The sequence below is a fragment of the Perca flavescens genome, chromosome 2 (genome assembly GCF_004354835.1).
Source record: "Perca flavescens isolate YP-PL-M2 chromosome 2, PFLA_1.0, whole genome shotgun sequence".
In the NCBI taxonomy this organism is placed as follows: Eukaryota; Metazoa; Chordata; class Actinopteri; order Perciformes; family Percidae; genus Perca; species Perca flavescens.
This window is the reverse complement of record NC_041332.1, coordinates 22,207,229-22,331,976: the sequence shown is the minus strand read 5'-3', so window position 1 is coordinate 22,331,976 and position 124,748 is coordinate 22,207,229. Positions and strand designations below refer to the sequence as shown.

Here is a 124,748-nt window from a genome sequence, read left to right as displayed (position 1 = left end):
CGCTCAACCCTCTTCGGTTTGTTAAAAGATGCAGGGGCTGCACACAGGCCGTGTGTGTGTTGCTCTGTGTGGCACTTTTCCTTTTCTGAGGCTGGCTGGAGTTTTGTGTTGAGTTTGTGTGTGACTCATTTTGATAGCAAGCCACTGCAAACTTCAAAAAACAAAAATAGATTTCATCAAACTCTTTGAAAGTTCCGTCAGATGATGCAGAGAGTATACTGAGGCGAGCGGAGTGCTTCACTGGGAGTTGCATGTACTGTACACCGAAGGAAGTAAGATGTTATCGAGGGGATTGATTTTGAATCAGACAGCATGTGGAACACTGCATGTCTACGACTATCTAGTGCAGCGATAGCTTAGTTTGCACACCTCAACTACAACCCTTTTCCTAGGTCCCATTTTCCCACTTAAAAAAGTTGGATTTGGATGGATGTTCTCAGGTCACTGTCCTGAGACTTTGTGTAGGTGGAGTACAAGTTCTAGTCTACAGGTGGCAGCAGAGCAACATACCCAGCAGGCATGTTTCTATAGCAGACTTGATCGTCCCATTTTACCATCAAATCCCAGTCTAGGCCACCCTTCATTTATCTTTCTGTCTTATCCAAGACAGGTTGTCAAGCAAATGATTCTTCCTGGCCAAGAAAAACAGTGGCAAACAATCAATATGGTATATTTTTGTTGACAGATTAAACTCTCATGAAGAATCTTGTCTTGTCCTATTTCAGCTCCCATTTTTACTTAACTTAAGATGAACCATGAGCAAAGGTAAGAAACTTGTCTTTAACTTGACCTAATTTTAGCATGTGTACATTTGTGTGTGTGTGTGTGTGTGTGTGTGTGTGTGTGTGTGTGTGTGTGTGTGTGTGTGTGTGTGTGTGTGTGTGTGTATGTTAGTGAAAACTATGCCTGTGAGCGTGTGTAAAGATGCATGCCTTGTTGTCTGTTTGCAAGGATGCATGGACATCTGCTGGACAAGTGCTGCTGGGGGTATATAAGCAGTTGTATCAATGTTTGAGGGTGTGTGTCTCTGTTTTCTGACAGATGTTGTAATGACATGATTGGCCCTCTTGCTGTCAGTAGCAGTAGTAGGTTGCTATAGTGACTGTGGGTTGAGTATTGGGGAGGCCAGAGTGGAATATGAGGGTGCCAAAGAGGAGAAGGGGTGGAATAGGAAATGAAGTGCCTTGTGCCTCCAGCGTGTGTGTGCGTGCGTGTGCGTGTGCGTGTGCGTGTGCGTGTGCGTGTGCGTGTGTGTGTGTGTGTGTGTGTGTGTGTGTGTGTGTGTGTGTGTTTTTTCTGTTTTCGTGTGCATGAGTGAGTGCGTTTGTCTGATGGTTAATGTCTGTTTGTGTATTTTTGCAAAGAGAACAGCATTGAAGAGACACTCTTCTGTGTAATTGGGATTTTGGTCAGTCACAGTCAATCATGTATACACACACACACACACACACAGACAGCCAGACAGACAGACAGACAGACATTCAGTCCACCAGGAGCAGGAGCCACAGCGATGGGGATCCTGTGATGGCTGGAGCGTGGGCTGAGTGTAACCTGCTCTGCCTCACAGACCAACACCACGAGTTGAGCATTTCATTACACTTGTCACTTAAATTTCTGCATCAATGGCGCTGTTGTACAAACTGGTACAAGCAATAGAAATGCCCTATGCCTTTGTGAGCACAGTGACTGTAAAACAAGGTGGTTTGAAACACCATGCAGTTTCAAGAACAAGGATTAACTTCACTTTCCTTATGTTCTAAGGAAGTTGGTATTGGTAAACACTGTGTGTGTGTGTGTGTGTGTGTGTGTGTGTGTGTGTGTGTGTGTGTGTGTGTGTGTGTGTGTGTGTGTGTGTGTGTGTGTGTGTGTGTGTGCGTGCGTGTGTGTGTGCGTGCGTTGCTTGGGTAGAAGCATCGGTTCAACAGATGAAAAGAATGAAATAGAAAATGCAAATGTGTCCGGGTTTGTTCAGTGGGTTGAGCGGGCGCACATATACTGAGAGGCTTATGCCTCGACGCAGAGGTCCAGGGTTTGAGTCCGAACTGTGACAATTAAGACATACTAGGAGACAGGATTATTAAAGAAATATGTGACACAGTGTATTAACATTTCAACATTTTAATCACTAAGGTGAAAAACATCCCGTCAGAACCCTGAATTAGTTGATGTGTTCCTGGGGGGGGTCCACCTTCTGTGAACCCATCTCATTTTACATAACAATTTAAAGTAACCCTGAGGCTCTGCTGCCAGTACACAGCAAACCATCCTCATGCCTGTCTCCTGTATCTCCTGAGTTTGCAGCCTGCTGTGTATAATAGGCATGGTGTTAGATATATGCGCTGTACCGTACAGGGCTGGCTTCACACAGGGATTACACCTAGATGATTCTTCAATAGAGAGTTTAGTCTCGGGTAGCCAAGCCTTAATCTGCTCCTGTGGAAGCGGACACCAGTGCTGTGCAGCCGTGGCCAGATATGACAGAGAACAGAGAGCAGCCAGATTAGTTAATACTAGGGAGAGGGCTGAGCTTGAAGCTGCCTGACAGAGCGTCTCTTGACAGCTCCTCCCAAATCTCTCTACTCTCTCTAATGCAGTCTGAGGGAAACATTGTTCCCCTTTCTGTCTTTTTTTGCTGTCTCTTTCCTTCTCCCGCTCTGTTCCTGTCTCTCTGAGGTGAGAGCGAGTCATAGAGACAAAGAGAGAGAGAGAGTGTGTGTGTGTGTGTGTGTGTGTGTGTGTGTGTGTGTGTGTGTGTGTGTGTGTGTGTGTGTGTGTGTGTGTGTGTGAGAGAGTGTCTTATCGCTTCATTAGTCTGTGGACTTCTGGGTCATTCATAGCCTTGTTCCTACTGTCTCAGATACTGTAATTACCCTCACGTGAGTCACGTCTGATAATTAGTATGGTCCGAGCAGGACTCAGCCACACACACACACACACACACGGACCGCTTACACTGTGACACTCATGCACACATACACACACATCAGTCATTAGTAGAGAGCTTAACATGCAGTACAGTGCTAATGGGATTATCATTGCTGAGGGTCCTACTCATCAACCTCTTACTCCTCTCTCTATTCATCATCAAGCACCATTCTTAAACACTGTAAGAGAATCTATAATTTCTACATGATCTCTTTCTTTCATCAAATACCTTTCTAGGTGTCTCTAGACACTGCAAGGTTACAGTGAATCTACTCTATTGGTATAACCACATCGTTGTTAAAACAGACTCATTGGGTCACTCAGTGGTGACCTAGGCAGGGTTTCCCGCAGAAAATTTGTTAGTTAAGGTGGTAAGGTGGGGGTCAGACTGGGTAGTGCCCTTTTATGTAGAGAGTGTGGCCAACTCAAATCATGGGCGCCATATTGGATACCAACGTCAGATGACTCTACAGTGTAACCCTATGGGGTGGATATGCTATCTTGAAATAAATCGCTTATTTTCACCTTAAACAAGCATATACATGTTATTATCAACGTTTGTCAATGTGTAAAAGGCTACATTTAACAATTATTTATTAAACACTAAATATTGAATTTAAATATTAATATATAATTACTAAATTATATCTATGTGGCTATCTGTCACATGGCGAGTAAATGTTTGTACCAAAATAGTTCTGTTTTTCAGTCTTCATTTTGGTGAAGGTGCAGCTACTTTCTTCTGATCCTCTGCTGTCTGCAGGTCAGACCTTCGCGAAGGCGGGCCGACACACGCACACACACACACACAAACACTGGCACACACACCAGACTCCAGCCACCACATCACTTCTGTTTATTGATAGCTATCGTTTACCTCAGGCTAATTAATTAGCTAGTAAGCTAGTAAGTAAGTGGTGATATTTGGCAGCCAGCCTTCCAAAAGAAAGCACAATGAAATTAAATAACCGATCATTAACTGTTGACCGACAAGCAGGAAACGGAGTCTCAGTTCACCGTCCGGGAGGCTCTAACACACTTTCCGCACTCTATGTCCACCGACAGCTGTAGGCTTGTACCAGTTAATGTTCTGTGCATTTTCGGACACATGCAGCCACTTTCCTGAAACCGCTTGCGAGACAAGTTCACAGCGGCGTGTATGTCCGAGCCCGTCTCCACCGCCTCCACCTGCAGGTGTGGTTTGGAATGAAAGGGAGAAAACAGGACGCAGAGTAATGGTGCGTTCTTTTTGTCCACCGAAGTCGATTTACGAGTTGTTTTTCGGAGTTACGAACCGGAAGTTAGAAAAAAGAACGCCACCGAGGTCGTATATACGACTCGTCAAGTCGTCTGAACTCAGAGGTCCCCGAGTTCACTTTCAAAGATGGCTACGTCGTACATCACACGTAGTAAACATTGTGGTTTTCTACAATTTTAAGCACTTTTGTCTTTGTTGTAACCAAATGAAGAAGTCGTACATATAGCACTGTATACTGATACCTATAGGCATGTCGCTACAGTCTTATTATGAGTTAAATACGCCTAATTAGTTATTTTGTAGCTTGTGCAGCTGAAATTGGCTAGAGACGCTCGGTTGCTATATGACAACAACGGCTTTAAGCCGAGTCTTGAGCAGAAAGCAGAGCAGTAGCCTAACGTTAACGTTAATCAAAACGTAATTTTCATGTATCAAACTGTGAAATATATTTGTGTAATATGTCAATGTGATTAGAATCCTAAATGTTACTAAAAATGTTACAAAAATCCATCTTTTCTCCGACTCGTAGTATTGTGTGACAAAAAGAACGCAACAACCCACGGTTATTCGTTTTCCAACATGGATGTGACGTCACACTCGAGCTACTAGTCGCGATTACAAGATCGCACTATAAACACTCAAATTAATTATTTTTTTTGACGACGACGTAGTTAAGGCGGCAGGCGTGTCTTGCTAAGGCGGGTGCAAAGTAGGAAAACCTGCTAGGGGTTTAAGCCACTGACCATGTCCAGCTGGGCACCTCTGTTACATGTCTCTTTCCCATCTCTACTGTCTAGTTTCAAGTAAAGGCATAAAAATTTCCAAAAAATATACTTACTAAAGCATACTCTATAATATTGGTTCCCAACCTTCGTAGCTGAATGAAGGAATGTTTTAATGCGACCCTTTGTCCTGAATTGCATATGTCTTCCAGTTTACCAATGTTTTTTTTTTTTTTGTTTTTTTATTTCAATATTCATATTAAAAAGGAAAAGTCTGAAAAATGAGCATTTATTTTGTATAGCAGAAATACTTTTTTTCTGCTTTTGTATACTTCCTTTTAATAATCTCATGAGCCCTCGTGTCTATCTAGTGACCTCTTCTAGGGTCCAGACCCCCAGGTTGGGAACCACAGCTCTATGTACAAAAAACCAGTGAAATTTAAAACTAATTACAAGATTATCCTCCTGCTTTAGAAATAGTGTGTTGTAAGAGGAAAATATATACAACTGAGGTAAAATGTGTTTAGTTAATAGGAGATATACGCATGCATGTGTGTCATATAATGGCCATGTTAGCTGTTAATCCTAGACTTAAAGCTAAAAAGCACCCCCACATTAAAATAAGGATATGACAAAGAAAAACGAAAGGAAGATTGTGAGGAAAGTAACTTAGATTTGCTGTTCTACTTTGTTATCCTTCAGTTGTACTGAGATAATAACCTATTTCCATCTCAACCACTCTGCCCTCTCTCCTGTCATCGCTGCACCCATTTCATCAGCTCATTTAAAAGTAATATTACCCATAACCATTCAATTTTCACTGTGCTTATTCTGTTGACTGAAGTGGTAATGGAGATATTGACAGCCGAGTGCAGAGTGATTCTGTCCAGGCCATTGAGTTGAGTGGTTTGATGGAGAAAAGTGGATGACTGGAGGGCTATCTATGGTATTACATATAGTGTGGAAGGCGTGGGAAAAGGAGGCCCTCTGAAAGCCAAAAGCCTAAATACCATGTCTCACATACACAGACATAAAGACAACTCACACACACGCACACATGCATGCAAAGCACACACACAGAGATACACATACAGGCAGTGGATTAGGATGGGGATTATGGAAGCATAGCTGTAAAACAGGCAGAGAGATCAGTGTTATACTTCATAAACACATGCTGGATGTGTACAGTAGGTGCACAGTAATGTGCATGGTATGATGACTTAGGTTCATGCGTCATAATTGAGCACTATTCAAGCTTACATAGGAAGACAGCTCAATAGGGCAGCAAAGAAGCTTTAGCAATCAATTATTGAACTGGAATGGCGGGAACTCAAAACTACTGAGATTAATGTCTGGATCATAAAGTATTTTAAATGTTCATAAACTTCAATTACCTAAAAGAGCTTGATTTTTTTTGTCTTCTGTCCAGAATCTTATCTACCATAACCAACACATCCTCATACCTATACCTTGTCACATCACATACCACATTACCAAAGTGGTTAGAATTCATCATGAGAGGGACATGAATCTGTGTATAAAGTCTCATGGCAATCTATCCAATAGTTGTTGAAAGAGTTCACTCAAAACAATAGATAGCGCTACGTAAACACATGGTGGGACTAGAGGAAAAGTGAAAGGATCACCAAAGTCAGTAGGATACAGCCACTGGGGACCATGCATGTCTGTGCAAAATGTTATGTCAATCCATCAAATAGTTGTCGACTTTGCTCCAAACTGAAACATCTCAACAGCAATTTCAGTGGTGGGTCAACAGACTGACGATGCGTGATCCATAGAGCCATGCAGCTATCATGGCCTAAAACAAAGGTCTAACATCTTCACTAAAATACAGCAGAGGTTAGTGTACTGCTGGGCCTTATCCCAAAGGCTTGCTGTGATAGACTCTACTTAAAAAAAAAAAAACAAGGAAGACCAAAATTACTTTTTACTTTGGCAGACAAGCTAATTAAGATAAACTCTATTTGGTCAATGTTGTCAAGGGGGAACAATGGAGGCCGATCATTGTTGTCCTTATGTCCTGCACGAGACGAAGAGAATGAAGTAGTAATTAAGTAGTAATTAAGTATATCTATAATCTAGATGGGGCAATGTTATCTACATGGTGGCCTCTTTTCTGTAGTAAAGGTACACCTGACTACACCTGATAATTTTCAATATTTACCACTGGTCGTATCTCTGCATACGTGCTATGAATTTGAGCTATCTGAAAAATCTCCCTTTAAATATTCATCAGCAAATTGTCATTCTTGTGGCACGCTTACTTACTTAGCATTGAAACTATTTCTTTGGTAGAATGGTGTTTAAATGAAACCTATTCACAGGAAGTTCTGTGAGTTATCCTCAGTTGCCGGAACTTGTTTCTACAATAATTCATTGCTGTTTTTCAAATCAAATTTTCTAATGCTTTAAGCATCACGTACAAAATCCCATTCATCTACATTGTATCACGGTGGCTACAGAAACCTCAGAGATAGATCATTCAAACCTGGACAAATGATTAGTGTGAAGTGATCCTTTTTATACCAAAACATGATTTTTCTAAATTACAGTGCACAAAAAAAATGGCATTGATTGGATTGACTTGGTAATGCCAAGTTGATAAAATGTGTCTGAGTTTGCAGGGATTGTGATCGAGGTAAAAGTGTAAACTGTAGTTAAATCAAGGCCTTCTTGTTTGATGTCAGTTTGAAAAAGCAGCTAGTAAGAAAACAATTGTAGAATATAAGCAATAAAGGAAGTTAAGGATTGAAAATTGAATTGACGTTCACCTTCTTCATTATTCACTTTTCAAACTGCTTGGAAAAAACAAATAAAATATATAGATTTGACTGAAATATCTACCCCTAATTGTCATAGGAGCTTTCTGCCTTCACTCTGGTCAGATTTGCATCCATGATGGCTAGAGGACTTTCTAACTAACCGTAACCCCTATCGTAAAAGCCGGATGCGGTGTAAACACACATTATGAGAAAATGAGACAGTTCACCTCCCAGGCACCCGCCTTGTTAATTTGAACAAATGGCCCAGTTGTTAAAAGCAACGCACCACTGTGAGTCGAAGCGGATATACTGTATTGCACTATATGGACCCTACTGTGTGTTCTTGGAGATAAAATGCTAACTGATACTCTCATGCCAGACGTTGTGATATCATGTTTTAAAATCTGGCCACGGCTCAGTTACACACTGCTCATACATGACGGAACGCTAGTCACACGCTGACTGAGCACCTTAATCAGTGGCCGTCTACTCTTCGGCCCTGCTGCATCAGGCGTGTCTTGGTCACCAGACATCTGTCATCAGCACGTAGCTCACTGGAGGTCTGTGGCTCCCCGTGATCCAATCTTCTCTACAGCTGTCAAATATAATCAGCAATCTCTCTTTTCCTTCCTTTATATTCACTCTGCATATTTCTGCCCAGCCTCCACAAACTCTCCCGTCACCCTCCTCTCCCTCTTCCTCCAACATTTCTCCTCTTCTCTTTCAGTTTGCTGAAATATATAACCAGCAATTTGCCAATGTCTCCCACTATGACACACACATACACACACACACATGCACACATACAGACACATGCAAAGGCATCCAGACCGCAAGAGCTGCTGTGGTGTATAATGACAGATAATTGGCTATTGTGGGTTTGCCCTCGGCAGCAGGAACCAATCACAGTGACAGTCACTTCTCTATTACCCATGTGTGTGTGTGTGTGTGTGTGTGTGTGTGTGTGTGTGTGTGTGTGTGTGTGTGTGTGTGTGTGTGTGTGTGTGTGTGTGTGTGTGTGTGTGTGTGTGTGTGCGCGTATGTGTCAGTGTGCGAGCATGAGTATCTGACTGTGCATGACACACTGATTGTGTTTTATTTTTGCTTTCTGCCTTCTACCATTCTTGCTCGGTTTGTAGAAGTAATTGCTAGTCAATCGCGTAAATGACAGCTCTCTTTGTAGTTTAGAATCCGTGTCACTGTTGCATAGTTGTAAACATAAGCTATTCAACTAATGTGTTTGTGTGTGTGTGTGTGGGGGGGTATATATACATATATATGTGTACATAAAAAAAAATCTATGCAATCTCTGCACAGATGCACTGACATATTAGGCTTGCACACAAGCATGATAACCTTGATAAAATGTCTTTGTTTTGAACAGATTACCACACATGCTTCTCATTTTCATCTCAGAGTTTATGCATCCGCCTCGAGGATCTACCGCCCCACACAACACAGTCTTGCTGTTCTCCACTAATGTGATAGCTGCTTAGCTTAACATTCGTCACTCATTTTGATGGAGTCAGCAGCCATGGTTAATGGTCTGTCTGCTCGCCATTTGTATCTGTTGACTCCCAGCTGCTCCAAACTGATCATTTCTTTTCTTTGTTCTGGAAAATATATCCTGATGTGTTCTTTCACGGTGAGATGAATTGTAGCATCAGCAACAGCCTTTAAAATAACGGTTCAAGTGTATGATGTTTCTCTCTCTCTCTCTCTCTCTCTCTCTCTCTCTCTCTCTCTCTCTCTCTCTCTCTCTCTCTCTCTCTCTCTCTCTCTCTCTCTCTCATTAACAAACTCTCTCTCTTTGCTTTTTCATTATTGCCCTTTGTCTTTCCCTCATTTATTCCTCGCTCATGTATTCTGTCTTTTTTATGCCACTTCCTCTTCTCTTGCGTTTTTTTTTCTCTTTCTTTTCTCTCTCTCACTGTTTGCACCGATTCTCATTTCCGCTCTTTCAATAGTAGGGAGTGCTCATCCAACCCATGCACACAGACTAAATCAGATCCTGTGTGCGAGTGTGTGTGTGTTTGTGTACGTGCAGCTTTGACTCTGTAAATATAATTTTTTTCTGTCTTGGTAATACACGCTATCATAAAAACGTGCATGTTTGCGGGTGTGTACGAGGAGGAGTTATGTACTTCATCATACCAGCCAGCTCAATATTCCCAAATGCAATTTCCTCAATGTGAAAAGAGCAGGCTGGATGTTCACCATATGTTCCCTTCTTAGTGTTAATAAAAGCTTCTTTAGGACTGCTAGGCTGCTCATGCTCATTTTTTTTCCTGTCACTCACTCATTTTCACCCTTTCTGACTGCACATACACACAGGCATGCACACACACCCCTGCCTTTTTGTGGAACACAGCGGAGCTGTCTCCTGTGCATGATTAAAGTGCATATCACAGCATGTTCCCTGAGTGTTTCTTTGTAATACTGCTTAACATTCTGAGCCTATAATAATATATCAGCCCAGCTGAACTCATCTGTATTGTGTTTGTGAACATACATTTTAGCAATGGAGATTTCTTTTTTTACAGTAATATGTAGATATTCTGTACAAATTGATCAATTCACTGTTACAAAAGCTCAGAATTAGAATTAGTTCTTTTACCACATCTAAGGCACAGGAGGATTGCTATTGCCAGGGCCAAATCAACATATTTACAACAGAAATATATATATAATTTCTTTTTTTTTGGTGTAATCCAGATATTTTACCATGGATAAGAATATAGCTTTCTTATAAATATAATAAACCAACCAACCAGCAACCTTTTACCTCTTTGACATCCCTCCAAATGCTTGTGCTCTTCTTATTGGCTGCATTAGCGTCTCCCGCTATGAAATTAAGGTCGTAATTGTCCAGGTGCAGGTGCCATCTCTAATACCAATCAAGCCTCTTTATGGTTAGCAGCCCATTGCAGCACTCACATGTCTGGGTAGAAAACAAATGACTGGAGAACTGGCAAAAGCCAAGTCAGTGCCTAAGGAAGGTGGGGATAATGATGTTGTTGCTGATGGCTGTGTGTGTGTGTGTGTGTGTGTGTGTGTGTGTGTGTGTGTGTGTGTGTGTGTGTGTGTGTGTGTGTGTGTGTGTGTGTGTGTGTGTGTGTGTGTGTGTGTGTGTGTGTGTTTGTGTGTTTTACGTCTGCAGTATGTGTAATACATCTATGTGTGTGCAGCCAAAGACATTTACACAGCACTATTTCCATATATATTAAAATAAAGGGTGTGTGTCTGTCATACAGTCATCAGTCTCTGAAGCTGGAAGAATGTTTTTTTGTGTACATTATATGTGTGTATGGGGGTGGGGTTAAGCGTAGGTGTGTGTGTGTGTGGGGGGGGGGGGGGTCAAGTGTAGGCGCAGGGCATTATTCATTAAGCATCAATGACTAAGGCGTGTGTGTCTGTGCAAGTGGGAGGCACTGTGGCTCTCTATGGTGCTGAGATTAGAGGCAATTATTGAAATGTCATGGCTTTAATGGGCCGCCGACGCTCTGCACCCCTCTCATAAGTCATGAGTTGAACTTTCAAGGTGATGATACAAGGAGCCATGTGCTGAGTCTTTCTGTGTTTTTATACATTTGTTTGCATATCAGATTTGAATTCTCTACTTGTTAGCCCTCTTCACTTTTCACACAGTAGAATAACCTGATATTCCATATATCATGTATATGGAATATGGATGTCATGTAACGGTGTGTCAACACCATAATGCTCTTTGGGGCTGCAAATAAAGATTATTTTCATTATTAGTAAGTCTGTTAATTATTTTCTTGATTAATCAACTAATTATTTGGTCTATAAAAGGTCACAACAGTGAAAAATCGTTCCTGACCAATATTCTGTTTAAAGTGTAATTGATTAATCAACTAATTGTATTTAAAGTGTTCTTGTAGACTAGACTACAAAGAAAAACGTACATACATTATACTAGATACTCTTTGGAGAGAACATTTGAAGGTTTAACCTGAAGTTTGTTGTATAAGCCATGTTGGATACACATTTATCCAGTGTACTGTAATGAAATGTAAATATATTTTTTTTTATTCAAAACTCTTTCTTTCTTGATAGTCAATGGCAGCCCATTGGCCAGTTTGTAAAGAAATACACCTAACTCATGGCAAACATCATTGACTTGTCAAACACAGGTGTAATGAAATTAATGATGGTTGTGTTCCATTTACAGTAGCCTACTGTAGGGGTTCCACTTTCAGGGCTCTATAGCAAAGGTTTTTGTGTGTGTGGACCACTATTTGTAATCAATCATAATACATATTCTTAATTTTTATCGGAATTTCCTGGTAAAATGAAGGTTAAAAAACTATTATTTTATATTTTATTTTGCTTTTCCACGGACCACCTGCAGTACCCTCATGGACCTCTAGTGGTCCACGAACCACAGTTTGGGAATGACTGCTCTATATCATCAGTGAAATGAGCAACTGGCACACCTACAGTAAATGGAATGGATGAATCATTAATGTTATTGGATGTGTGTTTTTCCTGTAATGATGAGTCAAAATACTGCTGTAGTTGAGGCCCCCTGTCATTTTGACAGTGGTCAGTCCAAAGTAAATGCAGTGCCCCATCAGTCCAATGTTCCAAGTTTTGGTATGGTCGGCAGATACACAAACAATTATGGTTAACTGGGAAATGTCCACAAGAAACCCTCTGGAGTCTGTTTAAAATGAGAAAACTGACTAAAGTTTCACTTTCAATCTTTACTGTATTGTTTGTCTAAAGGCCCAGACACACCGACCAGACGGCCGACCCTCGGCAGAAAAGGCAGTTGGACTGATCAGTCTCCCCGAGTTGGTCAAAAAAGTGCCTCGGAACACACCAAAGCGACGAGACGTAATACATCTCCATAACAGCAGGTGGCGCTAATTTGTAATGTTGCCCAACAATGAAAACTGGCAGCTGATTGGACGAATGCATCACGTTGGTCTGGTTTCTCAGGAAATTCAAAGACACACTGTCATCTCATATTGTACTAAAATAGTTCACCAAAACATGTTTCTGAAAACATTTTAGGAAGAAATAGGCCATGCAGTTGCTGAATCTGTCTTCATTTCAGATAGACAAAGGTCAGTTTAAAAGATTTTCATCAGATTTTGAGAGACTCTAGCCCCTTGACGCCTGAATTTATTTACAATTATATAAAAATGATGTGTGTTTCTGGCTCCAAGCTGATGCTAAATTAAGTTGAGATTGTTAATTTGTCTATAGCATATAGAATAGATATAAATTTAGGTATGATGCAAATTAGTGACAACAGGCATTTTAGTCTAGATGGAAACAGGGGTCAACGCGCACCCCCCGGCTTTTTTTATGCCACCTGATTTTTTAAAATCCTTAATGTGTCTATTTTCAGAATCTGCCAGGTACCAAGCTGAAATAATGTCCCAAAGGCTTCATTTTTAACCCTTTGCTGCACCCGACCGGAACCCGAAAAATCAAAAAATTATATAGAAAGTGGCATAACATTTGAAGTAAACAACATACAGAGACAAATGAACACATTTTCCCATACAATTCTGACCCCAGGAATTTAATGGAATGGTTATTTTTAACATTTGACAACATATTGACCCTATTTCTGGACAAAAATAGCAAAAAATTGTCAAACGTGTAGAGGATCAACTATTTTTTCGTTTTCTCAAGTGCAGAGGGTGATATATTTTCACACCCTGTTATTTCTTTATCATTCAAGTGTCTATTTTAAGATTAAATTGGGTACCAAGCTGAAATAATGTCCAAAATGCTTTATTTTTAACCCTTTGCACCAAACCCGAAAAATCTAAATATGATATAAAGTGGCATAACTTTTGATGTAAACAGCTTACAGAGACAAATAGACACATTTTTCTATACAATTCTGTCCCAGGGAAATTGTTATTTAACCAACATTCATGGCTAAAATGTTGTAAACAACACCGGGGGAATCGTGATTCAAGAGGTGAAGGAGAGCCACGTGAGCACCAAGAAGAGGACCCTTCCTCTCTGACAGGTCATCCAAGATGAGAAGCCTTTAGATCACGCCTCCCAAAACGCTCCCACAGCTGGCATTCTAAAGACCTGGCTGCAAATTCCCCAACAGTGCCAACTTTACCCATCCTGCTGAGAACCAAGAGTCATATGATGCCTCAATGTTGCAGTACATGCATACAAATGTGTTGATAGTATGAGTACTGCATTGTCTGTAATGGGCTGGTTGATGGGGGTGTAAAAGTCAATTGTAGATTTCCTAGAAGGCAATTTCCCTGTGCTTGAAATAAAACCACCAAATCCAGGCACCTGCTGCTTGCCCTGGCTGCTTAACCATCTGCAGAGGAGATGTGTGTTGTACTGCAACATTGAGGCATCATATGACTCTTGGTTCTCAGCAGGATGGGTAAAGTTGGCACTGTTGGGGAATTTGCGGCCAGCTCTTTTGAATGCCAGCTGTGGGAGCGTTTTGGAAGGTGTGATCTGAAGGCTTCTCATTTTGGATGACCTGTCAGAGAGGAAGGGTCCTCTTCTTGGTGCTCACATGGCTCTCCTTCACCTCTTGAATTATGATTCCCCCGGTGTTGTTTACAACATTTTAGCCATGAATGTTGGTTGTGATTCTGTTCAGGTTGTCCCACTCACTGTGAAAAACATTGTTTCCCTCGCCGGTGATGATTTGAGGGGTCAGGTGGGTGGAAATGTCATCTGAAGCCTTGGCCATTGCTGTCGCAAGTTCCAAACTGAAGTCATATGTTTCTGAGTGTCTCAGTCATGAAAGGATGGTTGTGAGTTACAATTTTAAAAAATCAGGTGGCATAAAAAAAGCCGGGGGGTGCGCGTTGACCCCTGTTTCCATCTAGACTATTTATGGTAAAATTCTTTACAAAATGGTAAAATTAATAAAACACATTTTCCCATCTCAGATTAGTAGATTGTATTCATGTCACAAAGTTGTTAGAACTTCTAAACTTTAATTGAAAAATAAATGAATCTTGACAACAGCAAGAAAGACTGGGTCCTACGAGAAACCAGTGTGTGCAAAAGGTTCCTAGGTATGTATCGAATGTAAACAAACCAGCATTCTCGCCTGCAGTCGGAATGGAAGGGGTTTGATGCAAATTAGCGACAGTCGGCATTAAGGGGCTAGTCACGCTCATTCCGCTCCTTGTTTCCGGGTTAACACTCCACCAATCAGATGGGTCATTTGAGTCAGACTGCCGGCAGTGCCCGCCCCACCGATTATACATGTCAAATCGGCCAGAATGAAGGCCGACAGATGACGGCACGGAACACACCGAACAGACTCGAGTCACTGACCTCGCCAGACTGTCCAACGGCCGATTAATCAGCTTGGTGTGTCTCGGGTTTAAGGGGGCATCTTTGAGATTATTTCATTGTGACAACTGAGGCAGGATTTTCTATAGGCCTACTACAAATCACTGATTATGACTTGATAATGTTGACCTTTTAAATATTGGTTCAGCCACACTTCAGCAGTTTAAAGATGCTAAATAAATTCCAGTTCCCACCATTATCCTTTGTAAAATTGCATTCCAATAGGTTAAATAACAAAGGAATGGTGGACATTTTTTATATTTCTTATCAGTCCCACTTATCCTCTATTTAGAACATCATATAAGCATTCAAAGCCCACATATTGCAGGCGGTGTGATATGTAAAGCATAGGACTTACTATCTCCTGATCACAGGATTAAATCCATAACTGAGCAGGAGATTTCTATGAAATCATGTACTCTAAATGTATAAAAACAATTCCACATGCTACAGCACAGCCTGGAGTATTATTAAGCCTACTTGCTAACCCTCTCCAATAAAGTGGAGACACAGATTAAACGTGTCACTTGTGTCTTGATGCAGGCTTAACACTGATGTGTTGAGCTGGGATAGTGACTGTAAATAAAGTGTGCTGAGGAAAGGCAGAGTTCATGCATGACTTAAAAAACATTGAAAACTGATAAATTAGTAGGTTGACAGCACAGCACAGTATGCCTTCAGGGAGTGTGTGAACCAGAGTGAACATGTGTGTGGGAAGTTGTGTGTCTTCACAAACGGAAAGCATTCATGCATGCTCATACATTGAATATTGAACCCATATATATATATATATATATATACCCATACATATTTATCAGTGGATCACTTGAATATTTAATCGAGAGCTGCTAGTGTAGATGTGTGTCGACCGTGAGGGAGTGCTGGGGTGTGAAGCTGCAAAATAAAAACAGCAACATCATATTTGTGCAAGTATTTGTATAATGTTGCAACATAGAGTGTGTTTATTGGAGGTATGCAGCCTCTACATTGTTGACCACAACAGTGCTTTTCAGCTCTGTGTGTGTGTGTGTGTGTGTGTGTGTGTGTGTGTGTGTGTGTGTGCATGTGTGCGTGTGTGCGTGTGTGCGTGTGTGCGTGTGTGCGCATGTGTGTGTGCGGAGGGTGATGCTATGTCATAAGGCTCATCAAATACAGCCCTAGATTCTATTTTAGCCAGTAAAGTTATCTTGATAGCAAACCCCTTATCTCTTATGTGCTGAGTTATTATCTTGTGTGTGTGTGTGTGTCCAGCCTGAGGTTGTGTTTTTTTGTACCCACTGAGCTGAGAAGTTTCTGCAACAAAAGCACGTTTACGCTCCTTCATCTCATTTACATTGCACTGAGGGGAATCTGCTGCACCACTGATTGTGTTGGTGTTCTTGGTCAGCACACCTAGTGTGTGTGTGTGTGTGTGTGTGTGTGTGTGTGTGTGTGTGTGTGTGTGTGTGTGTGTGTGTGTGTGTGTGTGTGTGGTGCAAGCATGTGCTCAAAGCACAAGCATGTGTCGTCTCCCCTTTTCTCCCTCCTTTGCTGGCTTCCTGTCTCTTTGTCAGCACACACAGACAGTCCTGACACTCTTAAAAGTCTTTTCACACACCATACATACAATTTACTCAAAACACACACCCTATATAATATAATAATATATTCCTTGAGCACTGAAACATGCTGTGAAGACACCAAGCACACTGGCTTCCCATTTAGACTACATCTGTGAAGAAATAGGAACTGATCAATTTTTTTTTGGAAAACCCCACAAGTTGTGTCCATTTTTCTCCTTTTTGACATAGAGATTTTCCTGATCCTGCGTGAACAATGGCCTTCTTGACAGTGTGTAGGCTGTATATAAGTATTTGGGATCTATAATAGCATATCCAGCACAGGGCCTGATACTCTTAGGACAGCGCAAGCCCCAGTGGACAAATGTTCGCAAATTCCACACTTTGCAAGTGCACGGGCTGGTTTGGAACCTTTGGCGGTCTGTTTCCAGTATGTTTGAGTTTGACAACCCTGCTTTTAAAATAACCCCATGGATTACTTTTTGTTGCCACTAAGCACGATTTTGAAACTGTTGAAACGTAAATAAGATCAACTGTCCAGGCAATTATCAAAGAGCTGCTCCTCACTGGAGATAAGATCGACTTCACTTTTCTCCACCGATAAATTGTGCCTGCTGTGATTGCCCCTTTCACCCAATATTACTCCAAAGAGCCCTTAGTCTGTTGAAAAAAATCAACAGATATCATCTAGAATTGAGTTTCAAGTTTAACAAAATGATGGAGATAAAATATTGACATAAACTGGAGTGGCTTGCCTTATTTATAGAATAGTATTTAAACAGGTGCACCTGCGTTTTATTTTTCATAAAATATAAAAAATCTAAATATCAAGTGAGCAAATTACATTATAAGATTGACATTATATTCCTCATTGATCCATCCATCTCGTCTCCACTCGTCTACGGGGACGATTTCAGGTTTTACCGGGCGAGGGAGTGATTCCAAAGAAAACCGGAGGCTTTTGGCGACTCCAGATCGCTCCACACTACGTTATGGACTCTCCAAAATAACGTCGCAGGAATTACGCGCGGCGTCTGCAGCTTTAAATCTGCCCCAACTTCACTCCAGCCACCATACCGGGGGATTTAGCAGCTACCTTACCGAGTCGTCTACTCACCGGGTAGGAAATTATTGGAGCGAGAGAGAAACAGAGAGAGAGAGAGAGAGAGAGAGAGAGAGAGAGAGAGAGAGGAAACAGACGCTGCCGGATTATTTGGGCAGAGCGGCTGCAGCCACGGTGGATGTTACACAGGCAGACGACGAACTGAGAGCTTGAATCTATTCAGACTGCGAGTTTTTCCAGCGACGGCGCCGGGCAGGATGCTGATATGGTGAGCGCGTCTCTCGTCATTTTCTGTCTATTTTTTGTTTTTTTGTTGACATGCTCGACAGAGCGATAACTTCTATGATAATGTATTCCCGTCATTCAGTGCAAAACGCGATACGCGTCTGCCCTTATCCGATCAGATGTGTGTGTGTGTGTGTGTGTGTGTGTGTGTGTACACATGACTGACACCTAATATCTGCCTCATCTTTCCTCCCCAGCATGAGTTGTTTTATTGGTGTTTCAGGTGGTCGCCTTGCCTTTGAATTCGCACTCGTGGAAAATCACTGTGATATTTCTATAATATTTAGGACTTGGAGCGTGTCCTTGGCAGTCAATAGTGAGTTGATATTGATCTTAATTTAGCCTAATCAATGTTGTTTATTAGTATCTGCCATGCCGTCATGATGTTATTTGTATTGTCACACAACACTGATCTTCGTCTTTATTTCCCCTGGTGTAATGGCAATATCAATATACAGTAAATACAGCTTTTTTCTTGTATTGCATCCTTGTCAAATTGACTGTGAGGTTATTACAGTTCTCGCTACAGGGCGGCTCTTGAAATGATGTTTTTTTTTATGCTGATGAGAGATTAAGGAGGCTGTAAACCGATTGGTTTTCACTGGGTTTGGTGCTCCCCCCTCAAAACATGCTCAGAGGTGTATTTTCTCACGACTAAACAGATGCCATTGGCACAGAGCAGACTGTGAATGGACATTTAAAGGTGTATGCAGACACAATGCAATATGATTTGTCAATGGCTGTCAGTCAGTTCAAGCTGTTTTGAGTGGGCTGTCTGTGAATTCATGCAAATCTGCATGAATACTTTAGACTCCAATGGGCCACAGTGGATTATATGGGTGGATTTCTGTCTGTGGGTTTCACTCTGTATCCAATCCATGTGGACACATTTGAGAGATGTTATTGGAAACATTTTTGATTGATGTCATGTCCAATTTATCAGTCTATATGATCTCCTTTCACCTGTGAGATGTAATGACTGAATACAGGTCATAACATTTATATTTCTCTTCATGTCATTGCATAACTTAATGACTGTAATGTGCTGTAATTTAATGAGTGAGTGCTGTGTGTGTGTGTGTGTGTGTGTGTGTGTGTGTGTGTGTGTGTGTGTGTGTGTGTGTGTTTTGGCAGTAGTCAGCAGTCTTGCTGAAGCACTGTCTATAGCAGCATTACAGACCTCACTAGCTTACAAATCAATCATGCATGTACTTTGACAGCAATTAGGTTTGAGTATGTGAGAGAGAGGCATATATAGAGGAAGGGAGTCAGAGGTACCTTCTAGTGTTCGCCTGATCTTCCATAACAGTTTATGCATACAGTTTCTCCGCTAAGTGCCTTTATCCATATGAAGTGTCAGCTATGCAAAGCCTGCACAATGGGAGCCATATACTGTATGTCATGTTTTGTCTCCAGAATCGAACATCTACACGATAGTAACGTAAATGACCAAATGATTGATCCATTGACATAATATTTAAATGTTATGGTGCTTTTTATTAATGTGTACATTTCAGAGATGCTGATGGTGAATTGTTTGTCTTCTAAAATACCAATGCATGATGTTTAGGAAATAAGTATTTAATATAAGTTTTTTTTATCACGAGAGCTTCTTCTGCTGCACTCTGTAGATGTGTTTGGGCACATCATGCAAGTGGACTACAACCTGTTTTACGACCATAGCCTGCTGCTCTCAGGTCAGAGGTGCCTTGTCACATGCCAGTCTGTGGATGAAAAAGTGCTTTTCCCCAACTGATGTGTGTGTGTGTGTGTGTGTGTGTGTGTGTGTGTGTGTGTGTGTGTGTGCATGCCACTGCAGCTGTTCATCCTCTCAGAAAGATTAAGTTTCACAAGATGTGATGGATGCCAGTGTCTGCAAAGCCAGCTGTGTGTGAGTGTGTGTGTTTCTTGACTACGTGTTTGTCAGCGCATTTCTGCATGTCTGTGTGCACAAATGCATAGCACTTTGCCTGCGCATGTACGCATATACGTCAGAAAATGTCCATGCCATTGCCCTGAAGGTTGGGTTAAGTTAGGAGAGGTGATGTTAAGGTCAGGGATGTTATGAGTTGGGTTGGTAATTATAGTGACTGCGCCTTTGGTTCCCACAGACCAGGCCAACGCAGTCTAAACCAGGAAGACATGAGCAGCACAACAGAGCCTGGGTCAACTATTCCCACCGCAAACAAAGAAGAAAACATTCTCTTGCTGTTTAAAAAGCCCTTTTTTTATTCTCATTGTCATACATTTGGCGTATTTCTTGTCATTCAAAGGAGTAAGAAACTAAGCATACATACATGTGTTTATCCACTGCAACAATTGCAATTTAAGGGCTACTTCTCAAGAATCAAACTGTATATGTAAAGGTTTTCAAAGAGTCTATTTTAAGACAGCCTTGTGGTGAAAACAGGCTGTAACAGTCAGTGGGCAGGCAGGAGGCTCCTGCTTCAGCTACAGTTAGCCAGCATCCAGCTGTGTTGCTGCTTGCAAAAGTGATAGGATGTGTAGCTAAGAGGAGTGGAGGAGGCACAGCGATGCTATTGATTTACCTAGCAGTCGGAGGGGACAGCTTCCAATCTATCTCGCCCCGTCCCTATCATCTGTTTGTCAGTTCACCCGTGCCTCAGCCTTCCTGTCTTTTTCTCTGTCTGACTTCTAGATTGCTCCCTGCTCTCACTTTCCCCATACCTCAACACCATCTGGGGTCGAATCAATTGTATGTATTTCTGTTTGATTTGTTTTTTCATGTTATATGCCTTATTATCACTTTTGTCTTTCTGTTGCGGCCTTTTTCTCATTTATCACTTACCTGTCTCTTGCTTTCTCTTTGTTTTCATTCATCCATCACACAAACACACCCACATACTGGCTGTGAATTGGTAATTAATAGCAAAATATGTCTTCACCTGTGGAGAGGAGCATATGGTAAGATATTAAAAATTTAACTTAAGACTTCCCTCACTTCATCTGTTCTCCACTCCGGCGGGTTGGTTCTCTCTGTTTGTCTCTTCTCCTGTAGCTCTCTTTCTCTCCGTCTTCCTCTCGCGCTGCCTCTCTATTTCTCACTACAAAACCGCTTCGTTGTTTCCTTTCTTTTTCTTTTCTTTTTTTATCAAAGTGTGTGTGTGTTTATCAATTGTAGTGGCTGTACATAGCAAGCAAACAATCTTTGTTCACAGGCATTTTTAGCTTACTATTCCATAACAGAGACATGACATCAGATTTTCATATTTATTACATGTGCTGTGTGTGTGTGTTTGTGTGTGTGTGTGTGTGTGTGTTGAGTTCTTCAGAGAAGAGGCATAAGATACTGTATGTGTAATGAGGAACAGACAAAAATAGAAGAGATTTAGAAAGTGAGAGATAAATAGAAAGAAAGAGAGACAATGAAAGAGACAGAGTTTGTGGTTTGGGCGATCCATTCACAACCCCCCTTATGTTCCAATCAGAGGGAGACACTTTGAAGGAGCCAGGCACAACCACAACAATTTCATTTTCCAACCCCACTTACACAAACTCTCACACACAGACAGACACATTTTGAGCCAAACGTGTTCAGCCTTCCACGGTCAAAGCTGAAGTGTTTCCCTCCTCTTCCCACTCACAGTCTATCTCACACTTAATGTCTTTTTTCCTCCTCTCCCTGTCCTCCTACTTCAATTAACGTCTTCTCCCTGTCTCTTTTCCTCGTCCTTCTCCCCTGTCTTCTATCCAAATGGCACGCATGATGGTTCAACATAGCAAAACTGGTGCCAGACCACAAAGCCTTATTTCCCCTCTGCAGTTCTTTCTCCTGCTCTTTCTCTCCTTCTATCTGTCCCTCCCCTCCTCGCCTCCTCACCCCTCCTTACTATACAGTTTAATCTGCAGCGGGGGCTTAGTGGCACGGCTGCAGGACTTCCACATCACTTCTTTCTCTCTGCCAGAGGATTTGCTGCTGTTTACAGCTGTTCTCTTATGGCCCTCTCTGTCCTAGGTCCTCTGGCCTCTCCATTCTCTAAAACTTTTTATTTGTTTGATAATTTATTCATTTGAATTTTTTTTTAGTTTTGGCTTTGCCCTCTCCTCACATATCATTTCTTATCTCCTCCTTTTCTCTATACAGTGGCGCCTGTGTGACATGTGTTTGCATTACATCTTATTATTCACTCCTTTAATCACTGTCCCATCGACACAGCCGCAAAACTCAGTGGACGTCTGTGAAATCGCTGTCATGGGTTGCTTTTTCCTACAGCAGGCAGATCCAAGGATAGGGCTCTTAGACTGTGTTTGCTCCAATTTTTTGAAGTGACATAATATTTTCTTTTTCATTTCAATCCATTCATCCAAATATTTGTTTTTGTTGTTCTTCTTTTTTGCTTTTATCAACATCTTTGGCGATAAGCGGTCACTGCTGTGGTATTTTCCCAGAGATTGCATGGGAGTCAAACATTATGGGCAGCTCTTTTTTTCTTAAAGAACTCTCTGTAGGTGGCACTCATCTTCTTCATTCAACTGTGGTAGCTATCACTGCTCATGCTAACTCTTCTAACTACTTTTGCTGCTCCAGGAATTTTTTTTCTTTTCTTGAAAAGCCACCCACCTCCAAGTGTTAAGAGCAATACATACAACAGCCTTTCAAGTGAACCCAGAGTCACTATTGTTTTATATCAATCAGCGATGGAGTAGTAAAACAGACATTTATATGAACATTTCACGGATTAATACATGAGGCTAAAGTGAGGAATTTTCCAGTCTAATCTATGAGTGGAGAATGTTTGCTCTGTATCCTCTGTGGGAGTCTTTACATCTGCTGTCCCTGCCATGGCAGAGCTTCAGTACTTGGCCAATGTCTCACAACCTCTTTATATCCAATGACATGGCCAAGCAGGAGCTGGGCCCTTCAAAATGGCTCCCACCACACATTAATTCTATTAGTCTCTCTTAGATCCTATTTTTTTTCCTGCCTTTCCAGGATTAGCCCTCACCACTGTTTGTCTGTAGATCTGTAATTAATGACTTTGATTGTCTTGTTTTGTTTGTTTTTTGCCAATTGAATCAGGATAAAACTGTTGAGCTTTCTCTTTCTCTTTTGTCCTTTCGTTCATCCTTCATCCTGTTGTTATTCGTTTTCCCTGTCCTTCTCTCTGGGGGGCTGAGAGTCCAACACAAGTCTCATTTCCTGTTGTTCGTGTTAAAGAATTATGTTTTTCCCAAAGGCACCTGGGATAAATGATGTGTGTGTGTGTGTGTGTGTGTGTGTGTGTGTGTGTGTGTGTGTGTGTGTGTGTGTGTGTGTGTGTGTGTGTGTGTGCGTCTGTGTGTGTGTGTGTGTGTGCGTGCGTGTGCGCGTGCGTGAGTGCGTGCGTGCGTGCGTGCGTGCGGTTTTTCACAGTCTTTACTGTAAGTCTTGATTGTTTGTGGACTTTCTGTGTGTTAACGATTACAATGAAGACTGACCTCCGATGAGGTTTAAAGGGTTTGCATGGATGTGAGTATCAGTGTGCCGTGTCGGCATGTGTGATCGCGTGTGCGTCTGTGTGTGACCATCCCTATTCGTGTACGTGTGCATTAGGATAGATAATCTCTTTACAAGCACCTAACATTTGAAATTACTAGACATGCTCTGTCCTCAGAAGACAGGATGCTACGGGCTTGAATGCAAATTTACAAACCTGACCTGAAATGTCCTGCTGTATCCGGTGGATTAAGTGTGTATGTTTTTCATTTATTTGACGATATATGAGAGTGCACACGTGTCAGCGTGTGTATGTGAAGAGCATATACAGTACTGTATATGTATGGATGTTCAGCATAGAGCAGGTCTCCACATGTTTATGTCTCTTGGAACATGTGTAGTCGTAAACCTTGTTCATCCATCCCTGTGGGGAAACTTGGTCGTAAATGTGATACTGTATGGTGTCACAGTTAGCGAATACAATAACAGGAACACTAATATCATAAGCCATGGCAGTGCATTACATACAAACATACCAACAGACAGTCTTTGCACAATTATACTGCACCCAGCCTTCACCCTGTAAACATGCACTATGAAATAATTTCCTTTCCTCTCTAATGTATCCCAAACCCCTTACTCTGCATTTCCCCAACTACTCCATTCCTGGACGGCCTTTAGACACAGGAAGTGCCTTAGCAGTTTTCTCAAAATTGCAATATTAAATTAGACCTGTCATTTAATACATTTAATACATCCCCTGGTGTAGAGATTGGCATCATTTTCCCTGTGCATCCTCTGTATCTCCCGGCCAAAGCAAAGAGACACCTAACCAACTGCCGGCCTCCCCCGTGCCTTTCATAAAAAGCTCCTGTAATAGGTTGATTGGCAATAACAAGGTTGTCTTCTAGAGTTACAGATGGGGCTCTGCTCCTGTCTCGGCTTGAACATCAATAAACTGTGGAGTATTTTTTAATAGAACCGCTTTTGTTTTTTACTTACCAATGTATGCAGCCTACAGCTTAACGCTGATGATTGGCTTTTCTGTGTCTGGAATTCATTAATGCAACATGAACAGATTCTATCTAGTAAGAGAAAAAAGAAAGTAAGAGAATAGCAAACAAAAACAATACATAAAGAAAGAAGAAAGAAGGAATTGTGCATGCCGAGATAAAAAAAAATTAATTTGGTTTTATGAAGACACAAAACAAATTCCTCTACATCAGCTCCAACTGTTTGTGTTGCTGTTCAAACCCCAAAACACAACGTTTAATTATTTTTTTATAACAGTCTTGCTTTTATGTGAGACATTTTAGGAGACACAGAGAGAGCTTATTGCTATATTATACATGTAAGCAGCTTCTGGTCATCAAAAATATTAATTATATAAATGTAATTGGCCCTCAGTTCTTCTAGCAGTGTGTGTGTTTTTTATGGTGTTTTTTATGAGCCACACAGTGATACATGAGTCAGGTTCAGAATTCAGTCACAGCACAGATTGATCCCCTTAATTCTGCACAGCTCCGTCACCTCTTGACCTGAAAACTGTCTGTGCTCCCCAGTGACGTGTGCATGTGCGTGAGGGTGGTTTTGTGTGTGTGCGTGTGTGTGTGTGTGTGTGAGAGAGTGTTTGTGTGTGTGAGAGCATGCATCGGTGTTGTCTCCCTTTTTTTTACAGAAAGACAAACATAATAGGCCATAACACATATATGTGTACAGAGTTAAAGGCACTAAAACACAGGATTATAACGTAATCTGACATTTCTTGGCTGATATGCTGATTCACCGATTAGAAACCAGTCTGTCATGCCAGCAGCTTGTGTGTGTGAGAAAGAGAGACATAATGACAGACAAAGTGTTTTGTGTGTGTGTGCAGGCAAGCTTACGTATGCCGCCTGCTAGACCACATGAAAGAGAACAATCATCCGAATGAGAATTGCAAAGCTATATCTTTTTGATTGGAATTCAACAAACCTCTGTATTGGCATTAACTCACACAGGCAACACACACACTCTATCACTCTCAGACACACACACACACACACACACACACACACACACACACACACACACACACAAAGTGAGGCAGTTTATGATGAAGCTTGCTTACCTTAAATGGAATGCCTAACTCATGCATGCAATCAACCACACAAGCAGCATACATTAAGCTTGCTCAACAGCACACGTACGTACGCACGCACACACGCACACACGCACACACACACACACACACACACACACACACACACACACACACACTGCAACACAGTAAATATTTTTCCTGTTGTGGCGTGTGTAAGCAGCCTAGCCGTGCCGCTCTCCTTGCAGACTATTTAGCTGCTTCTCTGCTGCGCTGGGTGGCAGCCAGTAAAATGGTGGCGCTTATTGTGGAAGGCTGCAGGCTGCCATTGATTTGGCCCAGCAGGTCTCTGAGGATACACACTGTTGCCCTGCAAGCTAGGCCTGGGGAAGGGGACTGTGTGTGTGTGTGTGTGTGTGTGTGTGTGTGTGCGCGCACACGCGTGCATGCATGCGTGTGCATGTGTGCGTGTTGTGCGTGTGTGTGTTTTCCAGATATAAAAAGAGAAGAGACTGTGAAGTGCATTTCCTGGTAAGTACAGTGGTGCAGTGTGTGAGAACAGCGTTCTCAGTGAAATGTTCGTCTATATATTCCAAACCGTTTAAACCCCTTTGGGAAAACTATAGGAAGGTCCACAGCAATCAATTAGCCGTAATGCTTTTGATGTGATTTGTTGTGTTTACCCAGAGAGAGAGCGAGAGAGAGAGAGAGGGTGCTCTTTTCTTGAATACTTCTCCATATTGCGCTGTCATCTCTCATCCTTTTTCCTCTTACTTTTTTCCCACACTTCGATTCCTCAGACAAGCTTTGAAAAATAAACAAAGGGAAGCTGGTTGGACTATAAATAATGCAGAGACACAGATTGGGGTCAAATGCTTTGGATTCCACAACACAACCTACTGAATGGGAGCTGAAGCACATACACATTCACTTTATACATTGTGTTCTTTTTTTCCCCCTATAAGCAATAATTATTTCCTAGTGAGCAGTCAGTGCGATAATTAACACTCATTACACACTGTCACTTATACAGCCAAGCATACACTGACTATCACACGTGCGCATTTTCTACTGTATATACATACTCAGGCTGTTTACTGACTTGATGTCACTCGATGACAAAGCGTGACAAACGATTCTGTTCAGAACACATTTTGGTCTCGTTGCGCCCCCCCCCTCCTCCACTCGTCCCTCTCCTTTCCACTCTCCTTTTCATAACTCCGACAAGGGCAACTCAGTCATCATCTCTATCCACAGCTCCTATCCATCAGCACACTGCCATAACCTGCCGCTGGTCTATGATAGATTACTTTTCATGTGCTGATGTATTGGCCTATCAGACTTTGAGGAAGTGACAGATTAGATCATTATGTCCTTTTATGATTATGACTCTTGTTTATATATATATATATATATATATATATATATATATATATATATATATATATTAGTATTATATATATATATATTAGTATTTATCCGAGGCAAATTTGTGTTGTGTTATATAAGAGGCATTTTTCATTGTTGTGTACTTCCAAGGAGGACGAAATGAAGGAAAGGAGATAAGTTTGGTCTTTATGAAGAGGGACTATGGAGAGAAGTGCACTGCACATAAAACCAAATTTCACTTAGAGAAAAGTCTTTGAAGTAGATATCTTTGTATGCTCTTACAATGTATGCTCTTTTTATGTCCAACTACTATCAGTAGATAAATTGGTATGTGTGGCTATTAAAAAGTGGATTTTCTTCACGTGCGCGAGTCAAACATTGGTGCAAAATGGTGAGTGAAGAGGGAAGCTCCGTCTCTTAGATTCGTAAGGACTGACACTGAAATCTGATATTAATCATTGATTTTATAAAGGGATACAAAAAAGTCTTTGATGAAAGTCCAGTACACAGTTACATCTACAGACAGCTGTGCCAATGTAATGCCACATCATCTACATTCGGCAAATTTCAGTGTCCACAGGAAAGATGAAAAAATACTCCAGACAACAAATTTGTCCCCAAAAATGAAAGCTACAATGTCATTGACTGTTCATTGGCTTAATAAAAAAAAATGTTTTTGTCATTTTGATTGATTGAACTCATTTGCTCATTTGGTGGGCATAGTTTATAACTATATTTGAGTATGAAAACATATTGATTCATAAAACCAAAATCAAAAGACTGCTTCAGAGTTGTAAGTGTGTGACCTCCTTCGCTCATTAGAATATGTGTGTGTTTTCCTTCAGTCCTTCATGGTTTGAGTGAACATCTTTTTTCGGTTGCCCATGACACACTACATTATATTTACCAACTTGAACAGAGCAATATTATTTAATGAACCTGTGGTTAAGCATAGTCACATGCGTTGTGACTGCATCCTGTGGAGATAATCTGATGTAATGGATGCAATAGACTTGCACTTAAGCTGAAATGCTGAATCATTCATTTATGCCATAAAGTCTATTAATCTCGTGCATGTAATAGATTACAGTGATATGATGGTCAGGCTTGTAAAAGGCTTCAAATTGTTTACATTGAAGTATATTTCAGTCAGCATTTTTTGTTGCTTTAGAAACAGTTCTGCAGAAATTTATATGTTGAGCCTATACAGTATGACCATAAGCTGCACATCAAACAGCTGACTCCCTGCCTTGAGGTACAGCATTCTAAAATATCTGGATACAGCTGCTGCATGTTATAAAGTGTTCTCCTCATCTCTAACCATGAAAAAAACAAGCACTGGCACTGAAATAGCGCCCAATTTCAGAGTATCATAGTATATCGTCAGATTCGGCACATTATTGGAGGCAACTTCAATACAGCCCATTATTCTTAAGCGAACCCTGAAATCAATTCCACAAGTGATGCACAGCTCAAGCAGTCAAAGCAATAAAGCTGTTGGCCTTCTGTGGTAATCGTTTATAATGTAGAGTATTTACAGTACACGTGCAGTGTTTTAGTGCTGGTCTCATTCAGCCTATAGGCTTTCTCCCTGACCCCTGACTCCTAAATCCCCTCCAATGGCACAGTGTCATGATCGATGACGTCATTAGGAGCCTCAGTGACATAAAAACGAGGACACGCAATGATAGACAGCGGCCTCTCCACATTCATCTTTCGTTCAGTCTGCCTTGTTCGTGTGTGTTTGTGAGTGTGTGTGTGTGTGTGTGTGTCTGTGTGTGTGTTTTGTCCATTTTTCAAACATGAAGCTGCCAAGGTACCATGCAACATTTATGTCAGTCTTCATCATCCTAGAAGTAGTGTTTCCTCTTAGGGCCAACTAAGAACATCGGTCTGCATCTTGGTGTGCACTGCATGTCACATATCAGAGTCTGTGTGTGTGTGTGTGTGTGTGTGTGTGTGTGTGTGTTTTTTGTGTGTGTGTGTGTGTGTGTGTGAGAGAGAGAGAGAGAAAGCTCCCCATGGCCACGGTACCCCCTCTCCTCCTCCTCCTCCTCCTCCTCCTCCTCCTCAGTATTCTCTCCATGGCCACGTCCCTTCTACTGTAAGACAAGCTCTGCATTGCTGTCGCTAGCTATTATAACGTATACAGCACCATACAGGGCTTCTCTCCTCTGAGGCCTACAGATCAAACACACAGAGGAAAACACATGCACATATGGTGCATACTGTATGCATGCACGGCATCACACATTATACACTGTTCTGCATCTCTGGTTCTTGCAAGTTCTCTTCGCCTCATCTTGCAATTATCTCATCAAGCACATTTACTCAAGTACTGTACTTAAGTACAATTTTAAGGTTCTTGTACTTGAGTACTGTATTTCTAGTTTATGTTACTTTATACTTCACTACATTCCAGAGGGAAAGGCGGTAAGTTGTACTCATTATTTGAAAGTTGTAGTTACTTTACATTACTACAGACTACAAAGCTGCATCCCAACTAGCTGCAAGTCCAACTAAAATTACATCTATTAAGCCAAAAAATTCAAATATAAAAAAAACACAGGACATATCATGGCAGATGACAAAAAGTGCAATTACATTTTTAATTGGATGCTGCTTACATCAGTAATAATAAAACAATGTCATTTAAAAGAGAATACATCAGTATAAACTAGTCTATTCCACAGACTTTTGATACTTTAAGTACATTTGATGATAAAAGAGCTAAAAACATTTTCAATGCAGGGATTTTACATGTAATGGAATAACTAATGTGGTATTTATTTTTGGGGGGATTTTCCACCTTTAATGGACAGAACAGCTAGGTGAGAAAGGGGAGAGAGAGAGGGGAAGACACGCAGGAAATCATCACAGGTCGGACTCGAACCCTGGACCCCTGCGTCGAGGCATAAACCTCTGTATATGTGTGCCTGCTCTACCAACTGAGCCAACCCGGTCACACTTTCTTCTTTTACTTAAAGGAGTAGTTTAATATTTTATTTCTGGCAGAGAGTTAGATGGGAAGACCATTAACAATCCCCTATCTGTCCATTCAATTTAAGGCTACAGCCAGCAGGTGATTAGCTTAGCTTAGCACAAAAACTAGAAACACAGAGAGACAGCTAGCCTGGCTCCGTCCACATGTAACAAAATCAGCCAAACAGCTCAAAAGCTCATTAATTCATAAATTGTGTTTCATTTGTTTAATCCGTACAAAAACTAAAGTGTTACAGGGTGTTAACAACTATTTCATGACTGAGAGCAGTTGCCAGGCAATCAGCGGAAACTGCTATCACTGCGCTTTTACACAGTTTTTTATAGGGATTAAACAAACAAGATATAATGTCTTAATTGGTGAGCTTTAGAAGTAGGTAGGCAGCTTTTGTTACTTGTGTATGGAGCGAGGCTAGCTGTATGTCCCAGTTTCCAGTCTTATTGCTAAGTTAAGACAACCGGCTGCTGCTGGCTGTGGCCTTATATTGAATGTGAGTGGTATCAATCTTTTCATCTACCTCTCCAACCAGAAAACAAATAAGAAAATGTCCTATTGCTTTATGTAAAGGCCACATGTACTTATTTTACCACTGCTCTCTCTCTCTCTCTAAGAAATATCCTTCTTTTCTATTTCACTTTCTCTGAATAGTCTCACAGCAAATTTGCAGTAACATACTACATCACTGATAGATCAACGCAGGACTCAAGTCATGTTTTTGAAGTCAATAAGCAATGAGATTCAAATCTGTTTAACGCTACAGTAGTCACTCATGGATTTCAAAATTAGCAACTCTGCTTTTATATAACTTGCTGAATCCAGATGCAGCTCTGATAGTGGCTACCAGAACCTTTTTAGTGGGCTGTTTGGGAAATCATGTCTGTCTCCATCTCTTACAACCCCCCCCCCCACACACACACACACACACACACACACACACACCCACACACTCACTGCAGGTCCAAACTTCCTTCCTCAATGACATCATCAGTTGGGTGGCCCAGCAAGCCTAGGAAGGGTGGAGGCACTGGCTCTGGTGCTCGAATGTCTGATTTGATTCACCCTGACAACCAAGGACCATTTGGTATACCTGTAACCACGGCAACTCCCATCACAACATTCAGGGTGGTTTGTCGATGGGGCCAGTCACGGCCGCTGTTCGTTGCATCCATTTTTAATGGCCAGTGTACTTAGTCGTTCTTCCTGGGCCTGTTTCCCTGCGGTCCCATCTCCAAGAAGGAGAGGCAGCCGCACTTGGTGAAAAGCCCCCATTACATATTTATTGTCCCCAGTCTTAATTACTCAGCAAGACGTGGATGTGGTTTTTGCGCTCTCTCTCTCTCTCTCTCTCTCTCTCTCTCTCTCTCTCTCTCCTGTCTCACTTTTTAACTTGGAGGGATGAGAACTCCTCTTTCTTTCTGTCTCTTTTATCTCCGTCTTCTCTCCAGTTGTCAGACCAGGGTGCGATTTGCCGGGGGGATCTGTGAGATTTCCCCCTTTCTGGTCTATATCCCTAGCCTGGGAAAACCCTGACGAATTTCTGGCAAATTTATCCCCGGTGGAGATAAAAAAGTTATCAATGCTACTTCACCAATAGACCATATTATCAGTAGAAGTATTTTAAACTAAGTAAAGCACCGTAAAGCGAACAGTTGTGCGATAGAACGATAAAATCCGAGCAGCAGTTGCTAGATGTGTTCAGTCGCAGAGCAGAGCTCCGTGACACTGGCTACAGCGGTCCGTCGTATCAGCGGCAGTTGCTAGATGTGTTTAGCCGCCAATAGATAACTGTGAGCCGGCTACAGGCACCGCCAGATGGCGGTCCTTTCAGGGGCCATGGTAGTTGAATTTTGCAGAGAAAAAGTGATCGTCATGCGGAGGCGACGACAGTTAAGTTTTGGCACCAAAACGACTAGTTAAGTTTAGGAAAAGGATCGTGGTTTGGATTAAAACACTCCCGAGGAACAAACACGTGTTTCCTGGGTTAAAGGTCTGGTTTTCATTTTGAAATTTCCATTGAATATTGAAGTTCATAAATACGTGTTTTGGCATGTCTGGCTGAGTGGCACTATCCATGGTATTGGAAGGGGGATATAATTCTTGCATGTTGTTTTGTTGTGCATGATCAAAATACATCCCCTCAATTTTTCACAAATCGCACCCTGTGTCAGACCTCTGTCCTTGTAAGCTATGCAACTTAATAATTAATGTAAAGTAACCACCAATGGAAAATATGAGTGTTTGGAAACACTGTAGCCTACTCTCAGCAGCATGTGGATATATGTGAACATTGCACAGTAAAAGTCAGAGAAATTTGTGACATCTCTGTGACTGTATGTGACAAAGTGTGTATCACAGCTCAAGGCTAATCATTTTGTGATCCTGGCATGTATACTTTTAGCATATCTTTGTATGCTGTAGACATCTAGTTAAGGAGAAACAAGCATTTAGCTGTACTTCTGAGCAGACTTCTTCCCTGCCTTAAATTGGCAGTAACATTCTATTTCAGGCACATGTTGTCTTTCTAATTATAATAGTTATGGTTGATTATAGAGTTGGCAAGGATTCTGCAGTGTGTTGCCATGCACTGCAAGAAACATCACAGTCATTCAAAAATCCATGTACAGCGTTCCTTGTCTTTGCATTTCCCTGCATTTTATTTTGAGTCATTCTCATGTACTCCCACTCCTCTGCTGGACAAAATCAATTTGAGGAAAAGGGTTGTGTAATCCCATCCTTTTCTCTCAGCCGTTGTGAACATGACATTGGAGAACATTGATCATGAAATTTATTTTTGGACTCAATTGTCCACTGCCTCCCCTTTGACCTTCAAGGTGGTGTTATTGTTATTCTTTATGGTTTAGTTGACTTGTCAAAGTCATTCTTTCTTTTGCAGATATCAATAGGTTTAAGTCTTACTTAAGGTTTTCTTTCCCTCAGCTTGAATCTGAGAAAGATGAAAAGGAGAGATGTGGGTGTCTTTAATTGTGTGGCATCTTATACAGTACATTCACACAGAGCTCTTCTTTATCTGGCATAAGTCAGCGGTCACTTTAGTGCTCATTGGAGAGGAACGTGTTTTTCTTTCACAATAGGAAGGCGATTTCTTGACTTGTGGTGCACCGTGGAATTCAATGAATGCATGAAGCAGGGTTCATGAACTGCTGCGTGGTTCCTACCCATTCTCCTCCTCCTCTGACAACAAAAAAAGGAGGTGCACTCAGTCATTGTGGGGCATTGAATGTGTGTTTGGCTGTTTATGTGAATGGGTGCATGCTTGCTTCTTGCTGAAGAGCTCAAGTAAATGCACTCTTAGCAGGGCCACAAGTGGAAGGTATAGAGGCTGCACTGCATATTCCACCCCGAAGAACCATCACCTATTTAACTCTCAGTCTATATGGTATAGTAATAGAAGAGGAAGTGGGAGATGGGTTATAACCGGAGCACTGTGTGGATAAAAGGTCCAGTAACTTATTGAAGTTGAGCCCGCTCCTGGTCTAGAGGAAATCCATATTTTATTTGACGTGAGAACTGCTCAAGGCCTGTAAATTATTACTGCTCTATTCCACCTGCTTGTGGAGGTCACCCAGCCTGTGTGTGTGTGTTTGTGTGTGTGTGTGTGTGTGTGTGTTTGTGTGTGTGTGTGTGTGTGTGTGTGTGTGTGTGTGTGTGTGTGTGTGTGTGTGTGCGCCTGACGTTTGTTTTCCAGCCTTGGTAGCCTACAGTAGTATGTGTAGCATGTTACGGGGCCACATCCATAGATCTATCCTTCTCTTCATCCATCCGTGTTCTAAAACACATTACAGAGATGACTGCCTCCAATGTGTCACTTTCCCCCCAGCACTAAAGGCTCTCTACTGTATGCCACTGGCAGCGTGTATCATGGCCACAATGAGAAATAAAAATACACACGCAAGCGTACGTGGACGACAATATCAGTCTAGTATGGAATAAGTATTTACAGTAGGTACAGTACATACGTGCACTTTTTTATGTACTGGTATTTTTAATTCAAATATTTCCATTTTATGAATTAGTAATTTACAGTCAGACTTGACATGCAAAGCATTAAATAAGCTCATAAATATGATGAATTTATACAGTAAGTTGCTGTTGATGCGCTTTTCAGTAAAACTTGACGTGAATTGTGTTTGAGCATTTTTTATTGTATTATTGCTACTTTGCTACTTAAAATAGATAACACTAGAGCTCAAGTTACAGTGACAGACAAAGAATCACTACACATTTCACCACATTACTTTACTTTCTCCTTCCTCTCTCACCCCCACTTTCTCACTGTACAATTCAGCTTCCACCTCCCTCTCTTAACCTTGCCCCTCAGCTGGTGCTCATATCTCATCTTCCTCTCACATCCTCCCTCCGTCCCTTCCTCTGCAGTCCTGCTGCTATCTTTACGATATCTCACTAATGCACCGCTCAATTAGCCTTCGATGAGGTTTTCCACTAAAGGCTGGGTAAATAGGTAATTACATGTTGTCATCCCCCCACCTCTTGCTAATCCACTCAACTTCACTCCGCTCCTCTCCGTCTACCTCTCTCTCTCCCACTATCTCTTGTTCTCTCAATATGGATGGCTGCCAGAGATGGTTCAATAGAGCCCCAGCGTGGGCCTGTTAGTCACAGCTGGCTTAACCCTTCGATTGGCCACATTCAGCACTTTGCTTAGTGCATAGTTTTCACTTTTCTTCAGGCATCACTTCAGCTCTGTTTTCTGGGACACTTTATCATCAGAATGGGAAAACTGGAACCACCCACTGGCTAAATGCTGATGAAATCCTGCTTGTTAATAGAGACAATAAACAGGTCCAGGTGTTTTTGAACACTTCAGCTGCTCTGTCAGAGAACATCAGACAGAGAGGTGAAAAGAATGGTGACCGGTGGAAAGTAGTAGTGGGAGGGATTTGTACTTATTGTGTAACTGATAATCAGAGAGCATAGACACCGCGGCTCTCTGCTCTGACGGCTATTGATGCGATCAAATTGCCTGCCTCAAGGCAACAGTCCATAAGCAGTCAGTGGAGCTGGCGGGATGGTGTTATGGTGCTTGTGTCTGCTGAGGCCAAGACAATGAACAGAGTATTTATCAGCTTTACAGCTGCTGAAATAAATTGATGCAAACGTGTTGTCTTTGGGTTGTCTGCTTCAACAATAACAATGTTTACTGTGATATATAAATGTCTATTGAACATCATTCATTGAGGCAGGCTCACAAATTCTTCCATTGTCAAGGTCTGGCCATTATTCAACAATGTCTTAACAATGTGGATTTTGATCATTCATGTGTTGGGACCAGGCCGCTTTAATGCGACTAGCTGCTGAAAAGGACATGGCTTCTTTTTGGGAGGACCAACTGAAAAGGTTTTATTCAAACATCAAGGAAATACAATCAAGAAAAAGAGAGTAATGTCTGCAAAGTGAACATTGAAATCAAAATGAATAATGGATTCTGGATGGAAATGGAGGCTGGACTCACAATCTAAAATGACTTGACCTTGGCTATGGTATACAGAATTTGTGGAATTTTGGATACAAGGGAATGTAATAACTCCCCAAAATAGGGTATTTTATTGACATTCCAGTTCCTTTTATATAAGAGAGTAACAGGATATAGGTGAGACCACAAGTACAAAAGAGAAATATGAGTTTGTTTGGGCCTTGGATGATAGGAAGAAAGTCAGTGAAATAGAAAGTGAGAGGAATTGGTTGGTGAAAAGAAAAAGAAGAAAATGAGGTCAGGCTGAAGGAAGGAATAAATGAAGGTGTAAGGGAGGGAGGAAGGACAGAGTGTTTTAGATACTAGAGGAAGTGATAAGTTGAATACAGACAGACAGCCTGAATCCTCATCTCAATCAATCACATTTTCCCTTCCTCTCGTCTCCATTTGTCTTATTGATTTCTTGTTTCTGCCAGTGTCCTGAAAGCCCGACTCAAATGACTACTCAGAGTTTTTGGGACTCCATCTCCCAGTGAAATCTACTCTTTGGTCATTTGTTTTCACAGCTATATAAGTGAAGTTAAGGGATCACTCTTATCCAACAAATGATGTATTAACCCCTACCCCTACGATGTCCTTTCATATAAACTCCATCTTTGCATGTATCCGTTTTTTTTCAGGGAAAGTAATGCTGTCCAAACTACAGGACATAGTGTGGCATTGATCTGAGTTATTTTAAGTATTTTAGGGCAAGTCATAAGTCCTTAGTTCAGCTTGAGTCAAAGTGTCTACAGCTAAAGTCTGCAGCTCTGATGAAGAGATACTGTATTGATCTGTTGATAATGTATATGATATTACATGTTTACACTCTGTTGATATATTACACACAGGCCTGAAATACACACACAAACATACATACATCAATGGAGAGATGTCAGAGTGAGGGGTCGGCCCATTAAGGGCACCCCGAGCAGTTGCCCAGGAGGTGAACTGGCATCTCTCCAGCTACCAGTCCACAGTCTTGAACTGGCGACCCTCCAGTTTCCAATCCAAGTCCCTACGGACTGAGCTACCGCTGGATACAATTAAAAGTAAGATTGAACAGACTGAACAGACAGGTTCACATGAACCGATATTCATATGAATCTGTAGAAAATACAGCTGATGTATGTGCCTCTCTACCCACACAATGCCAGCATCTGACTCACTTTAGTGAATATTAAAGAGATGGTTTGCTGGAGCTTTCTTTCTGTGCACAAACATACACACACACACACACACACACACACACTTAGAGTACAGTACCTACATACACTGGTTGCTCTTGGGTGCTAAAAGTAGGTGAGTCAACCTATACAGGCGCAATTAAAATCTCTGTCACAGCATGATGTCATCAGCAGCCATCCCTACAGACACTGACACTGAGTTGTGTGCCTTTAAAGATAAAGTTTCTCTTGAAAACATGCTGTGTGTGTATGTGTGTGTGTGTGTGTGTTTGTGTGTGTGTGTGTGTGTGTGTGTGTGTAAACATACAAACACTCTTTTTGTTTGTTGTGCTATGAGAGAGGCTGTTTTATTTTTCTGGCATTTTTCAAATCTTATGTCCATACTGCTTAGTACAGTATATATCTGCTGTGAGTGAGTGCAGATTATTCTGTGAGTAACACGGGGCATCTTCAACTTCTTTGGTTGCTCAAATAATCAAAGTTTTAGTCAAAACTGTCTAAATTGAGACAGAGAAAAGGCTGACATTAGAAGAATTTAAGAAACAAGTTGTTCATTTTTGTAAAACATTTTCAGGACTGTCTTATAAGACAGTTAGACAGCACTCCTGAAAATGGGACATGGTGGCTGGGGCAACTTCCAGCTCACATGGTAGAGTTTGGCCCCACGTAGGCTGAGTCCTTTGCAGCAGCCGGGGTTTTAATCTGACCTGCAGCCCTTTTCTACACGTCATCCCTCTCTCTCTCCCCCCCCCTTTCCTGTTTATCTATTGCTATCTAATACAGTTTTGAAAAAGCCCAAAAAAATAATCTTTAAAAATCCAAAACGAAAATGGGACATGGCAATACAGTTGTGGACCCAAGGGGTCTAAAATAAACAGGTCAGAGTCCAGATTGAGTGCTGTCAGTTAGATTGACAGCCACCACACCAGCTCAAACATTTTAAAATTTTTCTTATGGCATGAGCTTACCACAATCCTTAATGGTAAAGGAGGGGGACTCGACTTTGCTTTTTCCCCTCAGCTTATCTTGTTTGCCATGCAGCGCTATGATGCAACAAATACAAATTGTTTCTCCATTGACATTTATGTCAGTCTGCCACTGTTTCAACAGGGCAAATAGAATAAGTTAATTAGCATGTCTAATTGCATTTGGTGGCTCAGCTTTGGGAATATCAAATCAAATTAGGATACTCAGTGTTCTTGTTCCATGGCACAGTTTGCCTTAAGCTATGCTTTTTAGGATCTGTCTTTTGTCTTTGTCTCTATCTTTCTCAACGTCCCTTCCAGCTTTACTACGCCTTCACTTTGTAGTATACCCTACGCTTTCTCTCTCTCATCGTCCACCCACACTTTCTTTCTCTTTTCATTTCATTTTTGGATCGTATTCTCTCTTTTACTGCTGTTTCCCCATCTCACAACTTTTCAGCTCCATCTCGCAATAATTTTGTCTCTTAAGCTCTGTAGCAACTGATAATGTAATAACTTAATAAAAATTACCCTCTAAATGGACAAAAATAAATAAAAGCTGTTAATCCAATAAACAGCCAGTTAATGCAATAACAACTTTTGATTAATATTGCTTTTTTGTTATCTGTTAATGATGTAACCGGTGGTTTTAAGTATTATGGCTATATTTAAACCCATTTTGATTAAAGAATGCGTGTTATTACACTGTCTCAAACCAAAAAGCCAAATATTTGGGTAACCATTACATTGTCCGTTACAAAAATGTCTTTAAATCTTACATTCCAACTTTCCTGTCTCTCTAAAGTCCTCCTCTCTCTCTGTTCTCTCCTCCCTTTCCTCATGTTCTTCCCCCTCCTCATGCGTCCTACTGTCTGTCCTGTGAAAAAACATAAGCCGGTCTGTCACTCTTTGAGTCAGTCTTTGTTCTGTCAGAAGCTATCCCAGAGATAAGTGTGACTGATCACCGCAGGCCCTGCCAGACAGACGGTGTATTATTGAGTGATAGGGACTAATGTAAGTGAATGGCTTATAGCGGACTGTGATCCACAGCAGCAGCAGAGGCTCAAGCACCAAGGGAGGCTTCCCGTTAGGCCCTCGGTAATACTAGCAACAACAGCCACCCAAATTACAATCTGGTACCTGGCCGTGTGTGTGTGTGTGTGTGTGTGTGTGTGTGTGTGTGTGTGTGTGTGTCTTCAGATTATTTCCTTTTTGTCTTCTTTCCATCCCGCGTCTCTTTTCTTCTCTGTTTCGTAGCTCTGTTTACCACTCTACTTCATTCTCCCCCCTCCACACAACTTTTTCTCATCTCTCTCTCTTTTCATCTGCCTCTCGCTCCCCGTTATCTTAGCTCTTTAATTAACGTGACATGCTGTGAAGCGAGATACTAAATAATGCAGGCTTTTCCAGTGACATTGAATCAGCCAAAGTGATTAGTGGCTACACACACAGACACACACCCAAGACACATTCCCTTTTGTAACAGTGATCAGCGTCTTAATAAAAAAAAGCAAAAATGTGTGTGGCTTAAATAGACAAATATGCACATGACTGCTCTGTTGAGAACAGAGTCAATTGCCAATATGCTGATTACAGTAAAATATACAGTACAGTATTTAGAAGCTGTGGTAGTTGTAGATATTGTTTTCTAAAATGGAAATACATTGGTTAAAACACCAGTTAACAAAGAATAACTTGTGAAATGCCACTAAAGTAAGAGTAATACTCTCTGAACGTTAAATTAAAATTAATATATTAATAAAATATAAAATTGTAATTTCCCTGGGTTGTGAGTACAAGCACAAGGTACTTGAATAATATGCCTTTTCATATGGTATAGAGTTCCCATATCTACTGTAATATTGTACATTGTGATTTAGTGCAGAGGACTTCATTTGTGCAGTGAGAGATCTAGGTTATCTCAAAGCAATTGTTTCAGACCAAACCAAGTGGAAAATCCAGTGTGTGTTTAGTTATTTGCTGCTTTAGCTGCAAGGATGCCAAGAGCTCTGGGTTCCGCCATTCTTCTACCCCTGCCCCCGTTGTCTTTTTTTTAATCAGATGGCTTGTTCAGAAGTGAAGGGGATTAAGACTGCTGCTACTGCTGCTGATGACTCTGTCCAGTTTTGGAAATCCCACAAACACATGCACCAACAGGAACACACAGCTGCAAGCATGCACATACACACACAGACACACACTTATACTGTAAAAGCAATTCAGCACCGATGCATGCAATAAGCGGTAGTATACACATACATGCACATACAGAGGTATCAACATACAGTATCCTTGAGCTAGTCCTTAAGCACCTACAGTGCAAGCCCGCACATTCATTAATGCAAAAATGCATGCTATACAAAGGCATCGTCTGTCTCTGTTTTTAGCTGTTTTTATATTCTCTTTAACATACTGTATGTTTTGGTTTTTAATTGCCCTTTAATGTTTTATGTAAAGCACTTTGAATTGCCTTGTTGCTGAAATGTGCTATGCAAGTAAAGCTGCCTTGCCTATTTTGCTTCTGCTCACTTTCAGCGTCTCTTACTTAACACTGTCTGTTTCTGGATAGCAGCAGTGGTCTGCCGTGTCTTATTGTGCCATGTGATTTGAGTTGGGAAATTTCTTCTAATGCTAGACTCTCACACCAGGCGCTGCAGATGGCAGAGAGACAGACAGAGAGACAGACAGAGGGACAGACAGAGGGACAGAGAGGGAGTAAACATCTGATTGATGGGAAGGAGAAGGAAAAATGCTTGGGGGACAGTAATAGTAAATAGTAAAAGACAATATGAATAAGAAGGAAGGGACAGGGGAGTCAAGAAAGGACACTGCAAAACAGTGAAAGAAACCAGTGTGTGAAAGATGCTCGATGGTGTTTTAAGCCTCCAACGTCGCCTTCCAGGCAGTTAACCCTAACCTTAACCCTAAACGTAACCATTGCGGCGCTGCCTGGAAGGCGACGTTGGGGGCTTAAAACACCAAACACCGTGAAAGATAGAAAAAAGGAGACAGAGGGAGTCTAAGGAAAGGAGTGATGTAAGGATGAAAGGATAGAGACACTGAGCTGTACGTTGACCCAACACTGTGCAACGTAGCCAGTAGATCAGTCTCCTCCCACTTTAATCTCCCCATCAATCCCTCGCTCCATCTTTCCACCCCTTCATGTTAAAGCCATTCATTCATTTTCATCAATATGAAATCATGCAGATTTGACTTACATTGGAAGAAATCCGGTATTGAAGTCTGCTTTGTTATGCAATGGGTAAAAACCAGAGCAGAAAAAATGTGCTTACTTGGGAGATTTAAAAACAAAAAGAACTTTAGAAGCTGACTGATGTTTTAATGCTAAATGTTTGCTGTAAGTTGAAATTCATCAGCTACTTTGTGAACTCTCTCACATGCACACAAGCGCACACACACACACACCAACCAAAACACACCTCCGGCAATGAGTGGATGGTCCTAATGAAGCAAGAAGAGTAGAGGCAGCTGCATAACTGGAGCGTAAGGCCTAGAGCCAACTTACACACTTCAAGTCTGTGTGTGTGTGTGTGTGTGTGTGTGTGTGTGTGTGTGTGTGTGTGTGTGTGTGTGTGTGTGTGTGTGTGTGTGTGTGTGTGCGCAGACTATGTAATATCTGAAACTCTCTGAAAGTCGAATGCATTTCTTTTTACATCCATTCTTTCTCTCTCCAGGTTGTGAGGGCCTGTTTCTATCGTCCTGTCATACAGTGAGGCAGTGAGCTCACGGTGGATACAGCATGCATGTGTCGACATATCCCATGATGCACTCTGCCAGTCCAGGCCTGCTCCTCCTCAGCTTCCTTTTCCTCGCTGATGCCGACTGTGAGTCCTTTCACACTCAGACCCATATACTCTTATTCTTACACACACTTACTCACAGATATAGAGAGAAACAGTTAAAATTATATATGCACACCATATCTTTTGAATGCACGTACATGTACACAAACACATGCAGGGTTGGAATGGCCTTGATTTTCTCTTACAAACCACTGTATATATGTGTGTCTGTGTCTGTGTGTGTGTGTGTGTGTGTGTGTGTGTGTGTGTGTGTGTGTGTGTGTGTGTGTGTGTGTGTGTGTGTGTGTGTGTGTGTGTGAGTGTATGAATGTGTGCTGGGTAGGTTTGATATGAGGCCAGCTGTTTTCGTCCATCCCAGTATTACTTGGCATGGATAGTCAGACCACATATGGCAAATCAGATAATTTTTTCCACTGCTTGTGCAATTGTGTTCATACACTGTGTGTGTTTGTGTGTGTGTGTGTGTGTGTGTGTGTGCGCGTTTGTGTGTGCATGTGTGCGCGTGTGCTTGATTGTGGCTAGTCCAATGTATTTCTCAGGGACATGAACGTTAATATTCTTGTCATGAGTTGTATGCTGGTTTTAATTAAGGCCACAATTGATTATTTTTATTATTGATTAATCTGTCGATTATTTTCTCTATTATTTGTTGGGTCTATAAACTATCAGAAAAACATGAAACATGTCCATCACCATTTCCCAGAGTCTTTAAAAATATTAATAAATAACAAATCATTAATAGATTATCAAAATAGTTACATTATCTTTCAATTGATTAATCGATTAATTGTCTAAACCCCAGTTTTAATCATATTTGGAATATTACATGGAACTTATAAAGTCACCTGGTAATTCATCTCTCTGGGTATGAATTGAATTTAAAAATTACTTTATTACAGTACAGAAAAAATAAATAAATAAAATGTCTTTCCATTAAGCCAAAACCATTTAAAGCATGCAAATAATCACACATTCCATTTACCCTGGTAGAACCACCTCCTTTATATTTGACCGATATTCGGCCCAATATGTGATTCCAATATTATCACGTTTTCTGATCATCTGTGACTTCTTTCACTTCTTTCACGTCTTTGGCTTTTTCGAAACATCTTCTAGTGTACTTACTAGTGTGCATGTTAACATACTTAGTATGGGTTTCTAACTGTGTAAGAGAAAGTCTTGGCCAGGCATGACTTCTCTGCCAATTTGTCAGGTTTGCTAACCAGATAAAACATGCAGCAAACAGTCTTTTTTTTTGGAAAAAAACGCAGCGTAGCTCCAAGCTTGTGGTTGTACGATGCTGAACATATATCATCGCCACCAACACACAAGTAAAGGCTTGAGTCAGCCATCCCAGTCCTGCAATGTTTTGAAAGAACACGGTCACACAGAGCTCAGTAAAGCACACACATCCACAAACCACTCTTGTTTTCCTTTCAGCCTCCTGCCCTCTTGTCCCCTGTGTAAGTTCCAGGGTCGGCCAGTAAAGGCCCAGTCATCCATCAAAACGATGATGCTCCCAGACTTCCACTGTGGCAGTTAGGGGAGCAGCACAGACACACAGAGGGTGGAAAGGATACATTCTTTGTCTCCTCTGTCTATATTTTTCTTTTTCCTGTGCCCTCGTCTCATTCGCTGTGACTTTCTCTTATTGCTCTTATCCTGCTCGCTCCTTGCCTCTTCTCTTCACATCCATATAATCTGGGGAGAAAGGAGGGACAGAAAGCTTGAGGGGAGGGGAAGGGGGTGGGGGTTGAGGAAAGATTGTTCTTTTCTCTTTTTATCTCATTGTATATAACGTACAATGCCTCTTTTAATATCAACAGTGGGGACTCAGAGATTTGAATGTTGAAATGTTGACACAGTCATTTTTGTTGCTTGTTGCGTGTCTACACGTAAATTTTTTCAAATGTTAAATGCACTCTGAAAAATTGCTTTCAGTGGTTCTTACCTTCACTCAAACTTAGTGCCAAATGAATTGGGTTTTACAAAATAGAGGCAACATTTTAGTTTGCTTCTCTATGTCTGGACAGAGGCATCGTTTTGTATTAAACTTTTGACACCATCAACACACATGTTTGCTACACAAGTTACACCCAAATCCAGTACACACTAATGGACTGAGGGTATTAAGATGCAATCAGATGGAACAATATCCCATGTGCATAGTTGGAAACCTTGCATGACACTGCACCATATGTGCATTCTGCACACAAGCGCTGGTGTAACGATACACGCAGTGCACTGAGCTTTGCTTGTGAAAGCTTGTCTTTTTAAAATTCCTCTTTTACTCTCTCTTTCTCTCCGCCTCTCTCTCGCCCCCATTTTTGTTTTTCATTGTGTATTTGTGTACGCGTGCATGCATATAACATCTATCTGGTGGATTAAGAGTAATGCCCTGATCCCGTCGCAAACTGGGCCACTGCTGCACTGCTCCATGTACGCAGGGAGATGCCCTGTGTGAGAAACTACATATATTCACGTGTCATTCAGGTTGACGGGAAACAACAGGGTTATTTCTGCTGACCCTCGCTCCCCCAAAACCAACAAGCTGTCGTTCTTCCACTAGCGTGTGTGTGTGTGTGTGTGTGTGTGTGTGTGTGTGTGTGTGTGTGTGTGTGTGTGCGTGCGTGTGTGTGCGCTCAACAGAACACAAGGAAACAGCTCCTTTTTCAGAGGCTACAGTAAGGAGACAATGCTGAGTGGCAACCCAGTGCTTTAGTAAGCAGTCTGTACATTTTGAATCCGAGCAGTGGTTTAGGATTCTGCCCAGGGAGGCTCTTGGTAATGTGAAACTCTTTAGCCTCAGTTTGCATTACATCATTTATGTGTTATAAAAGCTGTGCATTTTTCCACAAAGCTTGAAAAACCACATAATTAAAAGAACAGTTTTTCTCAGCTACTGAAAATATGACATTTTCACACATGACATATTAGGCCTGAGTATAATATTGGAAAGAGAACTTGCTCATGTGGTGACTGATTGAACTGTCAACCTTCAACCATATTGCCAGCACTCCCATGGTCTTGAGGTTGACTGGAATCTAAAAGGTGGTTGGGTCAATCTCCCACAGTGACAGCACCGCTACTTTTACTTACTTTGGGAGCCCTTGAGCGAGGCACTGAACACCAAATGCTTAGACAGGAGCCTTTTTTGGTTACCTGCAAATATTTCATTTAGCTTTCACTCAGGTTCTAAGTTCAAAGGTATAGGTTTCTATAAAAAGTAACATGTTCTACCACAACATGGCAGGCTTGTTTTTTGTAAATTTAATGAGCGTAGTTTTTAATTTGGTTTTCAGTTTGGGCTTGACTTTTCACATTATCAGCTGATTTATAATTTTAAAAACAAAACCCCAAACCTTTGCGTTAATTAGTTTATTTATAAATAAGTTTTATTTAGGGCCAGTTGAAATGTGCAAGGTACCCTGTAATAAGCCTTGCACCTGCACACAAAGCTATACACATGTTTTTTTTCTTCATATTTGATGCATGTGATACATTTGAAAATATACCATATTTGCTAAAGATACATTACATGGTGTGGTATGTTGTACAGATTATAATGCACTTTGAGGCAAATTTGTGATGAGGGATTTTGGGCCGTGTAAATAAATCTGCTCAAGACTTGACTTTGGCAGCAACATAAGAAGGCTGAGGAGCTGTTATACATGTGTGTTAACGATTTGTGAGTTCAGGCATACTGTATCCGTAAGGCTTTATGTTTTGTGCCACATGCATGTGTGTGTCCCTGTAAGTATGTAGTTTGTAGTTGTCTGTTTTATATGTTTATGTATGTAAGCACGTGTAGTGCTTAGAGTAGACAAGAGATTAGATTGCGATAAGTATCTAGTTTCGTGCAAGCTTCATGGCTCCTTGTTGCTGATGGATGAGGCACCATTAGGATTTACTGGCATGAGATGAAGAGGCAGGGTCCCAGAGGTTAAAGGTTTCTGCCCTGGGGGATTAGTTAAGGGTGTGAAACAGAATCAAGCATTCTTTTCTTAGATGGATTGTGTTTCTTTTCTGTGATTGATTGGCATTGCCTGACTCACTGAAATTAGGGCTGGGTACCGAACATCAATACTTTTATGGCACCAAAAAAATCCAATCCTATGAGTATCGAAAAATTATTTATCTTTTGGTGCCAAATTTCGGTTCCAAAAGTGTCTGAGCGCGTAAGTGCAAGCTTATCTGTCTTCTCTGCATATTGACAAAGAGCGGAGCTCCGACCGACACACACACACACACACGGAGTGGTGCGGACCAAGTAAACTGTCTACAGTTTTGTTGAAGTCACAGTGAGTCACGGCGATGCCGATAAAGTGGTTCAAGTGTGGTTACAGTTTTTCAAAACTTCATGCAGACAGCTATATGATATTAGGCTCGTTCGAGATGAGCCAGATCTGCGCAGAATCGATCACCGGAGATTGCCGCCCAATGCATGCCGGTTAGATTTGTGTCCACACGTGGGCAACGATAATCTCGGGAGATCAAGGAGGCCGCAGTTTTTAGAGCCAGGCTGTCAGTACCCGATCCGTTCCACCTGCACAATCTGTTCTGCACACGCAAGATTTTCACGCATGCGCAGATGATAATACCGTTTTACGACCTGCCCGATCTGTTCCATGCTAGCCTCCACCCAAGCTAACGTTAGTTTAGCTAACAGCTAATTCGGCTAACCGCTAGCCGACAAATAACGCATGCGCAGAACAGATCGTGCAGGCAGAACGGACAGCTAGATTCAGTCTAAAATAACGTTAAGTCAGACATAATGGGAAAAGCAGGCTACAGCAAAATTAAGACTTTACAGTAACAATAAAGACAAGTATTGAGTGATTGTATTTTAAATGAGCACAAGTAAAGTAGAACTGACGTAACAGCTGTTATTTATGTTAACGTTTGTTTTGAAGTTTTATTTTGAGGGTCTTTTAAAAGTTTGCATGCTGTCTCAGCTAGCAGTTAGCCGAATTAGCTGTTAGCTAAACTAACGTTAGCTTAACTGTGGAGGCTGACGGACGGCAGACCGCTACAATCAGCTAGCGGTTAGCCAAATGAACTGTTAGCTAAAGTAACGTTAGCTTCCCAGTGGAGGCTCGGCAGACCGCTATAATCACCTAGCGGTCCGCCCGAATTAGCTATTAGCTAAACTAACGTGAATTAGCTATTAGCTAAACTAACGTTAGCTTCCCGGTGGAGGCTAGTGTGGGAACAGATCGGGTGGTGTCGTAAATCATCGTACCACAGCGCATGCGCAAACATCTTGCGCATGCGCAGAACGGATTGTGCAGTTGGAACAGATCGGGTACTGACACAGGCGCTGCAGTTGCTCTCCACCGACTGCAAGACGCAGGCCAACCCAGGGCATGCTGGGAAACGCCAGCCTCTCAGCTGATCTAACAGCTGATTGGTTCAGAATCGACTCAACATGATGACGTTCTACATAAACTTTTTATTGATTTTGAATTGGAGGGGTTTTAACTGTGATTTGTCTGATTTAAAGCTTATTCTGTACAGAACACATGTTGTGTGGCTGATAGTTATGTTTAGAAGTCAGAGAGACTAAATCCGTTCAGATTACGGATCATCTACAGTGTGTTGTTAATTAAAATCAGCAACAGATCGCATGTAGAGCATTTTGACAGCTACTCTGTCATAATAAAAACAACTGGAGACTGTGTACAAGCTGATATATGGGTCTGATAACATTTTATTAAATCGGAATTGGACCACAGTGTTTCTGTCGCTTCCTGTTCAGCCTGAAGGCCGCTGGAAACGGCTGGAAAACTGTCCGACTTGAGAGCGGATTTTTGTCACCGTCCCCCAGCTGCTGCCACCTGCTCTCGTCCACTTTACAGGCGAGGCGCAGTTCATCTCAAACTCGCCTAACAATGGCAAGCCGAAAGCGGTCGCGGTGCTGTTGACGTTACACTTCCTCTTAGACAAGCAGGCACAACAGTGGTTTCTCTGCCCTGATGACTGACTGACAGGCTGAGCTTGCAAGGCAAGGCACTTGTAATGATGTTATTCTGAGTGAGCAGTTTTACCAGATTTTTTTAATTTTGATAACTGTTTTGATTCACAATTAAAGTGGAAAATAAAAGCTTTGTGTTTAATGTATTTTTGTTGATGTTGAAATGGATTTTAAAACATATGGTATCGAAAAAAGTATTGTTAGGAACCGGCATCAAAACTGAGGTATCGAAATTGGCACCGGATCGAAAGATTTTGAACGATGCCCAGCCCTAACTGAAATTGCAAAGAAAAGGTAAGATCCTGGTTGACATTATTGCCCGTAGCCACAGTATAAAATGTCAACATCCGCTATCGGCTTTTCTCCTGTGGACTGAGAAGTGATGAACAAATGACCAAAAGGCCTTCAGTGTTACACTGGTAAACCTACTTGTCAAGTCTTAAGAGATCATTTCTGCATTTATTTTCTACCATTTAATTGTGTATCATGGCAGTTTTTACATGCATGGACCACAATTACAGATACTTTGTGTTGCCTTGCATATAACAACATAAGAAGCTCACTTAGAGATTTTGGGACATATGCTAATACTCTTTAATGCAGAGAATTTATTTAGATGAGCAGATTGATAACATTCTCCTATCGGCCCATTCAATGTGAAGCTGGAGCCAGCAGCAAGTTAGCTTAGCTTAGCATAAATCCTGGAAACAAATGAGATATTGGCTAACGTCTGAGCTCTAGAGATGCAGGAGAAGACACAAAGACAAGATTTATTATTATAATCATAATGATTATATTTATAGAGCATTTTTCAAAATCCACTTTACAAAGTGCTTCACAAAGGCAGCAAAAAAAGTCATTAAATCATCAGCTTTTAAAAGAAAACAGATGAAAATTTGGGGTCTAAAAATCAATACAGTGTAGGGAAAAACATGTTTTAAAGAAAATTAAAATTCAAGTCAAATCAGGAAAGGCTCCCAGATAAAAGTATGTTTTAAGAAGGGACTTAAAGGAGATCTCTGACTCAGCCGTGCTGTGTTTCAGAACCTTGGGGCCCTGACTGCTAATGCTCTGTCCCCTTTAGTTTTTACTGTATTTTTAAGACCTCTGCTTGAGGATCTCAAAGTATATATCGGCGCATACGGTACTAAGAGGTCAGAGGTATAGCAGGGAGAGATGCCACGAAGAGCATTTAAAGTAATAAATAAAAAGTAAAAAGCCAGTGTAAAGAGGCTAAAACAGGAGTAATGTGATCACGTCTCTTGGTTCTGGTTAAAAGCCTGGTTCGGTGCAGTCTGGAGTCGATCAATAGATTTTTCTTTTAGGCAAGTAAAGAGGCTGTTGCAGTAATCCAGGCATGATGAGAGGAAGACGTGTAAAATGGTCTCTGTTTCTTTAAAAATTAAGATAGATCGTATTATTTGTACCATGATGATATACAGCTTTCATATGAAAAAGGATGCAGAGGATTTACTTTTCATAATGCTCTGGTCAGGCCAGGAAATGTCATAAAATTTCATACCGAATAAAAGAATTAAAATATGGGAGGTTTTCTGTGCTGTTAAACTAATAAACTGGTCATTTTTTACCTTCAAGGCATTGGGAGGGTTAACATGGTTAGACAGTTTTTTTTATTAAAAACATAGCAGAAAAGTCTACAGTGATGTTGAGTAAGGAATACAAGAAATGAGCATAACTCTAATCACGCTGAAATTGTCTTTTAATTTTCTTATTTTTAATTAACATGCCACTTATCAACAAAACTAATTTCAGTCATTAGCTAAATAATTTATGGTTTATTTTCTGGAATCATTTATTGCATTGAAATTCGGCTCTCGTGTTGATGTATCATCTCATGCTCATCCGAAATATGACATTAAACCTTAAAAATAAAAAGGCTTATTTAAATGATTGACGACCTTTTTCCATCAACTCCAGTGCAAATATCTCTCCATAGAAGGTGACAGAAATGGGTCACATCACAAACATTTTCAGAAGTCATATACACAAAATGAAAATGCCAATAACAGCTATGTTATTATTTTAACTGTTAACCCGCTTTAGGAGTAGCCTACTGTTAATTGCCTACTGTTACTGTTAAGTCTGGGAAGAGGGCACAGAATATACTGTACTTTCAAATCAATAATCTCATACTCAGTTTTAGCACAGTGACCCTTTGGACTCCCTCAATAAGTTCTCCTTTGTTATCTATAAATGTCAATCCATGGATAAGGCTGAGAGAAGGAAAGTCCATGTTGATGAGAAAGAGAATGAAGCAGTTCTGCTGCCGAAGCTTCTTAGTATGCTGTGTCGCTGGCCTGCAGCAGTGAGGCTAGTAGCTGCTAGCATAGCTGTGCGCCCATCCGTGAGTAACAGGATCTGACCAGCGTTAGCTTAGCATTAGCTTAGCAGGTGCACCCGTCTGTGAAGAGGCCTGGAAAGCATCAGCTTAGCTCTAACTTAGCAGAGCAGTGGTCTGTGACTAATAGACTGTGACCAGCACTGAGAAAACCCTCTGTTCATCTTCATGGGAAGCCAGCCCTGACCCAGTAAAGTTGTGTACCCAGTGGGTAGCCCATGTGTTTCTAATGATCTGTGTATAAAAGAAGACCCCATTTGATTAATTCATCCCCTTGTGTTTCTAACAAATTAACCCTGATTAACTCGGCACTAGCCAGACCCTGGGGCAGCTATGGTGGGCTAAGTGGCACGCTAATTGGACATGCATTACTATCGGCAGTAAAAGTGCATTTTATTCTTTTGCTGTTGCATCATTGTAAAAGTGATGTTGTAAAAGTGATGTGTGGTGACGTCAGCTGAAAATTGTCCGAACAACTGCAGATCTGTTATCCATACAGAGAAGTGACAAGTCATAAGCAACATTTTATATGAGAATATTATATGTTTAAAAGAAATACAAATACAATACTCCAGATTTGGTTTTATCATTTTATTTATATTTTTAAGTGTGAAATGGTATCAAAAGTTAACAGCACTTAATTGTGTATACTGTAATTTAATTTTCTATGTTGAAATGGCCCATTATACCAAATGTTTTCCAATTAACACTTATGTGCTGCAGAAGGATGATAGCTGTCTCTCTGTGTTTATTGGCCCCAGCAATCCAATTTCATTCCAGGGCGAAAGCGAGCAGCTGATAATTTGCTCTTAATGTGTCGGTTTGATGTTAATGTGTTTTAAGTTATGGTTCTGGCCAGCTGCCCACCCACTCTCGAGGCTTACTATCATGGCCCTGGCTCAGGCCCTGATATTGGCCTCGTTCCTCAACTTGTCTGACAAGCCTGACTCAGTTCTCATTTGGAGTCATCAGCTTACCACCCACCACCACATACAACATTGTGCAGCTGGATCTTTCCCTGGCAAGGGCTGTAAATTACTCATTACATGCCTAACTATCAACATGAGCACACATATACACACACACACACGCGCACACACACACACACACACACACACACACACAGGAAAATGTGAGGCGCAGGCACAGATACTTGGCAAGTTGTACCAACATCCAAAGCAGCCTTTTCAGATGTGATCAAAACTTCCAACACGCAGACACAAATGCTCCCAAAAGCTATTCATGCACATAAACATGTGTCCACACAGACTCAGTAGCACCCAGGATCATCTATGAATGCGCCTGATATCTACCTGATCAGGAAGGTCAATAACCATTTATTCCCTTCCTTCTCTTAGGGATGATCCACTATTCAACATGAGAGCAGGAATAAGCCAAGTATTTAGCTCAAACACAGAATTAGCTACCATTCTTTCAGCTGAAACTATACTAAAGCTTAGTCATTCTATATTCTTATCTGTTATTTTATACTCCCTTGGTAATCCAGCATCTCAGAGCTTCTCTTTTCCAATTTGTAACTTTGATAGCTGCAGTAACGGACAGAGTGAGTTAATTTTGTGCTTTTTGTTGATTTGCTTTGTTGGGATAGGCCTGTCTACTTTATGCTTTTTTCACATCATATCAGTTAAGTGATTGAGGGCACACAAGATGAGGCATTAGGGCACAGAAATTGCAATGTTTTGCAGAGTTTTGGAAAAGATGTGTGGAAGTTCAGATCACTTGGCACAGTGCATCCCAGGATGAATTACACACGTCTTGTTTTATTATTATTTCTAACATTAATGGTCAGAGAACAGAACAATTCAAATCAAATAATTTAAAAACAAAAACAAACATTTTTCTCACATCTTATAAATTGGGATCCCGAGGATATAACTCATTCCACTCATTGTGTGTTGCTCAACACATTCATACATTTCTCTATCATAAAAATGTTTTAAAAATGTATTTTAAAACTTTACAACCTGAGATGTGCATCTTTTGTGCTTAGTTCCATCTGTTTTCCCTCCCAAATATGTACTTTCCATTCTTAAATGTATACAATTTTCCAATCTTAATACACTATATTCGTAAATCATACTCCCTGAAGGTTTTTGCTAGCATCTGTTCTTACAAAACTCAATCTCTCTCGCTGTGTCCCTCTAGGTTAAGACAGCATCTGCCAGCTACAGTATGTCCCTGTAGCCTCCTACAAAGTGTCATTAGCTTCATTTAGTCTTGCTATTTGTCTTTTCTGCTACTCCAGTGCATTTTTATTTAAGGATTTATTTAAGGGGAGTTTATCCAGAAAATGTTGCATTTGTCACGGTTTACTAAATACATTTACATTTTTTTTTTAAATGGGTTTGAGGAGAAGAATAGCAGAATATGTCATCAGTCCAGATTTAACCTGTATATCAGATGACATATTTGTGATGTATATATGAATTAGTCAATATCATTCATGCGCTCAAATTTGTATTCTAGGCCACCATCGTTCTGTGCTACCCAAATGCATTTATTTTATTTCTGTTTTTCAAAAAGACATTAAGACTATCTTTCATCCTGGAATCAAAGTTTATCACACGTCTTCTATGGCAAACTTTATGTAAGCCACCCTCCATTCACCCCCCCACACACACACACACACACACACACACACACACCAAGAGGGGAAAGATTGGCACTAATTCCATCTAAATCTCTTTCCGCGGACCCACTCGGTAGATCCCCCTCACATCCATCTTGGGTCATATTGAGGGAGAAGAGGAAGGCTGTGAGGAACGCCTGTTAACCTAAGCATGTGCCCCACTAGAACAAGTTCTTTTCCAAGTCCATCTTATCTTTCATCTTATATTCATGAAATAATAAACCTTCAGGTAGCTCTTCCCTCCCCTAAAAGTGCTACAAATATTGAAGTGCCCTTTTGAGCTTGAGCCCTACCTTCCTTGGCCTAAATGTCAATGCTTAATCCTACCAAGCAGCACAACCATAAAGAAACTGATGATCTTGGCAAAAGACACAACAGTCAGGAACATAAATAGAGAGCAGAGAAGTGCTACGAGGGTAGAGAAAGGAGGCAAACAGGGAGGATGAATGTGAAGAAAAAGTGATGGACTAGGGAAGGGAGATGAGGGAAAAGAGGAAGGATGAGAGCCCATAAAGAGAGGGGAGGAGGAAAAATAAGAGAGAAGAGGAGTTGCAAGAGTGAGAACAAGTGTGGAGCATACGGTTGCACCCCACCCCTCCCTCATTAAGTCAGTCAATGTGACAGGAAGACTTATGTAACACCCCAGAGATGGAGGGAGGAGATGGAGAAAGAGTAACAAGGATGAGGATGAAAGAGGCAGCAAGGAGAGCAGCTGTGAAGGGGGGCAAAGAAATGATTCAGTGGCAAAGAATTAGGAGCCAGATGAAAGATAAAGGGGCAAAATATGAGAAAGAGAGAGCGTAAGACAATTAAACAGGAGATATATTAAGAGAGAGATCCGGTTGGAGAGATGAAGAGGAGGGGGGAAAGATAAAAAAGCAATTGAAAGATCTACAGTACCGTGCCTTTTAGTATGGCTCTGCTGGCTTTACACTTTTCATTTGTTTTGTGGGGGAGAGATTAGCAAGAGGATTAAGAGAGTGAATCTCCCGCTCCTCATTCTTTCTGTTTCCCTCTCTCTTTATTCTCTCACTCTTTCTCTCTCTCAGATGGGCACACGCACATTTGCTCACTCGCTCATGCATCACACATGCGTGTAGAAATTGTGTGCCTCAATGATATACTGTACATATTATATATCATTCTTAGATGATTCTATCAATCTGGCAACTACTTTTCTGATTAATCGATAAGGCAGAAAATGTCAGAAAATAGTGAAAAGAGCCCGTCATCTGTAAACTGCTTGTTGTGATCAAGCCACTGTCCAAACCCCCAAAATATTTACAGGAGAAAATCTTACAAATTCTTACATTAATCAGTTTATTGCTATAATTGTATAATTGTCAGACGATCATATAATGATAATAATAATAAATATACACAAACTCACACAAGCACACCCATATAGTACAGTATGTGCACAGTTTGTGTATATATAGGTAAAGGCATATGCAAGGATGAAAGCAAGCAGACAAAAAATGTACACATACTCTCTCTTTCACACACACACACACAAACACACACTGTTCAATTCAGTGATTCAGGTAGATTTGGCCGTGAGCCAGTGAGGTGTAGAGTTGATTGGGCAGCTTGGGGCTCTCGGACCATGTTTGCCAGTACATCTGGCTCTCTCGCTCTCGCTGTCTTTATCTCACCCTCTCTCTCATATCCACCTCCTGTTCATCTTCCTCTCTCCCTCCACTTCTGCTCTTCATGCTCTCTCTTTCTTACCCGTTCCGCTCTCCATCTGTCTCCCTCCACTCTTTCCCTTTATCTCCCTCGCTCTTCTGTTCAGTCCTCCCCACTCTTTCAACACACACGCTCTCTCTCTCTCTCTCTTTTTTTCTCCTTCTCTGAAAAGCTTAGCTATTCTCTCTCTCTCTCCCTCCCTTCCTTTTAAACAGCAAAAAGCAATTTCTCTCCCTTTGTCAGGGCGGTTGGCGGTAAGCCCTTAAGTAGGGATTTTCTGGTTTGGCTGGAATGCCATTAGGCGAGCTGGCGGTGACGTGCCGTGACTGACGTGCCGAATCTTTTTGATGTCGTGATGTCACAATCCAGCAGAGGCTGTGGTTATGATATTGTTGGCGTCCCCAGAATGAGGGGCTTTAGTGGTCATGTCAGGAGTAAGTCTTCATAAATCCTTTATGGCACAGAAATATTAAGCTTCTTTGGTGGTTCAGGAACAGAGGGAAAAACATGGTGGAATGTGCACACACGTGCACAGAAAAAAAAGATGCACACAGGCACAAAGCCACCCACATAGAATTCTTCTTTTACACACTCTTTCTGTAGCACAAAGTCTCAACCATAAGTGTTGCAGATGTGTCATGTGTGAATGACAGATGATAGTAGTACAACAAGTGGAAATCTGGTACTTGAGTGCATTTAGAAACGCACAATAATCCATTAGATAGCCTAATATATAAATGCATGTGTGAATGCTTGTTAGTATAGTAGGAATGGTACTCTGAATGATTGTCATATTAAGAGCATTGACACAAACGGCAACATTGGGGGTTTGATCTTCACTTAACTTTTGTATACATCTTTCCACACAGCACCCCCCAGGTTTACGCGAACCCCAGAAGATCAAACAGGAGTCCAGGGGGGGGTGGCCTCCTTTGTGTGCCAGGCCACAGGGGATCCACAGCCCAAGATTGTGTGGAACAAGAAAGGCAAAAAAGTCAGCAACCAGAGATTTGAGGTATGATGCTGAGATACTAATGAAGGAAATGTAACTTTGTGTCTTTTTTGCACTGATAGTTCTGACTTCTTCTCATGCTGAAATGCTGTCAAGAGAAACCCGACCAGCTGTGTAAAATAGTTGTGTCTGAATAAAGCAGGATCACTTGTCAGTGGGGTCAGTTCTTGTTGTTTTCTTTTCTTTTTATACCTTTCTCACAGCAGACATTTTGACTTTCATGGCATTATTAATGGCTGTAGAGCTTAAACTAGGAGCTGCTTTGTGGTTTAATGATTTGTATAGCCTTGAGAAAAAAACACATTTGAAGACTTCACCTTGGGTTCTGGGTAATTTTTTACCAATTAAACAAGTAATCAAGAAAATCATCATCAGATTAATTAATAATGAAAATAATTCTTAGTTGAAGCTTTAAATGGCTGCCTTACATTTAAGTTAGCCTGTTTCAGAGCCCATATTGTACTTGCTCAGTCAAATTGCCTAAATGGAACAAAGTCATCCTTAGGGCCCTATTTTAACAATCTGAAACGCAAGTATCAAAGGTCAAACGCAAGTAGTTTTGTGGGCGGATCTCGGGCGCCGCTGCTATTATACCGGTGGGATAAATGACTCTTGCGCCCGACGCAAATCTAAAATGGGTTGTTCTGAAGTTGCTACATTACTCATAGGTGTGGTTTGGGCGTAACATGCAATAAACCAATCAGAGCGTTATCTCATATTCCCTTTAACAGCAGGCGCGCTTGTTCCATGCCGGATTGCTATTATAATGGCGGATTTGCCCGTGCTGCTGCTGGGGCATTTGGGTTAAGTGGCATCTCCTTAAGTCCTCTAATATTTCCTCATTTATGTCATCAACACATCCATGATTCATGGAAATGTTGTGTAAAACAAGGTCATATTTTTCCTTGTATTTATGTATGGTATGCAAAATTGGGAACTGCTGGGTCCGTGAGATGAGAGAAGCAAAGTGTATGCACGGTGTGCAAACTCTACATTACGGCCAAGCATGCGCCCTTAAAATAGCATCTGAATAAGTGCCACTGACTTTAGACCAGGTTTTTCCTGGTCAGTGGCGGAATTGTTTTCTGAAACTGTAAAATAGCACCAGGGAACGTTTGCGCCGAGACACATCTCCTCTTTTTGCTGAACTGCCCCCGGGAGCACAAGTTCATTCCCTAATTTACTGACGTGAGTCTGTGGAGGGAAAATGTCCGCTGTGCGTCAGGTGCAAAATAGGAATGATACATGCGTCGTTGTACAAAGTCAATTGCGCTGGGTGCAAGCTAGGGCCCTTAATGTTATTAGTTACACCTGTGCTTTTCCTTTGACAACAAATTAGAGTGCCCACTGTGAGAAAGATGTACTGTATTGTTGGCACTATATTGCAATGAAAGTTAAAATTTAAGTCAATAATGAGTGTTGTGTTTTGTTTTAGGCGGGAATACAAAAATAGCTTACCATATATGACCGGTTTGCATATAAAGCCAAAATTGTGCTGTTTGAGCAGTTTACCTGATTTTCTTCATTGGTACTCCAAAGGTTATAAAACAGTCTGAAATGCTTTCTACTCCAACTTTTTCATATGTCATGATGCCTTAGGCTACAGTTTATGAGATTCTTATATGATCAGCCTTATTAGTTTCCTGCAGGCTCTGACCTTTGATTTATTTCAGCACCTCACAAGTCACTCTAAGATGGAGATGTTGAACCAGCTTCTCTCCTCCCCAGTCAGTGTCACCCTGAGCTCAGGGTGCTTTTCCATTTTAATAAGTTGGGTTTCCTCCCAGGTTTAAGTTCATCTTGGTGTCTTCCTATTTGTGATTAAATCAATCGGAAAATATTTTATTTTTAATCCACCCTATAGGCTATCACCTTAGACTACTTGCTGTATATTACTCTTTTCTGTCCTGCCGTTCAGGAGTTGTTGAGGGATTTTTTTACATTTTATTTTAGCAACAAACAAACAACAACAAACAATTATCATTGAGCTGCAAACAGTGTTGAAGGTACAATTAGAACCAAACAGCAAGGTCCATTGCTTCAGCTAAACATTTAAACAAACTTGCCACTACTGTATCTGTACCACAGTGCAATATATTTAAAGCTTGATGAATTTAGAGTAGGTTTCTTTACAGGTCCCATATTATAAAAAAGTGAGATTCCCATCTCTCTTTTTTATTATAAAGCAGGTTAAGGTGCTATATAAATACTGAAATGCACACAGCCCGTATTCAGAAACGGTTCACTTAAACGAGCTGCCAGGACTTCCATGTGATTGTGATGTCACAACTTTAATATATATAGAAAGGTAGAAAGTGCTGCTACAGTGTCGTTACAGTCATTCCTGGCTGTAATGACGGTGCACAGACTCTGAGAGCGCAGATGCGGAAGACCCGGAAACGCTGACCAATCAGTACAGACTGGGCTTTTTCAGGAGGGGGGCTTAAAGAGACAGATGCTAGAACAGAGCGGTTCATAGGTGAATACAGGTATATTACAGGTATATTAAAACAGACAGTATGAGTAAAATAATGTGTTTTATCAACAATGTAAACATGTTCTAGTAGAAACCCAAAATACAAGTACTATATGAACATGGGCATGAGCATAATATGAGACCTTTAAACATGCAGTTTCTGATTTCCGGGTCACCTTGGAGTCAGCAAAAAAAAACTGTAAAAACAACATTGACATATCATTGGTATTTAAGTTGATATGGCAGTTGTCCATGTAAACATCCAGCAGACAGAGAGAAACATTAGCAATATTTTTGAAGTTGTGTTTCTGTTCACCTAATGAATGTTAGTGCAATATTCACTCACACTTTTAGGTCTCCATCAATTTTTGAGGGAAATATTAGGCTCTGTAGCCACTAAATGCTCAGCGATGCTCACCAGCTAGTTACTAACTTTGTCTGTTGCTTGGTGAGGTATAGTATACAGTGGTCAAAAACACTGATGAGAGCAGTGAGAGTGAAACAAAACAATAAAATTGCAGGCGGTAAAGCCAAAACAATAAGCTATAAGATGCTGTGACGCTCCATACAGCTGAGGGGGACTGCATGTTCATCACTATGAATGGCACCTTTCACTTTAGGCAAGGCAGCTTTATTTGTATAGCACATTTCAACAACAAGACATTCAAAGTGCTTTACATAAAACAATAAAAAGCAATTAAAAACAATTAAAAATATAAAAACAGCTAAAATAGAATAACACTGAATAAAGAATAAAAGTTACATTCCAGTGTAAGAAATAAACAATTACTTTAAAAAAGGAACACATTTTGAGCTATTGTTAATATATTATATTGATTAAAGCCACTTTAATATATTTTCCCAATTACAGGTAATAGAGTTTGACGACGGGTCCGGCTCGGTCCTAAGAATCCAGCCACTGAGGACCCCCAGAGACGAGGCTATTTACGAATGCCATGCCTCCAACTCTGCAGGAGAGATCACTGCCTCCACCCGACTAAGTGTGCTACGAGGTCAGTGTGAACAAGCTGTGTTTCCATTCAGAGGTCAAACACAATTTTGTTATTGCGGTGAAGAAAATTACTAATCATAATACCTGGACATAAATCAAAGCCCCTTTATACAATACTGATTCCATAAATGTTTTTTTCTGTGTATCACTTAACTGACAAACTAAAGCAGTCACCACACTTTAGTGTTTCCTATATGTAATAACATCCCTGTAATTTAGTGTTTGCATCCAGAAGGAATACAGTATATAACTAGATTAATTTGATTCATCAACTGACCTTTGGCTTCTCATAAATGTGATGGTAAAGTTTAAAGAGATATATATATATATATATATATATATATATATATATATAACCTTTTTATATATATAAATAAGTAGAAGGTATTCGGTTTAAGATTAGAACTGTAGGTGGGGATGATAGCACTGTATAAGGTATAATCCAGTCAAAATAAGGTTTTACGCATTGTCGTGGAAAATGTGACATTTCTCGATGTTCTTCTAACTTAAAAACTATGCAGAAGAAGTGGAGGCTTGTTGGATGTTTCCTCAGATATCTATATATATGCAAGTGTAATTCTGCAATAGATGCTTTTGTGAGCGTTAGCAAGAATCCATTAATGCACATAGTGATGTTAGTGTTAGTGGAGTCCATTAGGAGAACATTATGTACCGGTAGTCTGAAGCTCAAGAATGTCTTAGTGAGTGAAGCTGCTCAAGTGTGGATAATCACATTGCCTGCCTTTACAGTACATGCTCGTGGGGAAAGCCTATTGTTCTACCATCTTGTCTCTCTATCTCTCTCTCACTTTCCCTCTTCTCTCTCTGAGGGGTAATAACATAGTCTACAGTTCTTCCCCTCCACTCTCTTCTCTCTTCGTCTCATCTGTCTGTGTTTTTTGTCTCCCCAAGTTCATTCCCTCTTACGTTTTCTTTCGCTCTTCCCTTTTCTTTTTTTTACACTGTGTTCCTTCTCTCTCTCTCTCTCTCTCTCTCTCTCTCTCTCTCTCTCTCTCTCTCTCTCTCTCTTTCTCTTTGTCTCTCCACTCTCTCCATACTCTTAGGTCCACTACACAGCAACTTTTAAATTATTCACATCAGACTACTCTTCACATCTTCTGTGCTGTTCCGCTCCGCTCCATCCATCCAGAATATTTCCTCTAACATAGTTGTCTTTGTGTGTGTGTGTGTGTGTGTGTGTGTGTGTGTGTGTGTGTGTGTGTGTGTGTGTACACATCTGTATGTGCTCTTAGTTATGGGTCCGTGCATCTATTTTTGATTTTTCCCTTTCCCTTGATGGAAGCTATCTGCTTGCCTCTAATCTGTATCTTTATCGAGAACGTAACCACTCATGCACACACACAGAGGCAAACGCTCACACACACACACGTATCCTATATCTAAGACAGTCAGTCTTTATGTAATGATTAGCCCCTTCTACTCCTCTGAGGAGTCATTGTGTTGTGGATAATAAGAGGCCACCTGGGAGCAGCTAATAGCCCCTGATATACTGTCAGTATTCAAATGTCAGTAAAGAACACACGCGCACACACACACACACACACACACACACACACACAAAGACAACTATATGAGGAAATATTCAAACACAGATTCTTGCAATATACACAGTCTTGTCAGTCATGTCTCCTTGTCTCCCCTGGCTCTGTAAAGACACAGCTCCAGTGACTGACTGTCAGACAGGAGGGATCCGGTGTTAAGGTCAGCCGACTTAATTACTGAGGATTAGAACCAGGCTAATTGAAATCTTGGCTTCCAGTAAACGGCTGCGATTGACAATGGCTGAAATAATAATGAACTTGTGAGCAATTATATACTTTAGGATCCAGTGTACAGTCCAATACTGTATAATTCATGATTTGGTCAAAGTTGAGTGTGTGTCTGTTTGAATTCATCTGAATGTGTCTCGGACAAAACTAATTTCCATTCTTAAATTGACATTAAAGGACAGTTCTGATTTTTTTTTTTCTGGTGGCCAAAACTAGGAAAATTTGACTTATGTTGTAATTGGAATTTCGGAAACCTCTAATTATATTCCTCCTATTATAATCCCATATATTCCCACCTTTCATCATATTGTACATACAGTATTTTACTATAATAAAGTGATCAACACAGTTATAAAATCTATCACCACTCCATGGTTAAATCTATCTTATATTTTGTCTACCATCCTATACTCACAATGTAAGATATATATATTCTAAGTGTGAATGTTATTGCATCTATCACTTATACTCTTTATCCCCGGGTGAATGAAAGAAACAGGTTTGTTCGCAGGTGCAGATATTACACTTGAGCTTATGATACTGCAGCCAGCTCATGCTTTTAGTTCCCATGATTGTAAGACCAGACTTGACCTGCTGTCTTCCAGATTTACAGATGACAAACCCAGTGAGCGATGTGTGTGAATTTCATTTTGGGTTTCATATAAAGAGGACAGTGTTCTCACGGCAGTTCCCATGATTGTGTGACTGGGCTTTTCTATGAGCTGTGAAATTATCTGGATCTCTCAGTGGAAACGCTGAAGTGGGAGCACATCCAAATGAAACAGTGGGATGTGTGGAAGACTCCGTCAACAAGGGAGTGTAGGGTTACGCATCTGCTCTGACCTCAGGGGGTACTTAACTGTTCAGCAACATGCACGCACACACACACACACACACACACACACACACACACACACACACACAAAACTGGAGCAGCTTTGTCCCAAACGCACTTTGGTGTTGCTTACACCTGTACCCATGATGGATGGTGGAGAGCTGGTTATGTGCATGTGTAAACATGTGTGTGTATGTGCATCAGTCCATTCAATCAGCCCTCAAACACTTTCACTTTTATCTGTTCACACCTTGTCAGTTTTAAATTAAAAAAAGCTTGTGTGTATTCTCGTCTGTGCTCTACGTTTGCATGTTCTTGCAGACACCTCTACCCACACATCCACAGCTCTTGCTTTTTTTTTTTGACCAGCAGCATGGGTTAGTGGTTGTAGAAAAGGGACAGAGAGAGATGCATGATCTTGGGGAGTTGCATTCTAACTGTGCGTCCTCAATGTTCGGTGCAGTGTCCCACCCCAGGTAGATGAAATAGAATGCATTATTCCTGCCTAGGAGAGGCTGGCTTTGAAGTAAGCGTTTGCATAATGAAAGCGGAGAGAGTCAGGATTGTTATGCTGTATGGGTCCCTTGTGCTCTCTCTCCCTTTCTGTCTGTTTAGCGCTTGCTCTCTCCCTTGTTCTTACTCTATTTTCCTTTCTGTCACTCTTTCTTTGTCTCACTGTATTCCATTATTTCTCTATTGTTTTTACACTTTTGCTCTCTTTCACCACCGGCCCACACAGACACACTGGTACACACAAACACCTTCTCATCTTGTTCTCTTGGTTTATTATGTCCATGTTTCCATTTGTTGGGCGTTGTGATTGATTGAAACCGAAGCTGTTAAAAGGCCACACACGCACTCGCAAAACTAGTGTCTCACGACCCGTCGGCTATGGTTCGATGGACTAGTACCAAAATTAGCATCTCCTTGGCGAGGTTCAGTGCTAGGATTTCCCGTTAATGAGGCTCTGTGTGGTTGAGAGGGATAAAGTCACAAGGGATTCTGGGTAAAGAAATAAAACTGTGTAAGAAATTACAATAGACTGCCTTCTAGATCAAATACAAACATATCTACACAACACAGAAACGTACGCTCCTAGCTCGTCTGTCTGTTGTCACCATGTCTATCTTTAACGACTTTTATTACAACATAGTCTCACGGCAGTTCGTGAAATGGTCACGTCATTTTTTATCTATTGATTCGTGTACACGGACACGTTTATCTCATTTATCTCGTTTAGCACCTTAAAGAATCACTGAGACTATAGAATAAAGTTAAAACTTCTTTAGTAACAGTATTTTAAAATATACAAATACACATGCTGGCCTACACATGCGGGCCCACAACTGTGACTTCCTCGTGTCTACCAAGTTATGAGCCCTTATTCAAAAGTCACAAGTCAATTTATTCTCTATGGGCTGTCCCCCTTCCTCCGTCCAGCAGAATGTGAAGGGGTTGCTGTCTTCATGAACACCAGTCAGGCCGGACTTCTGTTTGACTCCAGCTAGAGATAAGACAGACCACTCCTGTCTCATTCTTCCTCTTCCCCTCTCCATGACCTTTGACCAAGTGCCTAAACACACACATTCCTACTGGCTTTTCCTCTCATTAATGTTGCAGCAAAACCTCTCCCACAAACACACACACACACACACACACACCTCATAGTACACTTTAACGTACTGTATGACTCATATAGTAAAATACATGTCTAAAATAATAGAAATATCTCAAACGTGACCATTTAACGAACTGCCGTGAGACTGCGTTATTTATTATAGATGACTCATGAATCTGACATTTTACCTTGCAGTTTCAAAGCCTTGAAGAAAGTTAAAAAATGTTTTACAAACTGATTTGCTCTGAACCCATTTAATTCAAAAGGTTGAATACAGTATATTCTCAGTTTGTGCAAGCGTCTTTGATACCCCACCTGCTCGAAGCATTGTCTCCCCCACCTCACCCTGAAATCTCCCACTTCTTCGTTAAATGAAGTTGGCCCACTGCCTTTGATTTCCTTCATCACAGTGGAACAACTCTTCATGTTTGATCTAATTGCCTCAGATGTCTATGAATTCACATTTGATTTGCCATCCCAAAAGGGTTCAAGTTCCAGTGAATGCATCTTTATTTGACTCGCCTATTTGATTCATGCAAAGGGATGAGCTTCCGGAGAAGGTTGTGTGCAATACATAGACTGAGCAGGACAAAATGTTTAGCTCAGCTGTTACTGACTTCAGCAGAATAGAGAGTATTTGATTTTCACTTGAATCTTATTTGAAGAGCGGTTGCCTGAAGTCTTTGTGAGATATTTTGTCAGGTGGAATAAAATGTTACTATTTGACCTCACTATTGTATTCTTCAAAAGTGTTGCCTCTGGGCTCAAGGCCAATTCAAAACATATTTTCACTCTAAATTAAATCTACATTTGACTCTGAATCTGTTCAGTACAAGGCTACAGCCAGCAGTCTGTTAGCGTAGCTTAGCACAAGAGAAAACGGGGAAACAGCTAGCCTGGCTTTGTCTTAAAGGAACAAAATCCAAATGTTTTCTAACTGTAACGATATACACTGTTATATATTGAATAGTGTTAAGAAATAAACCCATCCTGTTTAAAATCCTTTCACATTTGAAACATGGCAGGTGATGTAGATTGTGTATTTTTATTTTTCATCTTGACTCATTCGTTTGACTCATGTATTTCATCTTTCTAGAGGACCAGCTGCCCTCTGGGTTCCCCACCATAGACATGGGTCCCCAGTTGAAAGTGGTGGAGCGTTCTCGGACCGCCACTATGCTCTGTGCTGCTAGTGGCAACCCTGACCCAGAAATTACCTGGTTCAAGGATTTCCTGCCGGTCAACACGTCCAATAACAACGGACGAATCAAGCAGCTCCGCTCAGGTAACCAATGCTTTTATCCATCCATTCTTTCCCTTCCCCTCAATCCCAAGCTTTTATTTCCGCCTTAAGGTTTTCTCCCTCCAATTTGCTCTATCCCTCGTTCAATATCTACTCCTTCTCTCCCAAACCCCCTTTTTATTTTTTTGTTCCTTCAAAGCTACTGTTATTCTTGCCCTCGTTCACCCCTTTTCTTATTGCTGTTTCGCACTCCTCCTGCCGTGGTTACTGGCTGTTTCTCTGCTGCTGTGGTATGAGTTGACTGTCTGTGGTTGCCAACTTTTCTTAACTCTTTAAAGTCTTAAACAGTGTACTCCCAACTTTTCTCCGCTTTTCTCCAAACTCTCTGAGGTCTTTCCGTGCACATCACCATCACACGAAGGGTTTAATTTTTCACTTAGTACAAATGTTATGAAATATTTGTAACGACACGCATCAGTGCACAACATGTCTCTAGTCATAACAAATTTTTCTACTGACAGAATTTGCAGGGTAAACCCAGGTGATGGTGGCATGCACTGAGGGAATGTCCTCTCTAAGATGGCTCACTGCTGTGACTAAACAAACAAATAACCTTTTGTTTTTTCCTCATTTCATGGAAAGTGTCTTGCGTGGGTGTGAAATTGACTCACAGACATTACGTCCATGTTATTTGAGAAAATACATTGACAGAATATGTTAAACTCAAAGAAAAATTACTTGGAGAATACATAATTTTCCAGTCAAACTACTCAATCCACCTCAATTAGCTTTTCTATAGCCACAGTAGTGTGTAAAATCCCAACTTGTCTCAGCAAAGTCCCCTCCCTCTTCAGTCCTCCTGCTGCCTCCAGGGACCAACTCTGAAACCAAAATCCCTTTCTTGTGATTGGACACCCAACTCTCTGGCTTCTTTATGGATAACCTCTTTGCTTCCGTCCCCATTTTTTTTATTCTATGGCTCAACCCTTAGCGCCCTGCTTAGACTCCCTTTTTGACCTTAATTTTACAAAGAAATATATTTAATTAAAATGATTGAATAAATTGTTACAACTTAAAATGTCAAATATTTAGTATTTTAGCTTTGTTTCTTCTGTGTGATGATTACAAAATATTTTTAAGATTCTTTTAAGCACAAAGTTCTGTGTAGACAATCAATATACATTACCTTTTTTTGACGTTCCAGTGCTTTTTCAAGGTGTTTCTACTAAGTCAACTCCTCTGTGTAACCAATGGTCCGATTATAATGCCATGTCTATGCTGTTTCTTTTCTCTTTGTATCTTTTTAACCACAGAGTCCTTTGGTAAGTGCTTCTGTTCTGAGGCCCACACCCTCACTGTCCACTTTTCTATATACTGTTCACTAATGCTGCTACTGTTGCTACTGCTGCTCACCTTTACAATGTTGAGGTGTTATTAAAATGCATGATGGCATGCATTTTACTAACAGTCACACACAAAGATAATATAAAGTACAGATGTACACACACACAGAAATACACACCCACTCACAAGTCTGCAGGCACCCATACATCATTTTGGTTAAAGAAACATATTATAGATGCTACAAACTGGATACACGCACACACACACACACACACACACACATCGACATGCATACACACGTATCTACACATATATCTGTATATACATATACTATATACTCACACATATCTCTGTCACCCTAGAGGTAGCTCGTCTCACCCTCACCTGTGCACCTGCAGCCTTTCCGCACCCAAATAATTACAATAATGTTCTCCTCACACTCACCTATTTACTTTTCCACTTATTCAATTATTCTTCCCTCACTCACTCACTCACTCACTCACTCACTCACTCACTCACTCACTCATTCACTCACTCTTTTATCCACTCACCCACTTACTCTCTCTGCTCTGCTGTATAGAGTTACCAGTCAATAAGCCATCAACTCTAGATGGCTGTTGGGTAGGCCTCTAGTGGAGCCATGCACTGTAAGGAAATCAATGGTGACCAGGTTTCAGACTTCTAGACTTTGACTGTACAGTGTAGTATGTATATGCTGAACCTAGTTACTATTGCTTAGAGGTAGGACATGGACACATGCATAGTAGAGTCAGACAACTAAAGTAGCTAAAGAAAAACCCACCCTTCAATACTTTTTACTGTTTTAGATGTAATTTTGCAACAAAGTGCTGTAATTAGCATTTCTTTGTTTACATTCACTTTAGTGATTTCCTTCATTTCCCAGAATGCTTTTTTTATTGGCATCTAGAGAATATGCCTGGGATGTTTACGTGTACCTACAGTAGTGTCTGTGATCAGACTCACACACCTCTTTACAGCTGAAACGATTAGTCAATTATTTGATTAGTCAAATGATAGAAAAATAATTCGCAACATTAACATTTTAATAGTTGATTAATGGTTTAAATCATTTTTTATTACAGTCTCTGGTTCCGGATTCTCAAATGTGAGGATTTGCTGCTTTTTCTCAGTTTTTTTACCATTGTAAACTGAATATCTAGAGCTTTGTGACAAAACAAGCAATTTGAAGATGATGCCTTTAGTTTTGGTGCATTGTGATAGACATCTGGCATTTTATAGGCCAAATTATCAATTGATTAACCAAACATAATGCCTGGCAGATCAATCAGTAATGAAAATGATTGTAAGTTGCAGCCCTACACTTCTTAACGTTAAACATGTCTTGTTGCTTCATTGCATTTTGGTCTGTTGAGTCCACTCTTGCCTCTTTTACGCCGGACTTTTCACAGGATGATTGCTGATGGTCGGTTTAAGATATTGAGTTTACAAACACACCATTGCGCTTTGATTCTGCGGGCCAGAGTCATCACCTTGACATTTACTGCTGATGTCTTAGATTGTTGAAAATGTCCCTTCTGTCAGAGTCGGTTGTAGCTGGAAAAAACGCAAAACAATAAAACAACAATCGATCCAAATATGATGTAGGGACAATGCCAGAGTTTTTATAATATTGTAGGGTGGTTTTTCTCCTTTAGGAACAGATATTAAATATATATTTACACACCTTATTGCTACATATTATTGCTATACAGAATTACACCTGGTTTTGATCTACATGGAGAGCAAGTGCAGGTTCAATCTCAGGGCAGTTATGTACTTAAGAGTTCCCGAGCGGTGCAGACACAACCTTACTCCTACAGCCACATCAACCCCTGCTTTGAGTCAATGAAGTCAAATCAATAATCCATCTCCTTATAGCTCTGTCACTGCCTGTCACTCTATCTAGTTTCTGTCTTTCTCTTCTCAGGCTTTTTCTGTCTTTATTTATTCTATCTTTTTTATCTCACTCTCTTAAGGATCTATATTTTGAGTCTTCCTCTCTAATTTGATTCTTCTCCCTTCCAAGTTACCTCCTTTCCCAGTCCCTCCCTTCCTTATCCCCTTCTCCTCCTGTGGTACTAACATTTTCTTCTTCTTCTCCTTCTCTAATCTCGTGCATTCATTGCCCACTCAGGTGGCACGCCTATACGAGGTAAGACTGCTGGGAGGACCAACATGACACAGTGGCCTGATTCCTTTTCGACCACTGGTTCCTACTTGTCTCACAGATCTGAAAAAGCAGCTCTGGGTGGATTAATCAATACATGTTTAGTCCAAAAGACTTCCATATTGGTAATACCTATCCAGCTGCTCCAGATCTGCAGTAGGTGCAAGAGGTAGAAAATGGAATTGAGCAAGCAATTGATTATACTATGACTTTTAATCACCTCCCTTCTTCTCGTCTTTCATCCTCTCTTAATCCGTTAATTTTTCCATCTCAGCCTAAACGTTCACACTATAGCACAGAAATCCATTGCTTCCTTCCTCGCCATATTGTGATCTTTCTTTTGAATCCAGTATTCAGTTTAACATCACTTAGCTTTTTACATCTACTTTGTTTTCAGTCTAAAGCATGACATGTTTACAATTTTTATTTATTTATTTGTTGCTTAGTTTGAGGTGACAAAGCATTATATATTTAAATCACTTTTGCCTCTGTTTGTTTGCTTTTCAAATTAGTTTGTCACCTGATTTTCTGGTATTGACCTAAGCTTGACCTGGCCTTTCCTTCTACCTTGTCTATATTTGCCCAATCAAACGTCCCAGTTTTGTTTTCCCTCCCAGCTGTTATTCGCTCAGCCTGAAAAGTCCAGATGGCGAAGACTCAGACACACTTGCAGACATTAGTGTGCTCACGCACACATAAACACACAAACTTGCACATACACACAAATTTCTTCATGATTTTTTTTTACCATTACTTTCTATTTTCTCTCTCATTACCGATAAAAAGCCCCAAACAACCACTTTTTTGATAAAGTTTTTCTGGGCGCTTTTTTGCCTTACCACACCATCTTTAAAGAACCTCTGGTTGACTTTTTTGACAGTTTTTCTGTTTTCAGGGAGCGAGAAAGCGTCGGTCCCTTCCCAAGGCTTTGCGTATGTCGTTCCTTTTTTTTTTTTAAATCTGTGGCCTTGATGGAGGTCGGTTGATGTTTTTACCTCCTTATTGGGTGTGTTTTTTAAAATGACATCACACTCCTGATCCCATTGGTGGATCCGTAATGGTTGGGGATATCTTATTGCCATGGCAATATCTTTGTAACATTTTGTCCTTGAAAACTGAAACATGGTTTGCTCCCTAATATAACTGCATCTTAATTTTCAGCAAATCATTTTTTTTTAAATACTGTATTGGTGACTGGATTTCTTCACATTTTGGTTGCTTGGTTTATTTGTTTCTGCCTTGCATGAAGACTACATTCTCCGTTTTTCTAGGCTTTGTATCAGTGCTTTTTTTTTCTTTCTTTTTTTTTCTTCCCATTTCTGAATCAGGAAGCTGACCCTTGTTTTGGGCAGATTCTTGCTGACAGTGGTGGAAACTTCTTAATTTGTCCCAATAGATTTGGCTCCCTTTGTAGCCCTGTGTTCAACTTGTTTTTGCTGAAAATTCCCTCAGATTCATTTACAATTTATGCAGTTCTTACCATTTTAATGTTGGTGTATTTATGGACTATACCAAATGATCTGATATCTTCCACTTTTGTGTAATTGCTTTTTCTTCCTCACTATCTTTCTGTGCGACTCTCCTCTCTCTCTATCTGCTACTTTTCCTCTCCATCCCTCCATCTATCCAGGTGCCCTCCAGATAGAGATGAGTGAGGAGTCAGACCAGGGGAAGTATGAGTGTGTTGCCACCAACAGCGATGGGACACGCTATTCCACACCAGCTAACCTCTATGTCAGAGGTAAGAGGGGGATAAAAACCAGCCTGTTAGTCCAATTAGAGCACTCAGATTTAACGATCGCATTGATAATGGGTGTGCAGATTGGGACATTTTATTCCTAGACAATATTCATAGTTTTTTATTTTTTTTAAATAGACGTCTTCTGCTAGGAATGAGTGTTTATCATGTTAATGTGATGCTATTTAACCTGCTGTGTTTTATAACTTTTAGCTGTAGAAGCCATAAAACAGGATGGTTTAAAAATGAGCGCTCCTTTACATTAGCTAAGGCTGGGCTGAATGTTTCACTCAGGCTATTAATCTTTCTGCCCTCCCTTCTTAGCCTTTAGACCTCGGAGAAAAACCAAATCATTGTCTGGTTAAGACTTGTGTTTCTCCCTAAATTTGACAGGCATCTGACCTCCTCAGGCACGGTCTCCTTCAACGCACACATACGCAGACATGCATTCCCACCAAATGTTTAAATCTTGGAGACATTTTTATTCCTGTGGCCTTTTGCTCTGTTGTCTGCCCACCCCTGACAAAAAAAAAAAGGGGGTGGGGGGGCTTTAAACAGCGTAGCATGCTTTTCTGACTCCAACATTCCTCCAAGGGATATGAAACAAACACGCACACATACGACTGGATGCACTCATACAGAAACACACACATCTATGCTACACTAAAAGAAAATATATAAACACACGTGCACACACACGGACGTACACAAACAGTGCAGAGGCAGTGATGTGCGTCTAACAGTGCTTGCAGGGCCAGCAAAATCTTGCAGTGCTGCTCAGTGAGTGTTTGACAGGCGGTCTATGGAGACAGCCGGCTGTGGATGCTGCCTTAAACAGGAAGGCTTTCACTGACACACCGGCCATCTATGGACTCGGTTTTCTCTCTTTGTTCCCCTCATTTCTTTCTTTCTTCCTGTTTCTCTTTGGCTCTTCCTCTGCCTGTTGCCACCTTGCCATGCTACTTTGCAGGGACGTGCACCGACATTTGGAGTTGCTATAGAGAGCCGAAGTCACGCCCTTCTACTTCCAGCCAATGGGACCTATCTTTCGAAAAAATATGAACGAGAGTCAATGGAGAGATAATTATTATTTGCCGTTTGAATTGAGCCATGGATTACAAATATGATGTTCATCAATTTAAAAGATAATTTTTCAACCGAAGAAAGTCAGTTTATTGTTAAACTGTTGAAGTATAAGACTATGAAAATACGTAATTAGAAAGACTACACACTTCAAAGTCACATGGATGACGTCTCGCTGAAGCTACGATGTCTGTGTGTATCGTACCGGGGATGTAACGTTACTTATCTGCTGAAAACACTTCACTGGATAAAACACATCAGGTAAGATAACGTTACATGTGTTGTGGAACAGAGCTAAGCTAGCTAGCTAGCAAGCAAGTTGAGCATCAAGCTAGGTAACGTAAATTGTGTGAGACGAGAGATTTTTTTTTTTTTTTTTATTGAAATATTAAGATTTACAAACAAACATGGCTGCATAAAACTCGTTATAACCAAGGGGGTAAGCTTCGCTTCAGGACGCGAACCTCCGATGGCACCATTTTGTTGCTACGAAGCGATCACCTCTTGTTAGCATTACACTGACCGCCATTTTTTTTTACGTCACTTGACTGCGAATAACTTTACATCTGAAGCGTTTAAAGACTCTATTTGTCCATTGTTTATTTCTAAAGAAACACAACAATGTGTAAAAGGCTCCATTACCTTGTACCTCACGTTATAGCTCCGTAGCAGACGCTTTTGTAAAAATAAGCTAACGATTGTGTCATAACCAAGTGACTTACTGTCGCACAGTAGAGGAATTACCGTATAGTACAGGAGAAGCTCGCAGGCAGTTTCGACTTAAATTAGCTGTTTAGGTTTAATTACTAATGTTAACTAGCATGTTAGTTAGCAATAATTAGCCTGTGCTTATGTTATCTCCTTACATATACCTACACTCTCCGTCTCTGTAAGATTGGGAATGATTGAGATTTCTCTTGGCACAGCTACCAGAAGACTTACAACTTTCAGACACGTTGCTCACGTCACATTTACGTTGTCTCTGTCAGTTGGAGGCTGCGCAGTAAAGCAAGAGATCACCGGAAAAGTGCTTCTAATAGCCTTCACTGGTCTCCGTCCAGAGCAACGGGGTCTATTGGTCCATTATATACTGTCACTGGTTATAACAAAGTGGGATACAAGGAAAATATAGCCAGATGGAGCAGCACTTAATACAAACAGGAAATATACATGTAGTCTTAGTAACAAAAGTAAGGATGGTTATTAAGGGAGAAGAGTCATTCAAACATTCAAACATAGAGGAAAAAAAAAAAAAAAGGGATTCCAGTCATTGTTCAGCTATTAATCTCAGTTGGGAAGTGTTTTAGGGTATCACATATGTTTTGTGCTTTAGGACTTTTCAGAGTTTTTAAGGATTTCAAGTACATTTTAAATTCATTTAAAAAAACAACACATTTGGGAGAGGATCTCATAATTCTACATTTGTGAATAAAGAATTTAGCTAGACATACAATTGTATTAGTACAGAGCTCAACACCCTTGCTTTGCAATATCAATCCAAATGTTATATCGTCACAGGAGAAAGAGGTTGGGAATGAAGACATCTGTTGCTTAACCCATGTATGTATATCACACCAAAATGTCTGTATCACATTACATGAGAAAAACATATGGTCCGTAGTTTCAACATAATTTTCACAGAATGTACATTTATTATCATCTATACCAAAGCAAAGTCTCAGTAATTCTTTACAGGGGTAAATGTTGTTCATTACTTTGAAATGTGTTTCTTTCACTTTAGGAGAAATAGGGAGTGTTAGATACATTGTTCTTAGTTTAGTGATTGAAACTTTATCAAATGTTTGTAGTATATTATTTTTATTATGCATTTTAGGGTAAAGATAATCAATAAAACAATTTCTAATAAAGTGGTTAGTGCATTTTTTATCCAGAATAGAGAACCCTTGAATTGATAGTGGGGCCAATTGTGGTTGTATCGGATAGTATGCCAAAATATTTCTTGTTAGAAGGACAAATCCTTGGGGTAGTGCTTTATGTAATTTAGTAAAGTCTGATTTTAAGGGTTTGAAATTATGTTTGATGCAAAACTGTTCATAATTTAAAAATTGTCCGTTGGTATCCATTAAGTCGACCATGGACCATATGCTTCTCCCATACCAATCCTCAAAGAATAGAGATTTGTTGCGGTGCAAAATATATCTATTGTTCCAGAGTACAGATGTGTGGGGTGAGAAGTTATGTACGTATAACATTTTCCAATACAAGAGTATTTGTTTGTGAAACTCTGACAATGAAATAGGTAGTTTGTTAACATTAAAGTCCGCTCTGAGAAGAAATTCTATTCCTCCAATTTTCTTGAATGTCTTTGGAATACAATACCAAAACGAGTTGCTGTGTTTGATCCAAGATTTTAACCAATTTATTTTTAAGGTTCCATTAAGGCAGTCAAAGTCAATAACTTTTAGTCCTCCATCCTTTGTGTCTTTAACCATATTGCTTTTCTTCATATAATGTGGTCTGTTTCTCCCGATGAAGTTTAGGTTGATTTGGTAGAATAGATTTAATCAAATTGTTTGGAATGGCATTGGAGTAGGCTGGATAAGTACATCTTGATAAACACTCCATCTTAGTTAGGTAAATTCGACCTAGTATTGATAGATTCCTCTGTATCCATATAGTTAGTCTTGATTTGCATTCTTTAATTTTATTTTCTACATTCAGAAGTTGGCTTTGTTTTTGGTCCTTGGAGAGGTAAATCCCCAAGTATTTGATTTCTGATTTAATAGGGATATTACAGATGTTTTTTAGTGAAGTGTCGTGCACAGCCAGCAATTCACACTTTTTTAAGTTTAATGTTAGACCTGAGGCTTTGGAGAATTTTTCAATTTTGGCAATAGTTGTTGATATTTGGTATTTATCTTTTAAGAATATTGTTGTGTCATCCACTAGTTGGCTAATTATTATGTCTGTGCCAAGTACATTATGTTTTTTAATATCATTACAGTTTTTGATATAGATTGCTAGCATTTCTGTAGTTAAGATGAACAGGTATGGTGAGATGGGGCAACCTTGAGGAATACCCACATTAATCTTGAAGCTTGGGGTGGTACCACTAGGTAATAGGACACAGCTACTAATATCTCGATATAATCCACCAACCCATTTCCTAAATTTGATTCCAAAGTGTTCGAGCGCTGAAAGAATTTTTAAGAACCCTGACTGTGTATCTGCAATAATATTTGAAATCCCTGTTTGAAGACGAGAAGCAAAGATGTAAATTAGGAGTTTGTAGTCTGAATTTCTGAGTGTAATGGGTCTTCTGTTATCTATAATTCTGGGGTCTTTCCCAGGTTTTGGAATTGAGATGATAACTCCATGTCTCATTGTTGGTGGAAGCACACATGTTTCAAATATTTCGGTAAAGACTTGTAGCAGCAGGTCTTGTTGTCAGGTTGTTAAGAGAAAGATGACCAATTACTGCATCAAGTTCTGTAATTGTTATTTGACTGTCACATGTTTGTTTGAGGCCATCCTCTATTTTTGGAATATGTTTTGCTATGTCTTGAAAAAAATTCTGACAGTTCACGCTAGAAAATTTAGAGCTGTAGAGCTGGCTATAGAATTTCCAGATTTCTGAAGAGATCAATTTTTCATCTGTGACTTCATTATTATCAACCATCAGAGAACAGATTTTTTCCTGTCTTCTTTTTTCAAGACCACAGAAATACGCTGAATTTTTTTCACCCTCCTCTATCCACTTAGCTCTGGATCTAATGAACGCCCCTTGGGCCTTATGACTGTAGATTTCATCTAGTTTAGGTTGTAGGTTTAAAATCATTTGTCTGTCTTCAGATGGGTTTGGTTTATTGCAGTACATATTTAACTGATTAATAATGTCTACTTCTTGTTTTTCACTATCTTTTTTAATTGTTTTACTGAATGAGATGGTAAATTGGCGTATTTTATATTTTATGAATTCCCACTTTTTGGTAGCAGTTGTTAGCTCCTCAGAATTGGCATATTCTTTAATTAATAATTTGATTTTTTGGCAGTAGTTATTATTTTTGAGCAGGCTGGAGTTAAACTTCCAATATGTGTGTGAGTGGATGTTGTTGCCATTGGGTTTGATCTGTAGTAGAATAACACTATGATCTGTTAGTGGAGCAGCAGAAATATCAGAGCTAATATCATAAGCTAACAAATGATTTGCAATCAACCAGTGATCGATTCTGGATTTATAATTGTGGTTTGAGCTAAACCAGGAGTATTTAGATATTTCTGGATTTAAGTGTCTCCAAGTATCAATCAAATTTTGTTTTTCGCAAAAGCTTGTGAATATTGTATTCGGGTGACTTGCAGCGTATCTGCAAGGGTACTTATCAAAAAATTCATCATGAACTAGGTTTAGGTCGCCGCCAATGATAATGTTATCAGTTGAGTGTGTTAATTTGAGATTGTCTAAATGTAAACTAATTTGTTCAAGTAGGTTTCGATTTTCTCTACTAATATTATATCCATAAATGTTGACTAAGATGAATTTCAGACCATCTATGTTTATGATAAGAATCAGCCAGTGACCAAATTCATCTGCCATGTGGGAAACAATATGACCTTTGAAGTTATTTAGGAGGATGGCAACACCTGCTGACCTTGAAGTACCGTCGCTAAAGTAAGCTTCATCTCCCCATTGTTTAGACCAAAATATAACATCATCAATCTTGGAATGTGTTTCCTGCAAAAAAATTATATTTGACTTCTTCCCTTTACAAAATAAAAAAATACTTTTTCTTTTGGTCATGTCTCTTAAACCCCTTGCATTAACAGAAATAAGAGGAATGTTACTCTTTAGACTGAACATGGAACAAAAACAAACAAAAAATATGAATAAACAATCAACAACAACGGATTACTGAACTTACTTAAGACAGCAGTAAAGGTTTCCTATTAAGAGTAGATAATAGTAACAAAATCCTGAGAATACGTTTTCATTCAAACTCTTGTTTTCGGGATTCAAAAGCCCTGGATAGTTATGTCTATGGTGAGACTTTTTGTCCATTAATGAAAGCATGAGGGCCCCAGAACACTGCCTTTAGTCCTGCCTTCCTTGCTTGTTCAATTTTTGGCCATACAGCCTTCCGCGCCTCCCTGTCTTCCTTGGTGAGGTCTTCTGCGAAACGGATGTTGAGATCCTTGCAGACAGGGTGAAGTTTGGTGATCCGCCAGAGTTCGTCCCTGAAGTGGCGTCCTGTGAACTGCATGATGATCTGACGAGGGCGGTTGGTGTTACTCGGCCCCAGTCGGCGTACCGAATCCAGGATGAAATCCATCTTCTCCTTCCAGTGTGGCACAATCTTTCCGATGATATCAGAGATGATTTGTCGTGTGTTTTCGTCTTTTCCTTCCTGTAAGCCGTTTACTCGCAGGTTCCACCTTCTTTTATAACGCTCCAACTCTACAGCTCTTTTTTCCACTTCTGCAGCTCTTTTCTCCAGAACTGTGTTCTCCTCTTTCAGTTGTTTCACCTCAACGTGCAACTTTTGGCACTGTTCTTTACAATCTTTGATCTCGGCAGAGTTAAACTCCACAGCTTTCACGATGTTGGTTAGGGTCAGCGTGTTCTGCTTTAGCTCCGCTTTGAAGTCCTGCATCATGCTTTGAAGAGTGCTGACAGCAGCCAGGATCACAGAAAAGAGGCGTTGTCAGCATGGGCTTCAGCAGTCACGACGTCGTCTGGTTTTGACTTTTCCAGTGGTGCTGGTGGTTTAGAAGGAGATGCTAAGATGTTTTTAGTACCTCTGGTGTTAGTTTCCATCCTTTCAGGACCGCCATAGTCGTGTTCTTGGAGAGCCTTCGATTTAGCATTAGCTTTTGTGCTAGCCATGTTATGGTTTGCAATACATCGTATTCCAGGAGGTGCTCCGGGACACTCACACGCTTCTGAATTATTATAATAAGTTCCCTACAATTTTACATCTGATATCTCAGGGTGTTGTTGAGTTAAAAGTTCATTCTGTTGATATTCAAGGCTTTGCTACTCTGAGCCGTGACAGAACTCGGAACAGTGCGTCTGCTCTCTCCGCCATCTTGAGCCCAACATCGAGACGAGAGATGTTGTTCACTGAGCGCTTTCGTACAAAACTAAGTGGTCATATGACAAACCTACGGCTAACTGAGACTTTCTTCGGCTGAAAAACTTTCTTTTAAATTGATGAACATCATATTTGTAATCCATGGCTCAATTCAAATGGGATCAAAAATGTATTTGCCTCTCCCCGTTCACTACCATTCATATTTTTTCCGAATTAAGGTCCCATGAGGTCCACCGGAAGGGGCTTGACCTCGGTTCTTTATTGCACTAATCTGGAAAAAAAGGCAACCTGACTACAGATAGTAAAAGTATTTCACTCGATCCCCACGTTCTCAAATGCTCTGTGAACTGGAGCTCTTGATATACATAAAATAATAACTAATTCACAATGCCATATACGGCACAGACACAATTTACTGTGTATTTATTATTAATGAAACATTTGTTTTTAATGAGTTATTAGCCTACTAGCCTCGTGAGACCGTCCTGATCTCGCGAGTTCCAGTTTTCCACTCGCAGATCAGTCTGGCATCTTGAGGCAGAGAAAATTTGGAGCCGTTAGCTAAACGACCGGGCCAATCAGCGTTGGTTTTGAGGTGGGTTAGGTGGTGATAGACCGATGGTTTATCCAATCAGCTAACCAGTATTATCAGCCAGCGGTAGCCCTAATTCTGTTAGCCGCTCGCTAATGCTTTTTTTCTCTTGGATCCTTCTTGTGGAATATGGTCCGGGAACCTGAAATGGTGTCTTTTATTCCTAAATTCTCATTACACAAATGGCAAATATCCTTTACCGACATGTTGCTTGCATGCTGAGCTTATGAGCTATGCTTTGCCTGCAGCAGCAGGGGCGGGCTTGTGGTTGTATTTTCATACGCTTCGTGGATCTGATTGGTTGATTTGGCCCGTCTATCACCAACATAGGTGACAGACAGATGGTTCATCCAATCAAATAACCAGTATTCCGCCCCTTCCCAAAAGTTCTCCAACCGAAAGTTCCCAGATGGATATGCCGAGCAAATGCGAAGCAATCCATCTGGCGGAGTCAGGTTATTAGCCTACTCCAACTTAAAGAAAATGCCCCTGATAAAATAGGCCTACTTCATATTAAATGAATAATGTAGGATGGTTGTTTGACATTATCAAATGCTTCTCTCACAGCTGGTCTGCTGACAGTTTTAATCCAGGCTCCAGCTCTGCAAATACAGATCTTTTAGCTGCTTCATTGAGCTCTTTCTCACTCTTCTTCGTCATCTTTGTTGTGAAGGCATACTTAAGCACACAAAACTAACATTAGGCTATACTTTTTTTTTTATGCAAAGTTTATTACATTAACCAATTGGGATATTCATTTATCATCTCATAACAAAGTAAGGCGACTTTCACTAACGTCACATCTGATTGTTCACGTAACATATTGACAGTAAACAACGTATAATCTAGCTTGATTCAAGAGCCCCTACCATCACATCCCTGAGCTTCTCTCTTCTCTACAGAACGCACACTAATGTAACGGACGTAACGTAGCTACGTTAGCCTGCTGCTGCAACATACATTATGTCATTAGCTTTGGTTGATAACGTAGCATTTTACGTCAATAAGGCAATGCTGCGCTACGTGATGCACACGTTACAAGCTGAAGCTGCACTTTATTCAAAGCTCAAGTTGATTTTTTGGTTACTATTCACAGGGCATTTGTCATAATCTCCATAACTTCAAAAACTCACATGAAGGCAGAAGGGCTTGCGCTGCTCCGTGTGAGAATATAAACAAAGTCACGTGACTGGGGGCAGAGGGCATCGCTGAGGGCAATATTGAATGATATAGCGAATTGAATTTGATTTAACTTAAATATTGATGGGCGTAGTATCGTATTAATGCAGCCACAACAGTAAAAAAAAAAAAAAAAAAAGAAAAAAAAAAAAAAAAAGAAAGAAAGAAAAGTTTATTCAGGCTCTTTCACCAGAGGGGCAGCTAATCCAATCAGGGCAAACGGAAAGTTGCAACAATAGCCCGTACCTGTGCACGTCCCTGCTACTTTGTCAATCTTGTTTTCTCTCTGTGCCTCCTGTTTCTTCTCTGATATTTTCCGTTTTTCTCTCCTTTCTCTCCTACTACTCCCGCCGTGCTCTGTCTTACCCTCTGCAGAGCTGCGAGAAGGTTGGTAAACTAAAGACTGTGTGGCTCTTTGAGTCTCTCCTGAGTATTTTCTTTTCTTCTATTAAACTGCCATTTGTGTTTGTGTGTTTCGGCTGTTTTATGTGCAGTACTAAAGGTTTAAACCTGCCTGTACAGTTTACTCCTTTGAGATATACTGTACCCTGCATTCCTCTTTTCTCTTTTTTCCCTGTGAGTGCATGTGTGTTTGCTGTGAGTTTTTTTTTGTCTGTGTATCTTCTGTGTTTCAGTTCATAAAATATTTAATGGAGCACACCTAAAAACACCATGAATAAAACATTTTGATATCACATGCGCCCTAGTGGTGATGTACCAGACTGTCTGAATGCTTGCAGTCTTCTTTAAATGTCATAAAACTTCATCTTAGAGTACATAGAACAAGAAAAAAAAGTAAATCATGCTACAGTGTATAGACACTGACTGTTATGCATTGTTCTGCACTTTACTGAACAACACATCATGAATTTCTAATCGCCTCTCTTCTTCTGCCGTCCTGCTTTCACTGCTGTCTGGTCCAGTGCGTCGTGTCCCCCCACGCTTCTCCATCCCTCCAGCAGACAGCGAGATCATGCCAGGGGGGAACGTCAACATCACCTGTGTGGCTGTGGGCTCCCCTATGCCATACGTGAAGTGGATGCTGGGAGCAGAAGACCTGACGCCCGAGGATGACATGCCCATCGGCCGCAATGTCCTGGAACTGACCGACGTACGGCAGTCCAACAATTACACATGCGTCGCTATGTCGACACTTGGCGTGATCGAGGCGGTGGCACAGATTATTGTGAAAGGTGGGTTTATCTGCATGTATATGAGGAGGCTTATGGGTGAGGAGAAGAGCAAGTGAACAAAGAGGAAGTGATGGTTTGACTTTGCATCCAGTGAGACTTTGGTTTTTATAAGAGCAGAGAGGACAAAGTGTGAATGAGCACTTGATGTGTAGTATGCTGTGAAGAACATTTCCATTACAAAAAAATATGAGTAAAGTTAATCCCTTTGCTCTGTTTTTCATACTAGTGCAGTGCCCGTTGAAAATGTGCCTGTTTGGAACGGGCCATTGCTTGGCCTGTGGTATTGCTGCTTGTAGAATTCATCAAAACTAAATTGTACCCCAACATTACTTACAGAAGGACCCCAAAGCACTTCATATGCAACTTCACTGTATAGCCTACTACTGACTTACTGATTTACCTGACAGAGAACGTTGCAGATTCAGAATGTAATCACAAAATATCACAATGAAAATGTGGAGTAATCAGACATTAGCGTCATGGACTCATGGCAATGTGCTACCATAGGCGTCGATTTCGGTGGGGATGGTGGGTACGCGTCCCCACCACATTTCGTCATGAGTCATTTTGTATCCACCACTTTTTTTTAAAACCTCGAACTCAATTTAGTTAAAAAAATAAAGTTCATAACACATATGCCTATAATTCGTGAACAACAGATACCAACAAATCCACAAAAAGCTCTATCCCCACAGGACAGGCACAGACACAGCCGCTCTGCTGCGGACCTTATAGGACGTATGAGAACCGTGGGGAGTCAACCCACAGCCGCTCCGCTGCCCTGCTGAAAATGTGAAGCAGAAACGCTTAATGTCAGATAACGTCCATAATAATAGGACTTTCGGTTAGATTTTTTGACAGTTTTCAGTGGTTATAATGAGCAATATGAGAGAGAAATGTGGTGATCATTGATTGTTGTTGAGGTAGTCCTACATTCTAACACGTTAAGCTTTTTCCTTATAGGCTCTAATGAAGCAGAAACGCTTATCAGATAACGTCCATAATAATCGGACTTTTCCAATTTAACGGGAGGGAGAGGAACAAGAGTAATTAGGAGCATCTTCAGCCAGAGGACATTATTTCTTCAGCTTCTTCTTGCGTTGTCACCCCGGTTGGAGGTGGGGCTTGCAGCAGGTGAATCGGTCGTGCTATTAACGTCATCGCTACACAATTTCTTAGTAAAACCAAATTGAATTAAACTGCCTTGTTTTCTTTTTACCATGGCTATATGACGCTTACTGCAGAATGGATTTCAAGGACTTTGCGCGCCGATTAATGGCCTCCAATATTTATATTTTTCCGGCAATCTTTAAATTAACATGTCTTAAACATGAGTTGAATTTGCACCGCAGCACCGCCACGCCTTGATGCTTGCGTAGTTCGCAACCAGCAACTTAACGTTTTAGAATGCCTGTCTAATGGTTTTTGAAAACTTAAGGCTTCTTCTTCTTCTTAAAACGTGTCGGACGTCATCCCATTTTTGAATACATTTTTATTAATTTACAAGTTATCTGATACATCAGACAGCATCTTTCAAAACATGACCTGTGCAAAAGACATAAAAAAAAAGAATATCATTGTACCCAGCACTTCTGGAAATGCACTTCCAAATGCGTCTCTGTCCCCAGCACATTTCAAAACCAAACTGACGCCCATGTGTGCTACCCATCTGGCCCGTTATGAGCGCTAAACAGCACATGTGCGTTAATCACCACCAGAACCGGACTGTTTGTGTTTGTGTTTATGTTTGTGTTTGTGTTTGTGTGTGTGTGTGTGTGTGTGTGTGTGTGTGTGTGTGTGTGTGCAGAGAGAGAGAGAGTGAGAGAGAGAGAGAGAGAGAGAGACAGACAGTGTTTGTGTAGGATGAGCGACTCATGAGTTCATTTAAAACGTTTAATTTAACAATATATTTTGCATTTCTAATCCAAAAAACATCAAATTTGGCTTACTCATGCCCGTACCAAGACACCTGTCAAGTTTGAAATCCATCGGACTAACCGTTCGAGAGATATGGCATAACACACAGACAGACAGACAGACAGACAGACAGATGTTCCTGCAATTTATAAATAGATAGATATGCCAAATATATTTATCTTAACAATATGTCTGACTGGCACATATACATATGGAATAAATCAACTAGTTACTGATGGCTTTGATCCTTTGGAACCAGCTGCCAGATTATCTCTCTGTTTTTTAATTCAGGGATTCAGAGTGTCATGCTGTACTGCAGCACAGCCTGGTTTAACTGCTAAACTTAAAACTTAAAAAAAAGTTTGTGCTAAGATCATTGGTCAACCTGTTGCACACTCTTTTAAAACAACCTAGAAGAAGAGCATGCTCAGGCTTGGTAACAGCCTCTCTTCGGACTCCATACCTTTATGAATAACAATTTCTGTCTTTAAAAGGCGACTTAGAGTCCCTTCGTTAAGATACAACAGGCTCAAGAACTCTTTTATACATCAGTCTATCCTGTTGCTAAATCAAAATCAGTGTTGCCAACTAAGATCGGGATCCGAGGATACCATGAAATATGTTTTTTTGTCATGGCTATTTTTACTATATGTGTAATTGTTGTCTAACTCTGTGTGTACTTTTCTCTTTTTTTTGGAGCGGAGCTGCTTGGGAACACAAAATGAACATCAGTGTAAACTGAAAATAAAGTTATATTGTATCGTAGAAGAGGAAAGAAGGACATTTCTGTTTATTACAGTATATGCATTTTTTTTCTATAGGGACCTGTCACTAATTAATGATCACTAAGTCTGTATTCAATTCAGCTTTGTCAGTATACAGGTGGTTTAATTTGGATTTAATATAACAAATTGTTGAACTGACTTTATTTGTTTAGTCCGATTAAGTTTATATTTTTTGTCCAATTCTTGTAATTGTTATGTGGAGATAACATTCATTGTATAATCCTAGGATATTGAGCTGGTCTCGTCATTTATATGTTTGATTGATTTTATTGTTTTATGAGTACAAAGTGATGCTATGAATATGAGTCTATCAGATGATTTTTTTTTTTTAATGATAAGAAGGATAGTTTGTAAAATCTCTCTCTCCTCTCTCTCACAGCTCTCCCAAAGGCCCCTGGTACCCCTGTGGTGACGGAGAGAACTGCAACAAGCATTACACTTACCTGGGATTCTGGCAACCCTGAGCCTGTCTCCTACTATATCATACAGGTGTGTAACAGACACAGAAGCGCTACTGCATGTGCTCACAGGTGTTTTGAGACACAGAACTTAAGATAGCTAAAGTTGCACTAGATTTTTGTATGAACATTAACTGTTATTAACAGCCTAAATTGGTAAGTAGGGCTGCAAAATAAGAGTACCACGTCTCTCCTGAAAGTAATAAATTCACCAAATTGCTGAAATGAAATCTAGTGTCTGGAATACTCTCTGCCTACCAGGAGTAATTAATTGAAATGTTGAGAATAAAACACGAATTGCTGCACTGAAACAATGACTGAATATTTAATTTAAAAAAAAGCAACACACCCACATTAGATATTTTACATTTCATTCTGTATGTTTAGGCAGATAGATAGATAGATAGATAGATAGATAGATAGATAGATAGATAGATAGATAGATAGATAGATAGATAGATAGATAGATAGATAGTGTTATTAGACATGTATTTTACCTAGAGCTGTCCTATAGTATGTTTAAGTTAAAGTATACCATGATATTGTGTGTGTCATGAGAGATAGTTGGGTGTAGGTTTCTAGAGGAAGCACTTAATGACAGGAAGCAGATGTCATGCTTGTCTTTGTGCGGGACAGAGACGGTGGGAGGCAGATGTTGGATCCTGTATAGGCCACATGTGTATTATAATTCTTAAAACGCTGTAACTAAAGAAGTGTTAACTTTATTCGTCTCAGTGAGTCTTTAAGGTTTCTGGTCATTTAGGTCATCAACGAATACGCGTGGAATTAGAACTTAAAAAGATGAATGGAGTCAGATGTTCTCTTGCCTCTGGGCCTTCCACTTTTTGCAAAAAATCCCCATAGATAGATAGATAGATAGATAGATAGATAGATAGATAGATAGATAGATAGATAGATATTTGTAGAGCTTTTTCTGTACAAAGTTATTTAATACAGCTTTAAATCAATATATTCTTCCTCTCTCTCTTCCCTCTTCCTCTCTTGCTTCTTCCAGCACCGTGCCAAAGGGTCAGAGGACCCCTATAAAGAGATTGATGGCATCGCCACAACGCGCTACAGCGTAGGCGGCCTCAGCCCATACTCCCACTATGACTTTCGGGTGGCGGCCGTTAACACCATTGGCCAGGGCCCCTCCAGCGAGGTGGTGGAGGCTCGCACAGCAGAGCAGGCCCCCTCCTCGCCTCCTCGACAGGTCAGGGTTTGATTGGACAAAAACAAATTCATCAAAATGCTATTGTTGCAGTGATACTGTAAATGTGATATTCAAATATGCAATTTTGGTACTGTACGAATAACAAGTTGACTGTAATTCTTTGCCGTTTTTTTTTTTTTTTTTTAATCTGTTGTTATTGTTTCTCTGACAATAACTTCACCTCAAGTTTGGTTGTTATACAGTGCAGTATGATTAGCTGCCTGTTATTTTGACTGCATTACAGTGCGTAACATGTCCCTCACAAAGAACACCCACAACTACAGTTTTCCTGTCAACAACTCCACCCTGTCTCCATCCCCACACATCCGTAACCTCGTAGTCATCTTTGACAGCAACCTCACTTTTGAAAATTACATCAACCAAATAACCAGAAGTGCCTTCTTCCACCTCAAAAAACTTTGCCCGTCTCCACCCTTCACTCACGTTCTCTGCTGCCAAAACTTTGGTCCACGCCTTCATCACTTCCAGAATCAACTACTGCAATAGCATCCTCTATGGTTCAACTGCAAAAGCCTTAAATAGACTTCAATACATCCAAAACTCTGCTGCACACCTCCTCACCCACACCCACTCCCGTGACCACATCACCCCTGTCCTCCAGAATCTCCACTAGCTCCCTGTTCCCCAATACATCCAGTTCAAAGTCATCCTCCTTACTCCCAAAGCCCTCCATAACCAGGCTCCTTCCTACCTCACAAACCTGCTCCACCACCACAATCGCTATATAAATAAAATGTATTATTATTATTAATATTATTATAAATCTTACATTGTGTACTTTTTAAACACTAGTCTTAAGTTACCTTTAATTCTCAAAAAAACAAACAAAAAGTTCTTCTACAAAACTCCAGTGAAATGACATTTATATCCCAGTGCAGCGTTGATGAAGTTCTTTATGTTTGCCCTGCAGGTCAGGGGTCGTATGCTGAGCACCACAACAGCAATCATCCACTGGGATGAACCAGAGGAACCTAATGGACAGGTGGTGGGCTACAGAGTCTACTACACCTCAGACAACACGCTACCAGTCAACCAGGTGTGTACCTGTTTATGAATCACAGCTGACTATCTTTCCTTGTCTGCCTGTGTCTAATACATAAGTGTGCATCTGTGTGTCTACTTGCATTCATGCATCGGTTTGTGTGTTGTGCAGTGGGAGAAACAGATGGTGCGCAGCGCCAACTTCATTACCATCCAGGGTTTGACTCCCAACAAGACTTACTACATCAGAGTGCTGGCCTTTACCTCTGTAGGAGACGGACCCCTGTCCCAGGACCTGCAGATTATAGCCAAGACTGGAGGTAAGAGACAGGAAGCAAGAGAGGGGTGTCAGGCTTTGCTTGTATTAGACAGATATGCCATGCTATATTTAACATCTCTACTTGGTTTTACTTTTCCTTATTTTCCTCAACTCTGTAGTTCCATCCCAACCTTCAGAATTTAAGGGTGAGGCCAAGTCTGAGACCAATATCCTGTTGTCCTGGGTGGCCCCACCCCAGGGTGGCCCCGACAACCAGATCACAGGATATGAACTGGTCTACCGTCGAGCTGATGACACAGAGGAGGTAAGATAAGAGAGAGAGACAGACGGATTGGTAGATGAGAGGACTGTTTTGCTGGACTAACACATAATGGGCAATAACAGATTGAAAGATAGAAGGGTGGGGTTAACATAAGATCAGTTGATCCTAATATCAAAATCTCAGATGCTCATTTTGTTAGTTGTTATTACAACGATGTTCTTTTGTTTTTCTCACAACTTGATGTCTTCCACTGTCCCGCTGTCTTCATGTTTTTTTTCTCAGAAAAAGGTCACCTTTGAGCCGACCACCTCCTACCTGTTAAACAACCTGAAGCCTTTCTCCACCTACACCTTCCAGCTGGCTGCCAGGAGCAAGCATGGAATTGGGGCGTATACCAATGATGTGTCCATCGACACACCACAGACACGTAGGTCCCACCACAAATACTGCTGTGTGTGTTTGTGTGGAATAGAGAGAGAGGGGGAGAGAGAGAGAGGATTTAATTTTGACAATGCAAAAATTGGAACTGACACAGAAACTGAACCACAAATACATGAAATGCCCAATCTGATCATCATAGATTTGGATGTAACACACAGTATTTCTTAAGACATTTGGCAAATTACTTTTTTTGCATTGTCATAATGGGGCCGTCATGAATCCAGACCTTCACTGACCTCAGATTTGATATTTCAACAAATGTATTATTAAATAAATAATTCCCAGAACTTAATCCTACATATAATATAGTACCAGACAGTTTATCGACGATTGGCAGCAGAAAAAACAATTCTTAATTTGTTGGCTAATAATCTGAGGTCTGTAAGAGAATCACTAAAAACAAGGTAAGAAGCCAGAGAAGCTAGATAGAGATGAGAGCTCCATCATGGATCACAGAGGCTTGGGTAGGCTGTAAGGACAAGTAAGTTATGGGAAGGTATGTTTGTGTGTTAAAGCTCTAGTCAGTGTTTTTGTGTTCCATCTCTTTTCAATCATTTCAATCACTCGTTTTCATTAATCAAACATTTCTACCAAACAGAAGTTGACACCCATCATTCAGCCATCTTGCTTTCTATTCACAGGGTCATTTTTTGTAAGAGCTTTCTGTTCTCCAGTGTTTTGTTTTCATTTTATGTTTCTTTGTCTTTTGTTCTCTGTCTTTCGTCCGCTCAATTTCATCCCCATTCCTTCACGGCAAACCTCACTTCCTCACCTCTCCACCCACCAATAACAACTTGCACACATGACCAAATAACATTTACCCAAACAACCCCTACTGTGCATCCTCAAAACTGGCCAATCAGTTCCTTCAGCTCCTCCCCAGGACATCACATGCACCAGTCCCAGTTCTACCAGCATCCTGGTAAGTTGGGCTCCACCTCCTCTGGAGTTTCAGAATGGCATCATTACAGGATACTCCATCCAGTACTCCACTACCGAGGGCAACAAAGTGTCTAAAAGAATTGATGGAATTCTTCTGGGAAATTCTCCGTATCTCCTGGAAAACCTGGAGAAATGGACTGAGTATGGCATAACGGTACGGGCGCAGACGGAAGCTGGGGATGGACCAGAGAGTTTACAGCTGCTTATCCGCACCGAGGAAGATGGTATGTTCCCAAACAAACCCCCTGCCTGTCTTAGGATGGTCCGCCCCACTAACAATGGCTACCTCACTAACATAGCACTACTGAGGTGAAAGATCCCTAAACTAACAGCAAGTTTATTTCACTGGCCAGTAAAGGCCTTTTGTCTATCCTTGAGCTGCAATCTCAACGGGTGATGCACTTGAGAACCACTGTCAGACCCTCTACTTTTGAAAATCTCTCCTTTATTCCTTTATAACCGCCAGAAACCTCTTACATGCGGAAATCTCCTCCTGCTACACCCTCACCACTGCTTTCTCTTGTCAACAGCAACCCTTTTTTCTCCAGCAACACTTTTTAATCCCTTTTTTTACCCGCATCTTTTTTTCCGCATTTTTCCCCTTTCTTATTAAATCCCCTATTTTTGGGGATAAGGGATGGTTTTCTCACTATATTCTCCACTAACAATACCAAAACAAACCCTTTGGCTGTAGCTGTACCTTGGCCTTTCCACACCTTGGCTATTCTCACAGACCGTCTGCCCTTCCAACTTCCCTCGAATTATTTGAATATTTTTAATCTACTTTTAATCAATTTATGTTGTTGTGTTTTGAGTAATTTGTAATATGTCAGCAATATTTTTGCTTAATATCTCATACTCCCAATGTCTCCATGTTTTCCAGTTTGGAAACATTCCAGAATTTTTTTCTCTTAGTATATATATATATATATATATATTTTTTTTTTTTTTTTTTTTTGTTCTTGGCAGCACAAGAGGTTTTTCTTGATAACAATATGTTCTCTTTGACTGCCTGCCACTGTTTATCTGCCCATGGCAACAAATCCTTTTCTATCTGCCATTCTTATCTTTCTTTACATTTGCTTCTTATCCTCCACTGCTTTTTTCCTCCATGTTTTTCCTCAAGCACTCTCATTTTTTACTATTTTGACTTTTTTCCCAGACATCAAAGCATTTTTTGATTTTTTGGAGGGTTCTATTTTTTGAAACCTCCCCTGAAAACAATATATTTTTGATTAGAAAAAGTGAAGGTCTGATTGCCCATCATCTGTGACCCTTGACCTCTATCCCAAAATGCATTTTTAGTTCCAAGTGGTCCTCCGCGAGGTGTGGAGGCAGAGACTGTGAACGCCTCGGCCGTTAGGGTGAAATGGCGAGCACCGGCGCCCGAACGGCAGCACGGTCAGATCCGAGGCTACCAAGTCCACTATGTGAGGATGAACTACGGAGAACCTCAGGGTCAGCCTTTCATCAAGGACATCCTCATAGAGGACTCTCAGGTAACACTAACATATATTCTCTTACACCTTATAATCAACTGTTTCAGGAACTGTTGTATGAATGCCTTATAAAATCATACTTACAACTCTATACACTAGAAAACTAATACAGTCATATTTATTGTAAATGATCATATTCATTTCATAGTCTCATTAGAGTCATGAAGAACTTGTGAGCTCCCTCAGCACATTGGTACCTAGAGAGAGCCAGTATGGGGCCATCTAGGTAGTTTTACTGTAGATAAGCAAAATATTTTTGCCATATAACTTTTAACAGTCTTGCCAGTTTTGCCTCATATTTAACTCACAGATATGAGAGCAGTATCTTTTTTCTCATCTTACTCTTGGAAAGAAAGCATATTTCAGACTTGAATCTTTTCATTTTAATCATTATTGGATTTATGTCCAGGATATGTACAGGATATATATATATATATATATATATATATATATATATATATATATATATATATATATATATATATATATATTCTGTTATATATATATATATGATTCTGTTGTGGCTTTGGGTCTGCCAGACCTCTTCCTGTCAAAGTCCCCCCCAGTTTCTAAGTGCCTTTTGATGGTGAAGAATACTGTACTCACTGACACCTTGACTTTCTTCGCAATTTCTCTGTAGGAAAGACCAACATTCTTAAGTGTTATGATGGTCTGTCTCTCTTCCATTGTTAATTGCCTTTTTCCCGCCATTTTTATAGCAACACGACTTTCTGCAGTACAATACTGTTCAAATAATGCTCACGAGGGTACGGTACCACAGTGTGTTCCAACAATACTTTTATACAAACAGAGGGGGTTGTAAGTAATCCAGACAAGTTGGAACACCTATGGGAATTGGTAGCACCAACTTTCAAAGCCTGATCAACCTCCATTGCTGCAGAACAGCTTTACATTGTTTACCCATTTCTTGTTCCCTGAAAAAGGCCTTTTCGTAAAATACTGAAATGTACATTATTTTTCAGTTTTGGGTAACCTTACTTTTTTTTTTAACCTCAGGCAGTTCACCACTTACCTTTGTACCATTTCAAGCTATTCATTGGACTTGAACTGTTAAAATTTCAATAAAAAACAAAAAAAAATGGGGTGTTCTAAAACTTTTGACCAGTAGTATATATATATATATATATATGTGTGTATATATGTGTATATATATATATATATATAATGGACCTAAATCTATTTATAATGATCATTTTAAACTAATACTTCTATGGCATTAAACTTGAGTGCGAAGTCTTTCAGATAAATATCCCAAAAAATAAGAATATTGTTTTTCTCTCCTTTATCTTTTTTCTCTATACTGTTCCGTCATTCAGTGGGGAAATGAAGACTCAGCTGAATATGTGAGTAAACCCTTTAAACATATTATTTAATAGTGATAACAAAGCACAGACAGCAGATGAGTCATATTTATGAGATTGTGAATCTCCTATGACTGAGTGAGGGCTTAAAACCCAGCAGGAAGTCCTTTTTTCATTTCTGCAGTGTATGCTCTCCATGATTTTTAATAAAGGACCTTGGAAGAACACATATAACTGATGATATGAGTCATTTGTGGGTATTGTGCCAAAATACCATGATTATTTCTACTTTCCACAGACCAAAAAAATGAAGAAGATATTGTGTTCAGTGTTTAGATGGAGACAAATCTAAACTAGTTTTGAGTGTCTGTGTAGTTAAATTACATTTTTAGTTGCAAATGGACCACATTTTGAGCTGTGATACTGAGATAATTTGATATAGTTGTTTTTATGATCACAAACCATATCCACTCCACATTTTCCAAAAGCAGCAGCTAGGTGAACAATGTATTTCCTGGCCTGGGAGAGTATTGTTGGTGTAAAAAAGATCTTAATAACTGGTACAGGTACACTGTCAGACAAAAAGCATAGAATTTTACCTTTCTGACCAATTTGACACAGACTTTTTTTTTTGTCCTAAGGGCACACAAAATTAGTTTCCTTTTGAAGCTAACAATTCGTTTTGTTGTTCTGCAGGAGGTGGTTCTTGGAGACCTGAAGGCAGACACTGCCTACTCTGTATCAGTGGGAGCTTACACTGCCAAGGGCGATGGTGCTCGTAGCAAACCTGTTACTGTCTGTAGCGCCCTGCCACGTAAGTGTGTTGACGCAGACTCTCACACAAACAGAAATACATAGAACTACAAAATCACACACAAAACTAGTAACAATCTTTGAGACTAAATCCTCATTTATGATCATTAGAGGCCATTAAATCATTGAATTGGTTCATGTTCCACTCTATCTCACCTTGATATGCCAGAAAGGAACCAGTCATTTGGTGCCATATTAATCATATTTTGCAGCTTTGCTTGGGGTTGTGAATAATGTGCTTTGCAATTATCCTCTAATTATCTTATTATCTCTCTCTCTCTCTCTCTCTCTCTCTCTCTCTCTCTCTCTCTCTCTCTCTCTCTCTCCCTATTTCCCTCTTTCCAGTGCCTGAAAAGCCCAAACTGACGGTGAGTGTCACTGATTCAGGTACTGCTCTGCTTCAGTGGTACCCACCTCCCAACCCACCCACCCCGCTCCTGGGGTACCGCCTCACCTTCGGCCACATCGACATTCTTCCCTTCACGGTGGTGGAGATCCCCACCAAGGAGAACCGCTACACCGCTCAGGACATCCATAAGGGAGCTAACTACGTGTTCAGACTCTCTTCCCGTAACAAAATGGGCTACGGAGAGGAGGCTGTAATGGAGGTGACTACTCCAGAAGATGCCCCAAGTGGATACCCAGAAAATATTATCTTAGAAGAGTCTTCTGCCACCTCCCTCCAGCTGGCGTGGAAATCAGTCCCACTAATTGAGCAAAATGGGAAAATTATGAAGTACTCAGTTCTGTACAAGGATATAAACAGTCGAGGGAATGCCTCAGAAGTTGTGGTGCCCGCTCCAGGGTCGAGTGTTTTGTTGGAGGGTCTGAGTGCCGATACTGTGTATGATGTCAGGTTGTGCGCATTCACAGCTGTTGGCCCCGGGCCGTTTAGCCCCAGTGTCCAGTTTAGGACACAGCGGCTAGACCAAGGTAGGATTCATGTTCTAACAACCCATCTTCATTGCTCAGGATGCAACACATGCTTCCTAACAATACATTTGTGCATACATTGTGCACACTAAGTCCCACTTGCGCACACACACACAACATCTGGTGACAACATCCTAAGTGTCCTTTTTCGTTGTCTTGTCACTGTAGTCTTAGTCCCAACGTCCCAAAGCAAGGTAAGAGTCTTCGGTCTTGGGCGAGTTTCCCTGTCCAGTCACACTCACTCTGTGTTGATCAGAGCAGATAGCTAGCTTGAGACTGGTACTAGAGAATGATACACAGGTAAGGTCATTACTTTTGGTGAGAATAAATGAGCTTGGAATCATATTCATGTTTTTGGTTTTTTGTACCTTAGTGTTTGCCACCAACTTCAGAGTAAAGGCTGCCATGAAGAACTCTGTTCTGCTGTCCTGGGAGATCAGAGACAAGAACCCTGCCCAGCCATTCACTGTAAGTAGATTTTGCATTTTGTCATTTTTCAGTGTTGTTAAATAAAAATGAAAAACAGAATTCAAAGGCCAGGTCTCAAATGGTTTACAGACAAATAAAGGCAGGATGCAAATAAAGAATGGGGGGGCGAAGGGAGAATGAAATTACCCTTTCTGACTAAAGTCAGCATAATGCATTGTATTATTTTCAATCATTTATTGCATTTTTTATCTGTGTTAGGTTGCTGGTAATGACACTTAACATTTCCTGTTTAATGATTGATAAAGTATTGCAGACACATAATGCCCCTTGATCAGCTGGAAAGCTTTTGATGTAAAATAGAGGTGTTCAGTTCACAAGACAACAGGCCATTACATGGAGGCTTTGCACTAAAGTATAAAAAGAATTACCAATAAAACAGCTACAATTACAAATTAATAACCTCCCTGTAAAATAAACGCCTGGTTCTTTTGGTTAAGGTAAATAAAAGCATAAGACACTATTTGAGAGCTTACAAATATGTGCTGCATTGTGTGTTTTGTGTCATATTCAATTTAACTCTCAAACTATGTGACCTAACCCGTGTCCAGATCCTGTATGGAAAGGGCCAGTCTGTGGAAGTGGATGGGAAACAGACTCAGAAGCTGATCACTGGCTTAGAGGCAGACACCCAGTACTCCTTTCTGCTTACCAACCGGGCCAACAGCGCCGGGGGTCTGCAGCACCGCGTCACAGCCACCACCGCCCCGGACATCCTAAAAACCAAACCCACGGTGGTGGGAAAGACCAACGCCGATGGCATGGTGACTGTGCAGCTACCGGCGGTGCAGACCACAGCCAAAGTCAGGTAGTGATGATGGATGAGAGTGAAGAGAGTGAGAGTAAAGAATTTGGTTTAATGTAATGTCTACATGTAAGTATCTTTATTAGGGCTGTCAGCATTAATGCGTTAATCGCGATGCGATTAAGGGCCGTGCACAACGCGTACATTTTTTTTAATCGCATGCCACCATTTATTAATTTATTTTACACTTCACTCAGCTTCGCATCGTGCCTAACGGGCTATTATTTTGACCCTTTGCAGCACCTTTACTTATCATGAAGCTGCCTCATAACACATCCTACTGCCTCATCCTAGGCTGCAGGCATGATGGAGAAATGCATCAGCAACACAATTCTGAATGGCGTTTTTTATTTTCGAATTAAAATATAACCGAAGCACGTCAAGCTTGAGCTACCACCTACGAGCTAGGCATAGTACAGTTAACATGACTCAGGTTGATGCTAGTGGGCTCATGCAAAGCACTATTTTGGAGAGTGCTACTCGACGACCTGTCGATGAAACCAAATCCAAAAAAATGACTACAGCTCTTGCGAAATGGGTGGCAACTAACTGCAGAACTGTCAGCATCGTAGAAGACTCTTAAAGAAGTACTACAGTTGGCTTGTTCTGACCCGTCTTATACATTGCCATCGAGGGGGACAACAGCCCCACGCAGACACAGCCTGTACTCCACAGAGAAAGCAGCCCAACTGGAACTGCTGCAAACTGCAAACGCTGTCTCATTAACCGGTGATCACTGGACGTCAGTGAGTAATCAAAATTATTTAGAAGTTACTGCACACTATATTGACTTTGATAAGGACAGGGATTTTTTGTTTTTTTGTTAGGTACTTGGAGGAATTGTGTAATAATGACAGCTTCACAAATGTTTCTTTTGTTTACAATAAATAAAAAATAAACAAATACAAACCTTAAAGTCAAGTTCATAAAGTAACTTTGCTTGCATTCATTTGATTCCCAATCAAGATACACTGGTAAGAATTGCTTTCCATTGTTTATATGTAGTTAAAAACTGTTCTGAAATGCAAAATAATAGAATTTTAATCATGTGATAAAACATGTGATTAATCGCGATTAACTATAGAAATTCAGCAATTAATCACTATCAAATTTTTATTAACCTGTTCAGAATTGGCTCCAATTCCACTTCTTCTTCCTCCTGCTGCTGCTTTTCATTTATTGGTCTATCAAGGATTTCTCTTAGTTGGCAGCAAAGCAAATCTGAGAACTCCCACAATGGACCAAATGAAAACTGATAATCTCATCTGCCTTTTTTTATAGCCAAGAACAAGTATAGATACCAAGTGGAAGCGGTCCTTCTGCCTTAAAGCACAACCTGAATCACTCCACTGCTCTCACAGCCATTTTCCTGTAGTTTGTCCGTCCCATCAGAAGTGTTTTGGGAGTTCTTTGAGTCCCAAACAGCATTTTGCTCTTTCACTGCTACAGAGACAATAGTCTTTCACATTTTCACTTTCACAAGCTGTTTCAGCTTTAAAGCTGTAATAAATTCTAATTTTCTCATATTTTATAAAAATAAGCTACTTTCTACTGTATCACTCGACACTCTGAATTGTACCATCTGTGCATAAGTGCAAGCATGGAATGCTGGAGTGAGTCATCTGTTGAGGACATATGGATGATTTTGGTTTCTGTGCCTTCATCACTTGACAGGTGCTTATGGTCTGACGCTTCTAAAAAAAAGATCCCCTGATCCAGTGGTATTATTGTTTTTGTGTTACACACGGCTTCAGACATGCTCCTCTGGTTAAAATACAACGATACAGTTTAGATTTAAAGTACAGCCTCTCAGCTGCTGCTGCAGAAATATACTGTATTAATAATACAATACTCCATAGTTCTTTAAAGCAGCAGACCAAAGGAATAGTTTGACATTTTGGGAAATATCCTTACTCACTTTCCTGCAGAGACTTACAGTAGATGGGAAGATCAATACCACTTGCATGTGTGTACAATAAATATGAAGCTAAGACAAGATAAACCTTTATTGATCCCCAGAGGGGAAATTTGGTTCTTGCAGCCGCACAATGACAGCAATAGAACAGATAAATAGAGAAATAAAATAAATAAATAAAAGCTATATAAGACTAAAATAAAAAAATATATAAATTAGAAGACTTTGGTTACAAAGTAAAGTGACACTGGTGTATGGTAAATATGAAACTACCACCAGCCGCTGCTTAGCTTAGCTTTGCACTTGAGATATAGTGTGTTAGTAAGTGAGCCGATTTTGTTGCCTTCCAATTAGCTGTTTGCCCGTTTCCAGTAATGCTAAGCTAAGCTAACTGGGTGCCGGCGGTAGCTTCATATTTATTGTACAGACATGAGAATGGTATCTATATTCTCATCTAACTCTCAGAGAAGAAGGAAATGCATGTATTTCCCAAAATGCCAAACTATTCCTGACATATTGAAGAAGAAAAAATCCTAGTTTATATTGTGTATTTTCTTAAGCGTGAACCCAGTGCATGCTGTGTTTCAGGGGTTACTATGTGGTCGTGGTGCCACTGAAGAAGCAGAGAGGAGGGAAGTTCCTGAATCCCTGGGAGGAGCCTGACCAGATGAACCTGGATGAGGTGAGACATGCAGCACACAGGAGGCCATTCTTCTAAATAGCTAATTAATGGTCATAATAAGGAGCTAATTATAAACTAAGTCACATGTTGGCCAGCTATGGTCTGGCCACTACCATTAATCCGTGTGTATTTTAGATGTTTTTTTATGTGTGTAAATTAATTGTCTATGTGTACTTTTGTTTGCAAACTTGCTTGCCTCAAATTGCCCCTTGAGGGACCAATAAAGTATTTTGAATGTAATTGCATGTTTAAGTCTTATTATGCGAAGGTAGACGACCTGGCCATCCATGCCTGTTCAATCCAATCAATACTTTCACAAAACATTTCCCATCCAATTCCACTTCCTGCCTTTTTCTAAAGACTTCATCACCTCATTACGCTGTTCTGAAAGCACATTCATGTGTGTGAGATGAATTTCAATAGAGTTTTTATGCTGCCCACTGTCTCAATGGATAAATTTGGTAGCAATTCAATTGATGATGAAGACATTTGTGCTAAGGTGATAATGCTCTATACAGCCAATTCTTCCTTCACTAATGAGGGTTTTTGTGTGAGGTAAAATTGCCAAACCGTCTTTCTTTTCCAAGGTTTTATTTTGTTATCAAAACTCAGAAATACAAATCCCCAAAATTGACAAATGATAGATTTTTTTAGGAAAATAATGGCAATGGCAGAAGGATGACTACATTGCCTTTATTGTATCCAAGAAATGTAATTGTTGTAGTGTCTAATCAGCTTTGATGTTGCACTTTGTTTGAACTTGGCATATATGAGATGGAAATTATGACCAATGGTTATTTCCCAATTTTCTATACTATCTAATTTTTTTCTGTCAAACCTTTGTTTTAATTATCTTTATCCTTCTCCCTCTCCTCTGTTTATCCTTGCCTTCCATTTTAGCTCCTGAAAGAGATCAACAGGACTAGTGTCAGTCGTGCCCTCCGCATCCGCAGACAGGCTGCCCAATCAGACCCTAGGGCCTATGTTACTGCTCACTTTAAGACCCTTCCCCTGGAGTTTACATTAGGTGATGGGCGAAACTATGGCGACTTCCGCAACCGTCCACTGCAGAACGGACAGGAGTATGTTTTCTTTGTGCTTGCGCTACTCGACCTCTCTGAGAATGTGAGTACAAACACAAACACACCTACACAGTTTACCCATCCAAATGCAGTTTTGTCCAAATGCATAAAACCATGTCTTCCTACAGACTATGTATGCCACTAGCCCTTATTCTGATCCTGTGACCTCATCGGATGTGGATCCTCAGCCAATCGTTGATGAGGAAGAGGGCCTGTTGTGGGTGGTGGGGCCTGTGTTGGCTGTCATCTTCATTGTCTGCATCGTCATCGCCATTCTCCTCTTCAAGAGGTAAGGACAGCATGATGGAGCCAGTAAGGTTTAATATAGGACAGGGCTTTTTAAAGTCTGACACAGTGTGCTCCGAATCAGACAAAATTACAGATGACTTTCACTGGATTACTTTGGTACTGAAGTACTTAAAAAAACTTGATGATTCCCAGTCAAGTTCAGGAGTTGTAAGGTTTACATTTGTTCTATAATTTCTAAGCAGATTTATGGATTCATTTGCGATGGATATCATCATTATGATATCATTAATCACACTGAATCTAACAATATGTATATCATTATCTGTGTGATCAGATGTGACTGAGTTATGACTCCAAGGAGTATGAATTTTGACGCAAATTTCGGCAATCTTGCGCTAAGGAATTTATAAAAAGTACCTTAATTTCCCCCTCGCCCCCATCTAACTCTTCCACAAACTGAATGCAAGACTTCAGAACCAAGTTGAGACTGAACAAAGTCCAGCTGGTGCAAATATGTGTTTCCATTATTTATGCAACATACAGGACTAACATTAAGATATATTTATTGTGATTCTGTGCTGCTGCAGGCGACACAATTAACGTCCCGACTGTATGTTTACTAATCACATCTGAGTTCAGCTCCCAAGTTCTCCGAAATTTAATTGTGTGTTTTCTGTAATCTGTTCTTAAAATCTATATACAGAGAGCAAAGTTGCATAACAGATAGGGAAGATAACATTATCGCTCATTAGCATTATTCATAATAATCATCTGTTCTGCTGGCTGGAGCTTTGTTAATTCACATGAATAATTGCTGTGACTGTGATGTGGCATTGCAAAATGATTAACCTTGATGGTAATAATCTAAAGTTCATAAGCCCTAGAGTGTAAATAGTGGCGATCCACAGCCATTAATATCTCTGTAGCTGAGTTGCACTCTGCAACATTTTTCCAGTATGTTATTAGATGTCACACATCGAAGAGGGTGCTGTGTATGCAGTGTTGTGAGAAATCAGAGGAGGAGTTTTGTCAGTTAGCTTTACATTCGCTGTTTATCCCTATTTAACTTATATAACATTGTATTGAGAAAGTGATTAGATTAGTTTCAATGAGAGGGGTAAAACGATGAGTTCAATGTTAGTTTAGTCTCTGGTGTTTGTTTTTTGACACTAATTTTATTCATCCTTGTCTGTCCTTTTATCTGCTCTTCTCCCTGTTTGGATCCAGCAAACCTGACAGGTAAACAAACACTACCTATTACCATTTCCTCTGTCCTACAGGGGTATTTTCCTTGAAAGGCCTTTACAAAAGAATTTAGATAATAGATCCCAGCAGAGTAAGGATTACCTTGATGTTTCTTTGATGATTCTAAAGTAACCTACAGTGCACTGGATAAAGATATAAGGCATAAAAGCAAATTGTAAGTATGCAGAGTAAGAAACGACAACTGCTCTGCTTTATTTTGTTCACGTCGATGGTTTAAACCCAAATATAGTGTAAAAGCACAGAAAATGTGAGAATATAGATTTCACTTAAACTCCTGAGAGTTTCTGTGACAAAAAGCATTTTTTATATTAACATATAAAAAACCTGCAACACTAAACCAGCAGTCAACCAAAGGTTGAATTTGAAGCAAAAATTTCCTGAGAATTCCAGCTATCTCTGTAACTGTCCAAGGAGCAATTTTATGCAGCTTTTCTTGGAAATTTAGCATTGTCTTGTCCGTTTATTAATTAATTATTAATTGAGGCTATGCGTTGGTTTATAAACCCCATATTTTCCCAGATTCACTTTTTCATGCAGTAAAAGGTTTCAGTTCATCAGGCTGAGGTGCATCATGTCTGTTATTCCAGGAAAAGGGCCGAGGCTGAAGGCAGGAAGAGCAGTTTCCCCTGCAGCAAAGCCATGTCGTCCCACCATCCCACTGATCCTGTGGAGCTACGCCGAATTAACTTCCAGACTCCAGGTAAACTAGACACAGCTATATACACATACAGGCACAAACACAGGGTTTAGTGTGATGTGTGATTCTTAAAATATTAGTTGTATTTATAGGATTAACTGTGGTGTTGTTTCCCTTTTCAGCCTACCGTGTATCAGTGTACCGCGGTTATCGCCGTTTGTCAAGTTAGTTGGTCTTAGTCTGTCATAGATCTTCTCTTCTCTCTGTTGTCATTGTTTTCCTTCTTACCACATTCATTTTCTATCTTTTTCTCTTTGTCTTTCTTTCTTTCTTTCTTTCTTTCTTTCTTTCTCTTTTCCATTTCCATGCTAACTAACCTTCCATCCCATATAGGATCAAGCTGCTTGAATTGACAACATTTCATCATAATGCCTCTGGAATACTTCTTTAAAAATCCCAATTGTTTCTTTTTACATGCTAAATTTTTAACCGCCTGTGTCTTAGTCTTTTTTTGTCTTCACCAGCAGTGTGCATATACTCTGAGGACATGTTATTGTGCCTCAGTAACTTTCAGAACACGCACATTGTTGTCTCTGTCTGCCTTGAGAGAAAATGGTCACTTAACAAAAAAAAAAACACTCCATTTGCTTCCTCCGCTGACTCTGGACAGAACACTAAACAACAACACCTCTGAGAATCCTAACTCTTAACATTTTCCTCCAAAAACTTTAGTTGTACATCTATCCAAATGGCCTCTTTTTTCTATTTCTGTGCTCGGCAGGCATGGCAAGTCACCCACCCGTCCCCATCTCTGAGCTGGCAGATCACACTGAGCGCCTCAAGGCAAACGACAATCTCAAGTTCTCCCAAGAGTACGAGGTAAGAATGCTGATTATCTGTCCCTGAAAATCTTTAGCTTGGGAAATTCATCTGCTTTTGATGCAGTCACACACATATTTATCATTGACTCATCAGGTTTTTTAAGCTCAGTTTCAATTTCAATGGTGAGCGCTGTAGATGGAGCCTTGCGTAGTCTTCACAGCTAAGTTGCATTTTGATTCGTCTTCATAAAACGATACAAGATAAAGCGCATTTTCCTCTCTCTACTGTCTTGTCATTATCTATACAAATATAAGAAGGAAATTGAAATTGCAAGCTCAAAGAGAGTTTGCTTACAGCGAGATGGTTATCAAGCCCTTATTTCTACGCTTTGGTAGAGAAAGAAGAGCAACAGAGATAGCAAAGAGAGCAGACTCACCAAGAGATACAGGAAGCAAGTGTGCTCTACAAAAAAGAGGCTTCTTGATTAGTTTCCTTCAACTTGCAACCCAGTTAATTTGGATCAAAAAAGGCATGTACTTTGAGATAACAATGTGCCTGAACATGGTAAGCTGAACTGTGGCACTAAATAAGAAAAAACACATCAGTAGAAATATTACCCAACACACTGGCTGTGTAGCAAATAGTGCTAGCATTACAATGAGCTCCACAGAGAGTTATTAAAGGGGTAAAAATGTTTTTCTTTTCCTCACAAAAACATAAATCAGTTTAGACTGACGGCCTCTGGGTGAATAGGCAGATATAAGGCTCTAATTGGCTACCACAAGAGAGAGATAAATTGTGTGTGACAGAGATGCGTATATACAAGGACACATTATGCAAAGAGTAGAAAAACAGAGCGAGGATGTTTAGGGGAGAAAAGCGTTGGGAGAGAGGCTAAAGGAGGGTGGAAGAGACAGTGAGGGAGAGGCTGTATGTAATTGTGGTGTGAGTTAGAACCACTCTGTTGAGCCCCACATTCTCTCTGCATGACTGTGTGCTTTGTTCGGTACTGAACCCTTAACGAGGCAACGAGAGAGATGGATGGAGGAGGGACTGAGGGAGAGAGAGAGGCCAGAAATGATTGCGGTGTAATAATCAGACACACATGATGTTGGGCAGTGTGCGGAAAGCAGTTTTAAACACACACATACATGCATGCACTCAACCAGTACCATTTTTCCCCAAACCAAACCATAATTATGTGTTGTAAAATATTCAAAATTGCTAAATTACCCTGGCTCTCTCCTCTTCGTCCCTCTCCATTGACAACCCCATAATGACCTCATGTCTGCCTCTCCCAGCTAACAGTGATGGTTACACTGTAATTACCCTTCAGGAACTTAATGTGTTGGTCTAACACAACCATCCTTTCTCTCCCAGAGGAATTTATCGTGCTTTTATCATCTTTCTCTGGTAGCTAGTTTTTTTGTGTTTTTTTATAAAGCGGAAAGTCCCTACATCGCTGGTGTTTCTTGAAATGGGATATTGTATTTGCCGACATTCCTGTCCAAGTTTAATAAGACTTCGTTCATTTTCAATTTGTACTTGGTTTCTAATGGTGTGGTTTTGCTGCAACATCACTGGACAATGCCTGTGAGCTCAGATGCATTGACTTGTCCAGTTCTGGCTTTTCTAGATTTCACTTTCTGCGCTTTGAGGCAGATTTTTTGTCTGTCTGTCTGTCTGTCTGTCTATCTATTTCATCCTTGCCAACACTCAATTTTAAGTGGTTAAGCATATGGCGCTACGTATGCATGATATTATTAGAGAATTAGATTGAACATTCAGGAGTTTGAACATACATTATCTTATTTCTGTTGATGTTTGCTTTTTGTTCTTCGACCTTGTCTTTTGCGTCTTGTAGTCCATCGACCCTGGTCAGCAGTTCACATGGGAGAACTCCAACTTGGAGGTCAACAAACCAAAGAACCGCTATGCTAACGTCATTGCCTATGATCACTCTAGGGTCATACTCTCCAGCATTGAGGGTAAGACACGCTGCCTGTGTGTGTGTGTGTGTGTGTGTGTGTGTGTGTGTGTGTGTGTGTGTGTGTGTGTGTGTGTGTGTGTGTCTGAGCTTTTGTACTATTATCTTTGTGAGGACTCAGTTGAGAGTGAGGGCATTTTAAGAAGTGACGACATTTTGGTCACTCAGGGTTAAGATTAGGCTAAGGGTTTAGATTGGGCATGTAGTTGTGATATTTAAGGTTGGGAATAGAGGCTGGGGAGCGCATTGTGTCAACCAGAGTGATCAAGTATAGAAGTACGTGTGTGTTTCAGTGTATCTGTATTAACGTGTGTGTGTGTGTGTGTGTGTGTGTGTGTGTGTGTGTGTGTGTGTGTGTGTGTGTGTGTGTGTGTGTGTGTGTGTGTGAGAGAGAGAGAGAGAGAGGGAGCTGCTATCCATGATGGATAGGATATTAATAATCTAAAGATCCATTTCATTGCCAATTTTCATAGAACACATACAAAGGGCTATGCCTGCATCAGCCATAAAAAAATTATGATTTCAGGGTGCAACCACACTGCTGTTTCTAACCACTGTGTCACCACATACAACTTATATAGTCTGTAACTTGACCATTTTGGAGATAAATTAATTATTATTTCCTGATATATTTCCATGGTGTGCCCATTTTACTGGATTTGGTCTTTTTAAACAATCTAAAATTACAAGAACAAATAGTCACAGTCCTGTTCTCAGTGTGCATTTTGAAGCACACTCACCCACTTTAGCTAGGAGAGACCTGAGGCAGAGAAACTGGCAGCTCCAATGTGGAGAGAGGGAGGCAGTGGGAGGCCAAGCCCAAACAGATGAGCCTTATCTGGGCAGAGCATGTGTGAGCAGCCCTTCCACCCCCGCCTGTCCTGGAGCCCTGGCTGTCTGTCTTTCTTTCAGCTTAGAAAACACATATACTCTTGAGCATGTCCAACACACAAGAGAACACACACACACTCGACTATAGATTTAAAACACATGCCCAAAATGTGCACAAGCACAGATATGCACTTTTGCTCCCAGTCTCCTCCACACATGCTGCATAAATACACACTCTCAGCCAAGCCAGTTTAGCCACCAAGTGACTGGAAGTGTGTGTGTGTGTGTGTGTGTGTGTGTGTGTGTGTGTGTGTGTGTGTGTGTGTGTGTGTGTGTGTGTGTGTGTGTGTGTGTGTGTGTGTGTGTGTGTGTGTGTGTGTGTGTGTGTGTGTTTTATCTGCATAGTGCTTCTGCTGCAGTCTCTTGCAATGAAGTTGGAGCACATCAAAGCATTTAGCCAAGCTGTCTTTTAAAGACTAAGGTTGATAAACATATGTTAGAAGCTCTTCATACCGTCTGTCCCCATCCCATTTCAAATAAGTTGTGGAAACACCCTGTGCTTCTGTGTTAAGTGTGTGTGTGTGCGTGTGCGTGTGTGTGTGTGTGCGTGTGCGTGTGCGTGCATCTGTCTGTCTGTTTGTCTGCGCTGTTTGTGCGATTGATGATAGTATGGCTGTGAGAAGAGAGCCAGCTGCAGGAGTTTCTTCCTGTCGGGGTTTGCTCATTGACTCCTTCTTTTCAAATGTAAACTGCTATTAGACGACTCAAAAGGAGTTTTGTGTCCCACTTCGGCAGAATCGGGTCACAGCTAAATTCACGCGTACACGTCTGTGTGTATGTCTCTGTGTGTACTTTGGTGTTTTAGTCGATGTGTGCACGTTTGAGCTGTGACTCAGTGATTTTTGGGATTATGGTATTAGGCCCCAGATGAGCAGGACTGATCCTAAATCAAACACACACAGATGGTCTCTCACATCACTCACTCACACACACACACACACACACACACACACACACACATACACACAATCCCTTCCAGGACAAGCAGTGTCAGCTGAGTCTTACACAGAGACGGACTTACAGTCATATTGCCATTCAAAGCGACACACCCAGAGTATACTCAGATTAGGCCCATGATCGTCTTAGCATGTATTATAAAACAAGATGGCTGAACAATCCAACACCAAAGGATGCTTGGCCCTGTGAAAACATTAATCTTCCTGACATGACCTCAAATGATCTCCACTTTTATTACTGGGACATAAACCTGCTTTCATGGCAGTAGACATTAAATAATCTATATAGATTATTTCACTGTGAATCAAAATAAGAATCAGGTTCATCTGCAAAGAAAATTACATAGATGGATACTGTTTCCATTTAATCAGTGCAGAAACATTCAACCCTGATGCCATTCATCATATATATGGATAGGATAGGCACAAATGTATAGTTATATATTCCAGCATCAGTGGCTATCTATTTATCCCACCTGTTCCCCTCTGTTTATTCTTTACCTGTCACAATTCATTCTCCTCCTCACCTTGCATACATCTCTTTCCATTTTTTTCCCAATGTCCTCTGTAACTTCCACTTTTTCCTGATTATGCAGGTGTCCCAGGCAGTGACTACATCAATGCTAACTATATTGATGGCTACCGCCGTCAGAATGCCTATATCGCCACTCAGGGATCCCTCCCTGAGACTTTTGGTGAATTCTGGAGGATGGTCTGGGAGCAGCACACGGCCAACATTATAATGATGACCAAGCTGGAAGAAAAGTCACGGGTAAGAAAAAGGGGGATGTAATGGGAGTATAGGGCAGCAAGGACAAGGTATCACAGCGCTAAGCCAACACAATAATGATGCCCAAGAGAAGAGGAGGAGCAAATATTAGAATGTATAGTAACATATTAAGTAACAGTTTTGGCAAAAAGCTGGAATAGGACAGCAGATGGTAGGCTGTGCACAGATAGCACAGAACACAAGACATAGTAGCATAAATGATGTGGAGTATCACATGGAAGGGAAGACTTGAGTGGCAGTGAGTGGGTGTATAAGTGTGGGATAGAGTAAGGTATAGAGTACATGTAGTAGGGTAGGGTCAAGTAATACGAAGGATAAACATTTTTCTCCAGCCAAACCTGAACCACTACATAAGTAGTAGTTAAAGAAAGTGGAACATGACCATTAATGTTGTCTCAAGAAAACAGCTGACTTTTTGATCATACACTTTTTTTAAACTTTTTTGAAACATTGTGTAAACATACCTATAGATTACATATTGATTGCTATGTTAGGAATACATATGTTACAATAAAGGCCAAACACACAAACACTACTACAATCTTTACATCCTTAAAATATATATATATAAAATAATATAAAAAAAAAAAAGAAAATATATATATTTTTATGAAGCAAGTGTAGCAGACCTTTATTGGGTCTTTGTGCAAGTTTACATTAGCAAGAAAGTTGCTCAGGTAGGCTTAATGCTGTACATGCAGTGTGTTAGGTATTTGCTTTACCTGCAGCATTCTGCTTTTCAAATGATTAGGGAAATGTCTGAAGAACATCAGAGACAATGTGCAACGCCCCACTGTCAGCACAGAAAAGGGTAAACTAGGTATAGTGTAGAGTAGGACTGCGTATAAGCTAACAATGTTTAATAACCATTACTAATAAATGGTAAATTGATAGTAAATTCGGGCGCCTGGATAGCTCAGTTGGTAGAGCGGGCGCCCATATATAGAGTTTTACTCCTCGACGCAGCGGGCCCGGGATCAACTCAGACCTGCGGCCCTTTACTGGATGTCATTCCCCCTCTCTCTCCCCTTTCATGTCTTCAGCTATCCTGTCAATAAAGGCCTAAAAATGCCCAAAAAAATAATCTTAAAAAAAAAAAGTGTTTAATGTTATGATTCATGTTATTTTATCATTAGTTTAGTGCACATGTGTCAAAGTCAAGGCCCGCATATCAATTTAGGTTCACAATCAATTTTGGCCCACCTTTGTGCGCCAAACCAAAAAGAGACGAAACTGTTTTCAAACTGTAATTACTGTACACGACACAAAAGCAGAATTTGGCAGATTTCTGATGTTGTGACTAAGACATTTCCAAACAGCCGGTCAGTTTGCATATTCCGGCCTGTAAATAGGTTGTTGTAAAAAAATATAATCATTGTTTTTGCTTGATTTGCTAAATTCTATGATGGCTCAGGAACTTTTTTGCTGACTTTTTGAGGGCTTTATGTCGACCAAACTGTAAGTGAGAAGGCTATATGAGACATGCAATAATATAGTCAAAGATATTTGACTTTTTAGATTGAATAAAATCCTGTCAATGAACTATACATGTGTGACCCTTGATGTGATTCTCATTTTCCAGTGTGGCCCTTAGTAAAGTTCAGTTTGACACCCCTGGTTTTGTGTAATATAAAATAATAAGTTTATTTTAATAGTGTTCATTTACTTAATTTAGATAGATAGTTAATTTAACTTCAGCGGTTAATAATTATTTTGTAAAACATCTATAAACATTATTTGGATGGCTACTCTAAAGTTGCAACTAATGCTTATAATATTAAGTTAATGATTAATAAGTGGTTTATAAAGCATCAAGTAACATTAACTTGGCCCCGTTAAATCTTTTTGGTGAGCTATAGAAGAGATGATTATTTGATTGTGTGTTCATTAACTATCAATTTACCATTTATTAACGATGGTTATTATAAAGCAAGTTTTAGGATATGTTGTGATAAGTTGTGCAAGAGGGATGTCAGGTTGAGCTTGAAGTATAATAGAGTTGAGTAGGACCCAGCAGTTTTTGAAGGTTAAATTACAGTAAAATGAGAGGAATAATGTACAGTTAGGTTAAAGTTGAGTAAGGGTAGAATTGGATTGAATACGGTTGGTTTGACAGCTTTAAGGAGGTACAAGACAGGCCAGGGCAGTGCAGGATGATCATTTTTTAGGCTGTAGGAAGGACAGGAGAGTCCAGATGGACTAAACAGAACAGGACAGACAAGGAGAGGACATAAGGACCAGGTCATGTAGTAAGAAAATAGGTTATACAACTGTGATTGTTATGGTGACCAAGCTCAAGGTGCCGTGGTTAAGTGAGAAGTCTGAGTGTGCATGTAGGACATGACAAGGTGGCATGTAGTTGATTAGAATGGAATAGAATACAGTAGAAAATAATGTGTATAATGGTGAGCAAGACCTAAGGGAATTACAAGAACAGCTAAATGAGGGCTACGTAATGAATTAGAAAATAATTTAGCTTCAAGGCATTTTGCTGTTAACAGAATATGCGCTTGAGTAAAAACTCAATTTTATTAGAATGTCATGTTAGAATAAGATGAACAAGAATGGCTTGAGGTATGAATCATGATTAAGTGCTAACCAATTATGTCCAGTGCCCATGTTCAGAAAATTATCCTTTCCTATCATCTGTGCTTCTTCTCCTATTAACCTGTCTTGTGTTGAAACAGTTTCCTTTTCCACTTTTTCCAACTGTCTCTGTTGTGTCTGTTTGACCCTCAGATGCCCTCTTATTTCTTCTCTAAGGCAAGACCTCTCTTTCTCTCCTTTGCTAATCCCTTTTAAAATGCAACCTCGCCTCACCTGGTTTTTCTCTTTACCTTTTTTCCTCTATTCAGTGCCATTTTTGCTGCCTCTCCTCCTCCCCCCATTTGAGTGATTGTGCATTGAGTGAGAATGCAGAATTGTTTTCAACTCACCACAAGGCACTCCTAGTTAACTTGCTGGGAAATGGGTTTTATTGTAACCATTGCAGGTCAGAACCAGTGCACATTAGTGTTTACAGTTTGCATGATCACCACCTGTCTAGTGGCTATGAAAGAAGAATGATGTAGAAAGAAGAAGAGTCTTTTACACGCTGGCTACTTTTATGAAAAATCTGTAGTTCTGATGTGGAGTCACTACAGAATGAAGGACTGCAGAGCACCTAATTGTAATCTGTAGGCTGTTACTTGTCTCGTAAACATGATGAATCTTTAGTTGGTGAAATACATTTTCTAAATTCAATAAAGTCATGACAACATTATGCAATGAAACTGTGAAAGCAGTCAATTTAAATATACTGTTTATTATCAGCCCACTACCTCCATATCTACTGTTTTAGGAAGTAGTGGGTTGCTTGTTGGAGAAAATGATTTAATCTCATTTAACACCTCTCAACATTATGCCATTATGTGTTTACGCATTAAGAACACAGATGATCACAGATGGTCCCACTGTGGGAATATTGCCAGTATCCTTCCTTTTAGCACCAATCAAACCACACAAGAACAGGGCACAGTTGTGCTGATAGCCAATATATCAATGGATAATATAGTCTTCACACCAGGAAACCTGTTTAGTGTTTGGCAGGGGTCTGGCCCCACTATGTGGAGCACCATTCCTGTCCCCACAGTGTGTTAAGGTCTGGTGGGAAAACAACAGTTGAAAAGCTGTAATTACAGCCTGAACGTCCCGGGCCAAAACGCATAATCCCCAGTCTGGAGCAGTGGAATGCAGAGCGAGCTGAGCTGAGCTCCCTGCTGTCTTTAATGTGAGGACTGGAGGGATCAGCACATAACGTTTGGTTTGGCCTGATTCTGCCAGGGCCCTCCACCCCCCTTTCCCCCTCCTCTGGGATTGTTTCTTCACTCCTCTGTGGTCTCCGAGGCTGAGCTGAAGAACTACAAATATGACCGCTTGATACAGGGGAGTTCTTGATGTTTATGGTGTTCATGGATGCTGGGATTTTGTGTGCCGGGTGTAATTTTGTAGGGATTTGTGAGGTTGGAATGTAGGGCGATATACAGCGTCAAGTATGTGAGGGCTGAACTTCAGGTATCACTTTCATGCCACACAGTGTTTAGTATTTAAAGCACAACGTATGCAGGATAACACCCCAGAAAGCAGAACTCTCTCTCTCTCTCTCTCTCTCTCTCTCTCTCTCTCTCTCTCTCTCTCTCTCTCTCTCTCTCTCTCACTCTTCACCCCACACACTTACTAAAACCGCTTTTACACGCTGGGTTGTCGCTATGTGCACATTTTTTCCAAACATTACTGTCTGAATTTTGCACAAAAAAAACTCTCACAGATCTGCTTCAACACCCTCCTCCTTTTTTGCCTCTGTACACGAGCACACTGACCTAAGTCAGCTCTCTCTTTCTCTCTTCTTTCACAAAAATGTGTACAGATATACATACAAACTGCTCTGCATCTCTCACAGCTTCTTCCCTCTTCCCCTTGTAGGTGAAGTGTGATCAGTACTGGCCAACACGGGGCACAGAGACGTACGGCCTCATCCAGATCACTCTGCTGGATACAGTGGAGCTGGCCACCTACTCTGTCAGGACTTTCGCTCTTTACAAGGTAACCTGACAGGCTACTGGCAGTGGAGTGTAATGGGGCTTGTGTGTATTGATCTGTTGAAATATTTATGCACACTAGTTTGTGTGTTTGTGCTTGATACTGTGGCCATGTCACATGAATATGCACTTGCCATTTGTGACCCAACATTTTTACCTTTTCATACATTATTTATCCTTCCATAGATTTCAAAGGAGACATCATCCATAATATAGGCCTATTTTTTCTTAGAATTATTAATTGTTTAATTGAAAATGCTAGCCACGAATTATTGTTGTACATTTTAAAGGATAGGTCTGGTTATACTCTCTGTTTTTCTTGTTCTCAACAAATCACAGCAAAACCAACAATCAATTGATCTTACTAACAAGTATTGGTCAAAGAGCCAACGCCTGATGTACTGCAGCTTATTCCTCTGCGCCACAGACCTCCATCATTGCCCAAAAACTAATAAATACATCAGTGAGCCACACTGTTGTTCTCTGCTACATTATTATTACCATATGAGCACTGTAGTTTATTTTCAGTCAGTCCCACATACACCGTCCTTCTGCTGTAAATACTCACTGGCTGGAAAACAATCCCAAAAAATAAAGTTTGTACTCATATTAACAATGTTTCCCAGCTTTTCTAGGAAATTACTGAGCCTTTTAAAAAAATGATGTGACCCGTGTAAAAGATGTACATCTTCAGTGAAACAAATGTACCTGGAGCTGAGTACCACAGATGAACACATTGTGGGTTTGGTCTTTTCATGGGAGACTATATATGTACTGTATGTTAACAATTACACATCAACATGTGTGTCTGCTTTTCCAGAGTGGTTCCAATGAGAAACGTGAGGTTCGTCATTTTCAGTTCACCGCCTGGCCAGACCACGGGGTGCCTGAACACCCCACCCCCTTCCTGGCTTTCCTACGCAGGGTCAAGGCCTGCAACCCTCCAGATGCCGGTCCCATGGTCGTCCATTGCAGGTGTGTGTGTGTGTGTGTGTGTGTGTGTGTGTGTGTGTGTGTGTGTGTGTGTGTGTGTGTCTGTCAGTGCTTTAGCCATAGTTTTAGTTTTGACTTTTTAGTTTTCACTGTACTAAATGAATTCTTAAAATAACCAAGGAAAACAATCCAGTGGTCCCTGACCAAAAGAGAAAATACATTGTGTGTGTGTGTGTGTGTGTGTGTGTGTGTGTGTGTGTGTGTGTGTGTGTGTGTGTGTGTGTGTGTGTGTGTGTGTGTGTGTGTGTGTTATTTTGGGTTTTACTTGGCAACATCATTTTCAAAAGCCCAGGAGTGAAAATCAACAAGAGTCCAAGAGCACTTGTATAAAATCATTCATAGGTCCTGAACTGAAATGAGATTGAGCTGCCATTATGTAAACCCCAAACCATCCTCACTGGCTAAGACACCCATATTCCTGCCTAAACAACAGCTATCATCGCAAAGGTTTTACAACAACCGCAGACGCCATGCTGACCCTCTTTTCCATAAGTAGCTTTCAGTGTTCACTATTTACAGTTTAAGCTGGTGAAGTTATATTCAAATGAGCAGCAGGAGGCTCACGTTTGTTGGAGAAAGATTGTGGAAAATTGTCATTGCAGTCTTGGTACAATGTTGAGTTCTAGAGCTGGAATGAAGCTGATGTTTGTTTTTACCAGGGAGTGAAGCAGAAAAGATAGAGGGTAGCAGAGGGAATATGGAGCAGAGCTCTCAGGAGGAAGAATTAGTGAGATATAGATGGTGCAAGGAAGAGAAGGAAGGGAAGAAAAGGGGATTTAGAAATGATTGAGAGGCAGAGTTTGCGAGTGACTGGGAGTTAGAGGAGAAGATATGTGCAGAATGAGAGAGAAGGTGAGGTCAAATCCAGGACACTGTGAATGGAAATGATGAATTAAAGAAAAGGAAAGGTGGAGAGAAAATGGAGTCTAAAAAGAAATGAGGGAGTGAAAAAGTGCCGGGGCTGGCGTGAGAGTGTTGGAAGGGTACTTGGGGAAAAGATAAAGAAGCAGGGAGATGAGGGCGGGAGGGGGAGGGGTTGAAAAGGTTGGCAGGAGAGGAGCTCTTCCTAATCTTCCGTAGCAGTCAGATGGAGTATCTAACAGGATTATCAGTGAAATTTAATTATCCCAGCAAGACTCCATCATAATGTGCCTTAACATATCAAGCAGCCTCTGTATCAAACAATGGACCGAATCTCATTCCACCTGAACAACACACATGCTAGTGCGCGCGCGCACACACACACACACACACACACACACACACGCATACACATTGATATTAATTTGACCATATAAAGAGGTTTTTATTAACTTTCGGAAACTTGCTTGGTCAGGGTGTTTCACCATTTAGGTACTAGCACTGCAAAAATGTGAAGTGTTTGGGTGGGTAGCTAAATGTATTATATTTCTGGATTGTATGTCGATAGGAGAGGATATCTTCTTAATGCCAGTCAGACGGTGATGCTGACTCATCGCTGATGTCAATTTTTACGTCCTTTGTTGGAAATATTGCTGGCTGGCATCTTTGTGATACTTAGTTGATTCAGGCGAAGTATGTTAAAACTATTGCAATAGGCAAGAGGGACAGACTTGTACCAGGTTTGAAGACACAGCACACACTCAGGAAAATTATTTGCTCAACAATTCATATCTCATATGTTATGAGAGATCACATCACCACCTTGTACCCCTTTTTTTTCCTCCGCATTTTGGCTCAGTGCTGGAGTGGGTCGCACAGGCTGCTTCATTGTGATCGACGCCATGGCGGAGCGGATCAAGCACGAGAAGACCATCGACATCTACGGCCATGTCACACTGATGCGCTCCCAGAGGAACTACATGGTCCAGACAGAGGACCAGTACATTTTCATTCATGACGCACTGCTGGAGGCCGTGACCTGCGGAAACACAGAGGTCCCTGCGAGGAACCTCTACTCCTACATCCAGAAGCTGACGCAGATTGAACCAGGAGAGAATGTCACCGGCATGGAGCTGGAGTTCAAGGTGAGGACTAACCACCATGTCCTTGAAGGTTGTAAAATGTGGTCTGACTGATTTACAATGGTTCATAAAACCGATTAATGATGATAATGTGACACTTCACTAGTTTCTGTAAGGGAGAGTTGCCTTTTTCTTGCCCCTCGCCACAGAGAAGGCCAGACATAAGGGGTCGCTACACTATATATATATATATATATATATATATATATATATATATATATATATATATATATATATATATATATACATATTCCTTCCTGTGTCTCAAGTGACAGCAGCTCAAGAAGATGCGTCAGCCATGAGTTTCGCTTTGTTTACGCTGTAGCCTAGCTACACGCTTGTCTCATTAGCCCGTTTGCTTAAAAAACACGTCTGGAGGACTAAAGAACAGTCTAAAAGTTTTTGGATTATAGTGACACAATCGAGACAGTTGATAAGGTAAGCCAATCTGTTGAACTTTTTGGGGTATGATTGATTGTGAGCTCTATGTGCAAGGGAGACAAGAAGTGTAGGCTAGGTTCTCTCCGTCCATTAATGTATACAATTTCTTACTATCGCGAACTCTTCAGGTGAGGTCATTCATTTTGGGTACCTGCTATGGCTTAAACAGATAGCCTGCTATGCCACCCGATGTAGCCTATATTTTTACAGTTTTTAATCAGTGCAACTAACGTTATGTGTAAAGCGATGCACTATAAACTGTACCGAATACAATTTATTATCCCGTCTGTAAAGACAACCACAATTCGCGACGGAAGGTTTTGACTGAGCCTATTAACATAAAATATAATAATAATAATAATAATACAATCATGCAATAGACTATTTGTCATTATCGTAAATCGTTGTGTAAGAGGGTCAATCGTGTTTGCGCTATGACGCACAGACAGCCTTATAGCCTATTTTGGTTTCACTTTTAAAGACAGTAGGTTATGACTGTATGTTGGTGCGTCAGGAAAAGACCTGAAACAGGCATCAGGTGTAGCTAATCTTCATGCCTATGGTTTCAGTGCCAAAAGGCTGAAAAAGTAGCCTTTCAAAAAGTGTTACTGCACTTATTTTTGTTATACCGTTGTGTTTATTTATTGTTATTGTAAAAAAAAATTTTTTGTTTGAATTAAAAAAATAAAAAAGCTTTCACTGAAAAGTTATATATGTTTCATTATTAGTAGCCCTTGAATAAAAACAGTGAAGTCTTGCAAACTTGATTTTATAGATTTGAAAAATCTCCCTTTAAACACTTTTGGCCTGAAGTAAAAATACAATATGATTGCTGCAGTAGAAAGGAAGAGCAATGGTTAGTCGTGGGATGGTACTGAAATATTGTTTTGTTCATTAGGAAGAGAGAACACTCACAATACTCCCTTTACTTTGCTGTTTGCATCTTGTTGTACATTTAAAAACCAATAGGGCGCGATCGCAAAAGGGGTGCTATTTGTATAGTTAGATGTGAATAGTTTATGATTTGGCCTGAAAAAAAGTTCAGTCAAAAGATTTCTTTTCACTTTAATCCCTGAGTTCAGTGCCTCCTCACGCTTCAGGAGAATTAATCATGTCTAAAGATGGTCTCTCTACATATTGGGCCATCCTGCCCCTAGTGTTGCCATACATTGATTTATTTGTGTCGGCCCGTCACAATATCAACGTTGACCGCCACAAATTGTTTTTTGTTTTTTATACTATTTTAAATGGGTAAAATCTTATTTCATTGTAGAACCACCCAGCTCATTGATTTGCTCAGCCCCTCCAGTCCCTCCCCCTCTCTCAATCTCTCTCTCTCTCTCTCTCTCTCTCTCTCTCCCTCCGTGTTTACATTTGGACCCATCTGTAAATAGCCACCTCCTCTCCATGCACACTTTGACTGCTTTACCACAGTAAGCCTCTGACTTTAATGTTAGCTACAATAGCTGACATTAGCCAATGTTAGCGCTTCTTACAGCAGACCAGCAGTTAACTTTAACCAGGCAGAGAGAAACAGACTTACCTTAACAAACTTGCTGTTTGGGAGTTACACATGAACTCATGAAAGACATTATCATATGCTAGCTGTGTAGCAGCGAACTGTGGGTCCAAAAGACTTACATTCTCTCCTGATTACATGTAAATCATGCCCTCCTCCTCTCATATCCCTCATTGATAAACACATCTCATTGCCAAATAAAATTAAATATCTCAAGTTTCCAACTTTTTTCAGTGCAAGAAAGATAATTAACGTTATTCCCAAAATGTTTAACTCTTATTCTCTCTTACTCTTCTAATGTGTGTATGTGCTTTCTGTCAAATATTGTGTCCTCTTTGACATGCTTGATGTCAAATGGCACAACTACAGCTCAAGAACAAAAGCACCTGGGATAAATGCACAGTGACATAATAGTTCATATAGTCAGTTGAAACAGCAAACATTTCTGTCTTACATGTCTGTGTAATGTCTAGAACGCACCTCATCAGACAACGACAATGATGTCCACGAAACAATCTCACCTCAAAGCCTATTTACGCTTTCGACTGTATGACAGGGTCAACCTCAGCTGATTGAGTTTGCTCATTTACCATGTAAATGTAGATGTTGAAACTCAACATGATTCTGAGCACCTCCATCATGTCTCATCCATGTTGACTTAAAGGTTGAGGATCAAATTAAATTCTTGACCTTTAAAAAAAGCTGCCAATCTCAACTTGGAAGTGACCTATTTAGTAGCTGCTGGAAATTTTATAGGTAGTTAATTATCTTTGCTTGAAAACAACCTTCTCCACAGGGACATACAGTATGTATGATCCTCGAGTTCCTGACCTTGATAGTCACTGAGCAGCTTTCCCAGGGCTGTTAGCGGTTCCCCCTCTGAGAGTTTCATATACTCAGGATGGATGGTTGGATTTGACGGGGATTATGGGATTGCACCTTTCGAAACCAAGGTAAGGGAGTTCTACTGAGGGTTTAAGCAAGCATCATAGTTTTGAACGTTTGATGGATATACACGGAAAGACTATATAATGTCGGCCAGAAAGTTGCAGTTTATAATAAAATCTTAGGGAAAGGTCATATTGGCATTTTCAAACATTTAGTGAGTTGATAATCAAAGTGAGAGCACCGAACACAGCCATTAATACAGAAGCAAGAAGGACATAAGGGAGTGTTATTGAGTCATGTTATTTTATTTTAATTTCTGTTATTTCTGTTTAATTTTATTCTAGCTGTTTCTATTTTGTTTATTGTGATTTACCTCTTGCCAGACATGTTTTTAGCCAAGCTGTCTGGTTTGGTTGGGTGGAAAGAGAATTTAGCCATACAGGTATATATTGAAAGCAGGTGGCTTACATTTTTTTCCTGTAATGGTTTCTGTCTGCCCAGACGCTCAGAGGGCAAAGTAAACACAAAGCCACTCTAAGCAATCTCCTTCATCCTGTGCTCCGGCGTTCCTGTATTAATGGCAGCGGTCTCCTCAGAATGACAATGAAGCCTTATATCGATGTAAAACATATGCCATAGGTGTCAGAGTCACCAGATTTCATCTCACTCAAACACGTATGGGATAGAATCGGCACTTTCCACCTCCATCAACAAAACACCAAAAGGATGGAATTTCTCATGGAGGAGCAGCATCGCATCATTCAAATAAAAAGAAAGTTGAAGCATGTGTGTGAGAAAGCTGTTCTGGCAGCTTTCGGTAATCCAACACCCTATTAAGACACTGTTTTTGTTTCCTTTCAGAGAGAGGTTGCCAACAGGGCATGATTTTATCTAAGCTTAACAGATGGGGAAAATAATTGGCATGTATCAAAGCAACAAAAAGTGTTGTGTGTGTGTGCCAGTCTCCTATTGATAAGCCCAAGAGTCAAATTCAAACCAAATCACATGAGGAATTACTATCGTTGGCACTGGGAACTTTGGTTTATATATATAAACCAAATATATATATATTGGAGTACCAATATGAACTGGTGAACTTGTGGTTGGTGTAGGATTTAGTTTGATCTGTCTGTAAGAAAATAAGGTACTGCTGTTTTTCCCACATGGTCAAGCTCAGTTCATGAGACCCCATTGTTTCCCCCCAGAGTCTGCGGTTTCCCTCTGCTTATTCTCCGTTGTTCTGTCTTTCATTTTAAGCCATGTCATTGAATGGTCGAGTGTGAGGGAGAGTGTACAGTATGTGCTCACGTCTGTCTCTGCACGTATCCATATGAATGTGTGTGTTCCAGGTTTTTTTTTCCTTCGTTGGTGAAGGATCAACTGTGGTTCACATACGTGCGTTGAGACAGTGTGGGGCCTTGTGGTTTCCTGCCACCCCCAACTCTTGATTTTCTTCTTTCTTCCTCTCATTCATTTTATTACATTCCCTCTCCTATTCCCTACCGCTGCCCTCGTCCCCCTATATTGCCCCTTTTGTTTATTCAATTGAAGATGTCTGACTAAATATCCTGAGGCCTGCTGAGTCAATCTGATTTTCTAATCTCAGTTGTCCTTTATGCCAGTGGGAAACCAAGGCTTGTGCTAAATACATTTGAATGAGGTCCTTGAATTTGCCTGAACTTTTCTTCCATCCTTCTTTCTTTCCATTACTCCCCTTTTTTCCTTTTTCTTTGGGTTTTGTCTGCTCTCACCAACACTACTTCTTAGGCCCATATCTAAGGATCTGTAAACATTTCTTCATATTGTCTGTCAGTGTAATATTATAAAATATTGATTTATTTTCTGTTACAGCGTCTGGCCAGTGCCAAGGCCCACACATCACGGTTTGTGAGTGCCAACCTGCCATGCAACAAGTTCAAGAACCGGCTGGTGAACATCATGCCCTACGAGACCACACGTGTGTGTCTGCAGCCAATCAGAGGAGTGGAGGGATCTGACTACATCAACGCCAGCTTCATCGACGGATACAGGTTAGAAAGAAACTGATCTGAAATTATTTTTTTATATAATCACATTGTATAATCACAGTGTGTGTTGATTGGGGGGAATCAGTAAGTAGTATGTAACTTTATGTATAATTTTGAATTCATGTGTTTATGTTTGTAGGCAGCAGAAGGCCTACATAGCAACCCAAGGCCCGCTGGCTGAGACCACAGAGGACTACTGGAGGATGCTATGGGAACACAACTCCACCATAGTTGTCATGCTAACCAAACTGAGAGAAATGGGACGGGTATGGATACAAATACACACACATAAACACAATTAGGTTAATAGGTACACTATGTAGGGTACATGTGGCTCTACTGGGAAGCAAACTTCTACTGATTCTACTGCTGTAAGGGCTTGTAGCTCTGGTGATTGTAGGGCCCAAAGCCCAAAGTTAGTGTCAAAAGATTTCAGAGAAATTATATGATTAAAGAGTGTATAGGCTTTGAAGGAAGATCTGGTCAAAGAAACACTAAAACTCTTTGAAAACCAATTACATTATTTTAGGTGAGCTGCAGCTCATAAACGATGGACACCACGTCCATCGTTTATCGACCCAAAATATGAGATAGGGATTTGTTCTTGATTGCATGATTAATTTGACCCAAACATGTACTGTAATATACAATATCACACTTTGTGCTATACTTAAGTCTCATTATTTTTAATTATTTATTTTAGAAAATGAATAATATATCTGTAATATCTGATAAACTATTAAAAACAGTATATGAATCATTACAAAATGCAAGCAACACAGTTATTGAGTGAGAAAGAAATAATGGCGTGAGTTATATCTCATGAACATCATATCTCATCTGACACAAGACAATCTTCAAGTGAATATTGGATTTCATTCAGTCAGGAAGAAATCTCTATGAAAAAGTAGCCAGACATTGTTCTCCACACACTGAATCCATCAGACATGATGTAAAGCTCTGAACAGAAGCCTCTGTGCTGTCCTCATGCAGGAGAAGTGTCACCAGTACTGGCCCGCAGAGCGCTCAGCCAGGTACCAGTACTTTGTGGTGGATCCCATGGCCGAGTACAACATGCCCCAGTACATCCTCCGAGAGTTCAAAGTCACTGATGCCAGGGTGAGTCATCAGTTTGTGCATGTTTGTGTGTCATCAGGGGACTGCAGATGAAAATTAGCCTGTATGGCTAAATCTGACAAATGTACATGCTGGACTACCATTTGTAGTCTCTGTTCCATTATCTTTATTGTGACTATTATTGCCACTGTTCATCACAGCCCCAACCGGCACCGTCAGACACCGCCTACCAAGAGCCTGGGTCTGTCCGAGGTTTCTTCCTAAAAGGGAGTTTTTCCTCAACGCTGTCGCACTGAATTCTCGCTCTTGGGGGAATTATTAGAATTGTTGGGGCTTTGTAAATTATAGAGAGTGGTCTAGACCTACTCTATCTGTAAAGTGTCTCGAGATACAGTAACTCTTGTTATGATTTGATACTATAAATAAAATTGAATTGAAATTGAATGTGCAAGTGTGTAAGAGGGTACCATTTGTACTGCTTTAACATTTCGGTGATTAAAAATAATAAAACCCATTCTCTCTCTCTCTCTCTCTCTCTCTCTCTCTCTCTCTCTCTCTCTCTCCAGGACGGCCAATCGCGGACAGTACGTCAGTTCCAGTTCACTGATTGGCCAGAGCAAGGAGTGCCAAAGTCAGGAGAGGGATTCATTGATTTCATTGGCCAGGTGCACAAAACTAAAGAACAGTTTGGCCAGGATGGGCCAATTACTGTGCACTGCAGGTAAGATTTATTCTTCCCAGTAACACCTCTATATATTCATATATTGTGTTTGTTGCATTCATTGTGACAGGTGGGTAAAAAAATAAAGATAAATAAATGAGTGATGAAACTGAATCTGATGAATCTCAAACGACTTGATCAGCTATGGGAATTCTTTTGACTGACCCGTTAAACAGCACTCTCAACCACGATCATTTAAACACCAGATGAGGGAATGTTTTTTTGATGATTGATTCATTTCTCCAGTAGAGCCCAGATACTTGTGGTGGCCCAAGACTTTACTAAGACACTGTATGCTTGTTTTTCGCTTGAATTTGTCACCCATCTGTACATGTGATCACTGTAGTAATGAAAGACACACTGTAAATACTACCTACTGTATGTAAACAAACAACATTATAGAAAGATTCAAAGAGATTATGTGCCGTTGATAGTAGTTTAAAACAAAGGCTTAGATTTCTCATTGGCATATGCACTGATCAGAGATACTGTATGTAGCTGACAAACCAAAGGATGATTTCATGTTACCACATAATATTCTATGTTTAGGCTGCAGGACCTGATACACAGCTCTGAATTTTTGCATATATCATATTATTTTTTGTTGCCTGTTCAAACCTACCATAAAAGAAAAATGTATGCTGCCGTTGGTGTTTGAATGTGTGCGATCGGGTGAATGAGAGACAAACTGTAAAGTGTTTAGGATATTTAAATGCAGTCCATTTAATTCAAACTGGAGGGTTAACTGGGGGGTGATGTGAGGGTTTGGAGACTGGGTGTGATAATCGTCAGTCAGATAAGGCAGTGATCTTAAGCCATTAGCCTTAAAGGAACATGCCGACTTATTGGGAATTTAGCTTATTCACCGTAACCCCCAGAGTAAGACAAGTCGATACATACCCTTCTCATCTCCGTGCGTGCTGTAACGCTGTCTGACGGTTCCAGCATTAGCTTAGCCCAGCACAGATCCTGCAGGTAAATGGTTCCAACTAGCCTACTGCTCCGAATTGTGACAAAAGTGACAAAATAACGCCAACATGTTCCTATTTACATGATGTGATTTGTATAGTCACAGCGTGTACAAAAAACAACGTAACATGAGACACAGCCATCTTCTAACAGTAAACAAACCGGGAACTATATTCTCAGACAGGCTTGCTGCGAGCATATTACTCCGCCCAAGTACTATATTCTTCTGCCTGAGAATATAGTTCCCGGTTTGTTTACAGTTAGAAGACGGCTGCGTCTCATGTTACGTTGTTTTTTGTACACGCTGTGACTCTATAAATCACAACATGTAAATAGGAACATGTTGGCGTTACTTTGTCACTTATTTGGAGCAGTAGGATTGCTGGAACCATTCACCTGCATGTTCTGTGCTGGCCTGATGCCGCTGGAGCTGTCAGACAGCCTTACAGCACGCACTGAGATGAGAAGGGTATGTATGGACTTGTCTTACTCTGGGGGTTACGGTGAATAAGCTAAATTCCCAATAAGTCGGCGTGTTCTTTTAAGGTCACCGCCCTAGTCAGGAGGCACAACTAGCATTGTGTCCGCCTCTCTGTTAAAGCTCTACAATTATTTTTTTCTCCTGCTTATACATTAATAATGCATACCATGTCTGATCTTTGCCATGTGTGAGCAAAAATCTGAATTAGGTCACTACTAACATAGCCAGTGGAAGGAACTTCTATTCAGTATATGATTGTGAACATGTCACTTCAGTTTATTACACTACGGATGTGACAGTTCTAAATATATCAAGCTCTAAATATGTTTCCACCTGTCCGCCCACAGTGCTGGAGTAGGGAGAACCGGTGTGTTCATCACCCTCAGCATCGTGCTGGAGCGGATGAGGTACGAGGGAGTGGTGGACATCTTCCAGACTGTCAAGATGCTGCGCACCCAGAGACCTGCCACCGTTCAGACAGAGGTGAGCTTCCGCACTGTTATCACTCTGTCTCCCTTCTAGTTCATGCTCTCTTTCTAACTCTGTTTTATTTTCGGTCTTCTCTGTCACTGACTTAATATTCTTCTGCCTCCCTCCAGGACCAGTACCAGTTCTGCTACCGGGCCAGTCTGGAGTACCTGGGGAGTTTTGATCACTATGCAACATAAACCCGAGTGGCCGTCTCTCATACCACATCCCACCTAGCGCACTTTTCTTCGGTCAAATGCGGCCTGAAATAATGCACTAGGCTGCGATGTGTCTTTGAAGATTTTTGCCACCACATGCAGAGTGAAGGGGGACCATCGGCTTTCCCGTTCCCAGAAACAGCACCTCTAACTGAGCCATAGCAACCTGCTTGACAAGGGTGTTTACTTCCACCCTCAGCCCAAACACACCCATTGGTCAGTCTGAAGAAGCAACTTCAACCACTGTTCCAATCAGAATACTTGATCAAATATTGATTTTTTTATTTGTTTCAGTGCTTTTGTGAGCACCCAGATTGCTTTACATTGTTTGGGTGGGGAACTCTCACCTTGTCCACCACCAGTGTAGCATCATCACCAACCTAAATACAGGACCCGGGTACAGTATTTAGCTGTCACAGGAAATTTAGATTTTTCTATCTTGAGGACTGTCTACAAATCCATCTTATGGAAGCCTCGTGGACTGAAAGAACTGGGACATTTAAGCACCAGAGAAGTGCCAACAGGAGACTGAAAACACAGAGCACCGTATTAAAAAGACAAAGAACACACATCCCAAAAAAAAAAAAAAAGACACCAAGAAGTGTTTTTTTCTGTTTTGTTTTGGAAAAAGACTCTTGTTTCTTGTGAATGAAAAAGAAGATATTTCTACCATACAGTAATAAAAACCACCAGTTCAACCTTATGCTTCATGATTTAAGATAAGGGAAACTTAAGAGAGGTTTAGAATGCATACCACAAAGTAAAACATTAATTTAGTTTTTTAGAACAAATATAGATATGTGGCTATCTTGTTGTTGTTTTTTAAACTGGGTATTCTTTATGGCACGTTCTGTTGTTTTGTTTAGTTTTTTTTTTACAGATTTATGACTTTGTCCTCACTGACCATACAAAAGCAAAGTTGCATTTTTTCCCCGTGTAATCCAATGAGCTGTAGCGATTTTTTTTTTTTAAAGTGATGCGGTTCTGTTTTAAAGTGTACAATCAAATTTAGTGTGGAAAATGTTCACAATTCTATGAAAAACACCACTATTGAGTGTCACTCTCCTGTATTCTCTACCCACTCTGTTTTTAAAAACACACGTTTCGCATGCACACAGGACTCTCAACCTCATTTCTATCTGGCCTGCGGTGTCAGAGAAGATGGCCATTTTTGAATTCCCAGGGGCAGACAGAGATGCAGTATTCACCCTGCTGCTACCAGGAAGTCCCGAGAATAATCTCGCCAAGTTGTTCTGTGTGCAGGTCAGGAGAAAGCCAGATAGAATTACAGAGAGTATGCACAGAAAGCAAAATATGAAAAAAAAATATTTATGTGTCCAAATAAGCTTCACAAAGATTTCTCAAGCAGGGAGCAAGAAAGGGATGAAGAAAACGGGGTGGAATGGAGGGGGGAGGTCGGGGAAGGAACACTTTTCTCACTGGAATGCTCACCTGTGACTTTTCTCTCTGATTCAGTGTGCAATAAGTAGATGTATTATATATTTTTGTGTCCACTCACTAACTGCAGTTATATGCCATTATGATGACAGTGAAATTGATAATGATGATGCATCATTTTCCAGACACAAGGATGTTACGCTTGATATGGTTCTCGCCATTGTTTGATGTGTCCAAACAGAGGGATGACCTCTGACCTCTTAGGAAGTAGATCTTTTATCATGTCACAACTCCAGTAGATGATGTCATCTTTCTGTGTCACGGCAACCAACGAATGATCAAACTCATACTTTAAACAGCATCTAATAAGTATTTTGATTTTAGATTTCTAGTGCCTTATATTACACGCCTATTTTGATAAAGTTACTTTAAAGGGTTTTTTGTGTATTTTATGTATGTTTGCTTGTACGTATGTGAACTGAATGTCTATGTATATGATTTTGTTGTGTTACAGTATGTGAAAGTATATTGTGTGTTCTGTTTTTGGCTGTGACATTTTGTATGGAAGGCTGTGCATAGGCCGAATAGTTGTACTCATCACTTTCAATCCAGCGACAACGTCATCATATCTCTTCTACATAAGACTCAACTACAGATAAAAAAAAAGTGGTTTCAAAACAGGTTATTAGCAGGATAGTCTGATCATTTTCTTTCCTGGGACACTTGCGCAAGCTTTGTGTGTATACTCTTTCACTCAGACTTCAGTTGTTGGCCACACTGACGACTTTGGCACTGACTGCGAGCTGGCTCAGAAAAGTCATACTTACTCAGCTATTTAGAAATCTATATAAAGCTCAATGGCAGTTGCTATCTTTGTCAGTCTGGAGAAAAAGCAAAATAACAAATCACACGGATATCTACCTATCCCCCCCCCTCCACCTAAAATCACTCAAACTGCTCATCTGTGTTCCTCATTCCTTGCCTACAGTTATATATTATTTTCTTATAGCGACAAAGGCTGAGAGAAGTTCAGGTGCTACGTCTCCAACAACACAGAACCCACATCATTTTTTTTGTATCTCTATTAATGTTTGACCATATAAGGGATCGTTGACAGTTTCCCCCCATCTAACAGTAACCCTGTTGTTTTTGTATGCATGGTACCACTTTTGAGATGCCCCTTTGGTTGCACCTGTTATGGGAAGACTTGCACTTTCTCTCTTTGTACTATGCACTAATACTAGTATCCTATTATCTCTCAAACCCCCACCCCTCCCCAAAAAGGAGTTTTACTTGAACTCAGTAAAGATGGATCCTGTAATGCTCACATGGTTGTGTATATGTAAATAACACAAAACACAGAGAGTAATTGAAATGCATAAATAAATGAATAAATAGATAAATGATTAAGGTAACCAGTGAATAAGAATCTATCAGATATACAGAGTGATATAATAAAAGGATGCACCTGAAATCACAGTTTATGGCACAGCGGTATGTGCAATACATCACATTGTGGATTTGTTGTACCACAAAAGAGAAGTTTCACAGAAGGTGTTCTATTTTACCCCCCAATGTATAATGTAGATGGATAAAACTGGAGTTTATAAATTGTATAAAAACGAAAAAAATGGTGTGTTACTTGGATCAATTACCTCCAATTGGTCTGTAAATGTAAACTTTTTTTTGGTTTGTTATCTGCTCCGAGTCAACAAGTGCTTTTTATTTTCTTACGTTGGTTCTTGGAGCGCGTGAAAACCGAAAAACAGGTCTGGATTTCTGTTCTCTGTCGACACAAGTTTCATTTGTTACAAATAAACTCAAGTGAAATAATTGCTGCTGCTGTCATTTTGTATATTTGTGTGAATCACAGTATTGTTATCCTATTCTTCTGTACAATTTACGGTCACCTACTACTTCTGCAAAAAATCATCTTAAAACTTTCTCTTTAACTTGCTTTCACGGCCACAATTCTTACTTTTCATACACAATTTATACGTCAAAATGTTGATATACTCTACTACTTTTTTCGACATGCTATTTTATGACTTTTTTCGACATACTGCACCATAACTTTTTTTAATCACTTTTTTTGACATACCATACTATGACTATTTATGACATACTATACTATGACTTTTTCAATTACTATACTATGACTTTTAATGGCTTTTTTCGACATATTATACCATGACATTTTATCACTTTTTTCAACATACCATACCATGACTTTTGTCGACAGACTATTCTTAGATTTTTTTCGACATACCATACTATAACTTTTGATGGCTTTAACATACCAACATTTAACATACTTTACTATACTATGACATTTTAATGACTTTTTTCGACATACTATACTATGACTTTATCTTTTTTTCGACATACTATACTGTGACGTTTTAATTACTTTTTTGACATACTATACTATCACTTTTTATCACTTTATATATATATATAGATAATATGACTTTTTTATATAATATACCATGGGTTTTTTAACATTCTATTCTATGACTTTTTCCGACATACTCTACCAAGACTTTTTTTGATATATTATACTATGACATTTTTGTCACTTTTTTCGACATTCTATACCATGACTTTGTTATCACTTTATTCAACATCTATATGCTATGAATTTTTTTAATATACTATACTATGATTTTTTTTAACATTCAATAATATGACTTTTCCGACATACTATACTTCTACATACTCCTTTTTTATCACTTTTTCCACATACTATACTATGATTTTTTTTACATACATGCTACGACTTTTTTATCACTTTTTTCGACATGCTGTACTATGACTTTTTTTAAATCACTTTTTGAGACATAATGTACTATGACTTTTTTATGACTTTTTGTCAACATACTATACCAAGACTTTTTTTTCGACATACTATACTATGAATTCTTTTTCACTTCTTTCAACATACTACACCTTGACTTTCTATTGGCTTTTTTTTCGACATACTATACTATGACTTTATCACTTTTTTCGACATATGATACCATGACTTTATCACTTTTTCCAACATACTATACAATGACTTTTTTCAATATACTATACTATTCCTTTTTTTTCACTTTTTTCGACATACATTACTATGATTTTTAATGCATTTTTCAACATACTATGCTTTGACTGTTTTCAACATAAATTCTTTGGTGGCACAGTAGCTCAGTTGTTAGCACT

At 40.4% G+C, this 124,748-nt stretch overlaps 1 protein-coding gene across 2 annotated transcripts; it reads left to right on the top strand.

Moving 5' to 3' along the window:
* Nucleotides 1–17,831: 17,831 nt before the first annotated feature.
* Nucleotides 17,832–121,745, top strand: ptprdb (protein tyrosine phosphatase receptor type Db). Of its 2 annotated transcripts, XM_028592634.1 has the most exons (38): nucleotides 17,832–17,913; nucleotides 41,176–41,325; nucleotides 54,846–54,991; nucleotides 58,336–58,477; nucleotides 63,816–64,004; nucleotides 69,125–69,235; nucleotides 79,060–79,329; nucleotides 82,411–82,520; nucleotides 83,505–83,702; nucleotides 84,634–84,759; nucleotides 84,877–85,024; nucleotides 85,143–85,288; nucleotides 85,529–85,673; nucleotides 86,551–86,853; nucleotides 87,935–88,128; nucleotides 89,466–89,492; nucleotides 90,147–90,264; nucleotides 90,609–91,196; nucleotides 91,570–91,664; nucleotides 92,234–92,490; nucleotides 94,991–95,084; nucleotides 95,985–96,209; nucleotides 96,295–96,455; nucleotides 97,643–97,654; nucleotides 98,269–98,381; nucleotides 98,501–98,542; nucleotides 99,100–99,197; nucleotides 101,005–101,128; nucleotides 103,571–103,746; nucleotides 108,226–108,345; nucleotides 109,162–109,316; nucleotides 111,055–111,340; nucleotides 116,037–116,215; nucleotides 116,352–116,478; nucleotides 117,206–117,331; nucleotides 117,856–118,010; nucleotides 119,808–119,943; nucleotides 120,060–121,745. In XM_028592634.1, exons 2-38 carry the CDS (start codon nucleotides 41,241–41,243, stop codon nucleotides 120,126–120,128), a joined length of 5,796 nt encoding a protein of 1,931 aa, XP_028448435.1. In that variant the 5' UTR covers nucleotides 17,832–17,913; nucleotides 41,176–41,240; the 3' UTR covers nucleotides 120,129–121,745. The 2 variants fall into 2 exon arrangements, with proteins under 2 accessions (XP_028448435.1, XP_028448443.1); XM_028592642.1 differs by lacking the exon at nucleotides 98,501–98,542.
* Nucleotides 121,746–124,748: the final 3,003 nt, after the last annotated feature.

Excerpts from the sequence above, each read along its gene's own strand:
- ptprdb (XM_028592634.1), top strand. The coding sequence starts at position 41,241 with ATGCATGTGTCGACATATCCCATGATGCACTCTGCCAGTCCAGGCCTG. Across the intron at positions 91,665-92,233 it reads ACCCTGCCCAGCCATTCACT|ATCCTGTATGGAAAGGGCCA; the intron begins GTAAGTAGATTT and ends ACCCGTGTCCAG. Across the intron at positions 109,317-111,054 it reads CCCATGGTCGTCCATTGCAG|TGCTGGAGTGGGTCGCACAG; the intron begins GTGTGTGTGTGT and ends ATTTTGGCTCAG.